Below are 144,179 nucleotides of genomic sequence, written 5' to 3' on the forward strand. Positions count from 1 at the left end.
AGTGGCTGGAAAAGGCAACGCCGTAAATGTCATCGGCATACTTCTATAGTAGGCTGTGAAATGAAGTGTCACACCTGTAGACGGGATCACACGCTGCCTTCAGACAGATCCACATTTCTTTAAAATGTGGAGGAAAAAAAAAAAATGTTTTATTCAGTGTGAACATGTCCCCCTTGCCTGAGATATTTACCATTTTAACAGCTTTTTTTTTTTTTTTTTTTTTTCCTACAGAATCTGTGAACATGAATAACAGGCCCCTTTTCTTCATATTCAGCTGTTTGCATGTGTTTGATTGAGCATCAAATTCAAATGCGCGGTTGTAACTGGACAGGTATATCTCCACAGTTGTTATATTTTATAGCGTACAACAAAGTGGCACAGTTTCCAGGTGATGTTTTCACTCATCATTTTCATGTTCCGCCACCTTGTTAGAAATTACCCGACTGCAGAAGACGGTTTACCGCGACAATCAGCTTTTCCGGCGCCTGAAATTGAGTCGAAACTGGCAGACAGCGGGATCCTCCAGAGGAAATCAGAAAGTCGGAGAAGATTTGAACGTTTGAAAAACATTTGCAGGAAATTTCACTGCAAATCCACTTGATGCCTGTCAGTGAAAATCACACCAAACTTCCCCGGTGGTGTCTGCGGAAGCGTTGGAGTTCGCCGGCAAAATTACACACTTATGCAATTAGCTTTTCACTTTGTTTCTGATTTGTGGGTGATCAGAAGGGGTTTAGTCTGCAATAGGCCTCTTTACGTGGCATCAGTGGGGCAGTGGTGGCCGACAGGTTAGAGACTTGGGATGGGAGCTTTGAATGGCACTGTGTTAAAACAATTTCAAATAAACGCTAAATTCCTGTGAAGCAAAAATGCACAAACAGTGCATTTTCACTTGAAATGTTGTGCAAACCTGGTCTGAATAGGATGAGTTAAATGAAGATTTCCCCAAGATGATCAATAAAGTAGATTATTTTTTTACCTTTTCAATCTGCAGGGAATGGGATCGCTTCCTTGTTCATTTGCTTGTATTTACCCTGGAATAGAGCAGTGAGATCCCTCCTCCACAATAATGTGGAGATGAACATGATGCTGGAGGGAGTTATCAATCACATCAGAGTTACATCATATAAATCTGAATTTAGCGAGTCATAATCCAGTGTGAGCCAGCTGAAGAAATGCCGCTCATCACAATAAGATCAGCATCTCGTCTGAAGGCTCAGCCGGTTTATGCTTCCTTATTAAAAACGTGGTTAAAAACAGGCACGGTCATAAACAAAGGAATCACTTTCAGAAGTATCACATTGCATTGTGTGTTAATCAATTAGCACAAACTCCTCCCAGTATCTTGACGACTTGGGAAACACCCAGTATTCCTTGTTTAGGAAGTTAAACCTGCCGTGTATTCATGTCTGGGTCCTCCTACATGAAGTTGCACGTTCTTGAGCGGAGGTGGATTTTCTCCTGTTTTCCTCCCATAGTAAAGAAGCTTTTGAGGTTAATTGTTGACACTGGATTGAAACGGGAGATTGAAACTGGGGACTTGCGTTTGTTTGTCCTGTGATGAACTGATGAGCTGTCTGGGATGTAACCCACCCCCCCACCGCCCCTACCCTCACCCGAAAGTTGGATAAATTTAAAAAAGGTTTCAGTCTGGACTAAAATGACAGCTGATTGACAGCAAACCGCCACCACTGGACCTCATCTCTAATCCCCCCTCCGAGTCTTCCTTCTTCCTTCCATTTTCCACATATTCCTCATAAATATAAATTATAATGAAGAAAATGCTTGTCTGTTGAACTTCGCCAGTTCAGTTGCACTTAATTATTGTTTTCATAGCCGACTGAGGTTAAATCATTTATGTGTGTGACGCTGGGGGAAAAAAATTTTTATTTTAGACTTCTTCCAAACTCTGAGGGATCCTATTATCAGCACTAGAGAGGTTACAGATAGGGGGACATTGGCAGCCCGACTAATAAGGTTCTTTCGAGTTAACCATTCCTAAATTTGGAAAGAGAGAGCGGGAGAGAGAGAGAAAAAAAAAAAGGATTTCATTTTCAGTTCAATTCATCCTAAGTTCTGCTCAGTGAAACTTCATCACATGGGAGGCAATTAAAATGATGGCAAGCGGCGTGCTTTTCCACGGACGGACGGAGAGACGGGCCGTGTGTGAGACCGGGCGGTGCTATACATGCCATCCACCTATCGCCGGTTATGGATGCTTTCTCTATGAAGCTGCTAACGATAAGAAACTCCGCTGGTGTGCCGCGGCTGAAAAGACTACAGCTGGAGGGAAATGTTTGCCTCAGCTAATGGGGGGGGAGACGGAAGGCATCCAAACACCCCGCTTCTCGCCCCGCGTTCATGTGACAGCAAAATATGGGAATATGTTAATCGAGAGAGATTATTCCAGAGATTATAATGAGTGTACCATCAAGGAGGAACTGTAGTCACCGATACTTTTTAGCAACGGTGTTTTGATGGCCCATCTTTGGGGAGGGGCGGGTGATTGGGGGGGTTACGGATGAATTCTTTGTTAAACGTATCTGTTGGTGACTGCATAATAAAAAATTATTTTAAAAAACACCACAATCTTTACATATGAATGAGAAGACTTTCATCTTAAAAGTTTTAATGATAATGAAAACGGGTGGGTTACTTGCTTGCATGTTGGTTAGTTGGTTGGTTGCTTGGTCGGTTAGTTGGTTGCCTGGATGGTGGTTGCTTGGTTGTTTGATTGGTTGGTTGCATGCTTGGTTGGTCACCTGGCCGGTTGGTTGCATGTTTCCTTGCTTGTTTTGTTGCTCTGTTCGTTTTTTGCCTGGTTGGAAGACAAAGCTGATTTGCCCAATCTTTTTAAACATGTTTAACAAAGACACAATTTCATACAACAGAAATGTGTTCAGCTGTAGCAGGTCATTTAAATTAATCTCTCACAAACTTCTCCCGGTAATTCACCTCAGCTTCAACACACCGGTGTGAGCAATGCCATGTTTGTATCTGCAACACTTCAGTGGCTCAGGCCCTTCATATAAAGACTCAACATGTGTTTTAAATAAACAGATCCCAACAGATGTACACAGTATTATCTTATCATGTGAAAAGAATGAGGAAATCCATCAAAAAAATTACATTTGAAGCATGTAAATGAGATTTGCGGGGTTATGGGAGATCAATGGTTTGATGTCTGTCAGAGGGGGCAAACTGTCAACCACATGTTGATAATCCCCAACCATCTGAACTACAGAATGACAGTGGACCACATTTCAAAAGCTTTATAACCCAGGTTTTAAGGAAAAGGAGCAAGGAGATAAAGTTTTGGAGGCCACCAAAGAGCTCACTGTCCGGGAGTTGAACGTACTTTATAACTGTTTTCATGAAAATGAGTGATGGAGCGTCGCCACGAAAGTAAACTGATGATCGCCAGAGTTCAGTGAGCGATCGTTCCTGAACTCGTATATATTAGGCGAACAAGAACTGAACGTACTGTATTTCTGCCTGATGAACGTTACTGTGAGCACACTCATTCTGGCATTTGTGAACAGCGCTCTCACAGTTCAACGTTTTTTAAAAGGGTGCCGCATTTCCATAGAGCCTCCCAGTCGAAACCCCGGCTAAAGCTCACCGTGAACACACACGGCCTTAACATGTAGTGGGAAAACAGCCAATCTGGCAATAGCAGCCGACACAGAGTCGCACCGCCGCATGCGTTATCAAAATGTGAAGCACCGCGGCAAAAACAAATGGAAGACAGCAGCACAACCGCAGACTCTGCCTCCACGAATAATAATTCATCTTCGTATGGTTACCGTACTTTCCTGACGATAAGCTGCTACTTTTTTCTCTTTTTTTACATGCTTCAAACCCTGCTGTGGACGACTCGCCTTATTAAGTGTTTAACGAGCTTCATGCTGCTGATACCTGGGTGATGCGTTCAGGTGCGTCACGTACCTCCGACATTTCTTCTTCTTTTTCTCCTTTTTAAATTTGGTGGGTGCAGCTTATATTCCGGTGCGCTCAATAGTCCGGAAATCACGGTACTTAAAATCATTTTATGAAAAGGTCAGTGATGATCCAGGTGGGGAAACTCTTACTATTTTGTATAAACTTAGCCCGCCGGGTTTCAAGAAGCAACTCAACAACTTCAACATCAAACCTGAGACGTCACATTCAACCCGGCTGGCCTTTGAAGGTATCTGCAAGTAACTAAAGAATTTAGTTTTACTATTTTAAGTTGTAATTTGTAACATTGTGGCTAACGGCTCGCCGTCACTAAATGAAAGCGTCCAGCAGGATACTGTCGTAAAGACACGCTCTCCAAATGAATCCAGGAACTTGAAGTGTTGAGAAATGATCTAAATCGGGTCCGTGGTTTTCAGCAACCAGCATTTTCAGTGAATCTTTGACAAGTTTATTTCAGGCTCTTCGCCAAGGAAGAAAAAAGGCGTTTTACTCTCTCCCAGCAAGGTGCACACCGCCTACGGAAATAGACAGTGAAGGCGCATGATTTGATGCTGATTGCACTGTTAAACATGACGTTCGATTCCTCTCGTCCCTAAATCACCCACTTAACACTCAGACAAGAGCAAGCAGAATCACTGAGACACACACACAAGTCATTAGGGCACTTGGTAGTATTGATTTTTGTTTACTAGTAAAAAATAGAGCAACTCCCGAGAGTGGATCTCTCGTCGAACCATTATGTGCTCTTTTGCGGGGGAGTAGGGAAAGCGCAAATGTACACACAATCAAATAAACATTGGTACCGTGGATGAGAGCAGCAGAGGTTCAGAGATCAATCAGATAACACAACACAACACAAAAGCTGGAGAGGAGAAGGAAAAAGGAAACAGCTGAGACTTCAGACCACAAACAGACTCCATTTTTTATTTTTCAGTCCAGTTTTGAAAATACAGGATAATTGAGGAAAAAAAGCATGTCAGTCATGTTGTTCTTTCCTTTTTTTTTTCTTTTTTTTTAACCCAATGACAGCAGCGGGGTCGTAGAGAGACGTTCCACATAAATTTCATTTATTTTCCTGTCTCCTGCCACTAATTTACCAAAACAAGGATGCTTGTCAAAACAGCGAGACATGCAGCTAAAGGCTTAGACACAACCAATTGATGCTATTCACTTTTCTTTTTTTTTCTCAATTTGGTAGTCCGGCTCGAGAAATAAGTGGGCCCACTGCAAGTTTGGGCAAATTGAGATGGGTCGCTGAAGGGAAAGTAACTATTTATTGCAAACAGATATGTTTATTTAAAAAAAAATTTTGTAAATCACATCACCAAGATCCCTTTGCCATGTTCGTCTCAAGTTTTCACACATTCTTGTTTGAATAATTGATATCTTCCTATAGAGCAATGAGGCAGAGTGCAGATTATGACGACAATTGAGAAATTCTTGAATTTTATTTTCTTCTTCCTCTGGCCACTCCAATCCAAAAGTAGAACTCACACTACTCCTCAATGGTAAATACTTCCAGAAATCCCCTTTTATCTGTTAAATCATATTGTTCTTTCTTTAAAGTCCTGAAATGATATAAATGACTGGTCCTTGTAAAGGTTATTGACTACGCGTATCCCTTTAGCCAAGCATGTACCCCATAGAAGAGTCTTAATCCCGATACATATTGAAGGGTTATTCCATATAGAAGAATAACGATGCTTATCGTGTGAAATCCACAGTCTTCTGAGCTCCTGCCCATGCCCACCGAGAGTGTTGTAACATTAGGTTTTCTTCTTCTGTCCATCTGTCCATTTTCTTCCGTGACAATAATTCTACAATTTTCAACGGGGCTGCAAGCTCCTTCTCAATCTAAACCCAACTTGGACTTGACCCATGATCTGACCAGTGGTTTGTTTGCTTGTTCATTTCAAATGCTGTACTATATAATTCCATATTTGGAAGAGCCGGTCCCCCAATATCTCTTGAGGCAAAGAGTTTCTTCCAAGCAATTCTGGGCTTTTTAACTATTCCACAAAAAGTCTGTAATCATACAATTATATTGTTTGAAGATCCCATCGGAGATGGTTACTGGTATCATCATAGAGACATAATTAAATTGTGGAGCGACTGCCATTTTTATGATATTAATTACACCACACAGAGTGAGGTTTAACAATTTCCATTTGTCCAAATTTGTCTTCATTTCTTGAATGAAAGGAGCTGTATTAAAAAACAAAAAGATATTTTCTAGTTCTGAGCATAATCTAATCCCTTTAAAACTTCTGCAGCATTCCAGAAAAGATGTGTTTATTCTATTTCCATGGAGTCTAAGCCTTTTCAAAAAGTTCCACCATGTAAGCTGTTTCAAAAACTCTTAAGTGACTCCGAGCACCGTTGTTGTGTAAACGGACAGCCAAAACATCCCCAAGGTTTTCCATTCTCACTTGAAAAGGTCGTGTCAAATGTTTTCACTCTTGGACTAACATTTCAGTTTAGTAACATTAACAGTATAATGCATGACATTAAATTGACTAAGATCTTTTTGGAACATGTGAGACTGAGCTAAATAACGTAGTTTCATAATTTTCACTTAAATGGCATTCAATTCCAACTCATGTTCCAAAAACCTACATAATCTGGTTGTCTCATCCTAAAAGTACGTTCATTTTTAGAAATGGGACGTTATATAATTGTCAAAGCTATAATTGTCTAACTCATAATGGGTATAATGTGTAGTTTTAAAGAGAAAATACAATTTGTATTCATCGCAATCAAGCAGAATTCCTCTTGCTCCTGTGTCAACTTTTTTTTTCCTCCTTTATAAAAACTCCTTCACAATCGCGGGGCTCTTACTCAGACATACAGACACAAACAAACAACATCAAATATAGAAGTTGTGTCCTTTTTTTTTCTCATCAGGACTTTCTTTCTTCTGTCATCCCTGCTCTGACTGCTTTCTATTACGTTCCTTAAAAGAGCATTAACATGTGTATTTAAAGACTAAAATCAGCCAACAAGTAAACTTATTGTGACACATTTAATTGAACCTCACATCTCATTCCTCTGTTTACAAATTTACAAATTTCCTCTCATTTAGTTTTGTCATTATCCAAGAAGCAAACTCCTGTGTCAACTTCACTCAGACATTCGATATTAATCTACTGCTCTCCTCGTATTTTCTAATATTGATCCGTGAAATATTTAACTGAGAGTCATTTGTTGGGTGTGTGAAATCTGGCTGAAGGGACATGTTGAAGACAGAATCCTGTGTTTTCTACCGTCCAATAAAGTTTTAAGAGGGCTCTGTTGGCCTGAGGTAAACACACAGAGAGAAGTCCTGGAAGCTGCGGCTGCTGCAGGAACAGCAGTCGATCCCAAGTTCACCGCCAAGCTGTTCACCTGCTGCTTATGAATGAAAAACCTCTTCCCTCACACTGTGCAAATCTCATCGACAGATGTGGACACACTTTGTTTTTCCTGCGAAAGAAAGACTTTTGGGATCTGCGTTTGTCTTTCAAGATAAATGTATAAATGTGGTATAAATTTCTGTAGTGGATTGATTTTTGAACAAAGCACATATATTATACTATCTATCCCGACCTACAATTAGCTATCCTGCAACATGTGGTGAAGCAATATTGTTTTAAACGAGCCACCGATTACTTTGATTCACGCAGTACTTATAATTTAATGATGTTCCCAATTATTGGAGGAATTAGGCTGACGGCAAAAGTCGTTAATTACGGTTCGTGATAAATCAATTACCATCTTCCGAATGCGACCTTAGTGTGTCAGTGTCAAAGTTACTTCCCAATGATTGCAGGAAAATCGTCTTTAAAGAACGTTGGTATTTTCCCACTGTAAGTCAATAACTTGACGAGTCTTTCCTGTGGCCTGCGTTCTCACCTCTATGATCTCTTTCTGTGTCTTCCTGCAAAAGTTTGTGAGTTTGTAAGTCATCATGATGATAATTATCGCCATTAATAGTTCGCATAGTTTTCACATTATTTGTATGAAACTAGCATCGTCGTGCTCAAGGTATAAATCGTTATCCATTGCAACAAAGAATCTTCACACTGGCGTTCCCATATCAAGCCGGGGGGCGGGGGGGGGGGGGTTAAAGAAAGAAATTAAACTTACAGTTTACAAGCCTCCTTTCATGGTCACCTGCTGTCCAGTCATTAAAAAAAAAGTTCTGCAGTTGTCACAGAAACACAAATCTTTAATTATTTATTCTAAAGTTATCCAACCAGAAGAAAAAAAACAAAAAAACATCTAATCGGTGAATGGATATAAAATTCCTCTTATTGTCAGCTGAGACGATTTCGCCCGTCATAAGCAGCATGTATTTGATTTGAATGCCTCATGTGCTGTAGTCCACAGTGAGCCTGTGTTTCTGCTCTGCAGTCTGTTTGTTAGCAGACCCCCCTCAGCTCGGGGGTCACTGTGTTCTATTACTGCACAGTATGCATGGAACCAAACAAACACCACCACCAATAGGCAAAGCAAACAGTAGTTCGGCCCCCTGCTGCCATCTGTGTGTGGATATGTACGTGTGTGTATGTGTGCGTGCGTATTTGGTATGGGGAAGACAATTTTTCCAATAATAATTGATGAGTGTGGAAGTGTGCGTGCGTGCGTGCGTGTATTTTCACGGACATCTGCGTTTGTGTGTTTGTGATGGTGACTTTGTGAGCATTAGTATTGTCAGGTGTGTGCGCAGATGGTGCAGATGTCCTCGGGCCGGTGATTCATTGTCCTTCTCCAGCCGACTGGATCAGCCTCCGTCCGCTTGCTCCTTTCTGTCCCTGCAACACCCTCGTCTCCTGATCATAATTATCTGCAAGGATGTGCCCCCCCCCCCCCCATCCCGATCTCTTCACGTTCGAATGGGAAAGACAGAGAGCGAGTTTTGTAAAAGGGCCTGAAAACTTAGTTAGCGAAGAAAGAGAGGGACGGTCAGGTGGCGTGGGGCGGAGGACCAGACAGACGAAAGGAGAGGAAGGAGAAATGATGATGATGAGTGTGGATAGGCAGGCAGAATTGAATCTTTTAATCTCCCAAAGTGGGAAGAAAGCGACCTGAGGCATTTGTGATTGGATTTCCTTTAAGTCCACAAGTAGGTCAATAGAACGAGCATTGCTCATTAGCAAAAGAGGGAGGAGAGGGGGAGGAAAAGTTTTTGTGTCAATACAGTGAGCATCATTCATTTGCCCTTTCTTCGGGAGAGGAGGAGGAAGAGGAGGATGAGGAGAGACGGGGCCGGGGAGATTTCGGCTGAGGCTTTGTTGACTGTCTGAAAAGAGTGTGGACGAGGTCAAAACTAAAATACAACAAAGCACAGAAAACCTCCAAAAGTATATTTAAACCAAATATCATCCACGCGGCCTGTAGCAGGGGAAAAAATAGAATGAGACTTTATAAATAGAATAAAAAAGAAAAACTTTATTAGTTCCAGAGGGAAATTCTTTAAACCGGTGGCTGTGGCTGCCGTGTAAGGCGTTCAATCCATCCAATGGGAGCAGTTTGGAGTTCAGGGTCTTGCTCAGGGACACTTAGACATGTGGACGGGAAGACATGTGGAATCGAACCAGCATCTGATTGAAAGACGATCAATCAACCAACCCAGCCGCAGCTGCCCTGCCAGTTAGCGATTAGCATTAGTGCTTCGCTAGTTGTTTGCGGCCCCCTGCTGGGGCTCCTGATGAGCGTGCAACTCCTCCGGAAACTCTTGGTCTTGGGTCAGGGTGGTGCAGGGGGAACTGATCCGGGTCACCTTGTGGACCAGAGAGACAAGGCATTAACAGCGTTAGCAGCGAGCCGTTAGCAGCCGGCCGGATTGACGTTAGCGCCCCATCGCCGGCTGCAGACCATTGGCTTCCTTTCCCGGCAGACCCGACCTGCACAACCTAGACGGCAGAGTTGAAAAGCCGGCCACTCCAATCCTTGCATCATTAGCGGCCGGAGCAGCGTAAGGCAAAAAATAAAATTTAAAAAGGCCAACCCAAACTTGTGATTCCAGCCAAAAAACTATGTAAAGCCACAATGTGTGGCATCACGCATTTATCCACTCTGGAATTGACTGCCACCTACACTGGGTAGTGAATTAAAGCATTAGCCACTGGTTTTGACATTTGGCTGAATAATAAACAAGTACTAAAAGCTCAAGATAATTCCTCCTGCGTGGATTTCTTTCTGCACAATTACATCTTCCTTTTAAAGCACAATTAGCAACATGGTGGCAGAGAGGAGCAGAGAGGGAGGAGAGGTGTGGCAGGGCTGGGGGGAAAGCAATAAAGAGAAAGAAAAAAAAAAGGTTAAGTTGAGTGGAGCACAGTTTTTATGGAAATGTCAGGATGTTTTTAAGCATTTATTTTGTCTAGATGCGTGCTGCTTTCCAAACTGCAAGAGCTTTATTCAAATGTATTCTAATGTCATCTCTAAAATTAGCCGTACAGCTTAATAATGATGACGGTAGACATATTCACAGTTAATTACAACACATTTTTAATTAAAAAATAAGCCTCGTTATGCAAGTAAGGAGGGTCCTAAAATATCACAACAGTCACTAGACTTGTAAACCCGAAGAAGTGAGAAGTGTCAGGGTCTGTTTGGTCGTTCTTTGCTTTATTCCTGCTTCAGGTCACACTTTATTCCATTTTCACATTGATCCAGAAACCCACTAATCCTGAGCCCACTAGGTGGGACCGTGTTTAATTGGCATGAGGAGTAGGGTCAGCCTACACCCTCCAGGGTGTGGATCGTGTTGGACTCCGATCAGCAACCAAACACATATCACCAAAAACTCATAATGCCACAACTACATCAGTCGACGGGCGGGTATATTTTACTGGAAATTTTGCAAAAAATCGTGCAGAACTGCTAAGATGGAGGCGAGGTAGCTTTGGTAGGTTTATGCCCCGTTTCCACAACTTTTTCTAGTGAAAATTACTATTTTCATTCCATTTTGGTTGCTCGTTTACACGACAACGCGGCATTCAGATAACAGTGTCAATTTCTGTAGAGATTTCCATGTTAGCGGGGAAAATAATTTTTCTTTTTAAACGCTGGTACTGCACAACCACACTACAGTCATAGCAATGGCTAAAACGGCAAAGAAAAACTGTTTAAAGGCGCTTAAATATTTAGAGGATACTGTTTACCACACTCGTGTGTGAGTGATCGTATCGTATGAACACAGCACCCACTAGTGGCCCTAAATGCGAACTACAGCATTTCTGCATGTGCACAGCGATTTGTTTTTTTTTAAATGTTGCCGTCGAAACGCAAAACATTCCTGAATCCAAAATGCAAAAACGTGTTTGCATTCCCTCGATGTCAGGGAAATGGGGCTTTCGAAGATGTGCTTGCACGTTACAGAAACCACGATACAACGTGTATCCCAAGTGGAACTCTTTGTTTTATGATTGGAAGCTCTGGCAGCTATTGATGTGAAAATAGTTGACATTCAAGGCTTTACTACTGGAGCAGTCTCAACTCACTCTTATATCACCAATCACATCCACCGATTAACACTGGTGCTCCGCCCAACAAGCCATGATAGGAGTCAAACTGCCAACTCTTGAACCTGAACTTACTGAGCCACAATCCGCAGGAGTCAGTTTTGCTCTGAAAATGTTAGAAATGTTCCTGTTTTTGATTTTTAGTCACACGCACCGATTTTTACTTACTCTCATCTCAGTTGTATTCAGGTATAAAAGTGTGTAAATGTAATAATCTTTTTAGTCAACCAATTAGCTCCAGCTAATTGCAACTCAGATAAAGATGTGTAAAAGGATGTCGTGAGGAAGAAAAACAACGATGATGAGATAAGCTTGATGAGTTGCAGTGTTGTTGCATGTGCAGTCATGGTCACAGTTTCTTTCTTGAGAATACCGGTTGAACTACCATCCTTTTTCAAACTTCCTTGAAGTAGTCTTTCCAATAAAAGCTCCTCATCCCAGCAAGCAAGAGCATCCATGTCGCTCCTTTCGATGTCTTTCACTTCAAGCACTCCAGTTCGATGTGAAGTGTCCATAGACCACTTCAGCTTGTGCACAGGTCACATGTGGACTAGGAGTATGGACTGCAGCTTGTCAGGACTCATGTACTCATGTACTCCAATTTAAGTGGACTGCATGTGGAAAGAACGAGCCAATCATGCAAACGTACAGCTTAACGTATTCAGTCCAGCATGCACCCTTGAAAATATTCATAAAATCTCTTGTTTATCTGCACATGTATGTGTACGTGCATGTGCATGTGCACACACACACACATACAGTGAGAGGGGCTGATGCTGATGAGGCAGTGGCAGCCTTTGGGGTGAGACGGATGATGGATGGAAGGGAGTAGATGACTATGAGGGGTGGCTGCTCGTTCCTTTTCTTTCTCAGCCCTCCCCATTCACTATCGCTCTCTCTGCCCCTCCTGCCACTTTCTCTCTCTCTCTCTCTCTCTCCTTATCCCCAGAACACGCCCATGTCCAAATCCCTTCTTTTCTCCACTGATGAGTGATGGTGTGAGGATCTGTCCGGCCTCGGTGCTTCCTTCCAGCCACCGAGGGCGTCGGCATCTCCCACGTCTCTGCTGTTTGGCAAGTGTACAATTTATAGACCGAGAGAAGAGGTTGCAGGAGGTGAGTACGAGAGCCAGAGCGGACGTAAAGTCAGAAGGATAAGGAGGAAAAGACCTAGAAAGATAGAAAAAATATGGTGGGATGGACAGAGACTGAAGGAGGGAATGAGCTATGGGAAGTACACTGTGGCTGAAATTGTCCCACTAAAGACACAATAAAGTTCTCCTTCAGTGTTTTCAAACCTGGATTCTTCGAATTCTTTCTGAAGCTGCAGTTTCTCTTAGGCCCTGTTTACACGTGTTTTCAAGTGAAAATGGAAACTTTTATTGCCTTTCGGGTGTCCCTCTACACAACAATGATGCTCGGAGTCAAAGAAAATGCAAATTTTGGAAAATAGCTTTCACGGTGTAACTTTTTCCAAAAACTCTGTCTCCGTGGATAAGAGGGAAAAAAGAACTTTTCAGAAGCGAAGCTCCCACACATACGCACCGCGGCCATAGTAAAAAGTTCTGCACATACGTACGTAGATGGACAATAACAACAACACTCTCCAGAGTGTCATGACTCCCAGTTTTTTTTTCTCCTGGGACCTTGGTAGTTTTATAGTTGGCAGTCATGGTAATAACATTCCAACTTCATCATCTGTCCATACTAATGTCCATGTACTCCCATTATTAACATCTATAGCGGATTGTTCTCTGCATGCATGTATGTGCGGTTTCATTATAAAAGTAAGCAACAGCACCTACTAGTGGCACAACATGAAAATTGCATTGGTTTCAGTGTTTTTGCCACTTCCATTGAAACAAATGTCATTGTAAAAAAAACTTGTCTGTGTAAATGCAAAAGTTTTCTGAAATGCAAAAGCACAATTCAAAATTAGAAACAACAGACACACACAACAAACATCTAAACTATTTACATATATGCACCAATAATGAGGTAAATAAGTTATGTGTGGCGGGTAGTCAGTGTCGGCTGAAAACGATGTGTTTTCATTGAAAAGTCATCGTGTAAATGGGATCTTAGCTTTAGATTAGAAACACTTTAATCATGTCACCTCAAGCCTTTGATTTAGACCTTCAGTCCTACAAGTTCATTATGTCGGACTTGAAAGACTTTTTGTGTGGAAACTGGATGTTAATTGGTAACTAACTCCATGTTGCGTGTAGCCTGTCTGTCTCTGTGTGTCTACCCTGTGATGGACTGTTGACCTTTCCAGGACGCACTCTCCATCAGTCAGCTGCGATGAAGCCGTAAAGATGATGAGCTGCTACACTGTGTGTTGTGGATTTCATAAAGGAGGATGGAATGACACTGGCCTGCAGGTCAACGAGAATCTGAACCTGGTTTTTTGCCTCTTTGGGAATTAAAAGAACGTGTTCTGGTGCGGCTCGCATCACTGGGATTGTCACATGATTTTATGCATCGATTGTCAGCAGCTGTACCTCTTCCGCGGTTTTCACACCTATTGACATGGTGGTCTTAAACTTCATGATATTGTCTGCAGATGAGTTCAGGCAGTCCGTGGCTGTACAACTATCAGCCCTCTGTGAGCCCCTCACACTGCCAGACCAAAGGTTTTAAGCCATGATCAAAGATGTCGCCACCGGTGCCCGATTTCTGTCTGAGATGACGAAAGTCGCTTCTCTGGTCCCTCTGGGGACTTCAGATCCAACCACATTGATCCTGTGGTCACACCAGAGAGCGACAATCGATTAATATGTGTGAGACGGCGAGTGCGATTAGCGCAGAATGATGAAATGTTCATGATTTAATGAACAATGAGGCCTCACTTGTTCTCATTAGTAAAAAGTTGTTAACTGTACACCAAGGAAGCCGAAGCAGAGAGGGCATCAAATTGGGAAGAGTAAATGGCACGTGTTGCAATATCACAACTTAATTGTCATTAATTTTTAGGATTGGGATTAATGACGGACACCTTAATCCAAAGTCAGACAGGCCTGCCTCCGTATACTTGGTGACATTTTGCAGAGACCCAGGAGCAGTTTGTGAAGCTCCACGGTTGCCCGTGGAGCACAAAACCTCTCTCATTTCCTGAAAATGCCCAGAAATCTGAGACAGCACTGATAACAAAAGTAGTCTTCTCAAAAACAGGATTTTAATAGAGGGTTAGGTCTTGTTTCTTACAAGCATGTGCTATTTTTTGGGGGTGAATAATCCATTTATTTATTTATTTATTTATTTCCTTTTCTCTCTTTCTCTTTTTTTTTCCCCCCAGGCAAGGCTTTTCGAAGGAGGTGTATTCGATATAACCAGAGCGCCCCCATGAGGCGAGGGGCTCAAACTGCTGACCGTCCACGGGGATGAGCATCACTTCGGGGACCAGGCGACCACGCACTGGAGTAGATTAGGAAGGAACATTATTTATAAACTTCCCTTCAATTATTTATTGAGCAATTCCTTCCAGTGTTTACTCAGGGGTTATTAAATATTATGCCGCTAAGCTACTCAAAAAGACAGAATCGTCTGAGGACATCCCGGGATACTTTTAATTCCACCACTCACAGAACCCGCGGCTTCTAGAACCAGCGCTCAGAATGCAATTAAAGTAGAGGCCGTTCAATCAATTTCCTCACCATTTCTCCTTTTCCATGCCTCCTATGTCTCTCTTGTGTGCAGCAAGAAAAAAGAGAAGAAAAAGACTTGCCATCTCCAGCCAAACACCACCGCGCAGGGAAGTAGTGCACCTGTGGGGAGATAGTCATGTATGTGGGGCCAAGAGGTAATGGAATAAACCACAGCTCGGCTAATCCGGTCGGTCTGTCCTCTGTCTGACAGACTTCTGCCTGCTGCTGCTTTACTGACCGTCAATAGTTTGCACCGATAGCAGCTGCAGGCTTAGTCTGGAGGGAAAAATACAGTCCCCTTTTTTTAAGAATGTTTTGACTTCCACAGCGAGCCGTCTAATAGACTCTGCCAAGAGAGGGACAGTTCAGCTAACTTTCACCGGAAACGGAATGAACATGACCACGCGTGAAGAATCACACTGATAACACACTCGTGTGCACAGTGGTGCGCCAGTGAATCGCCACCTGTAATCACGTGCACACACCTCGAGAGTAAAACCAAACGGGGGGGGGGGGGGGGGAGTCACATAAACACGGCCGCACTTTCATTCTGCACACAAATGGTTGACACTTCTTCAGCCCCTCTCGCTGGCTGTTGCCCCACGGAGAGATTCGGTGTCTGTTCTGCTCCCTCACCAGAAAGAGTGTGTGTTTCTGCTGCTGGCGCGTTCCCTTTTCCAAGAGAGAAAGAGGGGGAAAACACAAACCATAGCTATCATCCCTCTCCACTCTCACCCACACTCACAATCTGTCTTGCTTCTCCTCCCTCATTTTGCCTCTGCCATTCGCCTGTGTGTGTGTGTGTGTGGGTGGGTGGGTGTGTGCGTGTGCGTGTGTGTGTGTGGCCAGGGGCGAGAACACTTCACAAAGCAGAAAAAGACCAATAAGTTGGAAAAGAGGAAGCGGGAAGAGGCATGAGTGTAAAGAGAAATGTGTCATCTGCTTGATAGTTCTGCAAATCAGAGCTGCAAACATGACTGGTGTGTGTGTGTGTGTGTGTGTGTGTGTGTGTGTGTGTGTGTGTGTGTGTGTGTGTGTGTGTGTGTGTGTGTGTGTGTGTGTGTGTGTGTGTGTGTGTGTGTGTGTGTGTGTGTGTGTGTGGTGCCATGTCTCTCTGCGTTGATACGGTTTTCTTCAAATGACATTCAGGCCCACACACATAAACACGCGCACCCACACACACACACACACACACACACACACACACACACACACACACACACACACATAGCTCAATCAGCACACAGGGAGGGAAGACTTGTGGCGTTGCAGAGTTCCGTGGAGCAACACTGACCCCTACTGAACACAGCCTCCACTCAAACACACCTCAGGCTCGTCATGATGCTCCAAATCACAGCATCTCCTATTGATCAGGTGGAGGAAGAAGAGCTGCTTTCAAGAACAAAGTGTCGGGAGTGACTAGAAATAGACCCTAATGTAACACCCAGATTTGGCTGTGATGATCAGTCCACAAAATATGAAGGTCATTTGACATTTCTTGCCTGTGTGAGTGACTTCACTATAACAATCAGAGCAAACAGTTACATTAAATGTGAATTCTTCTTCTTGAGATATGCGTTCTCTTTCTTTCTCTTTTTGCCACCTTGATCCGACTTTAAAATGAGTGTCTTTCCATTTGCAAGGTTGCTGGTTTGAACCCATATTGTCGAAATCAGAGTTACTCGTACTTGTAAAATATCCTCAATACTCCTTCAAAAAGGAAGTATCAGACCCGATACCTTATACTTGTATAGATGCATCCCTAATATCCTCATACTTGATGTTGCAAACCAGGTTGAATCCGTGGGCTGGCTTCGGCCTGCGAGTCACAAGTTTGACAGCCCGGGTGTCCTTGAGCAAGGCACTGAACTCCAGACGGCTCCCAGTGGAGGTGGATTATGGTAGGCGTAGGTGTGAGTGTGTGTGCGTGACTGCTGAAGTGCAGAGAATGAGCAATATAAGTCCATTCATCATTTAAAACCTGCGTTCATCATGGTTGGCTTCACCTCCGTCCCAACTTTCAGCAAAAGTAATGATTGTTGGAGAGAGCAGACGATATATATTTCTCAGGGCGTAATTCGAGAAGCACTGACGACATTTTGAAACGGCAGTTTGGGGATTCAGCGGCAATCTCCGGGCTGATTGAACTCCTAATGTCAGCGTGCGTTTGATTTGTTGTGGTGAGCGGGCATGAGCCCAAATCGGACAGGAAGGCAGGTTTTCTAAAATACCAATAAAACCTAGCTCTGGATGGAGCCTTTAAAATCTGTCTTTTATTAATAAGTCTTTTTCATCTTCGCTCCATTCTTGTTTTAGGAGAAAATTAACTGTAGGAAAGTCTCTGAAAATGATCTGACTGAGAAGATATCAGTGAATAAAAGGAGATGCCATTTTCCTTATTACGTATTCGAGCATCACCATAACATGTAACGTCCAATCATTTCCACCGTTTGCATAGTTTTTATTCTTCTTCTTCATTCAGAGGATCCCAGTTGACTCTCAACCACGTCTGCGACGTTTATGACTGAAGCCCCGTGAACATGACAACGTTTTAGGTGAAAACGCAAAGCTTCTGTCATGCTTTGAGCATCTGTTTACATGACAACAGTGCTCAGTTTGCAATTGAAGACGAAAACAACGGGTAAACATTCATTTATTTCTCCTCATTCATTGGAGAAACATACTAATATTTCCCAGCATGCCTTCTTCTGTTTCATTTCTGACGAAAAATCCAGATAAAGGGTTATAACGGACCGAGATAGAATTAATAGTTACTTAGTTTTTCCATGAAACACAATGTTCTGTGTTTAAATTAATTAATAAATAAATATACAAGAACAAATAAAAAAAGTTGGATTGTGACTCACAAGATGGTTCTAAGAAATAAATGTGAAGTATTCGTCACTGTCGAAACATAATCTCACCAAATGACTAAACTACAACTAAACTAAAGTCAGATCCAATTAGGTTAAATATGTCCAATTATAAAATATGTTGGACTCAATGATCAAGTGACAGTAACATGGATGAATCATGTTAACTCAATATATTTACTTGTAGAAACTTTCCATATTTGTATAATTTTCAGCCAACAACATTTTTTGAAGTGTCAAGTTTACTGAAAAACCACCTCCTTCGCCTGTAAGAGGTACATTTTAGGGAATGTTTAAAGCAAAACTTCCGAAGCGATTTCGGGGCCCATTTACTAATGATGGCCAAATGAAGCTTCATGAACCACTGTCTTCATTTTCTGGGGCCACTAGATGGCGGTGTCTGTCCAACGAATGTTGGAAAACACACTTCATTGCCAGTCCTTCAGCCTCTATCTTCAAACCAAGGGCGCCATCTGGTGGAGTCAGAAAATATAGAAAGTGGCTCATGAAGCGTCACTACCATTTACACAACAATGGTGCTCGGAGCCACTGAAAATGCAACTTTTTGTAAACGCTCCAACTCTGTTGTCATGGAAAAGGAGCAGAAATGCAACTTTTATGACTCGCTGCTACTGTGCATGAGCACCCCAGCTGTGGTAAATAGTTGTTCTGTACATGCTCAGTAGATGGACAACAAGAACAATGGTTCCCTCCAAGTTTCTGCCATTGCCATGGCAGAAACGTTGCCGTTTTCAAAACTTTGCCATGTAAACGAGTCACTCTTCTGACATGGAAACGCAAGAAAAAATGAGTTTTCACTTGAAACCTTGTGTACTCGGAGCCTTACAGTCTCACACAACACAGTTAGAGTAACTATCGTCATGTGTTATTATCACATAATTGTTTTCCGATTTCAAAATTATGGAAAAGCAACAACTCAGCATCGTTGTGTTTTCCGGTAAAAAGCATGCCCAGCATATGATACTAACATCAAAAAGTCGATGTCATCTCGGAACATATTTTTCTCAAAAAATGACAAATAAAAGATGTAAAAGTTTTAAGTTTGATAGTTAAATTTAACATTAATGCAGCGTCTTGAAAACTCCGCCGTTCCTCCTCCACGATTACCATCAACAAAGAGAAAAGGGGCCCAAAAAGAACTGACGTCTTCTCTTAAAGTGTGAATATGTTTAATAACATACTTAAAAAATCTGCATTTTGAGGAAGAAATTGGTGACACGCAAATGCCAGCGCCATCTTCCTTGACAAGCAGACAGAAAAAGTAGTTAAGGAGAATAATAAAAGTGCTGCAGTGATGACAGTGGCGACAGAGTGGGTGGGGATGTGCCTGCAGCCAAACAAGAGAGGAGATGACAAGTCAAAATGGCACTTTTCAATGTCCTGGATCCTCTGACATCGACACACCATGTTTCAACACGCAGAGGGGAGAGGCAGGAGGGGGAGGGGGGGGGGGGGGGGGGGGGGGGTCAATGGGGGTGACAAGGAGGAATCAAATGAGGACGAAGGCAGAAGAAAGAGGGAAGAGTGTGATGGAGAAGCCAAATGAATGAAGAGTGTGAGACGGGTTGTTTTGGGACATTTTAGTTCAGCCGCCACGTGCGGCCTGATTTCATCTGGAGTGGGCCGGAGCTGTAAAATAGTGTCATAATAACCTTTACATTTAAACTTTGAAGTTTTTCCTCGGTTGAGCATTCGTGATGAAAATGTCTGTATTTTCACAAAGGCAAACAATTTTATACAGAAAATGACTACAATCTCAGCGTAAAGCCAATTTTAATGAAACCATCTGGTGCTAAATACAGTGAAATATACATATATTTTTTAAATATCTCCTACAGCTGTTGCATTATGGGTTTTTATTTTTACACCCTGACAGCATGGCTTTGAGTCTAGTTTGATAGCAGTGAGGTAGTTATCTCTCATGGCAGCGTCACCAATGTCTCAGCTCGGGTCTAACATCGGTGTTTTCTCTGAAATGGTGACCATTTGCTTTGTGGGTTTGACCGGATTGGAGCCTCTTGTGGGCCAGTTTTGGCCCATGAGCTTTATGTTTGATCCCTCTGTTTTAGCACGAACTCCAACAGAGCAACTCGGGCCGATTGACTGTTAAATTAATGCACCTGCTAAAAAAATCTATCTTGACTGAAAAATTGCACAAACTATATCATACCGAATTAGATTGTTCTGTTGCACGTTATTTTCAACGGTTGAACAAAACAAAAAAATGTGTTGATGCTGTTAATGATTTGACTCGTTGAGCAGAGCGATAGCAAGTAACAACTTGGCAAAATTTCATAAAACTAAACAAATTCCATTCAAAACCATTATATTTGATCATGTTGAATAGTTTTGAGTCAGAAACTAAATTATTTCAATCAAGAAACATGAAACCTGGTTGAGGTAAAACTTCCTTTTTTTGAAAGATTTTCACTATTTGAAATGGGAAACGTGAAGGCTCTCCAGTTAATCGCTATTGATAGGTCACTTTCTGCAGCTTCAGAGAGGATAAATGTTATCGTGAGCTGCTTTAATACTTTCCCTGAAACTCTGAATCGTCATCATGGAGGTTAAAATCAAGAAAAGGGGAAGAAAGATGAGGGGTAATGCTAAATGTCACCTCATTGAACAGACAGAGAAACACAGCAAGCAAATACTTGACTAAACTTCATGAAACAGTGCAAATTCTATTCAAAATGTTTGATCACGTCTAAAACTTGTATCACAGTTTTGAGTCTTAAACTAAATAATTTTAACAAATAAACAGGGGATGGACTGATACTGATACTTCATATATCATTTGCATAGTGTGAATTAGACTTCATGGTATTTAGTGATTACTTGTTATGGTATCAGCAAGTAGCTGAAAGGTTAGTACTCGTACTTTTAAAAAGTGGTGTCAGTACATTTCTAAACTTTATATAAAAGGCTATGGATTCTGTTTAAAACCTTCATTCTTGAAGAACCCTTCTTATTTGAAATGGGAAACAGGAAGTCTTTCCTTTAAACTGTTATTGATTTGTTACTCTCTGCCCCTTCAGGGAGGATAAACGTTACCATCAGCTGCTTTAATACTTTGACTGTGACTCTGAATCGTCCTCACACAGGTTAAAAACAAGAAAAATGATGCCGGCAGGTGGAAAAAAATAACAAAAAGTTATTCATGATCATGTTTAATTTGAAGAAAACTCAACGCTCTCTGATGCATGTCAGACCTCTTTAGCTCCTCGACAGGAATCCTAAGTTGAGAATGAAGCTTTACTCACAGTCCGAAGGATTAAAATTACAGGTACATTGAATTCTTAGTTCACATGGAAACAGAGAAGAAAGTCTGCAGCTCTTTCAGCTTCGACGTGGCGTAGAAAGCAGATTTTTCCCGTTTCTTTGTTGTCCGTCCGCTGTAGGTGCTTTTACACACACAGCAAGACAGGTTATGTGATTTCAGAAGCTTTTGCCAGACTTGAAGGACAAACAAGCATCAAACTGTGAGACTGGCAGGGGGAAAGAGCCCGGCACAGCTATTATCACACACACACACACACACACACACACACACACACACACACACACACACACACACACACACACACGCACACACACACACTGATGAGAGATGTGCATGACCGTACATTGTCAACCCCACCGGTATGAGCGACTCCCACCAACCTGCTCTAACACACATACTGCATGTGAGCAGAAAACAACAGACAACAAGGAAGAAATTCCTTTTCTGAGATGATGTCCGCCGTCAAGCAGCCCGTTCCCCGACTACACAAGTACTCATTTGTGTCGAGTGACCGCACAGACGGCACACTTTATATTTTACCAGCAGAAGTTTGTTCAGGGAGTCAACAAAAGGAGCATAAAAAGAGGAGACGTCCCACAACACCAATGCTTTTTTTTGAAGTATTTATCATGCTAAACTCCATGTTTTGGGTTGATCTGAGGGAGAATTTCACATTTTACAGCAATAAAGGATACAGAAACCGATCATTGTGCTTTTCTCATTTGCTACGTCCAATGTTGTGCTCGCTCGTTTCCTAATGATGGGCCGTGTTGCAGGAGGAGCTGATTATTGAGTGCCAGCACCTGCAAGAGGTGGGCAGAGTCTACAAAAGGCTCACAGCCTCGCTCGTCCTCGCTCTCCGTCCCACAGCAGAGACTTCTGCTGGTTCACTTGTTTTGCCGGTCCCTTGCGAGTTTTGTGTCGAGCAGAAATAGTTTGAAGCAAACCCTGCCTTGTGTCCCTTGGAGAGGTTTACTCAGTCAGTTCCAGTTTAACACACAATGGAGGAACTCGGCAGGTTACGCAGAAATCAAATTGACCTTCTTGTTCGGCATGTATGAGGTTTAGTTTCCTGTTTCAAATCCAGATCATTGAAGAGACCCCCCCCCCCCCCCCCGCAACAGAATAATTTCACCGTTATGTGCAGCAACATAGCAGACAAGTTGCAAACTGCATCCTTTTATTAGCTTTCATGATCCATACTGTGGTTGTGGGATAATTAACTGCGAGAACTTGAGGATGTCGCCGGTCACAGTGCCTGATTTTACATCTTTTCAGTGCATGACTGTGCAGATAAGTGGACAAACTCCAACTATAGTGGCCACTGTCTACCCCCCCCCCAAACCTAACACGGACTGGATTTTCCACCTTTCTCATATGCATTTGCTCACTCTCTCCCAAAATCATCTTGCTGGGAGATCTGAGCATTCACATGGACAACACCAGTCTCCCACTCACTAAGGACTTTTCATCATCCCTTGACAGTTTTGCATTAAAACGACACATCACCTTCTCAACACACTCAAAAGGACGTGTTCTGGATTTGATTTGCTGCTCAGGTGTCACTCACTCCCTACAAACATGTAAAAAAAAAAGACAACCTGGACAGCATTCCTGCCTCTTTACTTAAAAGTGTTTTTAACCCTGTTGGGTCAAGTATATTAAATCTAGTTGACACAATCTCTTGGCTCAGGATGTGTCCCGGCTGTTTTTTAAACATGCTGTGGTGCAACATGCCTGTTCTCTCCAATTCTAGACCCATTCCAAAGCTCTTGGAGAGAACTGTTTTTAATCAATTGCAAACCTTTTTAGATGATTTTTAGTATTTCTGAAAAGTTTCAGTCTGGTTTTAAGCCCCGTCACGCCACTGAAACTGCCCTTTTACAAGTTTTTAACGACCTTGTTTTAACTGCTGATGCAGGACATTCAGTTGTTTTAGTGCTTTTAGACCAGACTGCTGCCTTTTGATAAGATCAATGATAATATTTTTTTTATCTCATCTTGAGAACCGTGTGGGCATTAAAGGCACAGCTCTTAACGTGGTTTCAGTCTTAACCTGAAAGATAGAAGCTTTTCTGTTCAGCTCGGTGACTTCTTCTCTTCGACTGCTTCGCTTTCCCGCGGGGTCCCACAGGGATCTATTTTAGGCCCTTTACTGTTTTCTTTATACATGTTTTTCTTTATACCCTGGGGTCCATTTTTAATAAACATCTTTTTTCGCTGACGATGTGCGGATCTACCTCACAATTAGGCCGAATTCTGCAGGTTCATATCAGCCGCTACTCAACTGCTTGGAGGATCTAAGATCTTGGCTGGAAATTAATTTTCTGTGCCTAAATGAGTGAAAAACTGAGATTATTGTCTTTAGCCTGCCAGATCCACGAGCCGACGACACCAGTGCTCTTGGCCCTCTGCAATCACATTATCGACCCTTCTCCAGAAATCTGGGGGTGACTCTCGCTTTAAACTCCATGAACAAATCAACTCCGTTTTAAAAACTGGTTTCTTTCAGTTGAGGCTGTTGGCCAAAGTGAAGCCCTATCTCTTTATATGTTCACACTCCTGTTTTCTCACTGAGGTCAGCAAATCAGATGGTCCTTGTTGTGCCAAGATCCAGACTAAAAACTAGAGGTGACGGAGCCCTCTCCGTGGCTGCTGCCCGTCTGTGGATTCGTTTGCCCTCTGCACGTTAGAACCACTCGGTCTCTTGAGTCCATCAAGTGTCGACTCAAGACACACATGTACTCGCCGGCTTTTAACAGTAATTGAGCACTATGATACTGTGGCATTGTTTTTTACCCTGTTTTTGAGGCACAGTTACAAATAAAGTTGGATTGGATTGGATTCTCACCCGCCGATCACGTTACAACCTCACACTGTCCGTAAGTAAAACACCAAGGGTCATCTTTCCCTCTCCACTACTTCATAACTGACAACTGCAACGCACTTATGACATCATTCAGCCATAAAATAGACCGCATCCACCAGCAACTCGCCCCTCCCATCTCCTCCAGCTCTCCTCCCCCTGTTTTTCTCCCTCCTCTTACCCAACCGCTAACAAGTTTCCACCTCCCTTCTGTTGCTGACATATCTGACCTCATAAAGAAATCAAAATCATCTGCCCGCCAGCTTGACCCACGACCAACAACTCTGGTTAAATCATGTGTCTCCTCCCTCTTACCTCTTATAACCACCATCATCTGCTCCTCCGTCACCTCTGGTTCTGTTCCTCCATCTCTTTAAACTGCCGCCATTACCCCAGTTCTAAAAACAACCCGGCTCTGACCTCAGCAACTTCAATAACCTCCGTCCCATCTCTAATCTCTAATCTACCATTTCTTTCTAAGATTCTGGATAAAAAACCTGTTTCATCTCAAATCCGCCGTCATCTCTCCTTCAACAACCTCTATGAACACTTTCAGTCTGGCTTTCGTCCCCATCACAGCACGGAAACAGCTCTCATTAAACTCACCAACGACCTGCATCGAGCAGCTGACTCTGGTTTATTACCCAGCCTCCTCTTCCTCGATCTGAGTGCAGCATTTGACACCACCTCTCATTCCATTCCGCTGAACAGATTGAAAACTATCAGATTATCACACACACACACACACACACACACACACACACACACACACACACACACACACACACACACACACACACACACACACCTTGGCGGATTGGCATGATATCTCTCCGGCCGCACTCAGTTCGTTCAATTAGAATATTACAAATCTCAGCTGTCCACCCTCTCCTCTGGGTGTCCCCCAGGGCTCCGTCCTGAGCTCCATCCTCTTCCTCATCTACCTCCTCCCCCTTGGCCATATTTTCCGGAGGTGTAATATTCATTTTCACTGTTATGCGGATGACACCCAGCTCTCCCCTCCCAACCTCCCTCCAAAACTGTCTGCAAGAAATCAAATCCTCGTTCTCCCTCAACTTCCTCACACCAAACAGTGACAAAACAGAGGTTCTCCTCATTGGCTCCTCCATGCCTCACCGACCTCCTCCACATTCTCTCACTCTCACCGTCCCTCCGGCCCGTAAGGCCACCATGGGGTCCTGAAGATTCAGCCGCTCAGCCCCCCCACCTATGGAGAAATTCAATCCTTGGACTCTTTTAAAACTCACCTAAAAACATATCTTTTTGAACAAGCCTATTCTTAAATATATTTCAGTCTGTTTTCTTTTGTGTGTTTTTGTTCTTACTAATAAATATTTACTTGCTTTAACTGCAATTTTAACATGGCTTGTAAGGTGACCTTGGGTGTGTGAAAATCACTAACAAATTAAATGTATTATTATTATTATTAATATACTTCAGTCCACATGAGTTTATTGCAGGTAAATTAAATGAGTATATTAAGAGAAAATCTTTCAATACAAACCTGGGAGGAGCTTTTCCGAAACAACTGTCACCTGATCTGACTTCACAGGAATGTTGTGGAGAAAAACCACATACTGGGCATGATATTCATGAAATATGAAGAAAGCGGAAGCTGGAATATGTAGAGAATTAAGGGAATATCATAAGAATAAACATTTTTATTAGAAGTGCAGATGGGAGACGAGCGTCAATAGTTTATGAAGCGTGTCACATGGTGTCATTATCTGTGGATCTATGAATACAAATTACACTTATTGATAAGGACCGAAAAAAATTGATATTCACAGTTACAGTTAATGGAACTTAGTGATTTCTCTTTGCTCTTGTGGGCTCAAAGCTGGCAGGTGAAATCAGTAACACGTGACGTAGCTGAGGGAAAGAGGCGGTGCGACAATCATCTGGCCGATAATTCAAATTCAATTCACAGAAAGACACTGGCTTTGGATCAGGTGGAAGAATCGACTAAACACGTGTAGATTGATATCAATGATGAACACATTTGGATTGTCTCTCGCGCACAAGAGTATTTCTTCAGACGAGAAGGTTTTATTAACATGCCTTTTGACATTTTTCGACTGGATTGTCCTGTCTCCATCCGAAACGTCATCATGGTTCTACAGAAAGTCTCCTCCTCTGAGATTCCTCACGCTTCCACTAACAGTGAAATAGTGGAAAATCCCAGCGCTTCCCTGTATTGTTAACACATCCTAGCTTTTTTTTTTTTTTTTTCCAAGTATCGAATCGGTCTCTGCATTACCAGTGTTGGCTTTATTTGGTAGCAGACCATCTGGAGTCTGGACTACAGGGTATATTTTGAACAGGTCTCCAGTCCATCACAGAACAAATGCAGCGAGACAAATACAAATTTAATCCCCGTTTGCATGAAAAAAGTGAAAAACAGAAAACTTTCATAGTGTTTAGGGTGCTGGGATCCACTGAAAAAACAACTTTTTCCTCCAAACAGGCGAAAACGTCATGCGCCCCACAGTCATAGTAAATAGTCCGTCTGCACACGCTCAGTAGATGGACAATAACAACAAGCTCCCACTAGTGGCCCAAAATGCTTAACTACATATTTTTCAGCATTTCTGCAGTTTCCATGGAGATGGACATCATTTCCATAACATTGCTGTGTAAACGCAAAACTTTTCTCAAACAAAAACCTTGAAACAATGCATTTTCACTTGAAACATTTTCACATTCTCCGTTTCCCTTCAACTGCCTGTTTTCAGATTGTGGTCGAAAAAAAAACAACTTGCCCACAGAGAGCAGACACGCCAGCTCCACGCAGAAAGGGCCGCTGAAACGGACTCGGATGGGAGCTGCCGCAGCCTTGAACATTCAGTCGGAATATTTAAAATCCCGTGGGAGAATAATGGCCTCCGCCGTCTCTGGGAAGGATCCGGCCTCTGTTGAAAGCTTCCAGAAGGGCTCGGAGCGCCGCGCTCCCAGAGTGTTCTCCCTCCAGATGTTTGTGAAGACGTGCTCCGTTCACGGTGTCTGACGCCGAGCAGGCGAAGCGGCGCTGACTCCGCGCCGCACTTATTCTTCCGCACACAATGAAAACCAAGGTGAAGCTCAAGGACGCGAGACCCCTCTGTTAATGGACTTAGTGGACTTCCGACAAACGGGAATAAAAGTGGGAATGAAAAACAGATCAAAGTTCATCCTCTTCTTGCCGGAGAGGCTTTTATGAAATATGAAGGCGTTTGGAACAAGGCGTGCTAGCCTTGACATAAATCTTCTCCGGTGCACAACCACAGCCTGTTAAGCACGGCATATAATATTGAAATGATTTGATTTAGAAAAAGAAAGAAAAAAAAATAGAACTTTAAGAGTATAGCTATCAATTCAAGTTGAAAAACACATTATTAAGCCCACTCAAGCACTGCTTAATCTATTCTTGTCCTGTGAAATAGAATAAAATAAAAAAAAACAAGAAAAAAACTGGAGGTTGCCGTTTATTCAATATATTTAAGATGAAAATTGTGACCAAATGAATTTCTGGCTCTTTCCTTCAGTCTGCTTTCTTCCACGTCTGCTTGTTTCATTTTTCTTTTGTCTTCCCCCGAGCTCAGGGAGATGTTAATGGGCTCAAGGTAATGAAAGGCAGCGGCTGAAATACACAAGGCAGTAGGAGGTTTTTTTTGCGCGTTACAATTTTGAACATATTAAAAACAGTGGGAGACCTGAAGACAAAGCAAAAGCAAGGTTTGATTGCGGAACAATACACGGGAGGGGGGGGGGGGGTGCAGGCCAAACAAGTATTACATGCATGGAGTGGAAGAAATGTCTGAGAGGGAGAACAAGAAGTTTTTTTTCTGGAATATATTAAACACCTTTTAGCATCGTGATAGCGCATAGCAGTTATAGATTTCCATTGCGATTTAATAACAGTTGGCGCTTTTTTTTCCAGTTTTGACCAGAGAATTAGTTGTTAAAATACTCTATTCTATTGGTACAGATTAAAAAAAATAATAAACAATTATCTTAAAAAAAAATAAAAATTTAATACATGCAAGAAATTGAGACTATTGTAATGTTAACTCAATCGGGTCTGTAAAATTTACAAACATGTTAAATTGTAACTAAGTAAATGTTTGCAGCTTTGACTTCTTGTTTAAATGCATATTTTATTCATTATAAGCACTATATTTACTGTATAGTTTGTAAAGTAAGACATCTGCATTCCTCCAAGTCCTAATTACTCAGTGTTCCAGTTATTAAGGATAAAATTCACAAGATGTCGAGATTCATTCCATTTTTACTTTGGGTAACTCCACATAATCCGGTGCAACAACAGCTCAGTTTAAAGTGGCTTTTTGAGACTGCAAAAGGAGAAGTCAAAAAAAAAAAAAACCACAGCCTTCCGATACTTTATAATGCCACCGGCTTAGCGGGGCTTACAATCCACAGAAGGATGCGTAGAGAGAGAGAAAGCAAGTACAAAGAACGGTAAAGGATGTCCAAAACGAGGAACAGAGAGAGAGAGAGAGAGAGAGAGAGAGAGAGAGAGAGAGAGAGAGAGAGAGAGAGAGAGAGAGAGAGAGAGAGAGAGAGAGAGAGAGAGAGAGAGAGAGAGAGAGAGAGAGAGAGAGAGAGAGAGAGAGAGAAAACGAGCCAGAAAGTTTTAAGCTTGCATCATCAGCATACAGCCGAACGGGTCAATTAACGAGAGAAAAGCTGATTCCAGTCAGGCTGGATTTGGGAAAAGCACCAGATACTGCATGGCGACGGCGAGCACGGGAGAATATGTTCAGAACTCCGGAGAACTCCCACACATCCCCGCCGAGGAGACGGACTCGTTTCCCTCCTGGCACCTCGATCCATTATGCTCACTGCAGATTCTGCTAAGTATCTATTTCACCATTGCTCTCCATAGATAACTTCTCCTGTTATTGGGTTCAAACAGCAAAAGGGAACGATATGATCGAGAACAGAAGCAATGCTTTAATCCAGATTTATCTGGCTTCCTCTCACTCTCACACACACTCTCTCACACACACACACACACACACACACACACACACACACACACACACACACACACACACACACACACACACACACACGGAGAGAGTTTAGCGTCTGCTAGCTCTTTCCTCACCTTGAAAATAAGATTAAAATGTTATCGGCTGTACCACCTGCACGCTGCTGCTCTGACTCCCTCTCCAGATACAACACATGGAGTTTAATCCTGAGTGTGAGACACACACACACACACACACACACACACACACACACACACACACACACACACACACACACACACACACACACACACACACACACACACCAGATTGACTCAGTTCGATGGAAACAGTCGCTCGTTACCACAGATTGTTACTCTAATGGAGTGCTCTTTCTTCAAGACTATTTTTTCATCCCATTAATGCATTAAAAAGCCAAGAAGCAGAAGCAGAGATCTTGCGGTGCGTCGCTGACCGAGGGGCCTGCAGTGAAAGGCTGACACCATGTGTCCATTAACGATATGGCAGTACTGTAGAAAGTCTTCACATTAGAGGTTGAAAGAATTTTCACCCTGTCTCACCCCTATTTGATGAGTGGTTTCCTTACAGAAAGTGTGATCTGCCCTTCAACAAAGTGTGGACACACTCCCCCCACAGTCTACAAAACATGCTTGTTCGCTTAATTGGAGACTCGAAATCCACAAGACACTTTCACTTTCCCTTCGACAGTACAATACCTATGGGCCCTAAATCTAAGAAAAAAATTAATAAAATGTCCATTTGAAAATGTCTGCTGTTGGTTTAGTGGATATGAGTTATGCATAACATGCCCATGGCATGAGTTTGATTCAAGGTTGGATCGTGCTTTTTTCTTTTTTCTTTGCGTCACGTCATCCAGAGGTCTGGTTTGGACGTTCATATGACGTCCAGACAGGATGCAGCGTCCAGGTAAGACGTACTGACAACTTTGGTTCTGGCTTCCCTGAAGACGTCTTCTGGAGGTGAGGAAATGACGTCTTAAAGACGTGGAGTCGGACATCGAACCGTAAGATGTTAAATAAGCAAGTTGTGAAAAACAGACAGACGTGTTTGAGAAAAGAACTCAACTAAACAGAAGCACAGTGAAAATTTATTATTTAACTTTATTGATGCATGATGATTTTTTTTTAATCATTTAGTTTAGAATGTTGTTATATGTAATACTATGTTCATCTGTGGATAAAGCTGGTTTATTATGACGGTCATAATTAATAATTTTGTTTTGCAGATTTTAGGAAGACAGTAAATAATTTGAACAGAAAATCAGATCCTGTTTGGACGTTATACAAAAAGCAAGGAATTTCGTTAAAAATGTAAATTTTTGAAAGAGTTTTATTCTGTTAAAATAGGAAATAAGAAGTGATGACTTGTAGTAAAGCTTCACTATGGCTGATTATTGCTGTTAGCCTTCAGCTGTAAGTGGAGTGTTTGAAACCTATTTCATGAGTGTTCATATAAGAATTCACCCATTTCCTCTCTGTCTGTCACTTCCTCACAGGTGTGATTTTTAGAAGGACAGATCCTGCAGGTTTTTAAAGTAAAACCATCCATCCGTTGGCCTTCTGTCGCTGCTTTATCGGACTTGGGCTGGCAGGAGGGTGGAACCAATCCCAGCTCACAATGGGCAAGAGGACAAGAAGAAAAGCCTGAACCTGTCACCCGCAAATTAGAGTTCAAACACAAAGAGACACACTTGCGTTGCCAGGTCTGAGAGATTAAACCAGCCACTCGTATTACCATAATTTAAATCATGTTCATACAACCATGTATACAGATTGTTGAATATCACTGCAATGTTCAACATGGATAATTGAGGATTTCCAGCCGTTTCCATACAGACATCAACCCACGTGACATTTTGTGAAAACTGGAAACTATCCTTGTTCGTTTACACGATAATGGCCTTGAGAATTGAACTTACTATGAAGGGCTTCCAAAGTTCAAAGCATCTGCTCTCAGTAGCCGTGTAAACGGGGAGAACATTACTTTCCTGCAAGAAGCAGAACTGTACATGCACACGATCAGCTTTTCTGCACATGTAGAGTCACTGTAGAGTACGACAACGATGCTCCGAGTCACTGAAAATGCAGTTTTGATAATGTTTTTCTGTATTGATAAAATGTTCACGTACGGGATGCCTGCACGTGATTTCATAAGTCACAAGCTAAAAACATGTTTGTTAGAGGATTGATGAATAGATTACAAATGAGAATGATTAGGTGATCAGCTGGACTAAAATGGTACAATTCATGAAAAAACAATGTAGTGACCCTTTAGAAAAACAGTTTTTTTGCTACTGATTTAAATGCATCTGCAACTTGAGATTTGTCAGAGATTTTAAATCCTCAAGAGTTATCTTAACATTGTTTGTAGAACACAGAAGTTAAAAATGCTATAATAGCACTTTTGATAAAAAAATAATTAAAAAAAGCAGGTGATCCAATGTTGAGGCGCCTGTGTTTAAAGATACGCTGCAAATAACATGGAAGAGCAAGCGCCCGCTTGATCTTGTGTTGGATTGTGTGACGTAAACTAGGATTAGACCTTAATGAGACAGGAGTTTTACCCTACTGATGATGTGTTGTTGCAGTAGTAACGTTGCAGATAGTAACATGCAACAGCAACAGGAGAAGGTTACTCACAGAACAGTCATTTATTGGTTAAAAGCACCACTGACTCTCTTTGTGCATGACACGTTAAACTGTACACCATCATAAGATGCTCTAATAACATTAAAAGTCACTCAGCGAGCCCTCCTGGAATGCACAGAATTTTCTACAACACGAGTACACCAAAGCAGTCTTAGAGTGCGTGACGCTGTTCTCCTCAGATGTCCAGGTGGATCCTCTGGTGACGCTTCAGGTTACATTTCTGTGTGAAGCGTTTTCCGCAGGCCAGGCAGCAGTAGGGTCTCTCCCCCGTGTGGACGCGCCGGTGGGCTTTCAGGTTGCTGAGCTTGGTGAAGCTGCGGCCGCAGAGCGAGCAGCAGAAGGGCCGCTCGCCGGTGTGCGTCTGCAGGTGGGCTTTCAGGTTGCTGGGATGGGGGAAGCACTTCCCGCACTGGCCGCAGCGCAGCAGGTGCCGCGGGCCGGCGGGGGAGTCGGGGTGCGGCGCGGCGTGGGCGGACTGGTGTTGGGCCTTGATGCTGATCCACGGCGCTCCGGCTCGGTGGAGCTGCGACGTCTGAGCTCGCTGCGCCGCCAGGGACGGCGGGGGAGCGGCTTTGGACGTGGAGGGAACCCGGCCGTGCGGGTTGACAGTCTGAGCCACGGACAGCGCCGCGGACGAGCCGGTCGAGGGCGTGTGGGGGTGTTTTTTCGCCGGGCGGTGGAGGTGCTGCAGCGCCGCCTGCAGGCGGAGGCCTGCGCCCACTTTGGAGTGCAGCTTCATCACCTCCTGCACTGTGGCTCGGTGGTACATCGGCCTGCGTGTTTCCGAACTCAACCTGTGCTGCTTCACTGAGCACGAGGCCGCGCCGGCTTTTCTTTCGCTTTCCTCGTCCTCGTCTTCCTCACAGCCATCAGAGTCTATGAGAACTTCCTCCTTGACGGTGACCCCCGATGCGTCGCCGTGCTGCAGCCTCGCCGCGGGAGATCCAGAGCCGGTCGGATCTTGGTCCGAGCTGACCTGCACGGAGTCCGACGCCTCGTGTAGCGCGTGTTTCTGAACGCCTTTCGTTTGACTGTGCTGCAGTGCGCACGCCGAAACCGTCAGCCCCGTCCAGCCGGAGTTCATCTCCGCGGACTCCGAGGTTTTCTCCTGCTGCTCGTCCGAGAATCCGAACACGGATCGAGTCTGCAGGTCCTGGTTAATGGCATTCATCAATAAGCTGTCGTTATTGTCTTGAGTGTGTCTTGATTGTGCTTCTTCTATCTCAGGAGTTTTGTCCATTTCAGATTCTGGTTCATCTAAAAAAAACAAAAAAACAATCATAATAAGATTCTCGTGTTAAAAACCTTTTTCAGCCCTGATTTACTCAGAAAAGTAACAAATTCACTGTTTTTTTTCCACTCACAAGTTACACAACGCATGTTGATCTAAATCGGTTACACACCGTCTAGAGAATCGCTCCATCGTCCCAGAAGAACCGAACAAGACGGCTTATCGAGTCCTTCCTCCTTCATGTCCACGACTGGAAGCACGTCCTCGTTTTCACTCGGCTGAAGAAGAGAAACATCACATCAGGAGGAAAGGAATTGTAGGACATTAGTATAGGATGCTAATGTGAAGTACAACAAACCGAGTTAAACGTGTAAAAGTCACTTTTACAAATCTACATGGTTCCTCGTCTTCATGGCTAATTTGAAAAAAAAGAAGAAAAAAACTCACATAATGTTTCATCAATCCGGTAGAGTAAATAAAAGAAAATATACACTAGACCAGAAGTTTTCAATCAGTTAATGTTTCGGTCTTTAAATGTTGGAGAATGTTTGCAGAAGCCTGTGATGTTATGAAAAAATATATATTTTGTTTCATGATGGCCATCATGTCACAACTAACATGTTTGAGAACAAGTCGTAGAAGAAAACACTCAAAATGATTGAATAATTAACAATATAGTCACCATATAATTAAATATATATATATAATATATATAATTAAATCAAACTTCAACACTTAGTTTGCTGTTGCCTTATAGAGTGACTTAATTCATTTAAGGTGAATTGTGTTCATCAAAATAAAGAGTCCATAACATATTAATTCATTTATTAAAATAAATCTCTGTATTGAGGCCGCATGGTGGCACAGTGGTGAGTGCTCTTGCGTCACAGTGAGAATGTCGTCTGATCAAGTCTGCGTGTAGGCAAGAGCAAGCAGCCCTTGACAGTTTGCTGAAATGTGGGAGCAGAAAAAGTAGCTGTGGTTTTCCTTTTGAAGTTCCCTTGTATTTTTAGTAGTGATACATCAAGAAAACTAAAGTAAGCAATGTAGAGTTACGCTGCTTGTTTACAAAGCAGTACCTCACGTAAAAATGTAAGGATCTAATATATTCTTGATGCAATCATGCAATAGTGAATACAAGGGCCAGATCGAGTCCTGTTTTGATGTAATTTGATGTGAAGAGGCTGACCTGACATACTCTTTCATTAATGTAGATGGCTGCAGGATGCTCCTCCTCCTCTGGACTATCTGATCCATCTTCTTCTCTGCAGCCTAACATCCAGGTTTCATCAGCATCAACCTCTGTTTTCACACCGCCCACTCCCAGAATGTCTGTGAAAACAGAAATAAAGAGATTTTGGTCATGAGACAGAGGAAACAACCGTGTGTCTGATGTTGAAATGTCAGCTCCGACCTTCCTGCTGGTCTGTGGATCTCTCTGCAGCCTCCGTGCTCAGCTCCACAGCTTCCCTCCCACAGTCCACACACTTCCCCGCCCTCCCTCCCTCCTCACTGAGCTTGGTCTCGGTCCACTGCAGCCGCATCCTCAGGGAGTCCGCCTCCTGGCTCCTGCGCTTCACCTCCAGCAGGAAGACGTCCTCCACCAGCCTGGAGACCTGGAACATGGCAGACTTCAGCACCGCCTCCATCAGGTCCGAGAGCTGCGTCTGGAAGGAGACGACCAGGGAGTCCAGCTCCGACATGGTGGGCTCCCCCGGGGTTTGCTGCTGCTCTCTGCTCGCCATCATCTGGATCTGCCAGTTAATCCTCCTCCCAGAGCCATTAATCCAACTTTAAACCTTAAAATCCAGACCTGCCGTGATGTTTGTTGACATTAGCATTCGGCTAACCGGCCAACGTAGCTCCGAAGCTCAAAACATTCGCACGCTACGTGAAAAAGAAACTCCCCTACGTGTTGCACGTTAAATGCCTGTCAGTTATAACTTTGTGGCGGATGGTAACGTGTCCCTTTTCTGCTTTGAAATGCTTAAGAAAGGTATTTTAATCCGTCTCCATCAATAATCCGAGCTAGCTCCGTTGTGGATTTTTGTTTTTGCTGATGACGTCACACGTGACGTGTACGGTGGCCTCAGAGGAAAAACAGAAGAATAAACGCGATTTAATAAAGATAGACAGTGTGGCAGAACCTGTGATGTCGCTCCTTCACACACTTGGGGTGACGGATGGGATGAAGCGGTCTTTAAAATGAAAACTTTTCTTCACTTAATTAATTCTCTTGCCAAGTGTATTGAATGTACACGCAATTCAAAAGCATATAATGCCAACAAAGGCTGTCTGGTTTTGTCTTTTTATGAAATAGATAACATAATGTGTGTGGAGGTTTGCATGAAGGTTTGTGGACTGTGTTTGTCCTGTGATGGGCTGGAGATCCATCCAGGATGTATCCTGCCCTCGCCGAAAGCTGGTTCGGATCGGCTCCGGGATCCAACAGCTCTACGTAGGATAGACAGAGTGAGGAAGACGGGTGGATGGATTGATGGACTGATGGATGGATGAATTGCATCTTGATGTAGTGGTTAACCTCTCACCTCACATGAAGAATAATGTGGCTTTGACTCCAGTCCAGGTTTTTCAGTGCTGAGTTTGCATGTTTTCCCTGAGTGTGAGTAGGTTTTCTCCTCCCAGGGCAGGTTAATTGGTTACCCCATAAGTGTGAGTGTGAGTGTGAAAGTAGTCCTCTGCCCCAGTGTCCAAGGTGTGTCTAAATCACATATCGTCTTTGCCCTATGTCAGATTGGATAAATTGCCCTGAATTAAACCCTGGATTCTGCCCTCTGCAAGGAGAAACATACTTATCAAACCTCCTCAAATGGGCTAAACTAGTTTTTATCTCAAATTTAGTAACAAAACTCCTTCTGATTTGCACACATTTTTAAAATAGAATTGTGTGACATCTATTAAACATTTTCTTGTTCTGAAGGAATCTTAATAAATCATATCCCTTTATCATAAAAACAGACGTTCTTTTATATTGTGTTGCACAAATCAATTAATGTTAATCTACTGAGTGCAGGTGAACGAATTCTGAGGATTTTCTCGGGCAGAATTGATCTTTTTTGATCATTTCTAAGCCGGCATGGTGATGTAGAGCGTTTGTCTCTCAACTTGCAGTAACATCTCCAGTGCTGTGTTAGCACTTTCTTCGTGTGAGGTTGTACGTGTCTGATTTTCTCCAGCTACTTCAGTTTCTCTCCCGCAATTACAATAAACATGCTTCACGGCGTGCAGCTATTGAATAAACTACCCGTTTCTGTGAAAATGAGTGTGTAGTTGTCTGTCGAAGGTAAAGCTGTATCAAAGATGGACGATTTAAAATAAAAACAATACAAAAGAATTGTTAAAAGTCTCTTTTATTTGAAATCGAATATATAATCACAAGAATACGGTTGCTGAGCTATTTTCATTTTGCAGATTTTTCCCCGTACAAAGCCTGCAGCATTAATCTTATATAAATAAGAGTCAGGTAATCAAACATGTAAAACTGGTATCTTTGTCTTATATTTTCAAATTAACTAAAAGAGGAAATATAACAAGAGGGACACTAAAAATGCACCTAAATAAAAAAAACATCCATGGATTTATAAATACAAACAGTTGAAATTCAGCCTCCTATGACATCACGGCCTCTGCTGGGTTTCCTCTGCTGCACTATAGGTCCGCGGTGTGTTTCCGTCGGTGCGACTTCAGGTGGTCCAGTCGTTTGAAGCTGAGGCCGCAGACGCTGCAGCAGTACGGCCGCTCCCCGGTGTGGGTCCGCTGGTGGACCTTCAGGATGTCCGCCCGGGTGAAGCTCTTGTCGCACATGTTGCACTGGTGAGGCTTCTCCTGCGTGTGGATCCTCCGGTGCAGCTTGAGGTTCCACAGCCGGCTGAACTTGTTCCCGCACAGAGTGCAGCAGTACGGTTTGTCGTCCGTCTGACCACATTTGTGCGATTTGAGCTGGGAGAAGGAGGGGAAACCTTTCCCGCAGTGGCTGCAGAGGTGGAGTCCCTGACCTGAGTGGATCCTCTGGTGCACCTTGAGGTTGCAGGCCTGAGTGAAGGTCTTCCCACACTCGTTGCAGGAGTGCACGGCGCCTTGCGAGGTGGCTTTGTGAGTCTGTTTGTGGGCCTTGAGGGAAGCCGAGTCGAGGAACGACATGGAGCACTGGTTACACGGGTGTCTCCTCCCGCTTCTGCCTGCTGAGGGATGCTGCAGCCTCTCTCCCAGGTTCAAGGTTTCAGTGTAGAGATCCGAGGCGCCGTACATGTTTTCTGTGCTGTGCATTGGTGGATCTACTCGGATGCCTTGGCCCCGGATGCTCAGCCTGTTTCCCGGGTCGGCGGCGGACGCCTGAGCCGGATACAAGGCGCTCGGGTCCTGCAGAAAGCCTTCCTCGTTAATGAGTAGGCAGCTCAACTCTCCACCTGCTTCCACGTTAGTCCTCGAGGGCGAAGCCGCGGGCAGAGCTGCTGCACCTTTTCTAGTCTGTGTGGCTTCTTTTTGGTAAATCTGATTGTCGACGCTCGCCGGTGCTTCCACGTCTTCATTGAAGTGGCCCACGTAGCTCAGAGCGTCAGCCAGGGGAGCCGGTGAATCTGGTAACCCGTCGAAGTCGATCATGTTCCCGTCTGCATAGCCCGTCTTGTCAAAGCCGTCCAGGTCCTCCATGGTGTAGCGGCTTTGGAAAAGCGGTTGGGACGAGTCCCCGGAGTGTCCCGCTTGGCTGGATTCTGGCCTGTGGTCGAAGCTGCTCTCCCAGTTCACGTGGCACTTCGGGATCTTCTGGTCGCTGAAACGTTTGCTGGGACCTGGCAACCCCGACGCCTCCGTTTCTGAGAGATGAGAAGAGTTTCGGGAGATTATAATTGTAAGTTGCTGGGTCTTTTTTTAACCGTTTCACATGTTGTAGAAAGAGACTAACCATCTAAACCGACGTCCCAGTCGTGTGGCTCGCTGGTTTCTTCTCGAAGAGCTTCCTCCTTCAGCAGCCCATCAAGCTTCTCATCGTGCAGATCTGATGACTGGAAGACAGAGAGAACGGCACTGACTCTGGATCATCCTGGACCCACAAAGTTCATCATATACAAGCTTCTACTGGCTCAGATTCTGGATAAATACACAGATTTACTGCAACAAACAGAGAGGCTGTATTGTGCAGGTCAGGCTTTGGACTGGTCAGAAAGGTCTTTAGTTTAACAAAAAGGTTGCCGGTCGTCTGACCGGCCCTAGTCAGGCAGTAATAAAGACGTTTTAATATCACCTGAGGGAATAAAGAAAGAGTCGAAGCGCCGATTTCTCAGCAGAGTTTTGAAAAAAACTATTTATTGGTCTTCAGCAGACTGGCCTACTTGTAATGCTGACTTTACTGATGCTTGAATAAAATTACCACCGATTCAAATAACAATGAACCAAGGCAATCCACCATTAACTTCCTGTCACTCACAGATATGATTTAAAGTTTTATTCTTGATCACTCTTTTCTCCATTGTCACAGTGGATCATCCACGTTGAGAAGCTTTATGCCGAATGGCCTTCGAAATGCAACCTAAATGCTGTGTATCAAGCTTGGGATTTGAATAATTAAATTTATTCAAAAGGGGCAATTACAAAGAATTATTGCTCAACAGAATGAGGAACATTGAGGTTCTGGTTTAGGAAGTACACCGCCTACAGAAGAAATGTCGCCCTCATTATAATCCAGCCGCGAAGACGCCAGCCACCCCTACCTCTGCTGCGTTTGTGGGCGCATGGACATCCGGTTTGGACTCTTCCATTTCATCACTTAGCGGCTCCTCATCCTGGGAACATTGTACCTCTTCTTCCAATCCGCTCTCTTGTTTCATACTTCTCTCTGTTAGAAAAAAAAAGCAGTGAATTGTTAAATATTTAACTGTTCGTTAAATAAAACGAACAAGTTTGTTCACCTTTTAACCTAGTGTCTTAGGTGTATTAATTCAAATGTTTTTAAAGGTTTACAGACTCCACACTGTCAGGACACCATGTTCTGTGGTTTTACTTCAGATATGACCTGAGGTGACCCTTTCAAACCTCACTGACTGTTTCTTATCTAACAGTTATTGATCGATAAGGCTGGACAAAATCGGTCAGGCAGCTCGGATCATCCCGTGACCTTGAGGTTTCAGGTTTGACTGTATATCAGGTGAATTTCAGTCTGATTGTGCAGTAATCATAGTAAAGAGCTCAATCCATCAATTGAACCATATTTAGTTATACAACACATAAAAATGCCCCCCAAAAAAATGTTCCACAAGTAATGGAAAGTTATGTTAAAAGCAAAAATGTTTGCATATTCACACCACTGCACACACAAATATGCATGTGCTTCAGTGTGTATGTGTGTGCATAAAATAAACTAAAGATTGTTAAAATGGTGAAAAGACACTATTAAGATAATGAAATTAAATCACTACATATAAACATATTTCTGTCATGTATACATCTGCAATGCATTCATTTCTTGCATCTTACTTCATTAATTTAGCTGCCATAATTCTTATGAATCATTAGGTTAGCGGGGCTTGCTCACAATTTGGCTCTGCGGGAGTGAGGAGGAAGTTTCCAATCACTGTCATGGAGGTCACAAGTAATGAGGAGAAAGAACATTTCAATGTAGGAGGTGAAAGTAAAAAAAAAAAAACCATCAGAAATAAAGCAGTGCAGAAAAACTGACTTAAAGAGTAGTAGGAAGATACAGGTACTTTGTGAGAAAACTAGAACTTTGTCAGTGGGAGAAACCAAACTGAATGACATCCGCAGGGTCGTGCGACCCAGGAGCCAATCCCAGCTACCTGTGGGTGAGGACAGGATGCACTCTGGACAGGTCACCTGTCCATCACAGCACAAACACACAGAGACAGACAACCCCACACACACACACTCACGTTCACATTTACTGGAACTTTAGGATGAACAATTGGCATCAGATGCATGTTTTTTGGACTGTGGGAGGAAATTTGAGCATCTGGAGGAAACCAGGCACACACACACAACAAGAACATGAAAACTGCACACAGAACGACTTGGCTGTTATTTGAACCCATGAATGTCTCACTGTGAGACGAGGGACCAAACCACCGCCCCACCATGCAGCTTCATCAGCTCAACAATGAAGGCTGAAATCACCGAGAAACATGTGCAGCGTGAATGAGAAAACGTATGAGACGGTGTGTGTCAGATGTTTGACGATGAGGAACTCACCTGTTTCTACCCATTTGTCAAATGAATGAGAACGAACCTGGCCTGTTTCTACCCATCTGTCAGATGATTGAGGAGGAAACACTGACCTGTTTATCAAGTATATGAGGATGACACTCACCTGTAGCTACCCGCTTTGTCCTCAGTCATGTCCACCCTCCCACAAACTCACCCGTTTCTCAGATATTTGAGGGTGAAATTCACCCGTTTGCCAGATATATGAGGATAAGAAACGGACCTGTTTCCTCGACGTTTAAGGATGACACTCACCTGTGGCTACCTGCTTGTCCTCGGTCATCTCGACTCTTCCACAGTCCACACACCGCCCTCCCCTCCGGCCTGCTGCCTCCCTCTCTCTGCGGCGGCTCTCGGACCACTTCAGCCTCCTCTTCAGGGACTCCACCTGCTCCTTGCAGCGGGTCACCTCCTCCAGGAAGCTGTCCTCCACCAGCCGAGTGATCTCGTACATGGCAGCCTTGAAGACGGTCTCCATGACACAGGAGAGCTGGGACTGGAAGGTCGCCACGGACTCGGACATGGTTTCACGAGAATGTGAGGAAGGATCTGAAGAAAAGCGGCACTCCTGAGCCCGATCTGGCCAACGTTACTCTAGAGCGCTCTAAAACCAGCTTTCTGTCTACTTTACGTCAAACTGACTGCAGATTAGAAGTCCATAATGTAAATTTACTCACTTTTACCACGTTAATTTGATTTTAAACGAGCTGTTCCGTCACTTGTGTTCCCCCACGTTAGCTAACTATTTAGCTTCTGCACTATTGTTTAAGATTTCGACCGAAATTTAACAAACAGTCACCGGAAACGTTATTCGCAGTATGTGTTACACGTATACATCACACCTAAAGAAAGATTAACCTAGTAACGAACGTGATTAAACGGATTTTCTGGACTTTTTTCTACAGTTTGTTAACCGTTCGTCCCGATTCCGTAAACAACCGCACTTCCGGTGTTTGAAGTACGGGTCGCGGTTTGGGACAACCTTTGTAGGTTTTGCGTTCCCACAAAGCAAGACAATAGAATCGAATAGTCGTGCTTTACAAGGAATTAAAGGAACAAGGTGATTAAGGAAAGCATGTAAAAAGGTGAATAAATAAAATAAATATTCAGATAAAGATTCTGAAATAAGTAAACTCTAGTATTTAATGGAATGCCTGAGCTAATATTAATTTTTTAAGGTGTGATTTAAAAGAAGTGAGTCTGTCAGCAGGAACTTTGTTCCACAGGTGAGGAGCATAGGAACTAAAATCTGCTTCATCTTTGCTTCTGACTCTTGGAAACACTCAAGGGGGAACACTCTGTCTACACAATAATGGTACTACTGCATGTGCATCACGGCCGTAGTATATAGTACTTCTGCTAATGTGCAAGTACATGGACAATAACAACAACGTTTGTATCATGACTTCAAGTGCATGTTCTCCAGGGACTTGGTAGTTTTATAGTTGATACTAGTCACCATAATAACAATCCAACATCGCCTGTTGTATGTCCGTACAAATGTCTGTGTGTGTACATCCATTGTTAATGTCCATAGCATATTGTTTTCTGCTCTCGTGTGTAGTTTCATTACAAAAGTAACCAACGGCACCCACTCGTGGCCCAACATGCTAACTGTGTTGTTTCACTGTTTCTGTCATTTCCGTGGATATGGACATGATTTTCAAAACGATGTGTTACCAAGAAATTGTTCTGAAACAGAAACTCTAAAATGTTTCTCATTTGAAAACGTTGTTGTGAAAACTGGGTTTTAGTAAACGGCATCCTGAGGACCTCATAAGTCTGGATGTTTCATATTCTACTTGTAAATCTGCGTTGTATCCAGGCCCGGGACCATTCAAAGCTTTATCAACAAGAAGTAAGACGTTGGCCTGAACCCTTTGACACAAGCAGCCCGTGCAGTGATTGAAGTTCAGGTGTAATGTGCTCCACCCTCTGTGTTGATTAGGACTCTGAGTGAGCTGTGACCTTAAACACATGGTTACAATAATCCAACCTACTGAAAATAAAAGCACAAACAAGTTTCTCTGAATCATGCTTAGTCAGAAATCCTTTCATTCTTGCTGTATTTATTATTATTATTTTTTTTTTCAAAAAGAAAGTATTTATTTGTAAATCTTGACGTACAACACAACTGCTGTTCTCTGATATTTGGTTCTGGTTCTTGATCATCGCCTGCTGAAGACTCCATCAAATTGGCTCATGGTGGTTTGATTTAGCATTTATTGCATTAGTCTGCCTCCTCTGGAGTCACTGCTCTTGGTGTGTGAGTAAATAATTACTATCTTATGTGCTAGTGCCCAACTGCTGTTCTATGTTTCAAACTTAAGAATATAATCATATTCAGTCAGTGGATCAATCCTATAATACTTTGCAAAAACGCGCTGTCTTGTTTGAAATAGTAGAACTGGATCAGAATCTTCTTTCAGTACAATGTGCATTTATATACCGCAAATTCTAAATATCAGTATTTTAAATATGAACATAAACTGTGATAATAACAATTCAGAATAATTGTGAGATTAAGTGATTATTAAATATCCAGCCCTACCTGAGGGAGAAAATTAAAAACAGGGGGTGCATGTGTCATTGCATGTTTAGATAGCACATTATTAGTTTTACAGTTTCTTTTAAAATAAGTTTTAATATAGCCTAATTGCAATAAATTGTTTCAAAGCACTGCCCATTCATGCTCTGCAGATGAAAAATGTCTGTAATTGTGGCAATGAATGTGTAAAGACTATACTTTTCTTCAATGGTGCTGCAGGCAACACAGTTAAAAGTCCAATATGGAACTCTTAAAAGAATTCCCACGCTTGGAAAATGATATATTTTATTTTTCATTTCAAACAATTCAAATACACAGTCTTTGCTTACAGAATGGTTAAACCAAAGTATGAGATGAACATCACCAGTAGAAAGTTTCTCTCCAAGACAGAGGCACTGTGTCTTAAAATAATTGTAATTTCCTGAACCAATGTCAGACTCAAGCCAAGCTCATTAAGGCCTCAATGCAAATGCGGAGACCAAGAGGCAAAGCCACAGCGGCAGCGACAGCGTGAGGGCTGGCGGCCCACCCGAATAGGCAATGGAATGATAGCACTTTCCCACATTGCCAACTTGATCTGTGGCGATGAACTCAACGACTTGCGAGCAGCAGGAAGCGTTGTAATTGGCCTGAACGATGGTGGCATTCAGCAGAGAGTGCGTGAAGACTCCGCTGCCCTGATGCAGGTACAGGCTATCGATCCCGGTGCCATTTCCGTCGGTGAGGTTAGCAGAGAGCTGCCAGCGGAAATCTTTGCACTGGGTTACGTCTTTAGGGCAGTCATCGGCGTGCACGCTGACCAAGTTGCACTGCGGCCGGATGAAGTCCGTAATCTGGACCGGTCACAGAGGAAAATACATGTCAAGATTGCGATTAAAATCAGTGGGACAGTTTCATAGTTTGTAGCCTTTGATTACCTTGGTCATGACAGACAGTCTGAGAACTGCATAGTTGGAGTCAGCGCCGCTGGGCGACCTGGCTTCGATGGTCACGGTGACATCAGTACCTGACTGCGTATCTTCAGGTGAACTGATAATCAGCGTACTGTTGGCATATTCTCCAGGAGTCAACGCGAGTCTGTTAGGACACAAGAATTGTGAAGTTGAAGTGAGGGAAAGTTCTTTTGGGATGGATTAAGGCTCAGTAGAGGTGGTGCGGTCGTCCCATTACTGGAGGGCCACTTCCTTGTTCAAGTAGTAACAAAAAAAAAAAGCTAATTTATTCCTCAAAATATATTATTTTACTTCAAATATACTGACACCAAACTGAGCTTTTTGTTCATTCTTAAATATCTGATTGAAACCTTTGAATAAACTAAAACAGAAACAGCTCCCTTCTGTTCTGGCAGCACTTATGCTAATTTTATTGAATTCATTTACATGAAATTATAGGCTAGAAATACTGTTGTGGAGATTGAGAACCTTGTTTAAAAGTGTTCCTAGTTGGTTTTAGAAACCTTGGTGGGGTATTAAGATGTGTCATGTAGACTAACCTTTACTCCAGTGAGTAGGTGGGGTTCACACGTTATCTCAACACAGATGTAACTTTGACCGAAACTGTCCCAACTCTTTGATAAGTCTCTTGTTCATTCAAAATGCTGCAATGTAAATACTGACAGGGACTAGCAGGCATGGTCATATTTCTCACAAAATGCTTCCTGTGAACACTATTCTACAATGGTAAAATCTTCTTTTATCTTATAAAGTTCTTAACAACTAGGTTCCATCATATCTTAAAGAGCTGTCAGTCCCTTTTTACCCCGGCCGGACGCATTCGTTCATACTGGAGGTTCCCAAAAAAAATCTAGTTATCTAGCACCACTCATGTGGAACCAGCTCCCTCTCTTCCCTTTGTAGGATCATGTTTATTTATTTATTTATTCATTCATTCATTCATTCATTCATTCATTCATTCATTCATTCATTCATTCATTCATTCATTCATTCATTCATTCATTCATTCAATTATTTATTTATTTATTATTTTTTTAATTATAAAATAAAGCTAACCGTTATGGTTGTCTTAGGTCACCCTGGACCATTTTATGCTGCTTTAGGTTTAGCCTGCTTTTTTGCACCAAGCGGTTTTCTTGCTTTTCATACATTTAAATGGTCTACCACTAACCTTAGGTGTTTCTCTCGCCTTGCCCCAAATTATCTGTACCTTGCTGCCGGATCTCTGATTTTGAAGCTGGATATTTATTATGGGACCTTCCTGCCCCCACCAGATCTGATAAGCAACCGGCTGCCCTCAGGAAAGGCTCCACCTGCACTTTGAAAGCCGCCGTACGTTATCCGCCCTTGTAAGACTATGAACTTTCAAAGTTTCCTCTTACTTTGATGGGTAGGTCATCTTGAAGCTTCTGTCATTTTTTATGTTGATGGTATATGAATCAGCAGAGCCCCGGGTCATCACACTGAAGGGGATCTTGAGGTTCTGTCCAGGCTCCATACTGCTGTCGACAGTCGTCTAAAGCAGATGAAGAAAAAAGTTATCAAGAAGATGGCTGATATAAACACAAATGTGTGTGGGATCTGGGCGTGCTTTCGTCATTCGTGTGGTTTCTGTCATTAATTATAACAGCAGTTGTGTAAAAGCGACATGACCAACCTGGATGTTCACTTTAGAGACAGACATCTGGGTGGTCGACTGCCTCTGAAATTTGCTGTTTGACACTTTGTCGGTTCCCTTCAGAACGATCAAAAACTCTCCCCGAGGGACTTGATCAACCATCACCAGGAAGTCTCCATTGCCGAAGTCAGTCATTTTGCTCTCAGTGATGTTTTCAGGACCGGACACTAATACCAGGCCAATTTCTCCAATGGTCAGGGACGTGGGGCCTTTTCTACCCATTACTGAGAGCATCAAGTTCGCCGGCATTCCTGCATTTCCACAGACAAAAACAAAGTCAGAAGACAGTAAAAATACATTACAGCAATTACAGCTACTTTATCTAACTTAGTATTGTGGGATGTTTATGCCACTTCCAGCTGATAATGAGCAAAGGCACATGTCAACATGTCATGACTCCCAGTCCATATTCTCCTGGGATTTGGCAGTTTTATAGGTGACACTGTAATAACAAATCCAACGTGGTGGTCTCTCCATAAGAATGTCTGTGTATTCCCATTGGTAATGTTTATAGTGTGCTGTTCTCTGTGTGCACGTGTGTAGTTTCATTACAAAAACAAACAACAGCTCCCACTAGTGGCCCAACATGGTACATTGTTTTCTGTGTAAACGGAAACAACTGTTTTGAAAACACTGCCATTTAAATGCAAACATTCTCTGTTATAAAAATGAAAGTAAATTATCCATTTCGACTTGATTCGTGAGTCGTGTAAATGGCGCTTTCGTCTGTCCGTGTGTCTTTGTGGGTCCGTAAGTGTTGTTTTCAGCATTGCCCCTGAGGTCCCCTTAAAACCATTCATGACTTTTTCACTCATGAGTAGCATTCACATAATATGGGTTAGACTGACCCTCTGTCATACAATAACATGTATGGACACGAGGTCTTTATTGTACCTGCTTGTGGACGCCCGCTCACAACCGCAAATCCCGGATGAGGTCCATCAAACATTTCCACAAAATCATAGATGAAAGTGATGGTACTCTGGCCTGAAGAAGGACATATTTGGAGTAGTTATGGTGAGACAATAGGGAGGTCATTGAACTGATATGATGTGATTACCCAATCTGCAGTATCTGACCTGTGACTTTGATTGTATATGGTGCGCTGGTGACGATCTTTATGTTCCATTCTCCCGCCTCCTTGTCAGGGTTGAGAGTGACTCTCCACAGATTGCCCACAGTCTGAACAGTCGCCAGTTTACCGCTCCCCGGTTTCTGATTCTGAGTGACACCTGCAAACGTATAGCCTGTATCATTGCTCATGAAAATATGTTGAAAATCAATGTCTATGTGGTGGGGGAGGAGTTGTAAAAAGGTCAAGCGTTTCTCTAGAATGGTAATTTCCTACCTATCTGGAAAACTGCAGAATTATAAAAGCAAATCATCACAACGGTTGTTTTTTTTTGAGTTGGGTTCTTTTGAGTTGTGCGAAGACCTCTGCCCTGTACGAGGTGCGGTGCATTACCTGATGGGTTGGTCAGGGTGAAAGATAAGGAACTTCCTGTGATGTAGAGAGTGACGTTTTTCAGAGAGCCGTCTAACACGAAGGGGAACGTCTCTGTTTTCCCAGTGGTCCTTGCTCGCTGAAGAACGGTCACCTATAAAAGAAAAACAAATCAAGATTCTGTTTCCACGACAATGCTTCAAGTGAAAATGCATCGTTTTTGCGCTTTCTTTTCAAAATAGTTTCACGTTTACACAGCAACGTCTGTTTACACTGAAACAGCAGAAACACTGAAAACAATGCCATTAGCATGTTGAGCCACTAGCTGGCGCTGCTGTTTTTGTAATGAAACTGCACACACGTACGTAGAGAACAATACACCATAAACATTAACAATGTATGGACGTTTTCAGTGGCTCAGAGCATTTTTGTTGTGTAAACTGGCCCCCCAATATGCAGCGAAAGTTTTGTGTTTTTACTTTAAAACGTTTGCCGTGTAAACGGGCGCTAATGCTTCACTTCTCTTGGTGTTTCAGTTATCCAATCTCTGTGGCCTGACACATGCGGTGAAGTGTATTTCCAGAGCTGCAGAAACTTACCAGTGCCGAGGTCGACGTGTCCAGGATAACGTCTGTGGCCTGAGGAAGGTTGTTCTTGGACACCTGAATAGCCTGACCTCCAGAAGCAAGGGCCAAGTCTTTGTAGTCGTTGAAGCTTCCTGCCATGGCAGACCGTCGGCGCCTTCCGCCCCCACCGGTCATGAAGAATGACACCTGTGGAGGGTAATTATTGTTCATGGGGGTGCTTTTGTTTTTGCAAACATTCTGCAACATATTCCACGCAAGAGTTCATACCCAAATCAGAAATGATAAAAAGCAATAAATAATCCAAATTTTAAAAAAAAACAAACACACACAGTAGGACAACAAGCATATGAAGGCTCACAAATGACTGAGCCTTTGGTTGGCACACACGGGCCATTTCACCGAAGCATACAAATCTGAAGAGTCTAATAACTCAGTACCAGTAAGTGCTTACTGTTGACTTGGTGCTCCGGATGAGAGCAACGATCGTGTCCTTGAGCGCAATGTCTTTGGCTGTCGCGTCAGTGAAAACATAGATGTGGGATGAGGAAGGGGAGCCAGTAAGAGCCAGCTGGAAAACAAAGCAGTGACAAATTAAAATAATTTTTGTCGGCTTTCGCCATTAGGACTTTTTTGCAGTGATTGCAACAGTTGAATTTCGGTTGCACCATTAAATTCCATATTCATCAAGTACCTGAAGCCCCGACAGACACATCTCAGGAGGATCATCGCCGCCAGTTGCCCTGAGTTTAGAAATTTCAGCTTTCATTTTCTCAGAGTCTGTCGTCCTTATCATTGGGCCAAAACCTTCATAAAAGCACAAAAAAGACAAAATTATTCACTGTTGTTGACAGTGTAATAAGTGATATAATTTCATGTCAAAGTAATATCACCTCAAACAATCAGCAGATGGAAACATAACAATCCTGATGTCATTGTAAAGACAAATTTGTAATGTGTGACTAGTGATGGGAATTGATAAGTTTTTTCCGATTCCGATTCCATTTTCGATTCTGTTTAACGATTTAATTCTTTATCGAGTCTCTTATCAATTTTTTTCTTTCTATCATTATTATTATTTTTATCATTATTATTATTATTATTATTATTATTATTATTATTATTTATTTATTTATTTTTTTTTTTTATTTATTTTTTTTTTTTTTAAAGGAGAATTAACAGGTAGATTACTAGGGGTGGGAATTGATAAGATTTTATTCCGGAGTATTGTTTTGAAGGGAAAACATGTAGTTTTACAGTCTTCTGCACCAAAAGGAATAACTTAATTTTTTCCTAAGATGAAACTTGAATTATAATTTTTCCCTTAAAAAAGAACAGTCAAATGTGTATTTGCCTTTATTGGATGCCCCCTGGAATTTACACTTTTTCAAATTTTGCGCTGTTGACAAGTTAACCCTCTCTGGGAGGTTAGAGACTGGAGAGGAATGAGGAAGTGACGTAGCAGGAGGAACGAGTTCTCTCGGTCTGCAGGGAATGCTGTTTTCATATTGTGTTGTTGCTTTTTGTGAGGGGATTTTCAACACTAAATGATCTAATACATAGACATACAGTAGTAGACCTCTCCTGATTGTGTATGTCTACATAGTAGACATACTCCAGTAGAGCGTTTAAATCTGTGACAACTAGGGGCTCACACATATAGCGAAGATCTACTAGCATGTGTCTACGCTGTCGGCTCGTTGGAGCAGACATTCACTACACGGGACAGATTGACGGCAGAGTTCGTTTATTAAAAGTCCCTCATTAGTAGGAGAGAACACGGAGAGAGAACATGAAACCTCCACACAGAAAGGCTCCTGCCGGGATTTGCACCGAGACTTTTTTTTGTTTTAACTTGGACCTTGTGGCTGTGAGGCGAGGGGCTGTGGACTCTGTGGATTCAGGACGTGGTGAGTGGAACATGTATTACTGTATCGTATTATTTTGTAGTTTATCATCTCCCACTTTAGACCTTCTTCCTCTCCATGTTTTCTCCTGGTTGAAGGAGGTCTGCGTCGCAGTGTGTGACGTAATGCAACGCGACTTCACGTCGTGCTGGAAATGAATCGTTAAGAAGAATCGAACACGTATAAGGTGTACGATTCCGATGGAATTGATCAATTGTAACCGGTTGTCAGACAGAACCGGTTTTCGATTCCCATCCCTATGTGTGACTGGCAAATCGGCAAACTTACAGATGCAGCAGACGCTTCAGACAACATAAGGCTGACTTAAGCATAGACCTTAAGGGCTGCTGTTTCACCATTGTGTCTGTTTTTCATAGACGTACTCAGAAACCATGAAAATGAGTTGATAATTCACTGAGCTGAGTGAAGAACTCCTTCCTCATTCAATGGACAAAAATCATTCCGTCATCCAGGATGGCGGCCATGAAGATATGCCAGCTTTAATAGGCAGCGTCATTCAACAGATGTCTATTTACAAAACTTCTATGTCTACTTACATTTTGATTATAACAACAAATCCCAAATTGGTAGTAAGCAGTTAAATAGGCTAAGTAAAAGTTCATACCTGGGTCATTAAAGGGAACCAGGATGTACTGAGATGGCTCGTCCTGTGTTCCTTTCTTGCTGTCAATAATTTCATAAACGACTGCCCTGGCTTCGTTGATGTCGTCCGCCATACTGCCGGTGGTGTCGATGACGAAGCACACAACCGAAGAGCGGGCGATCCCCATCATTCTGTGGCAAAAGAACACCGTTTACGTTTGTCCTGGTGGACAACTTTGGGAATACTCTATTTGGTTGCATATTTTCCAAATCCAAGGCCATGGTACCTCAGAAAGTCATTGTCCCCTGCAGCCAGGCGGATGTCCTCCAGCAGCTGCAGGCTAGCAGCTGTAGCAATATCCACAGCCCTATTGTGAAGGATTCCTTTTCCAGGCTCATCTTTGTTCAGGCTTGATTTGGGAATTGTTGTGCTGGTCAGATCAGCCGTGCCTCCATGGCTACATTTTCCTGGCAGGAGAAGAAGAGGTCAAACATGGTTTTCCGTTTAGGTTTGAATATGTTGATAAAAATTGATGGGAGGACAGTGGTTAGCACTCTCACAGCTTGACATCCCAACTTCCAGTAGAGGCTTGTGGGGCCTTTTTGTGTGAAGTATGTGCCCAATAAGAACTATTTCTACACTTGTAATTTGCCTGTGCATGTGTAAGTGTGAGTGATTGTATTTTAGTATTTGTGCTGTGTGTTTGCCATATTTTCACTCATATAGCTCTTTACGCTGTTAATCGCATTCACCCATTCAGACCCATGGAGGCGGCTCCAATGCAAGGCACTCAACCCATCCATTGGGAGCAATTTGAGGTTCATTGTCTTGCTCAAGAGACACTTGTGGACGGGGGAGATGAGGAATCAAACCAGCAGCATTGATTGAGAGACGATCACTCTGCCAAGTGAGCCCCAGTCGCCCCAGAGATAAAGACACATATAAAATGGAAGCATTAAAAGTACCAGGATACCTGTTGGCTTGGTGGGAGAGAAGATTCCCATGTAACCTGATGTGAGTTTCTTTTCCAGCACGATGTTGGGAAGGATCGAATTGATGCACGATCCAGTGCGGCAGTCAACGCAGGTTGCAGTATTTATATCTACACAGAGCAACATGAACATAACATCACTGCACTCATACCAAACTCTCCTGCCAACTGTGCGGCAACAGCAGCAGCCAATCACACACACAAAGGGGAGACGTCTATCTCTCAACTTTGCCCCGTAGATAAACTCTGAGATAAAAAAAAAAAAAAGTGCTCCTGTCAGATGTTGATTTTCTTTGGGGTTTTTTTGTGAGTGAAGTGATTCTCACCTGCCAGGTTTTCCAGAGGAAGGTCTGGGCGGATGAGGTTGACATATGGCTCTAAGTAACCCAGCTCCACCCAGTTACTGTGGCTGTAAAAATCCTGACAGTTCATAGAGACGTGTGTATCAACGACTCGTTCTTTTCCATCTGATCTGAATGTGCCTGTGCCCAGTTGTGCTCTATTCACCTGCAGTGTGTGAAGGACTCTTCCCAGTGTCTCCCTGGCAGCCTTGTAGTTCTCCTTGCGAACGTTTGCCTTGATGGCCACCAGGCCCTCGGTGATTAGGGATCGTCCTTCATTGAAAGCCTCGTTGTTGAAGTGATGTGGAGGACTAGGAGCACGATGTCATACGTAACACTTTGTCAGACAGTCTGGGTCATTATATCTTTCAGCATTTAAAAGGGTACCACATTTTGTAAATGTGAAAGTGTTTGAAATGGTCAGATATGATAACAAGTTGCACATTTCACAGTTTAAAACCTGTGTGTGTGTGTGTGTGTGTGTGTGTGTGTGTGTGTGTGTGTGTGTGTGTGTGTGTGTGTGTGTGTGTGTGTGTGTGTGTGTGTGTGTGTGTGTGTGTGTGTGTGTGTGTGTTTGTTCAGAGTTGTTCTGCTGCACCTGTTGATAAAGTCGCGGTCCACCAGACCGTTCTGTGTGTAGATTTCTTGAAGAGCTGTGTGAAACTTGGCGCCGGACACCTGCCCCGTGGCCGAGGGGCCGAGACAGGCCTGGACCAGCTCCTCAGGGGACGCACCCTGCAGGTCAAAGGTCCGAGATCATCTTTCATATCGCTCAAAAAGAGGGAGATGCTCAGCAGTTCTGCCATCTCATGTCTGAGGTCTGAATGGTTTTATTGTTTGTCTCGTTATACCACCTGATCTTCTACAAATGTTTCACTTCTAGTTCGATATAGTTTGTTTTTATTGTTTTATTATATTCACTGACGTTTAAGGTTTTTTCAGTTTAATCAACATTTTGACAACTTTCTACTTCTTTCGTGTGTTTTTACATCAGTTTATATGGTTTTGATTACATATTTTACTTGACAATTTTGCCAACAATTACAGTCTGTGTGATCAGACAGCAGTGTTTGGCTTAGTTACACAGAAAAAAAAAATCTCTGTCAGTTAAGTTATTGATTGGTCGGTCGGTTGGTTGGTCAGTTTATGTGAGGGTTGAGTTGTCAGTCGGTCGGTCAGTTGGCTGTTTGGATTGTCAGTCAGTTTATGTAAAGGTTTGTCGGTCGGTTGGTTTGTTGGTTTCTTGATTGGTCAGTCAGTCGGTTATATGTAAGAGTTGGCTGGTTGGTTGGTTGGTTGGTTTGCTGGTCGGTTGGGGGTGTGGCGGTGTGGGGGGGTGGCGGTGTGGCGGTCGATTCACTGCTTGTGAATGTGAACTGTGTTGTCTTGCACTGCAGTCTATGCTCCATCCTACCGTGGGTTGGAACTCGTGACCGTTTGCCTCGGCCACCGCCTTACACGCCTCGTTCACTTTCTGCAGCAGCGCCTTTCCAGTAATGGTGACGTGAGACGGCACCCCACCTCCGATGGGGACAAAAGCCAAGGCGGGGCCCGATAAGGCCGCAGTCAGCAGGGCGATGCCCAGAAAGGAAATCATGACTGATCTGTGGAGGGAAGCGGGCTTTGTTGTTAGTACAGATTAGATTATGTTAAAAGTGAGATTTCTCTGGTATCTGTTATTTACTTCTGAGGACCTTTTACTATTCTTTCCTACATCTGAAGACAAATATCTGTACTTTCTCCTTTTTGCATGCTTCAAATTGGCTTGTTCCTTCTTTCAATGGTTAGTTGCCGGACAAAGTGAACTTATAAGGCATTTATTAAAATCCTGATTACTATGAGAGGACAATATCATTATTATTATTAATAATAATAATAATAATAATAATAATAATAATAATAATAATGATGATGATAATAGCAATAATAACAATAGCAATAATAATAACAATAGCAATAATAATAATAATAATAATAATAATAATAATAATAATAATGCTTTCTTAAACTTCAGTAAAAATGATCAATCAGTACTTTTACAAGAGTATTTCTTTCAACTATGTATCTGAAATTGAAGTCTTGAAGTCTGAAGTCAAAAGTATCTCAGGATAATCTATTACCTTCCTTGAATAGGATCTTATTCACAATCATCACAGAGAATCATAATTTTTTAACACTGTTCACATCTTGACACCTGATATCATCACATGTTCACAGTTTTTGCTCATAAACTAATTATTTTTTTCTTTTTTCTTTTTTGCATCAAATTCCCAATTTTAATTCTATGATTTACATTTTTTTCTTAATGTTAGTCCAAAGTTGGGTTTATTTGGTATTTTGTTGTATAAGTGGCTAAATATGGCAAACATATATAATGTCTGACTCTGAAAGTGCTCAGGTGAAGTTACAAAACACACTCAGCTTCACTGAACCTGGATGGTTGAAGGGCAGAGACACAGTCCAACACTTGCACCAGTGTGCAGGCGGACTTCACTGATCTTATACATTTTGTTTTCTACTTTATCTGCTGTTCTCACAGAGCCCTCAATGAAACCGTAGAGCCGTGAAAACAATGTTTTTAGAGAGCTCATTCCTCAGACAGCAAACATATCTGTTTATGAGATAATAAAGATCTGATATATTATAGGCTTAATTGTCATCAGGAAAAACATTATTTAAGTAATTTTCTTTAATCAGGTTGTCATACCTTGCTGTGTCCCCGTCGTGGTGCCTTCAGGGACCCTGATGGAGGTGTACAGTGACCTCCCACCTCACCAATCAGTTGGTTATATACGGCCTGTTTATAAGGGAGGGAGGGGACTGGAAAAAATGCGCACACACACACACACACACACACACACACACACACACACACACACACACACACACACACAACTGTAATCTCATGTTTCTCAAAGGATTTTCCTTGTGACAAGCTGTAGATGACTGTGATTACGTAGTAAATAAAAACGGTCACACCCAGAGGAGTGTGGACATCTACCTGGAAAACTGGCAGAAAATATGTAACGCTTCAAGGCAGAAATTACTTTATTGAGGAAAAAGGGAGTGGTCTCAACCAAAGGTAGGGCAGGTTGATAAGTAACTCATAAGTGGATTGAATGAATGGGATTATATTACAGCATAAAAGGAGGACAGTTTTTAAAAAATGATCTGTTTTATTATTTGTTTGACGTCACTGTGCAACTAACTCTTGTAATCCTTTCCATGGACCTGTTGTTTAAACTCTTTCCTCCTTTTGAACACATTGAGGGAAAAATACTATCAACATGTATTTCTATGACAAAAACAGAAGTTGTTTTTGAAGATTTGAACTGATGAATAGAGTGTAAAACTCTTAGATTTTTGGGAATTGATTCCATTCCATACATGTCTAAACATATACAAAATACAGATACATACAAAAAGAAAGAAAATCTATTCCTACTTATATAAATCTATCTATCTATCTATCTATCTATCTATCTATCTATCTATCTATCTATCTATCTATCTATCTATCTATCTATCTATCTATCTATCTATCTATCTATCTATCTATCTATCTATCTATCTATTGCAAATGATCTATAAAAATAAACAAATCTATATTTTATGAAAATACATATACGCAAAATATCTAATCTATTATCCAAGTATAAACACAACTTTGGAGTTAATCTCACAAGGTTCTCTCTCAGTGTGTGAAGTTTCTTTCCATTTTCTGTTACTTCTCATTAACGCCATTAAAGCAGTAGATTTTTGTTTCAATAATGTAGAAAATCCACAATCCACGTGCTATATATGTGATTATTGTAAGAACCAACACAGCAAGAGATGCATCTGGTAAAACGTGGGAAAACAGACCCTAAGCATAACTTTATTACAGAGAAGAAGTTTAATTGTTTAATGTTTTAAGTCTTCGTTAAAGCAGGTTTTTCGTCAAAAACACCCAAAGTGCAGGTGGTACAGTACTCACTTGGATTCTGGAAACAAGCCAACCCGGTGCCCCACCTTGAAAATGATCAAATATGTATTCCACAATAACCAAGCAACCAGATGAACCTCATCCGCTGGGAGTCATTTGTCACAGTCAATCTGTCCAAAGGGCGCTGATGATGACAAGAGTGCAGAGAGGAGGGCGGGGAAGCTATTCCAGATCTGATGTTAAACACACATGCAAGTGTTTTTTTTATCTTATTTCTGATGAGATAGGCAAACATCAGGTCCTCAATTTATTACCATTGGCTTGCGGATTCGAAAAGGCTGTCAGACGTTTTGTCTCTTCTGTATCGTTGTTAACTGCAGTGATCCAGACTGGAGGGAAAATGTTAAAAACGTTTGATAAAATCAAGGTTTGAACCTGCAGGCTTTGTTAGTTTAGCCATCAAAACGAATGTCTGTTGTGTTGACTGCTGTTCCAGCTGCTTTTTGGAGTCCCTCAACACACCACCTTGTGGTGCAAAGTTGCATTGCCAGACTAAACTGGCTACCGCTAGTTGGATAACTCCTCGACATGGGTACCAGCAGTACGTCCCAAAATTGTCTTCACAATTTAGATTGTTTTCAAAATGTATTTATCAAAGTTGAATCATATTTGGAAATTCCAAAATCAGAATTAATTTGTTAGATTCTGAAAAATCATTGGAACAATGCATCATGTATTAACCCCCAAGAATATAATTCTGGAGCCATTCTGAATGTAATAAGCCAAAATGTAACAAAATACTAAATAACTTGAGAGAGAATGTTGGTCATTATCATTTCATATATACATATATATTACTGAAGTTATTATAATTTCAAAGTATTTTTTTTTTAATTCTATGTGCATAGGCTTAATACATTTTAACACACAGCCTACTTTTTACCAGAAAAATGTGTAAAACTCATGCTACTGTCTCCAGATTGGTTATTCTTCAAACTCTATCTGAAATGTGTTTTCAGTTGATTTTTCTCCAGGAGATTACTGAAATATTCCATTTGGTTTGTTTTTGTATGTCTCATAGTTGTGTTCAGACTCTTCTTCAATGGCTTATAATATGTTTTGTTGTTGTTTCCAAATTTCTCTTTGAAGTCAATAGTTTGGTTTTTCTCTGTTAAAGCATCTAGAAACGGCTGCGTTGTATTTGGATAAAGTGAATAAAGTTGAGTTGAATTGAAGAGTACATTGTACACCCACAGAATCTGGAAACACATGAACGTGTTTTTTCCATTCTGCAAGTCAGTGTCTTGTGTAATAATGAAGTGAGCACACACAGCACTGCTGATAAGGTGCAGGTCACTGAGACGATTGGCTTCAATAAAGTTATGATCAGGAAGAACATTTATTATTCACAAAATGCACAAAGAAAGAAATGATACTTAAAGAAATGCCTTGGTAGTACAGTGCCATGGAAGTTTGATTACAGATCAGTGACAAAATAGCTAAAACAATTAAAAAAATATATTATTAATGACGCAGCAAAAATAGTGGAATTAAAAAGACGGAACAGTTTTTTTTCCATGTAAAGAAAACAGAAAACAAGGAAGAGAGGAAGGTAAAGAGGATTAAAGAAGAAAAAATGAAAAAGAAGGAAAAGGGAAAAAGGGAAGAAAAATGGAGAAACGAGGAAAAGAGAAAAAGAACAAAAAAGAAGGAAAGGGGAACAAGAAAGAAAAGAATTAAAGAAGGAAAAGTTATGTTTTCTTTTTTCCTTCTTTTATTTGGGAAAAACAAGGAAAAAGGAAAAAACGTTTGCGCGCGTGTGTGTGCGTGTGTGTGTGTGCGTGTGTGTGTGCAATGTTGAGCTCCTGTGATGACTGAATTGGGATTAATAGAGTCCGATTTCATCTTATCCTCAAACTGCTGTCTCCATTAAGAAACTCTCAGTGGCGATAAACAGCTAAATAGCTAAAGAAGCTAAAATAGCTGAGATGCACAAAATGGCTAATGGGAGATACCAAAATCTCAAAATAAATGTGATGAAATATAAGTGTTCCTGTGACATTTCATGAATGTAACCTCAGTTTATGTATTTATAGTACATTCTTAGCATTGATTCTTATTTTCACGTGTGTGTTTTAGTGTTGTTAGGCTTCTATATTAGTGACTCTCAACTGGGGGGTTACGACCCAGAAGAGGGAGGAGAGTCACTGGTGTAGCAGTTCGATGGATTCACCAGCAGATGGCAGCAGAGCCTTATCTAAATCTAACATTACCAGCTTTACAGGTGACGTTCACAATTTAAGCGTAAAATACATTCAATACTGCAATATTACCAACCCACCGTCACATCCTCTCCCAGAAATGTAAATTGAGAGAGAAATTTAAATAAATTTCACAATTTACATTACTGCCTCCCGAGATTGTAACAGCTCACAGGGAGGAGCGCGTGTGTGTGTGTGTGTGTGTGTGTGTGTGTGTGTGTGTGTGTGTGTGTGTGTGTGTGTGTGTGTGTGTGTGTGTGTGTGTGTGTGTGTGTGTGTGTGTGTGTGTGTGTGTGTGTGTGTGTGTGTGTGTGTGTGTGTGTGTGTGTGTGTGTGAACTCACAGAACTGGAGTGATGAGTATCTTTGACACAACTTGGAAGGAAGACACAGCAGGCAGAGGCTTTCACTTTCTTTCATTCTTTCTTTCTCCCCTGTGAAGAAAAGGGATTCAGGTGAGTGTGAATTCAACTACAATTTATCAAGTAGCCAGCATGGAGATTAATTATTATAATAGATCAAGTGTCATAGATTAACATTTTTCGTGGTGCTGATCCTTCTGCTCATTGTTTGTCTTTTGAAAGCTGTATTTTACATTTATTGTCATTTTATTGAACTCCCACACATTTCCCATGAATTCCAGTTTTCTTTCCAGTTTGCACCGGCTCTCCTCCAGGAGGTACGTTTGAAGTTTTTCTATCATGTTTTATTCAGCTTTCACAATTCAAACTATGCAACATTACATGCAATATGTCATATAACTGGTGGTGCATTTCACGTATATATATATATATATATATATATATATATATATATATATATATATATATATATATATATATATATATATCAGAATTCACCAAGCGATGGATTGTTCACCCACTAAAAGGGAATGTGGGTAGGATTAGACCGTCGTGAGACAACCTGTCACACACACACACACACACACACACACACACACACACACACACACACACACACACACACACACACACACACACACATATATATATTTATTTTAATTTATTTATTTATTTTTTATAAAAAAAATTAAGATATATTGTCATGTACTAAACCATAAATGTTTATTGATTATTATCAGTAAAAGTGCAAACAGATGCATGTATAATCATATTGGCTCAGTCACTATTGATTAATTGAATTTTTTATTATTTTCTTTTTATTTACCAGATTCTCATATAAAGACATGTGGTTCTTCAGTTTTACATTAGTTTTTTTTATCACGTTATATCTTGTTCTCTCCAAGCAGATTGATGACTAACTGCTCATTCTGTGTATTTACTAAAACGATCTGTTCCTGTGTGCATAACAAGAGCAGCTGTGCCAATAACAGTCATCGACACAAACTCAGAAACACGTTAAAAGAGTATGATGAAAATCATACACTTTCTAAACTACTAAGGTGCTTCGTGCACCCTGTTTCATCAGAGTGTGTTCGATGTATCTCAGTAAGTCCGAAGTCTCACTGCATGAAGCGTCTTCCTGTTTACTTCAGTGGAAAAAAAAGGAAATCGTTGATCTGTTGCTACGCGAGCAGCCGCGTCAACATATATTTACTCACTCGTCTGCGTTCGTGTGCAGGCACGGTGCCGTTGATCTCATCAGGGTAGTCATAGTGAAGGGATGTGACGACGGCTCCGTTTACATGGCAACATGACAAGCAGCAGTACATTAAGGTTCCAGACAAAACAGGAACATAAATGATGTAGTTAGTATGCCAGGCCACTAGTGGGTGCTGTTGGTAATTTTTGTAATGAAACCACACACACATACGCGAACAGAGAATAATACGCAAGACAGGTGATGAAGTTGGTTTGTTATTACGGTGATTATCAACTACAAAACCATCAGAACCAAGTTCCAGGAGAATAGGGACTACAAGTTGCACCTTGGGGGCTGTTTGTAAAAAGTTGCATTTTCACTGGCTCTGAGCACCGTTGTTATGTAAACGAACTCCCAGTGCACTGCAGAACTTTTTTTTTTTTCCTTGAAATCGAAACCCGCCCCCTACTCCCATTAGAACCCATAAGAACAAGAAGAAAAGTTAGACTTTGACGTCAGCCAGCTGCCGAAAAAAAGAAACCGCTTCTTCGGCAGGACAGTTCATACACCAAGAAGAAGAAGCTGTCGAACTCGCAGGCCACGCCCCCTCACAGCAGCCACACGTCCGTGAAGCAGCGTTTTAACTTTTCAGCTGCGCAGCTTATGTCTCGCGTCAAATGTTTTCAGAAATACATTTCTCTGAACCGTTTCAGTGATAAAAGAGAAAGTTTGTGTCCAAGCTGCCATGTTGGTCCGGTTTTAACTGCAGGAGCTGACAGCTTTGAGTGATGCGTTCAGGGGCATCACGTAAGTCCGTCCTGTGACATATTAACGAACTGCGGGGCTCATACAGTAGCGAGGCTACATGCTAAATAAGATTAAAATATGATGGATATCGTCATTAGCAAGCTGGTGCATGAACAGATGTACCTACCAGCTCATGGTTCACAATTGTACAACTATAATCCTGTCTACTTTTTTAGGTGATTTATACCTCTTCCTCGTCACCACTTGGTTTACCAACCTTAATGACAGATCACGACACGAGTTCTCCTTTGATTTACACTGAAGAGATGACGCCACAGATAAACACTGAAAACCGTTGAAATCCTCACAACAACATGCTGGCGTGTCTTGGAGTTCTCAGGTGTGATTTCCCGCTCCGCCGAGCATGTGGTGTTACCCAACGGCTGGTATGTGGACAGACTGCAGCAACAGGCTTCGACACGTCGTTACCATCACGGGGGACACTTGGTTCCATAGATAGCTTTATGAGGTTTTAACTTAGCCAACAAGCCTTATGTGTGGAGTTAATGTTACTTTATGACAATTTATTTAGACAACATTCATCAACAGTTGCAGCTGAAAGGGGAAAATACTTGCAAAAAAAACCCGGAAAGTAACACTTACATGTATTTTATGATGTTATTTATGGGGTATTTAGTAGCAATGTAGTGTTTGATGAAGATGAGGAGAGGCGACGTTACGGTTTGTTCACAAGCTCCTGTTTGAATAAATAATCTTCCACACCACTTTATTCATGCCCATTCAACACAGTGAGGACCGAGAGCGCTCATCACTAAACTACTGTGCAGCCTGATTAGATACACTCTATTGCCATAAGTATTCGCTCGCCTCCCTTCACATGAACTTAGTGACCTCCCATTCTTCAACCATAGCCTTTAATAGGATATCAGTCCACCCTTTGCAGCCATAATAGGTTCAACTCTTCCAGAAAGGCTTTCCACAATGATTAGGAATGTGTTAATGGGAATTTTTGACTGGCAGTCTCCACTCTAATTTCTGTTTGTAGAAATAGTTTGCTTTGCTGAGGTGCTTGACTGTGGCCATGGACGTCATTCAAATACCTGAATTCAATGATTTGAACAGCTGAAAAAATATATTTGGCAACATAATGTAGTTTGCAGACTTCATTAGAAGATATTTCATGTCATTTTCTTTTTTTTTCTTTCGCTAAATTCAGATTGTTCTCTAATACACTAATTCTCTAACACACTGATGTTTGACAGATTCGTCCAACAACTCCGCATTTCCACATTGGAGCTGATTGGTCCATTCATTCATTCCAGGCTGAAATCAGCCCACAACAACAGATACAATACTGTAGCTCAATTTTGTGTAATTAGGGGTGTCGAGCACATTTTAGTTCAGGGGCCAAATGCAGCCGGAAAAGTAAACTTGTTCTATAATACATCATTTACATTTTAACTTTAACATTTTTCTTTCTTGTGGCACAGAGTGTACGTGATTAAAATGTCTATATTTTCACAAAACCAAACAGTTACTGATGCAAAAATACTGTGAAATGTCCCAAAAAAAACTTCTGTTGCATTATGGGTGTTTTTTTTTTGTTTGTTTAATAAACTCACCCTGACAGCATGGCTCTGAGGCGAGTTTGATAGCTAGTTTTCATCAATGATATGTCGGCCCGGGTTTAAGTGTTGTGTTGTGTCCACTACGCTTAAGAATTTTTTATTATTATTTTTTTTTTAAATCTATGTTTTCTTTAAAATTGTGAAATGATGGCCTGTTGTTTTGGCTCACAGGCCTTATGTTGGACACCTATGATCTCAAACATGCAAAAACCCTCATTTGAATTCTCCTGTTGAGGCTCATGGTCAGGGGCGACTGGTCATCAGAGCCCCACCTGGTGTCATCAGAAAGGACTGCATGCAAAGTATGCTATTAACTCTTTAAGATTATCTACAATATTTTCTTGTCTGTGAATAAACCTTCCTCTTATGTAGCACATAATTATTGTGTGAGGACTGTACTCCCTGGTTATTAGTCTCCTCTTGCGGTTTCAGGTTGTGTTTCCTCCTGATCCACAACGATGGCGCATTAGTGTAGCTCGCCCCTCTCACACCATGCAGTGTGTATTGGATGCAGTAAAATGAAAGTGCGCATGCTCAGGCCGTGGCTCTGTTCATTCAGTTCACTTGATTTTGATGCCGAGTGGGGCTTGAAGCCTGAACTAAAAACATCATTAGATCGCTGATTTAGGCTCTGCTTCACAGAACCGGAGCGAGTCGTCACAAATACCAGCTTGTTAGCAGCTAAAGCTAACACACAGCTAAGAATAAAAATCAATTCGTTTGATTATTATTCCGAGTTTGAAACACTTAGTTTAGCAGAGAAAATCAAAGTAAGTAGTTGTACACCGTGTGACACGGTGAGGAACACTTTTTAAGAATCTCACAAATTTGTAGCTTAATCCGTGGCTGAGCTGGCGTCCCTGAAACAGCATGACCTGGTTCGAAACCCAACGTTGATATTTATTTATTTATTTATTTTTGAGCGGCTATTTCCAATGCTCAACATTTTTACGGGATTAGTGCCTATATAGTTGTAATAATGTTGTGGCTAAAAGGCTGTGCACACACTTTGCTTTGGAATTCAGTAGTGTCACGGGACCTGAAATAAAATCGTGCCCCACCAAGTATTTACATCTAGAAACGCCACTGCTCACGGTATAGATCTTAGTTGATTGCCTGCAAAGTGCAATTTATTTGTGCGAGCATGCAATTTCTCTCACTTTACGCAGGACATTAGGAAACCAGGCCGTTCAAATTTGATGCACCGTGAACTGTTTGGAAATGGCAGAAAGGAATTGGCAAATTTAAAACTGTAAAGAAGCGTTGCAACAATAAAAGAAACTTTCTAGGCAACACAAGTTTCTACTGTGAAGCTTCTTACAATCTCCACATGCAGCCTAAAAGTACATAACAACTGCAGAGCAAGTTGTGACTTGCAAACCCTATGCCACTATGCTGCTAAAAGCAAGCGAGAGCAACAACACAGATTTCTCCTGCCAAAAGCAGATTCATTATCATCTTGTTTCTGTAATTCCTACACTTATTTAACTAATTACCTTCAACAGGGTATTCTTCACCAATTGGCTAAGTGCAATGTGTAATTGGTTAATAAAGAGTGACAAGTGAGAGAAATATGAAATTAACTGAGTCATCTGAGCTGAAGAAGGGGAGTGGAAACAGTTAGGAGCAGGAGCACATCTGGCATTTATAACAACATCTGCATCATTAATGTCATCATCCCCCTAAGTGTAATAAATCAGATCATCAGTTTTTCCACTGTCGATTACATAAACTACTGCTTGGAGGAAGAAAAAAAAAAAATCACATACCAAGGATTCATGTCTGAACCACTTCAGTCCCGAGATGATTTCTTATTTTATTTTTTTAACATCTTCTATCTGATTAAATCTTTGTTTATCTGTTTGATAAATTCAATCAAATGGTGATTTAGTGCTTCACACATTAAATTATTGACAGTGTGCCTTTTTAAACACATCCAGCATGTCATGTGTTTCTCAATTCTGCCATTTCCTTGCAAATATCACAATATATACTTGTTAGTGTACAAGATGGAGCAGTGCAGGTGGGGATTTTTTTGTTTTTGTTTGTTTGTTTGTTTGTTTTTCTTTTTTCTTCTTTTAAATAAAACTTGCTATCTATAAATGGTGAAATATGCAACCAAGAGAGATGCAACCAAACGGAATTTCGCTTTATTTTGTACAATGACAATAAAGCTTCTTAAATCTTCTTAAATCTGAAATGTTAAATCTGAAATATGTGTGATTTTGTCAGTCTAAAATTTCTCAGGTTGGTTTTTATTAAGCATAAATGTCTTTGATGGTGTTTAGTTGATCTGAATTTTAAAGAAAAATTGCAAAAGTAAATAAGGGAAGACACCTATACGATCCCGTTTCCACCACAACGTATTAAGTGAAAATGCAGTGCTTTGCATTTTCATTTCAGAATTGTGTTGCATTTACATTGCAACGTTTTGAAAGCGATGTAGTTCACATGCAAGGCCATGAGTTGGGGTTGTTGTTTGTTTATGTAATAAAACCACGTACACACAGAGAACAAAACGCTATAAACACTAACAATGGGAGTACACAGACAGTCGTATGGACTGGATTGTTATTACGGTGACTGTCAACTATAAAACAATGACAACAAGTCCCAGGAGAATAATGGTGAATTTCTCCAAGGGATTCAAAAAGCATTTTTCTCTATATTTGTTCTTCTACTTGCGCATTTGCAGAAGAACTATTTACTACAGCTGTGACGCGAAGAAGCACAATTTTTCTGAAATGAAAAGTTCCGCTTTACCCCGTTTCAACAAGTGTTTTGAAAAAGTTGCGTTTTCAGCGGCACCGAGCACTGTTGTCGTGGAAACGGACAAGCAAAACGCAATGACAGTTTTGCATTTTCACTTGAAATCGTTGCCTAAAACATCCTTCAGCGATACCAAAGAATTACAATCAGGTACCGGAAATATCTTATTCTTTCTAGTGTGAAGCAGTTTTTACCTTCAGGAGAATAAGATCTTTTTCTCTCTTTTCTTTTAGAGAAAAGGCGTCCAGCATGTCCCTGAACTCGAGTGTTTCAGACGAACAGCTCTTCTGCCCCCAGCTCCAGTTGATGAGGGACCACGCCCTCAACAACAACACCCGCGCCAACCTGGCGGTGGTCTGCATCCACGGTTTAGTCTCCTGTCTGGGGATCTTGGAGAACGCCCTCATCATCTGGGTGGTGGGCTTCCGACTCAGGAGCCGCACCGTGGCCTCCGTCTGGGTGCTCAACCTGGCGTTGTCGGACTTCCTGGCCACCCTGACGCTCCCCCTCTTCACCTTCTACCTGGCCTCGCTCCACAGCTGGGAGCTGGGCAGCCCGCTCTGCAAAGCGCAGGCCTCCATCTTTTACCTGAACATGTTTGTGTCGGCCTTCCTGTTGGCCGCCATCTCACTGGACCGCCTTCTTCTTGTGATAAAGCCGGTGTGGAGCCAGAATCATCGGTCGGTGGGCGGAGCATGGAAGGTGTGTGTCGTAGGTTGGATATGGGCAGCGGTTAACACGCTACCATACTATCTGTTCCGCTCGGTGACGGAGAAAACGGACGGCAGGAAGCTGTGCTATCATGACTTTGCCTTGTATCTGTCCCCCGACGCCACGCTGGAGAGAGCCTGCAATGTGAGACAGACTTCCACAGCCATCTCAAAGTTGCTGCTTACCTTCCTGTTCCCCCTGATGCTGATCGCTGGCAGCTACATCAAAATCGTCCTGAGCCTCAGAAACCGGCACAAGAGGAGGAAGCAGAGTACCATCAGACTAACTGATGCGCTCATCACGTCAAGCAAAAATGGAGAACCAGCCAATGTCCAGACACCCACAAAAACTGCCAATGTCTTCCTGAAGCTTCCATCTTTAAGATTACCTTCCACCCCCACTGAGAGAAAACTCTCCCCCACCACCTCCGCTCAGACAAACCAAAGCCAGCTCTCCCAGAGTTTTACCAAAATGGTGACGTCCGTGATCGCAGCGTTCGCTCTGTGCTGGGCTCCGTACCACATCTTCTGCATGATCGAAGTCACAGCCCAGTACAAGAAAGACAACCTCAAACTGGTGGAAGTGGGACTGCCTCTGGCTACGACCATTGCCTTCCTGAATCCGGTGTTGAATCCCATCCTGTACGCCTTCAGCTGCCCACACTTCTGCGTGAGGATACGACAGAGTCTGGGAGCGGTGTTTGAAGGGCTGGTAGAGGAAGGAGGTGGGCTCCTCATGGGCCCGGGGAAAAGCATCAGGGCTCACATTCGACGGAGGAGCAGCCGAGATGTCGGTCTCGGAGTCCCCGGGTCACCCAAGGGCTGTGGTTCACCCTATCCGTCGTCAGACAACCATCCTCCATTATCTTCACCTTCAGTCACCAGAGGCCTCCAAATGGAGCAAACTGGACAAGACTCATATAAAGAAGGGGAACATTGTTGAAACACTTTTCTATCTATACCTGAGAGTACCATAGGCTGGTATTGGATTTCCTGAATTTAGACCTTCACTTTGATTTAGACATTAGAAAAATAAGTATTTGATTGTTTTCTTGGCAATTTTGTACAGACATTTGTGCGTCTTTTAGGTTTTTTTTATATCTTCTGCCGCAGATGTAGTTATTCTTGATTGTTTTATTTATTTAATGTTTTTCAAAGTGAGATGAGGTAGTAAAATGGGACCTATGCTGACTCCTGTCCCACCACTCTCACCCAGTCACCCAGTAGACTGGAAAAATCTACCCAGACAAACATTTCAGTATTACATGTGTTTTGCCCCGTCATGACTCAAGTTACTACCAGCAATGACGATCATCTTGCCTGGGGTAATGTTTAGGCTATAAACTTCGTCAGCACAAAGTCAGTCAGCATCTTTCCAAGCACTGGAATTACTGTCAAATTAAAGACCAGTTATCAAGACAAACCCAAAACACCCACCCCTGGGGTCAAAGTCCCAACCAGTGATATCCCGTATCGATAGATAAGCAAGTGATGAACCTCAGGCTGCGTTTACACAACAACCTTTTAATGAGAAAACGGAAAGCTCTGGCGTCGGTTCACACAACAATGGTGCTTGGAGCCACTGAAAACTCAACTTTTTGAAACGCACCACTTTGACCATTTCCAATATATAAAATTGACTTCTACTCAAGTAAAGAAGCTGAATCAGTACTTTTAGTCTCACTTGTCCTTTTTTCGTTTGTTTTTAATCATTTTCAAAAGTTTCTTAAATTACTTCAGTAAAATATATTTGCCAATTCAGCCCGCAGTTACTTGTACTTGAGTACAATTTAAGGGCAGTATTTGTACCCGATTACAGATTTCTGGCGGTACAAAAGAGAAGGGATCGGACGCATCAGTTTCTCATGTCATGCAGCCTCCAGTCACTAGAGGGCAGATTATCTCTGACTGCATCAGGCGACTTGAAGCAATAAAGCTGGATTATGCTTTTCAGGTCCTGTAATCCAGGAGCGCTTTACAAGTGAACGGCCCGTCGTCTGAGCACCTTTCAGAGTGATTGGATTTGATCATATCTGATATCCCCGTTTGATTGACCGTCTCATCACAGCCACCATGGCTGTCTGGTTCAGCCTTCACACACAGGCGGGGTGTATCCGCCGTATGTAGGCCACAGCAGTGTGGGATTACTGTGAAGGTAGCTTGTAATTCAGAGGGAATATTAGAGAGTGAAGATCCACAATACAAAATCAGGGAGGGATTAAATGTGAGAGTGTAGCATGTCAAGTTCTTCTAAGGGATTGTCTCTTTTAACCCGGTGAATAATTCAGACAAAATGTAAAAAAAACTCAAAAGAATTGTTAATTTCACATAAAAAAATAAGGACAAAAGACTTTATTAAAATGTACTGCTAGGTATTGTATATTAAATATACTAAAACAAAAACATGAGTATAAAATGGGGATGATTTTACTTTTGAAGTATTTGATGCATTTCATTAATCTCTTTATCTATTCTGACGTGGAGCCTGCTTCACATTTATTTGAATGTATTGGAAATAATAAGTGGAATTACATTTAATTTTCTCAAATGAAACTTGAGCAGCTTGAGAAACCTCCACAATATGACTATAAATATTGGGAAAAGTCAGGTCTCTGTCTGCATCAACCCCTGTGTGTCTCACCTCACGTTTTCATTTACCAAAATCTTCTTCTCCCCCTGCTTAGCACTAATGTGCTGTGGTCTCTCTGCCTGGTCTGTGCATTTAAAGCCGTCTCCCTCTGTTGTCTGCATTGACACGTCTTGTCGTTTCTGATCCCCCTGTGTTCTGTTTGTGTTGTCTGGACTGCAATTTTCGTTTCGTTTTCGATTTTTACACAATGTAAATATTTTATGTAAATAAAAACAGTTTTTATTGAACTTTGAGTCTGCGCTTGGGTCCATCCTGACACATCGTTACTGATAAAGCTTTATACAAAATCTCAGAAATATTCATTTACATAGTATAAAAAATGCTTTGGGCATGGTATTGGATTTCCCTATCTTACAGTATAATGGGATATTTGTATTGGAGGAGCATAAATATAACTTACGGATGCATTTAGTATAGGTTTGAAATTACACAAAGTCACTTGAACGGGGCTGATAAAGTATTAATCTGTATATAGTGGTCCTAATATACCTATTTACGAATGATGATATCAGTATAAATATAGATGAGTATATCAGATTTGAATGCAGATAAGTATGTATGTGTATGTATTATAAAAACATACATTAATATACTTTGTTTTATCTTTGTATAACAAACGTGAACAAAGACGGGATATTATAATCAGAGATGCTATGACTGGATAGGGAAGTTGAATGAATTCCTGACCTGGAGGAGGCGCTCCCGGGTCCCGGAAAGAACCAAATCAGTGACAATATGATGGTTTCTGTCTGGAGTATAATAATCAGTAGGGAGTCCCCCTATTAGTCTCCCACACTGAGAGACATTCTGGAAAACGCTTGAGCTCCATATCCTACACAGTTGTAGTAAATGTTTCTTGTGCACATGCTCAGTAGATGACTTTCAGTCCATAGTCTCCGGGGACTTGGTTGATTTATCGTCGAGAGTCACCGTAATAACAATCAAACTTGGTCATCTGTCTATACGAATGTCTGTGTACTCGCCATTATTAATGTTTATAACGTTTTGTGCTATGCTGCATGTGTGTCTGGTTTCATTAGAAAAACAAACAAAAGCGCCAACTCGTGGCCTGGCATGCGAACCACATCGTTTTTCAGCGTTTTTCACTTAAAACGGTGTGTAAACCAGACTAAAGATCTGGTGAAAAAGCCACCCATAAAAAATAAAAAATGTAGAATCTTGAAAAATCTGACATTCTTTAATCTCAGAAGTCTGACTTTTTGTCTCCGAATTGTAAGAAAAAAATAATGATATTCAGTTTTGTGCTTCTTTGTTCCATCGTGCCGGGGCCCAACAGAAACCTGATTGTAACTACGAGGCAACAGTCTGAACTACAACACCCTCTGCGCTTCCCTAAGTCCACCTCTACACCACCAAATATAATCTAATGCAATTCCAAGTTACAGAGCAACTGGGAGATGCTGAGAATTGTTTAATCCACGTAGAGATTAGCTGATTGGTCCGAATATTTCCCCCGAATTTACCCCAGAAGAGACATGAACTAGATGATGGCGATGTGGAAAAGATTAGCGGATGTAGAGGAGGGGAATAAAAGATGATGAAACAGCTGGAGGACAGAGACAGCAGAAGATACTGAAAATGATACGGCCACCGAGAGATTTTGTAAATTGCTGTGAGAAACGATTTGGACGGATGATGAGAGTTAAGGAAAGAATGAAATGGATACTGTGTTGATGGTGATAAGTGCTGCTTTAAAAGGCTTTAATGCACTGTGCGGGACTTATAGCTGACAGATGCTGATGAAGAACTAAAGCTCTGTTGCATGTCAGTGATTTTCTTTGGCTCGTCATGTACAAATACACACACACACACACACACACACACACACAGGTTACGTAATGAAGTAGGACGTTTCTAGAGTTTTCTGTTATCTCGATATTTTAATTCCCCAATTCTCTCTTTTTTTTTTACGACATTTGATCGCAGCTGCTGGTAACATTTATCCACACTAAAGCTTTAATAGGGATCAATTTATATTAATATCAACAACAGTTCAATACCAAGACCTCCTGCTTGTGTTTCATCAAGAAAGAATTTGAACTAGAACTCACAGTGTTTCACATAATCTTCAACTACGAGGTTATTATCTCTTTTTTTCATTTAGAAAAAAATATCTTGTTTCACACACAGTTACATCAGTTAGTCAAAGGAAGATGCTCTATAATCTGGACGATAGCAAATCTTGAAACAATTGGATTTATGAACTCATGACAGTGAAGAAGCAGATAAACCACTAATATGCAGAGAGCTCTTAGAAAGAGATAATAATCTTGGTCTTGTTCATCCATCCATTCGTCCATCCGTCCGTCCATCCATCCATCCACCTATCCATTCGCATTCATCTGGATTATCTTCTTATGAGTTCCCTTATACACTGTTGAGCTCAATCTATCTTATTCCTAATCTCCATTCATTAACTAATGTGCTCCAACTTTCCATGCATTCCTCATTTTACAAGCAGTAAATAAAAAAAGAAAACTATCTGCTCGCTGTTCTCCAAAATAATCCTCAGTTCTTGGCTGAAATCCAAGCAGCCGCTGCGGGCCATCACTCTGTGCACGTGTGAGCCGTGTTACATGTTTGTGCTAATACACACACGTCCTAGACATTCCCATATGGGGAGTGTGATAAACAATAGGAAGCACATGAAGTGCAGAGGATTGAGGACAAGCCTACATCAGCACCAGAGCAGACGAGATCAGAGAGAGAGAGAGAGAGAGAGAGAGAGAGAGAGAGAGAGAGAGAGAGAGAGAGAGAGAGAGAGAGAGAATAAATACGGGGGGATTATTGGAGATGTCGCATACATGGACAGAAAACAGTGTCGGTTTAAAAAGACAAAAGATGCTGCCGCAGGATATGTGAGCTTTACGATACTACTGTGTCACATCTATTATGTTGGTAACATCCAAATAAAAGAAAATACACGTCAACTTGAGCTGCAATGAAGATACAATGATTTAATAACTTCCCGTGTTCACCTGGGTAAATTAGCAGGTGTGTGAGGGTCACTGCAGGTAGCAGGAACACACAAAAGCAGATGGAAAGCTGAGTTGTGGATGCAGATGTGGGAGGAGGGATGAAAAAGATGGATGGGGTGGGGGGTAAGAGAAGGAGGAGTGACAGCGGCGGGAGATACGCCTCAGATTATGAACTGGTGTCAGATGCTCCAGAAACGGATAAAGAGGCGGAGTGGACGCGAGCGTGGCAAAGAGAGAAAGAGGACGCCTGTGTGCATGCAAGCTGGGCCGCAGAGATGACTGATGTGAAGAGCGTGTCGTCCGTGGAGGTGCCCGAGGGGAAATTAATAAAAAAGGTCAGTGCATGGGGAGTGGTTTGCCAGATCTGGTCAACTGATGCTCCCACAAAACTCCCGTGGTGGTCTGAGATGTTCGCACGAGTCCATGAATATCAAGTCTGAACTGTGTGACGTTTTCTCCAACCGTTGTATTTTCTACTCCCGTCAGGGTTCCATCAAGAAGAAGATCGAGTCCCTCCGGCGATGGAGCTCAGCGAGTATAAAGAGACCGCAGAAGTCAAAGGCCAAGACCCTGAGTCTGTCGTCTCCCGTCGGAGACCCCGACGACCTGTGGCTGCAGGAGGGGGACCGCAGGAAGCTGCGCCCCATCGTGGACTCCGTCTTCGGGCAGGTAGGAGGCTGAAGCTGAGATTCTCTCAACTGTTGCATTGCAAAATGGCCAAACGGGCGTCTGCATGGAGTACCGTGTTAATGCCGAGGGTCCTCAGCTGTTCATTCATGAAGTGAGACAGCAACCAAGAGGCGTGATTGTGAACTATCGTTTTTAGACGGCTGAAACTTCACTCTACTGAAATGCTGCGAGCGGGGCAAGCGCACCACGGCAGCAGTGAATAGTTCTGCACATGCTCAGTAGATGGACAATAACAACCATGCTTACTCCAGAGTGTCGTGACTCCCGGTCCAACTTCTCCCGAGACTTGGTAGTCTTATAGTTGACTGTCACTGTAACAACAATCTAACTTGGTCGTCTGTCTATGCGAATGTCTGTGTCCTTCCATTGTTATTGTTTATAGCGTACTGTTCACTGTGTGCATGTGTGTGTGTGTGTGTGTGTGTGTGGTTTCATTACAAAAACATGCCGCAGCATCCACTGATATGCAAACGACACGAAAACATAAAAGCAATGCTTTTTCACTTGAAACGTTGCGTAAACACGGCCTGGTTGAGTGTTTCTGATGCATCCAACTTAAGCACAATGGATTTTCTTCACTTTAGTGTGTTGTCATAGAGGAAAAATAATCCATAGATGTGAAGGAGATTTATTTAAAAACTTGTGTGTTGCGAATGAATCATGTCTCATAAAAAGACGTGACAATGCAGTTAAATTTAGGGTCATTTGTTAATGTAGAGGACCACTCTTGAAAACACCCACCAGGGGAAAATCAATAGATTTGTCTTTAGGGCTCCTCCTGAGTGGTAAGAGTTGCAGCTCTCTTGGTGAAAATGTATTAGAAATTAGAGCTACGAGACGTCTAAAGCTGAAAAGGCAGGATTGCTGTTTTTGTCTGAATCAAACCAGAATGAAGAGGAACATTTCAGCATCAGATGAATTACATAGGAAAAGCAGGATGATAAGCTCCGGTTTGTAGATTGGAGATATGAGTTACCGGGAGCAAGGAAGGCTCGGATCCACACTGGAATGTCCTCTGAATATCCCTCTGACCCCGGTGTGACCACGCTCCAAAGACAAACATGACAGGATTATTTCATTCCCGTTTCAAGTTGGTATGAACAAAAGTGGATTTTTCAATAAAGAGAAAAACCCACATGAGACTGGTTGGTTTTCACTCACAACAGTGAAAAACATGCAGATGAAACAGAACAGTGAACACTGAAAATCCTTTGGCACTTGCCAAGATTTTAAATCTTATTTTCAGGCATGATAGATAATTTGGCTTGTGTTAACAGTTATTTCATTCAATTTTTTGTACCTGATCTTAAATCTAGATTTAAAAATCTTATCAAGTCGAATTTACTCCCTGCATAGACAGATAATTCCACACAAGTATTTTTATTCACAAACTGAGTGTTTATATCTACCTCTTTTACAGAGTATAGACTGGGAGTCATGACACTGTGGAGGCAAACATTGTTGGGAGCCGTTTCCAAAAAGTTTAGTTTTCAGTGGCTCCGAGCGTCATTGTTGTGTAAACTGACCCCCAAAACACTACGTAAAGTTTTCTGTTTTCACTTGTTGTTGTGGAAATTTGGGCCAGAGACTGCATTAATTGTATTAGTGTTTGGTGTGTGAGATTCAATTCTAACATTGCAAACAAATAAAGTAATGGGGGGTTAAAATGCAGGCTTCTGAGCGTTCACGTGTCTGTATAAAGGAAAAATACTAGAGCACCAACTTTCAGAACAGGTCCATATGTTAACGTGATAAAAAAAGAAATAGTTACTTTCTTTCGGCTTCAGGAGGTTTAAAAAAAATAATAAAAAATTCCCCACGAAACATATAGTGATTATTAAAAGAAAGCTTTTTCAACTATTAGATGTATGTTTACACTTTCAAACATGATTTTTTTTTAAGCCTGAAATTGTCTTCTTTTTGTTGGTTTTATTGGGTGCTGACAGTTACAAGTCACACTGTATATTTGTGGTGCTTTGTCTCACTGATGTTTATAACATTGTTTGATATTGTGAGAAACGTTAAGCAGCTTAATGTGTGAATGAAATAAATCCCACAAACATTTTTTTTTCACTGAAGCACGAATCTTGAATGTAAACTCTGTTGTTCTTTCCAGTGATTCCATGGCCCAGTGTGGGCGTGGTTAGCACCGTTAGTTCTTCTTCTCTAGAGTGTGAATTATTCCGTGACGGACTGGTGAACTGTGTCAGCAGTACACGATATGAAGCTGGGATTCATCCAGCAAATACAAAACCTCCAACCTCAGGCAGGCGTCTGCAACGTTCATGAGCAAAAGAGTTGCTTTTGTCATTTCCCACCAAAATAAAAAGTCATCCGGAGCTGCAAATCGTGTCAAACCTTTAAAAAAAACACGGCTCACGAAGTTTGGTCTGATGTTGCACTAAAGTTTCGTTTGTACAATTTATCACAGTGAACCTTATCATACATCGTGAGCGGTTTCTTTTAATAATGTTTGGCAGTTTCATCTCTTTCTAAAAAGATTAACTCTTTTGTCTCTTTTAGCTTTTTCACGTGTCTGTTCCCTTTTTTTTTTATTATTATATCAAGCAGTTTTAGAAATGTAAATCTTCTATCCTTATTTCAACTTTTTTTTCACCATTTCTGGCAGCTTTTGTTATTATAGGATTTTTGTTTGCTACATGTGGTTTTTTTTAGCATTTTTATTTTCCTTTTTAGTAATTTCTAGCAATTTTAGCCATTTTAAATGTTTCTTGCCTACATTTTCTTGTGGGTTTCATTTATTTATTTAAGAAAATGTAGGCAAGAAACATTTAAAATGGCTAAAATTGCTAGAAATTACTAAAAAGGAAAAAGAAAATGCTAAAATTTAAAAAAAAAAAACACAAGTAGCGAACAAAAAAAATATATCAATATATATCAATATATATATAAAATTTTATTATTTAAAAAAAAAATGTATGTTCTTTTTTAGATAAGCAATAGGACACATTTTGAAAATGAGTCCGGTGTGTAAGTAAGCAAACATTTAACAAAAAAAACAATAAAAAAAAAAAAAGATTTTGTAAACTCTTCATGGAGCTGCAACTGATGAACTGAAGAGCCACATGTCAAAAGTCTCTATAAAAAGAGCTTTTTGTTTCCTTGGATATCTTTATTCTCCCGTCTTTCACGTCCCTGCTCGCCTCGCTGGGACGAGTCGCTTCTGCTCGGAGCAACAGATGGACTGAATGATGAGAAAGTGAAGGATGGAGGGGGCGACTGGGATGAGCGCTGGGACTGATGGATGACTGTACATCACAGAGACGGAGAGACGGGATTGATTACAACGTAAAGAGATTAGAGTTCAAATGAGTGAAAGAACAAGACATTCTGTGTTTATGGAACTTCCAGGAACTAAACTGCGTTCAGTCCAATCTCAGCTGAAATGTTTTAATCAGTTATAAACGACACGCAGTGACGCTGCACAATAATCTGAGAGTTTAATGACTCGGATTAATGTTCAAGCTTTTGACAGTCAGATACTGCAAGTTAACACTTCTCAGCATCATATTAAGGCAAATGAAGTGAATTACAAACAATTGTTGTTGCTGCTTTTGGCTTCGGATGAAGTTCAGAAGTCAAATTGAAGCTGAATTAAAAAAAAAGGCAGGAAATTCGAACTAGATGTTCAAATGTTTTCATGCCTGAAAAACAGAGAAAACAATAAAAATGGAACGTGAAAGCACAATGTTTGGGAGGAGTGTAATCAGTGGATGTTGTGGTTTGCTTTGTCTTCTGAAAAGTGTCTTATTGCAGTTATTTTTTTTATTCTTTTTTTATAAATAACATTTATATGGTGTATGGCGGTAACTCATTCGAAACGTGTAAAATGATTTTGTTGGTATTTATAGTTGGAACGATTGAAGATATTTTGATACATGAACAAACAGCAGGTCTGAATGACTATGGCTTTGTTGCACATGAGGCAATAATGGGTGTCCCACAGGGTTACATCTGGGTAATCATCACATTCAAGCTGATTAGCGTGAGTGTGAAAGAAACTTTGACATCATGTAACATCCCACACATGAGGTGTGGCTGTGTAATCCAGTAACAGTGGTTGGTTTTATCGGGACGCATGTGAGAGTTAACAGGCAGATCTGTGGTTACCTAAAGTGCCTGAAGAGTCCAGGGGTACATCTGAATACTCCCCCCTTTCTCCTTTCCTATCGACTTTTCCTTAACCCCGTGGATGACGTCACGGGATTAAGGAAAGGTGTTAGGAGGCCTTCCTAAAGGCGTTAGGGAAAGGCGATCACGGTGTTGTGACCGTGGGACTGCACTTTCACTAGGTGACTTAATAATGATCCGACGGCGGTGCAGGTGAGTGACGTCCGCCGTGGTGAAAAAACTAAAAAATTCAAAAAATGGACAACAACAAGTGCATTAATAACACTTTCCCCTGTCCCTCGAACTACTGATATAATCTCAAATATCACAAAGTTTGAATTGAAATCAAGGGAAAGAAGCTGCCAGGTGAATAAATAACCAATCAAACTGAAAATAGGCTGCACAAAATCTTTACTTTACTGTGTTCCTTTTACAACATCTGCATAACATTGAAAGTTGGGATCTGGCTTTTAGATTATTTAAAAGTTGTTCAAGGCAGATTATTACATTGGTAACGTAACATCATCTGCTTTGAGTCATCGTGAGTTTCCCTGAACGCTCGGATGAGCAGGTCCCTTTAAATGTTGCCGCCTCGGCTAAAGGAGGTTCTAAAGGAAGCATGGAACCTCCTTTCCTTTTCCTTATTGAGAATTCCAACGTTCCTTATCATGGCCACTTAAACACTTCTGGGGTTAAGGAAAAGGAGACAGGAAAGGCAATAGGAGAGACTATTCGGATGTACCCCATGTAGTAGCTTTGCTTCCTGTTTTCTAACTCGCCACACCTGCACCTCATTACAGATCAGCCTCTACGTATACACTCACTCACCTGTTGTCTGCTTTTCTTTCAAGTCATTCCGGCATCTTGGGTTTTGTGATTTTTCTCCGGCTTTTGATTCAGGCCACGTTCACGTTTAGTGTCGTGGATTTTAGTGGCTCTGCCTCATTGATGGACTCTCGTGTAAAATCCCTGATTTAAATAAATAGTTACAATTCTGAGCAGATTTATTACCGTCGGATCTTCGTGAGTGAGTCTCTGATCTCGGAAGCGTTGTCCCATTTTGGGGTTTGTTAGTTTCAGCTTTCACGTCGTCGAAAATCCTTTATTTAAAAGCAGAATCAAACTAAATAATTCAAAATGAAAATCCTAAGCCAGCATGCTCATTTCACAGGACGACTGGGCGCGTGCGTGTGTGTGTGTGTGTGTGTGTGTGTGTGTGTGTGTGTGTGTGTGTGTGTGTGTGTGTGTGTGTGTGTGTGTGTGTGTGTGTGTTGGGTTAATAAGTGACCGTACATTACCTGTAAGGATGAAGAGTGTATGCGATTGCCCCTGAGTTGGATAACGGCTCTACAGAAGATAGATTGGTTAAAAAAAAAAAAACTAAATAAAAACACGCAATAAAAATAGTCATGAGCAGCGGATCTGAATTGAGAATAATTACTCCAATTGTGTACATTATTGTAATTAAAACATGCAGATTGGGATTCACAGGGAGCTGATGAGAATAAACCGCCGAGGACATCGTTATTAAAAGAAGAGCAGCTTTAGTGGACAGATTTAAAAGTGGGTTAGTTGATGGCTCGTAATGACTGAGGCAGCAACAGTTATGCTTCATACCCACAGACAAAAATACAAGCAGTCCTGACCTTTCCGGGAGTTTCAATCCCTTCGTCCTCATTTTTTTTGTTTTTTTGTTTTTTTGTTTTTGGAGAGGACCTCTAATCCAGAGGACCTCCAGGACCTCAGAGGAGACTCAAATCTGACATGAAAATGCATGAACCCAATCTGGACAGGTGCAAAAGGCATTATCCTCCTTTTGGGAATGGGTAAGTGGGCGAGAATCAGAGCAGTGAATGTGGGACAGTCCAGAGCGCCGCATGTGTCTGTAAAACCATGTCAGGACGGAGAGAAAATCCTTTGTTGATTGAATCGGCACATCTTCTACATGAGATGTCTTGTTTTTTCACACAGATACCGAGTGATTTTGTTTTTAAATGAAAAAGAAAAACAGACTGAAGTCCCGAAAAAAGTTTTTTTCAGCTTCCGATTTTTTATTTTTTAAAAACTAATGTAGCTTTGAACCTTCAATATATATAGAGAGAGAGAGAGAGAGAGAGAGAGAGAGAGAGAGAGAGAGCGAGAGAGCGAGAGAGAGAGAGAGGTTTTTGTTTTTTTTATCCAGTTGCTTCATTCATCAATTCTTTTATGTTTTAGGCCATTTCATCAAAGTTGCTTTGACTGCATCCCTACAGATTTAATTTAAGGTTGAATGAATCAATGAATTTAAGAGCAAATGTGCTTGCTTTGCATGGAGCAACTAGATGGTGACTGATTTCAAAATCATTTTAATTAGTTGAAGAGCCTCTAAAAAAGAAAAAGGCCCAGAAAACAGTCAAAATGTATTAGGGAGACATCGGGTACAACATTTTCCATTAACTCAAGTGGAAACCGGAACGTTGTTGTGATTGTTGTGTTGTTCCGGTCTGGGCGGGATTGCAGTGTCTCTGGGTAAATGATGTCATAATGTTCAGGTTAATATCTGAATGCTTGGGTTGAATTGCTCCAGTTGAGTCATCATATGTTTCTTTTCTTTTTTTTTTGAAATAGCCTCCACAATATTACAGTTTCAAGAGCACATTAGTTTTAGATGGGACATTTCCCATCCGCTCGCAGTGTTGCGTTTGGCTCAGAGGATGACTCAAGACAGACACCGCTTCAGGATGAGCAAGGGTATTGATCTTCATTTCATCCTTCCAAGTCAAAACCCAAATAACTAAAATACCAAAGTCCTCTCGATCACAGGAGATTAGTTAATTACCGAGGCACCGGAAAGCTGGAGACATGAACACCACCTTTACAGATTTTTAAGTGAAAACGCAAAACTTTAGTTGAGTGTCCGTTTACACAACAACGGTGCTCGGAGAGACTGAAAATGCAACTTTTTGAAAATGGCTCTCAAGGTGGAACTTTTTAAAGATGCACCGGCTTTGTCACTTTTTACCGTTGTCGTGGAAACGGACATCATTTTCAAGATGCTGTCATGTAAATTAGGCCCGAGACACGAGGGAGCTACCAACACAGCAACACAGGATGAACCAGGACACACAGAAGACACCCAACATAAACCACAGCCACCAGGTGGCGACAGCCACACATGCAGACACAGATGAAACACATCAGGACTGGAAACAATAATCAGACATGAGGCGGGAAAGTCAAGGAGAGCCACAAAATCACACACAAAACTTCACTTCGACCATGACACGCCGCTGCATGATATTTAAATGGCAGGTTGCACATGAATCCAACATAGATTGGTTTCACAGAATAATATTTATGTTGATGACTCATTAAATGATGTTTAATCGTTGAAGCTTAAAAGAAAAGAAGAATTACTTTTGTAAGTTACATTTTCATGTTTCAATCCCACCATAATTTGATTACTATTCCACTATTTTAAGATCATTTCATCAGTCACTGAGTTTATCGTGTGCCGTTACAAAATGTTATTTTATTAAAATGTTTGTTCTTAAAAAAGATTTTATTTAAAATGAGCTAAAGAACATTAAAAATGTCCTACATATCTCTGCAATGATTGCTTTAAATATATTTATTATAGCAATTTGATGCCCTGATAATATGAAATATTCATTATGGCAAATAGTATTTTCCTTGACGAATTAATGTATTTAAAAGAAACATAGTACAGTAAAGAGAAAATACTGTTTTTGGAGAATTTCTACATATTTAATATCACAAGGCAAATATTAAGGCGGTAGATCATTCATAAAAGTAATGTATTTATGAATTTAGGTTGTAAAAATGCGGATAAAGGTTGTATGTTAACTGTAAATATATTTAGGAATACTTTAAATAAAAAGAAGTGAAGCAGGGGTGAAAATATATCAAGTTTTTAATCCTTTTTGAATTTATTTTTAAACACAACATTGTGAGATCATTATTTATCATATCATCACAATATTTTTCTGTCACTAAACACTTGTAAATGAAACTGAAAGAGCTTAATGTCATTTCATTTTGTTGTGTTTATTCTGCCGCTTTCAGCTTAAATACACAAGAGGCGGACGGCTCTTCGTTAGTACAGCTCAAAGTCATCTTTACAAGATGCAACTTCATTTTTTTCATCTTTAGCTCAGCTTCTCATCTGTTATCGAACATATATTTTCCTTTTCCAGGGCGATTATCTCACATTTAAGGTCAGATAGCTTCGGAGGTTGCGTATGGATTACATAGAAAATGTGGACAACGACTGAATAATGTGAGCTGGTCTTCATTTTTTCTCAATAATAGATAAGACAGTTTCCAGACTCAGAAGTCACAGGAAACTCACATCGCTGTAATTCAGAAGTATTTGAACGTACCTTTCTTGGTATGTTTCTTAAATTCTGTAATTTTGCTCATAGTTAAGTACAATTTACAGCATGTAATTTATTTTTCTTACTTTTAAAAACACATGTTGCTTCTTTATGTACCAAAAACTACAGAAATCTGCATTTCGGCCGACAGTAACCTTAATATTTTCACAGAAAAACTCCTAAATTAATTGTTATACTGTGATTTTATTATACCGACCTATTTTATATAGGCAATAACCTTTATTAACATATTTCTATAGTGTAAATTTGATATATTTTTATGTTTATCTGGGAAATTTGCTTTGAATATAGACATTTTGTACAGCTTAATTAAGACAAGTACACATTTTCAGTGTACAGAGTACAGTTGAAGTATAGTGTGGCAGAGAGGTGATTAAGCCCCTGATGTGAATCAGGTGTGCTGCCTCACCTCTCCGCCTATAAAGGAGGAACCGTCTGGACACACACACGGGGTGTGACAGGCGGGACTTAACACAGAGACACACTGAAGAGCCGGAAAGAGGCAGTCGTGTCGGAGTGTGTGTTGTTTGTGTGTTCGTTTGTGTGTTCGTCACATCACAGCAGGGTGTGAATTATTGTATTGGAAGAAAGGAGGAAATCCCCTCTGGTCTATGCACCCAACCCCCCCACCTTCGGAAACGTACATGGGACACCATCCCCATTTGTTCCAAAGGCTAATTTCCAACTATTAAAAACTTTATTTATTTCTTAAATATTAAACATTTCCTTCACAGTTTGTGGCAGGAAGAAAAGCTTTCGTAATAAATACTCTTCAATCAGTCATTTGTGAATTTCCAAGCCACAATTGTTATAGATCCTTATTGTCGACATGCTCAGTCACAATTTGGACCCTGGTGATCGGTAAGAAAAGCCTGAGTTCTCCGTTCCTGGATAAAACTGCACATATCAGAACAATTCTGCTCAGAAATTGGGAGGGAAAAAGGCAACCAACCTGTCAAGCATTATGATGACAGAGAAACTAATGTAAAGGGATAATATTGATCAGTGTGAGTGCCACACATCTTCAATCTTCATTAATATAGAGACAATTTGTCACCAGACAGGGATGAATGGGAAGTATGACTTCTATTAATCCTCCATAGGCCAATAGATAATATCTGGTTAGTGTAACGCTGTCATCGTGTTACCTGTATTCACAATATTAGGGTGATGAAAACTATTGGTATGAAAAGTATTAGTCACAATAACTCAAACACTATCATGTTTTGAAATGTTATGCTTTCAATAAGCATCTAAATGATGCTTTGAATTGCAAACAATAAAAAAGTGTAGTACTTTTTGATAATAAACAATGCAAACGAGGCAAGTCTATTTGCATCTAATCAGTTAAATACAGGTTCATTTCTTTTAATATATCTCATGATATTGGATGACACAAATGTATTGTATTGTCATCTACAATGAATTGCATTTTTTTAAGCTCTTTTATTGTGAAACAAATGTTTTTTTTTTTTTTTTTTTTAGGTCTTTAGATATTCCTCAACTATAGATCAGGGGTGTCAAAGAAAAGGTCCTTTTTACACTTCAGTCTTGAATTATTAAAGTCACAGTATCATGATGATTCTGTGTTTATTGAGGTTTTCCATCTGTAGAGTTGAGCGTCTGTAACCTACTTCCCTCACACGAACTGATCGGCAGCCTTCGTGATGAATTCGTTTGTGTGCCAACATGTAGGAACGCAGTGATTCGCCTCATCTGATCCAAACTGTCTGACCCAACCTAGAGTGGGGCGGCGAGTGCTGCGTAGCATGGCACGGAAAAAAAAAAAAATCCAGACTTCTGGAGTGTGTCCATCATGTTGTTTACTGTCCCGGCGTGGGTTTCCTGTTGGCCCAGCTTCCATCCTCGCCTCTGGGGCATCTGTTGTCGAGGCATTGAGAGTTAGTTCTCGCCCAGCTGCTCTGTGTTTTTGGGGCGTTTGAAAGCTTTGTGTTCACACTAGGTCTCCAGATCAAGATTGTATTTGAGAGTAGAAAAAAACAAACAAAATCCCCATTTTTGAAGGGGGGATTGAGGACATCAAAAACTGTGTGTGTGTGATCCCACGGCTTCTTCTGCAACTCTCACTCCAGAATTTCCTTTTAATCCCTCATTGAATCCATTGTTCTAATCTGACGCATTTTACACTTGTTTGTAAGAGAAAATCCTTTCAAGAAAAACTGAATCTGGCGTTTCCTGATCAACAGTGTGTACAGCTGGATCCAAGGAACATGCTATTATTAACAGACGTTTAAGATTTAAATCCCTTCGTGATGCTTCATCCTGCACAAAAATATATATTTTAATTTTATTAAGTATCTACAGTTTAGTTTTCAACCATTGATTCGTCTGAATGTGCTAAATGTCACTCCTTTATGCTCTCTGAAATATACAAATGATTCTTTCTTTCAAATCAGATGAAGGCGTGAGACTGACATCTGCTGGTAGTGCATGAGTATTGCAACTCAATGAGTTCATAGTCTCTGTAGTCCACAAAATGCCGCGCCCTGAGTCGATATCAGTGGTGTCAAGTAAACTCTTTTTATATTGTCTTTGTTTGAAATCGATAATCTAATAATCTCAGGGGATTTATAAAGGTCTTCCAACATTAATGCACACATTTCTGCAGACATTTGAGGATAATCACATAATTAGAACAGATATAGATCAGAAAATACTATATTAATACCAGTCATTCAAATTGTGATAGAAAAATGTTTGCACATATATTACTAGTCTAGATTAAATGTGTTTTTATACAACTGTTAGGGTTTTGTTTTATTTAAATACAAATGTATTTATCTATTATTCAATTAAATGGATTACAATGTTTTTTTTACATATTCTCTTGTTCTTTAGTCTGCAGTTTGCATTTAATCTCCCATTTTTTTTAAACAATCTCTATTGTTGTTTTTTCATTACTTTTGCTTGGTTTAGTTGGTTTCTATCCTATAAATTTAATTCAATTTTTGTTTGTTTCTTTTAACTCCTATTACAATTGAGTTGGAAAGTAGAGCATCCAGCGTCTGCTCCAGGGATAATAACTATTCAAATCACACAAATAAGCAAAATATGCTCAAACTTGAGAATAAAAGTTGTACTAAACCTGATTTCTGCACAGCTGGTTTAGAGTTACAAATGGAGCCAACGAGTCATAAGCAAGAAGGACATTTTAAACGTGTGATCCAAACTGATCATTTGCCCTTCATGCCGTTCTCTATGTGTCTTTACTTCATATTTCCATTTTCATCTATTCATTCACTCAATCCTGACTGTCATTCATACTTTAGACTTATGAGCTTATTATCTCTGCTGATACTGAGGTTACACCCTCGAACAGCCAGAGACACACAATCACACCTAAAGGCGGTTAAAGATCACCATACATGTGTTTGGACTGTGAGGGGGAGGCTGGAAGAAAATTCACATGGGCACAGGGAGAACATGCAAACAACCCCCGGTCCAGAATCAAGATGGACAGATAATCACACATTCCCACATTCAAACACTTTGAGTCACTAAAAAACCGTAAACGTACATTTTGGGGCATATGGAGGAAACCAAAGCATGCACAGTGAGAGAGAACATGCAAACTGCTGCACCACGTCTCCCAAATTAGTAAAAAAAACTCTCCGTGCACAGAAATTCTTTATCAGTGAGTTTCCAAGCAAAATAAGAATCACTGAAGGAATAAAGAGCAGAAAGTGAGGGAACAGATGGAGGGAAGCGACTGATCTAATGAGTGAATATTGAGAAATGTCGAAAAATGTGCCAGTTCTCCTAAAATGACCAGTGAGGATTAAGGCCGGAGGCGCTCAGCGTTGACCTCACTCAAACCGCGCTAATCTCTGGCAGACATACAACACGACATGATTAGTCCCATCAGACCGTCAACATCACACTGATGTTCATATCAGATGCAAACATACAAACTCACACGGCACTGAACTGACTGGCAGAATCAGAGCGGTAATAGTAAATAAAGAGATGATGTCTGTGAGAAAGTCCACACTGGGAAATGTAATGCAGTGATGAGTTTCCAGCATGTTAATCCATAAACGACCAAGACATTTATACCTTTTAAATTAGATTGTTTTTTATTTTATTTACCTTCATTTAACCTTAAGATAAGTGCTTGAAGTGGGTTAAGAGTCACAGCCTCCAATACAACAAATAAATGCTTTTCAGATACCATATACATATTTAGTCCCACATTGGGAGGATTAATTGTTCGTGTCTATTAAACAGTTAAAAAGCTGCAGTGATTGAGTCCTGATGACTGAGAGTCGAACCCGGATGGAGACGGTTTTGCCAGTGCAGTCGTCCCATTTTTGCTTTAGGCCCTTTTTACATGACGTTTCAAAAAAGCTTCGCATTTACACAGCAAACATTTTGAAATGGACATGGAAACGGCAGAAACGCTGAAAACATTTTATTTTTCATGTTGGGTCACAAGTGGGAGCCTTTATCGTCATCATCGTCATCGTCATCTGTTGGTCGTTTAAGTAGTAAATTGGAAGTGGAATGACAAACAGTGAATGACCACCCAGACTGTGTGGAGCTGTCGAAGTTGCATTCATCCAGCAAACTCACACACTGAACATAAAGTTTATATACAAGTTTTATCCTGATGTTGGTTTAATCCAAATGATCCCATGTGTACTGGAGTGGCCTTCACTCATGTTCCACCCTCTGCTTGGGAGCGTTTCTGTGCAGAGCTTTGCATGTTCTCCCAGTGCGTTCACAGGGTTTCTCTCTTCTGGTTTTCACTCACAGTTAACAAGCATCCAGTTTAGGTTGAGTTGAGGCCACCACTCCCTGATTAATAATGTTTATTTATTACCAATATGAACGCTTTTAAGGTTGAATCAAACTCTTTTAGGACACTTAGAATTACACACATGCAACACAGCACTTAATTATGACACATTATTACCTTAGCCTGATGACATAAAGATCTGTCAGAGAAATAACATTTCTGTGTTTTGTTTAAATTGCCAAATTTATCATGAGTATTCAATGATTGACTGGATTCATTTTTGATTTTATGGCTGTTGAATTGTCATAATTTGTGCATGTTGTGAGGGCTCCTGCTTGTCTGCAAGATAGGATTGAATATTTGGCATTTCTGTTTTGTATTGACGGTGTTGAGAGGCTCTCGTTGGCTTCATGAATCACTTTGATGGACTGTATGTGGACAAGACGCTCTATTTCCCTGCGCTTTGCGAGTTTTGCGATTTTCCCTGTGGTGACAGGGTGAGAACAATGAGGTCAGCAGAGGTCGTAGGGAGTTATTTCTTCTTTTCACTTTCTTTTAGATTCTTTCTCTTTGTCTTTTTTTTTTTTTTAACCTTTCACTGAGATTCTATTTCTTCCTCTTCAAAGCCCCAATATTCCCATGGCCTGTCAACATGGCTCGTTCCATCTAATCTGAAATGCCAGGGATTAAACCAGCAGCCAACCCTCCCTCTATAATTCTGCCATCCTCAACCCCCTTAACTCCTCTCTCTCTCTCTCTCTCTCTCTCTCTCTCTCTCTCTCTCTCTCTCTCTCTCTCTCTCTCTCTCTCTCTCTCTCTCTCTCTCTCATTATGCCAGAATAGTCATTTTGAGACCGTAGGCACGATGTTTCCGAGGCGGAGAGGGGTGGAATGGATTGGATTAAGGTTGGTCCAAATTCGAGGGATCACTGGTGGCGAGATGGGGTGACAGAGAAACAGGAGGGGGGGGGGGGAAGAAGAGTGTGTCTGTTTTGTGTGTGTATGAGAGAGGGAGAGAGAGAAAATGGGCGAGTCCTGCGATCAGAGGGCGAGCCCGGCAGCAGCAGGTTGTTTCAGCCCAGATTTCCAGCCCTCTCTCACCCCCTACCTCGTCAATCCCCCAGTCGCCCTGCCGCCGTCCCACCAACATCACACTAAACATTCCAAAGCTCATCATCAAAGCAGCCTCCACCAACCTATAGGATCTCACCGTTTAATGCGGCGCCAGACGCCCACCTCACCTCTCCGCCGGACCACCGGGATCTGGGATTGTGGCACATGTGCTGAGACGAGCCGTGGTGGGAGTGGGAGCGTTCGCCTTCAGCTCACCAGGGGTCGCGTGGCGGGGTCGTCCTCTGGGATGCTCTGGATCTAATATGGACTTTGGACTCTTATGTAACGTTTGAGCAGAGAAAAGGGGACAAAGAGTAGAAACCTGAGAGGAGGAGAGGGAGGCGGGGAGGAAGGCAGGGTGATGGGAAACATCAACAAGGCATCTAAAAAGAACAGTAAGAGAAAAACGGTAAGAATTCAGTCATTTGATGAATGTGGGATTTAGTCACATGTCTGAAGATTTTCTGTTGGCTGATGACAAAAAGTGTAATTTTAGAGTACTGATGTGTTACGATGAGAGAGTTCTTATTTTAATAAGTTTATAACCTGGTTTTGTAATCTTCTCCCCCAAGGGGAGGTCACCCATAGAGGGAAGCGGTGCCCCGCTGGCGGCCGCTATGCTGGGGGGCCTGGGTGGTGGTGAGGGGGAGGAGGTGGACACGGAGGACGAGGAGGAAGGAGGGAGCGAGCGTGAGTTCGATGAGCCGCTGTGCGCTCTGGTTAAGAACTGCAACATGCTGCACAACATAGTGGGGCCCGCCTGTATCTTCCTCAGACAGGGCTTCGCACAGAGCCAGCTTGTATGTATCTCTCTCTCACACACACACACACACACACACACACACACACACACACACACACACACACACACACACACACACTGATTTCTCCTTCCGTTTTCTTGTCATAATTGAAAAATTTCGAGTGCAGGAAGGAAGGAAATGAGACCATCTCCTGACATATGAACTTTTCTACCACTGGAATCGTTTCAGATGGTAAATTAAACTCTGTAATGGAGCTACCGGTTTAATGCTCAACTCTTCTGTCAGATCGATGCCTCGTGAAGGGGAAGTCGATGGCACAGATCAATAACCATAATTTCCCGGCTAATTGCAAAGAGCCATTAGAGCAACTGTCCTTCTGAACACATACTGAGTGACGTCTCGAGGACAAATACTGGAATACTGAACGATATTAATATGTAAAGTGCTTTTACGTCAACTCTCTATTCTCTTATTATGGTCTCTAATTGACCTGGGTGTGCTTCATGCAATCATTAGTTTTTGAAAACAACAAAGAAATTAACTTACGAGCAGAGAGTTCAGTTTACTTTCAGGTTAAATACCTTGAGAAAATATATTCCCGTCCACTTTCACAGTGTCTTAGTGTTGGTGACATGAAGCAGAGATCAACAACAATAAACCCTCAATCAACAAGTGACACAATTATGTTATTTCAACATCATTTCTTTTTCTTAGATAACTTAATCATAATCACCAAAAATATGTTTTAAAACTAATAAAGAAATTGCAACAGCATGCATGAACTAATAATACATCTTCGAAATCTGAAAATAGTGACAATAACATGGATTTTGGGCTAATTAAATAAATATACACATGTGTACACTATACACGTTACATTCATGAGAATTATTAGGCCTGGGATGGTATAATGGCCGTAATCTAATAATATCCCAAAAAGTCAGTGAGGTTAATGAATAAAAAAAATAAAAAACTTTGCAAGAAAAGAGAAGAAAAAGAAGAAGCATTTAAGAGTATAGGATTTATTACCAAGATGTGGACATATTGGTATTTATTTGTTCAAGTTAAAACTGCTCAGATTTCAGAGAACAGATCGTTGTGTTCAGGGATTAAAGTGTAAACAAGACTGATGCAGAACAGTAATCGTAGCTGAGCTATACATTTCAACAAATCAAACCTTCTGAAGAGATATATTCATGTTGAACAGAACAGGAGTCAAGTCATGATTGGACCTTTTTACAGGAGGTTTTTTTGTACGGCCACTCGATGATCGTTCACTTCTCGAGTCATATTTAGGTACTTTTATACTTTTTTTTTGTGCAAGTAACACAGAATCCCTGGAGACACAGCCAATTTAGTTACATAGGTGTCTTTACAACCGGAGCCTTTCTGTGTGGAGTTTGCATGTTGTCCCCTGTGTGTGTGGGGGGGTTTCCTTTGGGTACCCTTGATGGATGATGAGGTCTATAGAATTACAATTAAGGCTATGGTATTATATCATATCGTTTGTATCATTTCATTTGACATTTTATTGAATCATATCGTTGGTGTCGTACCGTATCATCATATAATAAAATATGGGACCGTATCACAATGTTATTATTTGTATCACATCATAGCGTATGGAATTGCATTACATTGTATCTTATTTTGTCATACCTTATTGTACATTACCTTATTATGTCTTGTCTTGTATTAATGTTAAAATACAGTATTAGCGGTCTGCAGGATCTCACAATGGATTTTTATTACCTTTTGAACAAGATGTGTCCCATTCACACTTCACAGAAGATGAGATTACTTGCTATATGATGAGGGGCTGAGAGTTTGTTAACTCAAGAGAGTGCATGTAATGTGCAAATACCTTCCAACAGCGTGGCCATTGGTTTAATGAGTGTGTGAACGATTCGGTCAACATTCTAGAATATGGGTTTATCTGCGGTAAACTGTTCACGAAGTTCACGGTGCTTCACGTCCTTCATAGAACGGTGATCTCTAACACATTTTACACCTAATGAGTCAAACGTTATGAATGGACAAGGCGATTATCATCAGTATAATGGAGGATCTGCAAGTTGCATTCTTAATGGCGTTGTCTCAAGGCAAGATTGAATCTTTAATTAGATACCAACATTTTTCTATATCTCATATATTACAAATTAAAACAGTGTTTCCCAATTCTTTTATCCCTTGATACAGCCTCTTCTACCAATTGACAACAGCAGGGACCTTCAAACAGAAAGCGAAGTGCGGTGTGCTTGGTTGGCTTCCGATTCTAAAGAGTGGATTTCATTGACGTCTCCTCAGTAAACTCTGTCACCTTGGTTGTGAACCAATGTTACCGAAAATGTTCCTGATCTTACTTACAGCCCCAGAAAGGTTCAAATGTTAGGATTCCTCGATAGAGTATACAGATTAGTGCACGAGATGGACAGAACGAGAGTGATCGTATGGTTTTTACTGGATATTAATCCCATAATACCCTTTCTTGCTTGAAATGGTGAGCTACCCATAAACACCACCGCAAAAGCTTCTTCTATGTGTGTGCATTTTAGTGCATTTTCTAGTCTCTTAAAGCCACATGTCAGAGCGACATGATCAACAACGTATTCTGAGTCACAAATATTTACCCAAACTGTTGATGGGCAGAGGTTTTACCTGCCCCCGTCACTTCATTCTGTGCAGGTGTTTGTTTATTAGAAAGCTGTCAGGACTTCTGTGCAGATGTCAATAAAAAAGAAAAAATCTGCGGCAGATAGGGAAATGAAAAACCGATAAGCCTTCGTGATTTGTAATACAATTTACCGCTGTAATCTCCCTGCTACTGTTCTCTCCCTGCATCCTTTAATCCCGGCCTGTATTATTCCTGCTGCTGATGTCACAGCCCCGCAGGACACATTGTGGACCAACTCATCCCAGTGTCACACTTTGAGCCACGACAATTCAACGTGTGTGGGGTTTAAAGCATCTTTTCTCAGGTGTTTCTAGGGCCTTATTCAATTGTGTGTAATCAAACAGCCTTCAAGTGTTCGTAACTTGTCGGTCAGAATCAAACAATGACAATTTTATCTTTCTAAATACAGCTGTAGATTTTTATTTTTGTTTGTTTATTTTCCTCCGAGTATAAGCCACTTGCATAGAAAACTCTACAGGGATTATTTGGCATTATGGAGTATTTGTAACAACGTGAGGGATTGAAGAACCAAAGATTTTGACGTATTTAACCTCTTCAAAACATTGGTGGTTCATTTCTTCTTTACCTCTCATCACATCTGTTTCCATCTCATCCTCCTCTGCCTCCCCCGCCAACTATCTCCATGTTCCCCTTTACTTATCCTTTGTCCAACAAGTCCACCATCTCTCCTCAGATCTCCAACTCTCCTTGCTCTTATCTATACACTATCCAAGAAACCTCCTACCTGAGAGGTTATTTGTCAACATTGAAAACAGAAAGTTCCTTTTATAATTTTGTTTTATTGTTCCCAAATCAGATCTTTGAATTTGAGTTGGATTAATAATAGAAGATGAGTATGAAACGGTAGTTATTTTATTCTTTTGCATATTTCAAGGCTTGTGCGGTATGTTCACAGCAGATTGAGTAGCAGCAGGCTGAGTTTGGACATTAGATCGTGAAGCAGACGGCCACAAAAGTTCAACTTGACTGAGATCAAAAACCCAAAGGATCCTATAATAGACTCTCAGCTTGAGCAGAACATGGAGGTTAAAAAAAAAGAGAGACGCTTCTCAGGTGTGAAGAAGTGAGAACACGAGAAATAATTTCAAGCTTTTTCTGTCATTTGACTGAAATAGAAGCGTGAAGGAATGAACATTGAACCCGAATGACTTTTTCTTTATGTGTTTCCTGTCTTGTCTGCACTCGCTCGCTGCAGGACCGAGATCTCCGACCGGAGGAAATGGAAGGTACGATGACATCAAAAGCTTAATCTGAATCCTCACTTCATCTTCATCCTGAGCTCCCTTCTTTTCGGACCTTCTGTTTGACTTTAACAGTCTGTGAGCTTTTATATGCTGCCCAGAATTCAAAAGTATTAAAGAACGTCCTGCACTTTAGACACGTTTCCCTTTTTTTTCTCTGTGGCTTGAATTGTGCAAGATCAAAGTGAGGGATTAAACAAATGAAAAGATTATTCTTTATAGTTTAAACACAGATAACCTCCTTTTATTGTTCAGTGGAACTCACTTTTAAGTCACAGCACAATTGCTGAAATATACTTCAAAATTGTGCACAAAAAATTAAGTTACATATGTGAGAATCATGCATTTGTGGGATGAACATCAAAGCAGAGTCTTTAGATTGTGACTACGGAGAATATGTCAAATGCTCCCTGCCGATGCCAAACGCACCTTACAAACACAGTTTCCTTACAAAGAAATAACCATGCTTTGCAATAGTGTATTCATTTAGAATTATTTTACATTTATTGCACATTTAGGTTTAAATATAGAGTAAACAGTCATTGATCTTTTTTAATCTGGAGATGAAATCTGGTCACCATGATCACATTTACTGCTGTTTGTTTCTGTACATTGCGTCCCATTTTTCTGCAACACATCAAAGAAACCCAACAAATATCTGCGAAGCAACTCAATAGAAAAGTGCATTCATTTGCTTTACCTCAGGCTATTTTCCTGGTCATCTAAAAGAAGGGTTACAACTCATACATTTTGTTATTTTGCTCTGACTCTGATGATGTTGTCCACATCTCTAAAGAAGGGAATGTTTATGTAACATGCACCATGATATTTAGGAGGAGGGGTATCATCTAAAAACACATGACTCATTAAAGTCATGCCACAAAACTACACGCGCAAATCCAAAAAGATGGCCCCATAATATATTTTATAGAAATCCCTTACTCAACTTTTGCATTTCACAACCTTCCTGAAGTTTCTGCAGTAACATGGATCATTGTCATGAAGGCCTGTGTTATTTTCTCAGAATACAGTGTCTCTGGGTAAATGATATCGAATCGATACTAGGCAATTGTTCAATGTGACACCCATTTTTCCATTTAATAAGAAAAGATTGGTTGACTTTAAATTTGATCGCAGTGACACTTCCCAAAAAATGTTGGGACATGGGGATACGACAGGATAGAAGTTAAAGTTGTACAAAGAGGAACTACTTTGAAGTCTTTTTGCAACCATCAGGTTAATTAGCAAAAGTGTTTGGAGGATTTAAAACATCTGCTCCCAGCCAGATGTCTCTTTCAGGAAAGGCTTTACATATTCTGGCATCACAGTGCTGGACACCATACGCACCACGATGCTCTGCCTGCAGTCCAAACCTTTCACAGACCCAGAACATTGAATGCATCATGATGAAATACTATTTAAGAACTATTTTTTTTTACAAAACTCCTTCATTGAATTTCCAAATTCCAGCAGTGTTGACTGGCAGTTATTGGGGAAAAAAAAAAGAGAAACCTGAAGATTCCTCTTAATATGAAATAAATCCTTTGATATGTGTTGCTTCCATCATTATAAAGTCTAACTTTAAACATCTAGTTTAAGACTAAATTGGTTGATTGTTGCCTTTCTGTTTTCAGTAACGTTTCGTCTCAGCCTTTTTGGAAAGAAGATTGTATTTTGATAGATGTGATTGCGCATCCACTCAATGTATCGTGAGTGCTACATTACCGAGAGCAGCTTTTAGCACAAAGAGGTGCTGACCGTTTAATTAGCTATTTCCAAATTGTTTGTAAGTTCTTTTAGCTGTCAAATGATTTAACCACTGGGGGCAGAATTCCAACATTTTCCTCAAAGAGTGTGCGACACATCCCTGTTGCCACTTTCAAACACTTATGAATCCATCTGCGAGTCGTTGATGCAAGCAAAACGTCGTCTCACGTCTCAAGCATGTTCATTCTTTGCAGAGCTGCGTGAGGCCTTCAGGGAGTTTGACAAAGACAAAGATGGCTTCATCAGCTGCAAGGACCTGGGCGAGTGCATGAGGACGATGGGATACATGCCCACAGAGATGGAGCTTATAGAGCTCAGCCAGCAGATCTGTGAGTTCTGCACACAGACTGACGAAGCATAAGTTTAATAATCCATAAATCTTCCATGTATTTCGGTGGAGGGCCACCAGGACCAGTTGTGATCTGAAACATCTGGTTGCCCCAGCTTTTCACCTGTTCATCAGCAAATATAAAGAAGCTTAATATTGAAGATTTTGCAGTATGGATTCACCGATACCACTTTTTTAAAGTACAACCTTTCGCTACTTGCTGATACTGCGTATCGATACAAGTAGTAAATGTCATAAAGCCTAACTCATACTCCATGCGCAATAGTGTTGCCACGAACCACCTCTGCACAGCCTGAGTCGACGGTACACAAACCTCAACCGTCTCAATGACCTCAACCACAACTATCTTTCACCTCCTCTTGATTTTTTGGGCAGAATCGAATTTACCGTCTGTTTTACTGAGTGATACTGCTATATCAGTGCATCTTTATTTTCTTGTTTGGTTTGGACCATAATCTGTAAAACATCAAATATGGGCTTGCATTCAACAAGACATTCACTCATTTAAAAATAAAGTTAATGTTATCTCACCCTGTGGTCTGGATTAAAATGTCTGGACGGGCCTGTTGTGTTGATTACTGAGTAATCATTACTCAAACATTAAGTCATTGCTGTGGTCTGATATACGTCTTTGCTTGCCCTCTAGGTGGCGGCCGAGTCGACTTTGAAGACTTTGTGGAACTGATGGGTCCCAAAATGCTTGCTGAGACTGCAGATATGATTGGTGTTAAAGAATTAAGAGATGCCTTCAAAGAGGTCTGCAACATTATCCCTTCACACATGAACATAACGCATCAAGTGGGGAATGTGGTAGATTAGTCATTGGTGATGAATAATACACTTATAGACGGGCAGGTCATTACTCTTTTAGATGGGTTACTCCGATGGTGAATAGGGAAAGTGTGAAACAGCTTATTCTTTTGATGGACTCTTCTTGCTTAATGTTATTTGGTGGATTGGGGGACTGAAGAAACGAGACATATTGACAGTTTGAAAGTGTATTAACTCAACTTGCGAACACTGCAACAGGATGGATCCATTTCTCTAACCAGCATTTCCTCAGAGTCAGTCACTGTGGATCTGTTGGTCTTTCTGCTTGCAAGAAAACAACAGTGGCAGACTCTGAGGAATTCTTCAGCCAATGTGGTTCTGCTGGTCAAGAAGAGGTCCCTCAATCTCATCTTCTAAATGTTGTGTTTGGCTGATATGAAATCTGCTTCCAGGCCTTTTCATCCTCTCTACTCCTGGTCTGTAGTGTAGAACATATTCATCATTGAGGTTAGAATTGTGTCCTGGAGTGGTGATGTGGGATAAAATCCTGGTTGTTGAATCTCTTTGATAACTTTCTGCATTGATTGCAAATCTCCGGGAGTCCTGGAAGATTAAAAACAAAAGTCTCCCAACATGTTGCATCCCATACAAATCTGGCACTCTTGAAAAAGGAAATGACTGTTTTGGTTGGAAAGTGTAGTCATTTACTTTCCCGCAATCCTGTCTCAATACTTTTCCCCCGAAGGTAATAGTAAAATGTAACCCCCTTTTTCCGAACCGAATATTAACCTTTCGTTTGATATCTAGTTTGACTCTGATGGCGACGGCCAGATTAGCCTCGGAGAGCTGAGGGAAGCCATGAAGAAGCTCATGGGAGAGCAGCTCAACCACCGTGAGATCGATGAGATCCTGCGAGATGTCGACCTCAACGGAGACGGACAGGTGGACTTTGAAGGTGAGCAGATGATATTTTCAGGTAAAGAAGCTGATAGAGAGGAAATCTAGAGGAACATCCTCCGTTCTGTGCCTCCGTTCTGTGAGCGTGTAGAGGTGGTCAGTTCATCACAGGACAAACAGAGAGGCATACAGACCCCGTTCCCACGACAAAGTTTCATGTAAAAAAGCATGATTGGGTTTTTGTTCCAGAAAAGTTTTGCGTTTATGGGGCAACGTTTTTTTTGTTTCCACAGAAACGGCACAAACACTGAAAACGAAGTAGCTGGCATATTGGCGTAACTATACAAGTTGGCGCTTTTGGTTTGGAATTTTGAAAACGTGTTTTTGAAATTGCTTTGTGGTTTGATGGGCCCAATCGAAGCCCCTTGTAGGCCGATTATGGCCCACGGGCCTAACGCTTGACACCCCTGACACATATTAAACCCTTAAGTATGCAGACTTCACAAAGAACGGCCGCCATGCTCACAATCAAACTCGGGAGTTTCTTGCTGTGAAGTGAATGTCCAACTTCTATTTAGCCAAATAAAGAACTCAAAATATGAGACAACTATAAAAAATAAATAAATAAAAAAAACTTTTGGGTAGATGGGTGTGTGTTTGGATGTGAATAAAAGAATAAAACTGTATCGAGCTTAAGGGTTTTCTTTCTTCTCCTTTCACAGAATTTGTCCGAATGATGTCTCGCTGACTCAACAAACCTCAAACTACTGCACTAAACTCAACAAGGACCAGACTGCATACCATTAATGTTCTTTCTTTTATGTACAAAGGGGTCTAAATGTTTGTAATTTACCTCCATCGACTCTCAAGTACAAAGCAATCCCTTTAATGTGTTTCTGTTTTATCAATGTCATGTCATTTTTTTTCCTCTAAAGAAAGACTATCGAGCGAGCAATGTTTCACCAAAGCGCTGGTTTCTTTAGATGGTGAATGAAGCATAATTATGTAAATTTTGTTATAAAGATTTAAACAACAGACCTCTACTTTAAATATAGAAGATACCTTCAATATATACTTTTTGTTTGTTTGAATCAGTTAAATTGTTCAGTATGTTTATTATGTCATCGGTCTTGATTATGAAGGGATTATGTAGCTAAATATAAATAAGAAGACTGTTATAAGCAATAATACCACATTCAACATTGTCAACTGAACTCCTGTTAACTGTGATCTGTGTGGTAGTGTTCTGATACAGATAGTTAAAATGCTTTGTCGTTCAAATGTCTGTACGATATTATATATTTAAATATTATATGGTTTAAAAAAAAACCCACATGAATTCAACTTTGATTTATTTCAACCAATGCAAACAGATTAATTCTGTTAATTTTAATATATTTTTTATACCCATTGGATTAACACAATGATACAGTAAATTACGGTCTCAATGTAAAAGGATACACTCACCTTGTACTGCAATTTACGTCACTAATATGGTAAACATGACACTCACAATAAACCAGTTTTTACTGATCAGATAATGTCCAACCTTATCGTGTGTGTGTGTCTGTGTGTGTGTGTGTGTGTGTGTGTGTGTGTGTGTGTGTGTGTGTGTGTGTGTGTCTTTTCACGTCACTCTCGTGCAACTATAAGCACACTTTCTTCTTCAGAAATATAGATCAGGGCAATTTTAAGACATATTTACATAAAATATATTCATACATAATATGTTAACATAGCTTATGTGATATGTATTTGTAATCCCTACAGGTAGTGCATATAAACTCATTCCTATATCCCACATGCACACAAACAGTAATCAAGTATGGAAAGGAGGAATTTCAGCTATTTGTCAGGATCCGGTGGGTCCGGTCCTGGCAGTTATATGTTTTATGTTTTGTGTTCTGTTTGTTTTGGTGAGTGTTGTCTTTCTGTTCTGTGTATAGTGTTCCTTCCTCCCCCTCGCATTGTGACAGCAGAGCAGGCGCAGCTGTGGGGGAGGATAACTCGTTCTACCTGTGGCTTATCAGCGGCTCCGCCCTTAAAAGCCTGGAGCTGCCAGTGGTTGTTGCCAGTCCGTACCTCCTATGAGAATAGTCGTCTGTGCCAGCTCTCTCTTCAGAGTTTTGTCCCCTGGTGATGATCCCTGAGCCCCCAACAGTTCCGGTTTTCCTGTGCACTCCCGGACCTCGCCATCCTCTCCCATCCGGCACCGTGGAGAAGCTTCTCTGCAGTCTTTTCTGGGAGCTGAAGGATCCCCCTTGTTTAATAAACTTTTGAGTTTTTCACCTCTCTAAACAAACGTGGTCTGGTGTGTTCTGCATCTTGGGTCTGCCCTCCCGGAACCATGACACTATTTTGATCCTACCTCTTCTTCGATATCTCAGGCCTTGTTTCAAGCAAAACATTTCAAGCAAGTTTTTACATTTCCCTTTTGGAAAAGTTTCATGTTTTTGTAATGAAACCACACAAACATGCACGCAAAGAACAATACGCTATAAACATTAACAATGGGGGTACACATTCATATGGACAGATGACCAAGTTAGATGATGGGACTTGGTATTTTATAGTTGAGAGTCACTAAGAGAATATGGACTGGGAGTCATGACACTCTGGAGGTGATACTTCTGTGTTTGTTCCCATGAGATGCATGCATTGTCCTCATAGAGCCTTCCAACTGCTTTCCACTCTCCTGATAAAGTGTGTCAGGTCCTCTGTGGTTCTTTTGCAGTTTTTGAGGTCCCTCATCTGTTGTTTTTTGAGTGCTTGTACAGCCTCGCTGTAATCCACACTGACGGGAGCCATCGGCGGAGACCCGTGCCACATTGGAGGAATGTCCCAGTTACAAGTGTTGGGATCAAACTCCATGATGTCTGAGAGCTTACCGGGTGTCTTCCTCGTTTTTGCATTTTTCTGGATCAGTTCGGCGAGCTGTTCTACCATCTCTTCACCAACATGCTCCCTTTTCGCAGCAGGCGTGGCAACATGAACAAAGTGGCACTTTGGCTTCCTGCTAACGTGCTTGACCCTTGTGAAAGCATGAAGTACCTCCTCAAGGATCTCTTTCTCTTTCTCTGTTTCCTCAGAAACGCACACGATGGTGACGTCGCTGAGAGCCGCGACTAGGCTCGCTACATCTTTGTCACGTTCGTGGCTGTGATCGACTTGATCTATCTGATGTGGCTTCAGCCCCTCAGTGTCGATTGTAATGTGCCAGTCGCAGCTCAGCTCCTCCCTGACGTCTTTGTCGACGCTGAGAAAGTGCATGAAGGCTCCCCTGGTGCACGTTGCTTTGCCGACAGCAAACCGGACCCCGAACACGGTGTTGAGCAGAGTGGATTTGCCTGCATTTTCCTCTCTCATGATTGTTATGACCTTTACCTTACTGTTTGAATGCATGATGTAGTGAAGTTCCGTAAGCACAACAGTGTTCCATGCCATGGGGATGTTTGCTGCATCTCCATCCACAAGCTCCAGGGGAAATCCATCCAGCAGCATCTGGGTACACAGTGCGGGGATGCTTTCAATGGTTATCCTCTGTTTGCTGTATTCTGGAAGGGAATTCACACGTTGAAACTGCTGCCCACACTCACGAAAGAAGTGCTCCACTCGTAAATAGCAAGCAGAAATCTGCTTGCCAATCCCCAGCTTTTCTTCTGCATCTTGGGGAGATTTCTGGCTCAGGTCTTTGTACCGATCCTGCAGTGCTGACAGCTGATGGCGGGAGCGATCGTCCAGCTCCATTTCCAGCCATCTGAGGAAGTAGTAGCGTTGTGCCTCTGAAGTTACCATCCCATGAAGGAAACGCAACATGTTCGCCGTCATTTCAAATCTTTGCAGCTTCTTTCTGACCTCTGTTTCTTTCATTTTCAAAGATTTCCGATAGTCTTCAGGGTTTTGATTGCCAGCTTGGCGAAGCCTCCAGTCCTCAGTTTCCAGCCATGAAAGTGCTTTCCAGATTTGTCCCTGGCTAGGTAGTTGCTCCTCCTTGAACTTTGAGCTATCAGTAATACATTTAGTGATTTTATTCACATTTTTTCTGGCACTCTGGCATTCTTCACTGTCCTCATCAACAAGGATCCCACATGAGCGTGCTCTGTCAGCCAGACTCTTCACAGAGCTTTTGTTCGGGCAGATTTCTAGCATCTTGCCAATCGATTCCTGCAGCTTTTTTAGCAACTCTTCGACAGTCTTTTTCTTCTGACTCACGTTACTTGCCTTGATGCTTGGTCCCATCGTCATCATTTTAAGTATGAAATGTTTCCCCTGCGTGCCGCTGATCCAGAAGACCTTTGCTCTCACGTCTTTTCCCTGCAGATTCTTGAAGAACTCCGCGTCTGGTTCATCACTGAAGATGTAAACAGCTGCAGATGTCTGACAGAGGAAGGAGAACTGTTTGTCGAAGGCCTTCGCGTCACCTCTGAGGTTGGCAACAGTAAGCGGCTCTGTGAATCTGTCGACGCTCCAGCTGATTTCAACGAGACCACTGGAGATCCTCCTGGGAACATCTCCACACTCCATGTTGTAGTGATAAAACGTGTCATGGTAATGCTGAGTGTTACTGAGCAGTTTGTTCAACAGCTGAGACTTGGAGAAGGAAATCTTCCCAATCCTGACAAACGATACCAGAGGAAAGTCTGCCAGCACGAGCCTCTCTTCAGAGCTTGACCTGCTGAACGCCTGCTGGGAGGGTCTGAAGCTTCTGACGATTTCCCGCATGGACCAAAGCGTCATTGTGGTTTCTCTTGTTTCACTGTTTGGCAGCAAAAGAGGGATGGCAAACTGACACAGGGACATTTTCAGAACGATGTCCTGCTGCAGAATGGCATCAGCGCACAGAAACAGTGCCGTTATCAAATCTAAGGGATTGATGGCATCGCTCCTGTCTTCATTCACATCCCAGGACAGATATTTGACACTACGAGCATCTTTATTTAACGTCTTGAGTCTCTTCAAAAATGCTTCCTGGAGGGATTTTGGTGACTCTGTTTTTTTCTCTGATATATCATTTTGATTGATCTCCAAGACTGAGCCAAGTGTGAGCTTGGTGTCGTAGTAGTCTTCAAGTCCAATCTTTGACAGCACTTCCATGAGAAATGGCTCTATAAAGAAAGAGAGAAGATTTGACGGAACCTCAGCTCGGAGAACACAACTTCAACACCAACCAATATGATTACCAAATACCAGAACTCCTGTAAAATTATAAAAGGGTTTAGAAATGTCCGGCAGAAGACTTAAGATTGAAAAGATTAAAGCCATGCCCATTTCGTATGAAAGAACTGATCAGATTCCAAGCTGCAAAACATTCCATTACAGATCCAAATACTGTAAGAATGAACCCACCTTTGGGTCTTCCCATTGTGTTTTCATTTTCTTTTTGTTTGGTGTGTAATTGTGGCCTTTTGTCTCATCACTGATATACAGTATATTGTAAACAGTCATTGGACCCAGAAATCCTTTATTCTGGTATCATTTTTATCACAATCTGAAGGGTTATTTTTGCCACCAACTTGTGTTTTTGGCAAAGAGCAGTTTTCACAATGTAAAAAGCAAAGTGTCTTCTCCTGGACCAGTGTGACTACCAACCAAATGGAAAAGCCAAACATTCTGAAAGCCTGAGGAAGGACCGACTCAATACCGCCACCCAAAGTCTAACAGAGGAATGAGTATTTTCCATAGTGCCCCTTTAATGAAATTTAAAAAGCTGGTATTTCAGCATATCTGCTACCACAGTGCACTCTCCAAGACATGTTATAAACTAAAAAAAACAAAACAAAAAAAAAACGACAGGAAGTCTCACCTGTGTGTACAGAGACTGAAACTGGCTGACTGAGTCGATTGTTCAGCAGCGTTGACACAGAGATGTCGTACTTTGTGCGTGGCTCTAAATCAGAGAACAGCTTGTAGCAGTCCTCATTGTAAACTTCCAGGGGTTCTTTTCCTGGACTCTTGATGGTAAGAAGAAACTGATGTGGAATCCCCTCCATGTTGTCAACTTTGGTCCACTTCAAGGACACGGCCGTGGCTTCTGAATGTCCTTTCGTTAGATATCGAGGGGACGGTACAGCTGCACAAAGAAGCATTATTGTGGAAGAAATAATAATGTTGACAGAAGCACGTGTAAGTCATTGGTTTTTACCTGTGAAAACAGAAGCCGTCCTCCATTCACTCAAGTTGCCATCCTCATCTTCGGTGGCCACTTCGAAAGAATACTTTTGTCCGATTTGGAGGTTGTTTATTTCAAAATTACGCTCTTTGACCAAGCAATCTGTCACATTTGTGATGGAGCTCCACCTCACTCTGAAGCTGATCGGCCCCTCGGATCCCTGTGGATACCCCCAGCGCAGGACCACTGAGGTGGGCTTCACTGACAGGAACTCAATCTCACCAGGAGGGGGCACCACTGGAAAGCATATAACCAGGCAAGAAATCATTGGGATTCACTTGAATGCTCATTTACTTCAACATGTTGTAAAAACACATATACATCATCTGGCACATGAAGTCCCTAAAATATTTACATAATTTCTGGATCAGCTTTTAAATTGCTCAATATGATCATCCTTTAATGATTACAAAAAAGTTTCAATATGTTCTTCTCTTATTTTGCATTTTGTCAAATGTGACGTGTGTTCTATCAGAACGTCGGGTGGTTGTGGCTCAGATGGAAGAGAGGTCGTCTCTCAAATGAAATATTGCAAGTTCAATCCCCCATTTCCACAAATCAAAGTGTCCTTGAGCAAAACACTGATACCCGAAGTGTTTCAGTTGGATGAACTGAGTGTCTCGCATGGCAGCCGCCTCCATTGGTGTGCGAATGGGTGAGTATGAATGGGTGAATGTGATTAACAGTAAAAAGCTGTTTGGGGGCCGCTCAAGCACTGGAAAAGTACTGTACAAGTGAAATCCATTTATCATTTGTATGTTCTCTTTGTCTTCAGTGGCAGTCCCTGCCGACCGAGAAAGAAATTGGCCTTACAGTGTACAAATGCTTGTTTTTGAGCATCATTCACAAACTTTTCTTTAAAACTCCAAAGCTGAGCAACACATATTACACACGTCTCATCACACTTCCAGCTGACTGATAAGACATAAACTCTAATATCATGTTTTGTTTGTTGAATTTTAACAACTGTTATTTTAATATAATTATGGCATTTCTTTTTAGCTTTGCAGAAAAAACAAGAAACTTGCATGAGTCTTGGATCATTTTCCTGTCCAATATGATGTTTGTCCAAAGCATCAATACCAATATCAGGTATTGGTTCCAATACTGTGTGTGTGTGTGTGTGTGTGTGTGTGTGTTAAAGCCTTCAGGCTGTCCCTGTGCCTTCTTGGCCGTCTGATCGAGTCTCATGTGTTTGAAGAGATCGCCTCAGTTTGAGCCTGGTCGCGTGTTTGGGTCGTCTGTTGACGCTCCCTGACAAAATCTGTACGTCCAAATCTGTGTTTTTTTCTGCCTTTTCATCCCCCATCGTCAGCTGGGTTGAATTCCACCAACTATGAGTTGGATCAAGATGTTTTCTTCAGGTGTGTTTTCTCTTGATCTGCTGGTGGTGACTAACTTAGGTCCCATTTCCACGACAATGTTTTAAAGTGTAAACAGAAAAGTTTTGCTGGGTTTTGGGGGTCCGTTTACACGACAACAATGGTCGGAGTCACTGAAAATACAACTTTTCGACGTACAAACAACAACTCTGTGAAATGTGGTTAGCCCAAATGTAAGATATAAACACTAAATTACTTCAAATTACTGGAATTATCAGTCCATGCGGCAAATACATTTTACTTGATCAGAAATCTTGAAATTACAGTTTGAAATCTAAATTGAAGATTATACTGTAAGATCAAGGACTAAAAACGAGTAAATAACTTTTAAAACAAGCCATATTACCTATCATGTCTAAATAATAAGATTTTAAATCTTGGCAAGTGTCAAATGATTTGCAGTATGAGCACCATGGCTATAGTAAATAGTTCTGCTGCACTCAGTAGATGGAAAATAACATTGTTTTCCTCTAGAGTGTCATGACTCTCAGCTCATATTCTCCTGGGACTTAGTGGTTTTACTTTTTTACTTGATGCCTGAATCTATGTTTTTTAATTAAAAAAATAAAAAATAAAAAATAGATGTATTTAGTCCTGGTATGCTTACTTGAAAACATGCTGATTCACCATCTGAACCAGCATGAGACCCTCAAAGAAATGAACTATGCAGCTTTGTTTCAAAAATGTTTCATTTTATTTAATTTCATTTGCGAGAATTAAACTTTCCTCAACTGTACCTCTGTATGCTTAGATCACTACACTACAAAACAGAAATGGTTTTAACATATTGTTACCTGTATGCGGCAGCCCAGGGTTAAAGTGTTTTTCATCAACAGATACCTGTAATCAAAAGCAACAGAGCAGAATAGAGCTTGCTATTCTAAAACAATATTTACTTTTATTTATATTTAATTTTACTCCCTTTTTATTGCATAATCCTCAGAAATTAACTGCACACTACCAAACACGTTTCTTTCAAAAATGTCTTATAATCTTCAAATTTGAGCCTTAATTTAATTCACTCAATGCCTCAAATACCAGAGGCAGCAAAGCAGCCTAACAGCATGATAATGCCTCCTTCATGCTTTACAATAGAATGACCATAATCTTCTATCAGATCTATAATGCTTTTCTCAAAGTAAACTAAAAGAGTTTAGAGCTGTGTCAGAAAGTCACAAACTGCTGAAAAGCAACATGAAATATAGAAAGTTTCTCCAGAATTTAAAAGAGTGGCTCACGTGTTGTTTGGCAAATGGAGAGGGGTGCTGTTCAAAGACGAGTCGGTTTCAAGAGAGGTATAGTCACAAAGTGGCACTCTGGAGGAAAGAAACGGTGAGTTTATAAAGCTGGTCACAATCAAACATACACCATACAAGAGATTTATGAACAAGAGGCCGGTCGGACCATACACCACGAGCTCCTCCAAGTGACTGGAAGCTGAGGAAGTCGTTAAAATGGAGGCAGTGACGTCAATTCAAGGCTCGGGGAAGTTGTTCGGTCAGCAGTCCTATTAAACTAAAAACTTGATTTTAAGTTTAATATGGCTTGTTTCTTCCATCATCTAATCCGTCAACAGCAGACAAAAAGTCTTTTCAGATATGAAGAGAAGATTCCGGTAATTCTTTGAAGGCACAACATACATACTCCGCTCTGCTGTTCATTCCACAAATGAATGCAGCTTCCTTACAGATCAGTTGAAAACACGAGTAATGCAGTCTATAAAATATAATACATATTAGCGGATGCATCAATACCAATATCAGGTATCGGGTCCGATACTGTGCTTCCTCAATTAAACTAAACTAACTGATGTATTTGCCATTTGCCAACATGTCTAAACCCTGTATAAATGTGAGACGTTGAGACTTACTTTTTGTCTTTAAATGCCCAGGGGAGTTCAATGGACTGTTCAGACTTCGTACCCAAACACCCACTGGATGATGATGCTTTTTTCTTCACTCTGAAATACCATGAGACGTTTAAATAAATAATTTGACACAGTGGGTGACCTTGTTATTTTACTAGATACATTTTGCACAGGTAGATCACATTATTCAATTGAAAATGGTCCAAACACACACACACACACACTCATTATACCTCCAATCATAGACATTAATGAATGAAGGTGACAGAATGTGAAACTTTAATGTGAAAAATAGTTGATACTCTTACTGTTTGTCCTTGAAGGCCCAGGGTAGTTCAATAGACTGCTCAGACTTTGTGCTTAAACAGCCACCGCTGGGCGATGGCGGTGTCTTCACTCTGAAACACGGATTTCATCTTTCGGTGAAATTTTTCTTCTAACATTTTCAGTTGGTAAAATTAAATAAAAACTCAAAACAAAACAACAAAATGAAATTTTCCAGTCCTGCACTTTTTAAAATGGGTGTGTCTTCGTTCATTTATGTTTACATTACATATAAACCACACAGTTATAGTAATAATAATAATAATAATGACTATTATTGTTATTATTACCATCATTGATCATGATGATGATGATGATGATGATGTGCTGAAAGATTATTAAAATCAGCCCTTTAAGTGACATTGTGTTTTCTTACTGTTTGTCTTTGAAAGCCCAGGGAAAATAGATGGACTGTTCGGATTTGACACTCAAACAGCTGCTGGATGGTGACGGCTGCTTTTTCTTCTTTCTGAAATTCAAATTTGAGAGAATGTTTTTATAATAATAATACATTTTATTTGAGGACGCCTTTCTCTGCACTCAAGGACACCATACAGTCATACTTTTGAAACAGTGCATTAAAAACAGTAAGAACAACACAAGACACAGGGCAAATAGCATCAGAGGAAATATGCAGTTTTGAAAAGATTTGTTTTTAGTTGAGATTTTGAAATGGGGGAATGAATCCAGGTTTCTCAGTTGAGGAGGTAGTGACTTCCAGAGACGAGGAGCAGAGCGGCTGAAAGCTCTGATCCCCACGGTGGTGAGACAGGCAGAGGGGGCAGACGAATGGAGGATCTAAGGGATCAGGAGGGAGTGGAAACATGACGGAGGTCGGACAGATATAGTGGGGCGAGGTTGTGAATGGCCTTGAATGTTTAATGGAGGATTTTGAATTGGATGCAGAAGTGAACCGGGAGCCAGTGGAGCTGTTGGAGGATGGGAGTGATGTGGTGGATGGAGGGAGTTCGAGTGATGATGCGGGCTGCTGAATTCTGAAGCAGTCGAAGTTTATGGAGGGATTAGTGAGGCAGGCCAAAGAGGAGAGTGACAATAATCCAGACGGAAAGTGACGTGTGTGTGTGTGTGTGTGTGTGTGTGTGTGTGTGTGTGTGTGTGTGTGTGTGTGTGTGTGTGTGTGTGTGTGTGTGTGTGTGTGTGTGTGTGTGTGTGTGTGTGTGTGTGTGTGTGTGTGTGTGTGTGTGTGTGTGTGTGTCATCATCTAATCCGTCAACAGCAGACAAAAAGTCTTTTCACATTTGCAGAGAAGATTCCAGTAATTTTTTGGAGGATCAACATACATACTCTGCTCTGTTGCACATTCCACAAATAAATGCAGCTTCCTTACAGATCAGTTGAAAACACGAGTAATGCAGTGGATAGAATATAATTCAGATATCAGGTATCGGGTCCGATACTGTGCTTACTGTGGCGATGCATAGCCTTCGCATATTGTTTGCATATGGACTATGAATTAGGCGCAATGACATTTAATAAGTACTCGTATCAATACTCGGTATCGGCAAGTAACTAAAAGGTACTCGTACTTGGACTCATTCTTTAAAAAAGTGGCAGCAGTGCATCCCAGATTGAGCTTAATGTCTATTCACATGCATAAATGCCATGAGAGGTTATGGATCCTTACCTCACGTCCTCCTCCCTCACAGGCTCCATGAGTAATCTGACCGAGGAGTCAAATGGACCTTCAGCCTTTCAACCATAAAGCCATTAAATAGCATTAAAGATTAATAACAATGTGCAGATACCAGAACAAACCTGGGTTAAATAGCTTGCAATACCAACAATCTATTTCAATTCAATGGAAGAATCAATTCAACTCTGATCATATAGCACTTTTCATACAAACAGAATATGAACTAAAAGTCCAATTAGATCATTTGAACATATTTTTTAATGCATTCATGGTGTTTATGTCTGTGCCTAAATGTTTATCTAATTCAACTCTATCAGATCTTGTGAAAACAAATAGATTAAAAAGTCCTGCACCTGGGATCAAGGTTCCGCTGGGGAATGCATGTGAAGGAAATGCAGTCATTAATGTGTTCTTTAAATTGATGAAGGAACAGAAATGATATTGATCACAATGGGTTTATTGATAATTACCTTGAGGCAGAATACATGGAAAACAGCAAGATCTCTGGCTCAATCATCAGACTGTCCGGGAGGACCAGGCATCAGAGTGGAAGAGCCCCGAGACCCCAAAAACAGCAGTTTATATACAGTTTTTAGGGCGTCAGCCCTCTGCATGTGGTTTCACAAGGTACATATCCTTATTTTAGTTTCACAGAATTGCGGATGTCACAGAGACGTTATAATAATATAACAATAGCAAGTTTGTTGTGCACAAACATAAGCTTCTCTATTGGAGACGCACCTCCATATAAGGGCATTTCCTTGTGACAGTTGCTGCAGCTGCATGACAGGGCGAATTGCCAGACAGGCACATCTTGTAGTGAAACTACTGATACCTGATACCTTTTGTTTGCACCAGGCCTGAGCCTGTACCAAAACTACTGACAACTATGTCTGGGTTTATCAGACATCTGTACTGAATTTTGTTTGCACCAGGCCTGAGCCTTATGGGAGCATCATATATTCTTTACATGTCACACCTTTTAAAGCTGCAATACATTCAACAACAATTCCTAATGAAAGATGTAAAACCATGTCTGAAAATTTGATATTTAATGGACCATAAAATATCCAATTATCAAAACAACATTATGCAATACAAAAGCCACAAGCAAGGCTTGAAGAAATGGTTAAACTTACAGTTGTTATGAAAGAAAGATACACTTAACATTATAAAAACATAAACTAGTCTGTGCTCAAGAAGTAAGGAAAACTGACTTTGAGTATTGCTCCAAAATACTCATTTAAATAGTGCCACATAAGGAAAATGCATTTATGGGATACCAAGATCAAACAGTCTGTTCCAGTACAATTTATTGCCAAGAAATAATCAACATTTTCCTTACTTATAATGCAGTTTATACGTACAAGAGTGATACTAGAGCGACTTCTCTGATGCTCATTTGTACTCTGATTACCCGCCAAGCTGATGACAAAAATTCATTCACTCATTTTAAGAGGATTTCAACTGCTTTTAGAGACATTAAATTATACTAAATGTTGTATGGAAACAGTCTGATGACATGTGGAATGGAGACTTACTTGTCTGTGTGAGGTTCACGAAGATGCAAGAGTTGCACCAGAAGAGAATACTTGTGTAATCTCACTTGTAAACTCACTGACTCCTTTTACCTTATAAAGTAGAACCAGGGCACAAGGCAACACAACACTGACTAATCACAGCAAAGCCAATAAATAACTAAAATAGCCAATGAATGAAATGGCATCTCCATCATAGTGATAATTAAAGTCTGAAGTACAGTGGGAGTGTTTTTCACAGACGATAGAGTGACACACCGACATGGGAGATGTGCAAAACTTCTGATTTATGATGAGTCTCGTGGTTGTATAACTTTGGATGATGGCGATTGACGTGTGCTGCAGCAACAGATATTATTACTTCGGTTCAATCAAAAAACAATAGTTGTACTCTGATAACTTTACACCTTTGCATTACACTTTTGTTTAGAGATAGGTATTAAGAGCTGAGAAAATCCGCCAACGGGGCCTAAACCATGCAAAGGGACATCTCTCAGATTTCAATCAAACTTTGCTTAATTAAAACAAAAATAAGTATTTTTACAAAATGTGGACGAACATAAAGTCTGCGGAGTATATAAATATATATACAGTATATATATATATATATATATATATATATATATATATATACTGTATATATATTTCTTTTCTTTTCTTTCTTTTTTTTTCATTAGGAACAGATTATGTCCCGGGTGTGAACAGTCAGAGGTGATGCTTCTGGCCCTGCGCAGACATCTGGTGTTGTAAATGTCTGACAGAGAAGACAGACGGGCCCCGAGGATGCTCTGAGCTGAGTTTCTGACTCCTTCCAGAGCCTTCTTGTCAGCCTGTGAGCTGCTTTCGTACCACACCAGGATGCCGTAGGTGAGGATGCTCTCTACAGAACATCTGGAGAAGGACAGCAGCAGTTCCTGGGACAGGGTCACCCAGTCACCTTTAAATGTACAGTCTTCGATGTGCTTTTTTAACAAGGGCATGGATTGGAATGACTGATTTGTTTATGTTTGTACACCACAAACTTTAAATAAGCATCAAAGTAAGCTGTTTGTTGATTTTGGGAATAAAACCACACACACGTGTGCAGAGAACAATACGCTATAAACATTAACATTGGGAGTACACAGCCATTTGTATGGACAAACAACCAAGTTGGATTCTTATTACGGTGACTGTCAACTTTTAAACTATATAAAACTAAGTTCCAGGAGAAAATGGACTGGGAGTCACAACACTCCCATGTTTGTCCATTTACTGAGCATGTGCACAACAGCTATTTACTGAAGCTATGTTATGGCTCCTGAACTCAAATGTGTTCGACTCCCCTGCTTTAGATCACACAAGTTTATTTTTACTTCCTGGGCATTACATAAACACAGGAAAAATGTAAGCAAGATGTAATTTAGACCCAAAAAATGCAATAATGCAGTAAATTTATAGTTGAACTACAACCACGTTCAATACAATCTCCATGTGAAACAACATCACTGAGCACAGTGAGCAGACAATCAACTGCAGCCACCCGCTCCACCCTTTTATTATCTCCACAAGGCAGCTGTGCTTTAACATCAGGTAGGGAACAGCCAAAGATAGACTCATACCACCAAGACCACTCCATGGAGGACTACAGTCACAAGATGATATGAATGATTCATTCACACACTGATGCTTTGCGAGGCTGAGTAAAGGCTTAAAATAGAAAGATCAACTAAGATTTAGTCAGTACGAGTAAAGCCCAGTGAATCTTTTTCAACAGAACTTGTTTACATTTACTGGAAATATGATGCAACATGCAGAATGTTTTCAGTTTGGAATTTATTGCGAGTTTGAGGGTATGGCACAGAACCAAAGTTAAATAAGAACAAATCACACCAACAATGATAGTAAAGAGAGAAAGCGCACGCACACAAAGATGATCTGTTTTACACACCGCTGAGGCCTTTAAACTTTATTCTTTCATACCTGCTGGTGTTAACATAGATATATACACAGGGTATTTGTACATATGACGTTTTGCTTTATCTTATCCAGTCAAGCCAAATTGAATTGCATTTCCTTATCCAACCCTGAACCCATGAAGGGAAAATCAGAAGTTCCAGCTAAGCATGAGAGACTGATTTCTTAAATGTCTAGCATAGTTCGACCCCATTTACACAACGTTTAGAGTGAAAACGCACCGTTTTTGACAAAATTCTCACGTTAAAATGGCAACATTTGGAAAATGATGTCTGTTTCCACCGAAACAACAGAAATGCTGAAAACGATGGCGTTAGCGTGCCAGGCCACCAGTTGGTGCTGTTGGTTGTTTTTTTTAATGTAACCACACACCAGTGGCGGACCGTCAGGGCCCGCAAGTGCCTGCCGGCCTAAGAAAAATATCTGATTCACAGACTGATGTTTATATTTTTTTCCACAAATGCCAATTAAATAGTTCCAAATGGTCTGTCCGCTTCCTCCCATAGTTTTTAACCTGCTTGCTCTGCTTCCAGACGTGCATTTTCATATCAACCCATTTAACCAATCACATTTCAGCCATCACTGGTTGCCAGGGTCAAAGAAATCTGAAGACGGACTGTTTTTAAAAAGTTGCGCTTTTAGTGATTCCGGGCACTCTTGTCATGTAAACAGACACCCAAGATGTAAACGTTGTGTAAATGGGGCCTTAAAGTATAAAATAAAATAAACTGTGTAGCATTCTTGCTGAGTTTTACTACGATTCATGTAACAGTTAGAACGTGCAGCTGAGTGTGCACGTTGTGTTAAACTCAGAAATTTAGCAGTGCGTTGTGTTCTTAAAACAAATGCTTAGTTTTAGGGTGACAATAGATCAAATACACATGGTGTCTAGCATTTGAGACAACTTCCTCTGTCATGTGATGAACTCATCACTGACTTTAAAGGTGTAGTGATGATGGCGGACTCTGTAGAAAAGTCTTTCCAGTGGCGACCACTTTGAACCCGGTGTGATGTAACCATTGGTGACGCCGACACATTGAAAGCCGAGACGCTGGTAGAGCTGGTGCGCTGCCGGTGTGTACGCTGTGGTCCCGAGGTTAACGGAGGAGTAACCGCTAGCAGCGGCAAACTCCAGGACCTTTTTCCCCAGCGCTACGCCAACGCCGCACCTTCGATAGCGCCGATCAACACACATCCGTCGCAACTCGACGGCACGACCCGACTGCTCCAGCTGTCCAGCCGCTGCCACGACACCCACGACCTTCCCGTCCAGCACTGCCACCCAGAGGCAGGAACCTGAGAGAGCACATTTATAAAACACAAACAAAGAAAACCCCAGGTGCGATCAGTTTTATGCAGTGCTCAGCACACGTCTGCCACTTTTTTGAAAACCCTGCAACACCTATTCTATTCATGACCTTGCAGGTGGTGTTTTGGTTATTTTTCCTGGAGGTTTTTCCCCTTGAGACTTGTGTTTGAGAAAGGTCACTACATTGAGATTAAAAAAATAGTTTTTTAAAAATCAATCCAAAGCTGGTTGGAACAGCACAAGTAACAAACAAAGCCACCTGAACACATAAACACATATTTGTTTGTTTGCTTTGGTCATTAGAAGTCATTATTTCATCAATATACTGCATTATTCGTGTACTGACACTTAAAGATTTCGATCTATTTTTGCATTTTTTTTGATCATTTGAAAGTTTTAAGAAAAAATAAATGGACACTGGAAATATTCCTTCCTAGTTTAATGGTGGATAAACAATGTTTTGATACTGTGGCACTGATGCAAAAATAAATAAATCCATTCTTCAGATAAATTCATTGGTTTAACATCGAGGAGGAACTGATAAAGACTTTACTCTCCACAGAGTCCAATCCAGTCCACATGATGACATTTACTGTGAGAAATTAGACATCAACTGACATCAACACTTATTTTACCACTAGGGGCACACTTTAGTATGTATTATGTCGTGATGAGGATTACTATGCATAAGTGGAAATGTGTCTGTATTAAACATTATTTATACAATTCCAAGTTACAGTTACAAGTTATTCTGACCGTAATATGAACTACCCAACTATTTGAGTTCCATCTACATGTAAACAAATGTTTATGCCTTTGGAGCTGTAAATAACGGTTTAATTAAAAAATCAAAATCATAAAAAAATCTACTGTGATCTGTAAATTGTAAAGCACAATTTGAACTGAGGCGGAATATTGTCGAAATTGCAGTTCTTTTATTCAGATTTCAGGTTTTTAATGGGTTGTAAAAGGATAGCTCATAAATACGAACTTCTTAATGATATATTAACACTTTGCTGTACTGAAACAAAGACACAATTTTTCTGAGTGTTAGTTATCTGTAGATTATGATGTCCCTTTCATATGAGATGATGCTAATATGAATAAATGAGTAGTTTGTACTCTGGACCACACGGTAGTTCGTGCTCTCGCCTCACAGTGAGGAGGTCGTGGGTACAAGTACGGCTTTCTGTGCGGGGTTTGCATGTTCGCAGCATGTGAGCGTGGGTTTCCTCCGGTTTCCCCTCACAGTCCAAAAACATGCATGTGAGGTCAATTGGTGACGTTAAATTGCCCTTAGATGTGAGTGTGAGTGAGTGTGGTTGTTTGTCTGTCTATATGTGTCTGCCCTGTGACAGTCTGGTACACTGTCATGGGCATATCCTCCCCTCACCCACTGTATGTTGGGGATTGGCTCCAGTGACCTGTGACACTGAACAGGATAAGCGGGATGAAAGATGGATGGATGGAGTTTTTACCGGCAGTGTTCTCTTTGTAGACCACAGGGATATTTAACACGTCGGTCTGCATCCTCCACCAAACCAAAGAGGCTTTAGTGATATATTTCAAGTCTATACCTGTTGATTTCATGTAAAGTCCGTCGATGTCGCCCATGTCTCGGCTCATGGCCTCCGTCAGGAAACCGTGGATCACACGCCGGCTGTAGAAGTAGCGCACACAAACCACGAGTGCAGGAAGGAGTCCTATCACCCACCAGCACATGGTGAGGGCAAAGCCAACAACTGCCAGAAGAAAGAGGTGACATGACACAACTGGAAGTAACTCACAGAAAAAGAAGAGAGAAGTTTACATTTTTGCTGGTGTTCACCTGTGATCGCAGCATACAGGAGGAGACTTTCAGGGTGTTGTCTCAGTCCTCTGAACGCGGTGTCAGGGACCATCTCCGATAGTCCTTCTTGGAAAATACGCAGAACTTCTGGTTCATCCGCCGGCTCAAATTCTCGTACCACTATAGTCTCTCCATTTGGACTTTTTAGTCCAATGTTAGATTTTGTGTTATCCAGTTTTGTTGCTTTTGCTCCCTGTGAGAAGGTGATACTCCCCTCTCACTGTCAAACTCACTGCACGCACTTCCTACACCTGCCCGTCAGACTTGTCTTCAGCGGAGCGCGCGCCGCTGGAGGAGCTGTATTTCAGCCATCATAAGGCATATGGCACAGTCCACTGGGTGTAGGGGTGCACTGTTTGTATATGTATAGTGGGGAATTGGTGACTGGTTAAAATAGTGTATTGCATATAGGTTGAATGTGATAATGATTTTTCTGTTTGCTTAGGTACTTTAGTATTATAATTTTAAGTAATGTTAATTTAGGGTGGGTTAAACACCCCTTGGGCATTTGTTTATCCCAACCTGTCCTGATTGGCCCCATTCAGGGTGGGGCTGGGTCTATTTAAAGAAGGCACACCTTCAGTTGTCAGGGAGGACTGAGAGACTGACAGACTGACAGACTGACAGACCAGGTCTGAGTCAGCCAGCATGCTGTGAGGCTGGAAACAAATCTTGGTTTCAACTTTTGGAAAAAGAACATTTAAAAATAAACCTGATTTAATTTTTGAAACTCCGACTACCACCTCATCATTGGCTCATCCTCTCAACCACCACCAGGCCGAACACATCCCGAGTCGGGGTGACCGCCTCGGTCCCTCACACTCCCATACCGAACCTCGAAGGAAGTCCTGTTCATTTACGTCAGAATCAGCTGTGCCACAAGTTGGATGTCACTGCTCTTGTTCCCATGGCCTTCACAGCAACTCTTAATGTATTTGAAATGGAGCGAGCTGTAGGACCATGCAACGAAGAGTAGATAACCATATGGCAGCACGCCTTCGGAAGCTACGCCCTCTTATCTATACATTCAACCCAAAGCCTGTCCAAGCTGTAGGGTGTGTGAATATCTCATACCACAAAAGAAACTGGACTTTGAGGTTTGCGATACATAAATATTGAAACCATTTTGACCATCACAGATGTGAAAACCACACAGCCTCACCGTGCAACTAATTTGTCTTGCCGTTTTAAGTTCCTCAAGATATCACGAAATATATGCAAGGACATCGATTTTTCTGGATGTTATTTTTTGATGCTCATTAGTTACATTTTACACAGAAAAGCAGAGAGTTTCCACCTTCGTGTTTGATTCCACAGGTTTCTTTCTGTTCAAAGGGAGGGCTTTTTCTTTCCACATCTGCTCTGCTTGCTCATGTAGAATAGTTTTTCTCTTCCCGTCTGTGAAAGGGATGACTGTTCAGTATTTGGCGCTATAGAAATAAAATTGTCATCGAATTGAATCGAGGCAATTCAAGGTTTTATTAAGTTGTACAGCATTAAAGTCAAGTTACAGTTTACTGTTGTTTCTTTCACCATGGCCAGCAAAGCCAAACTGAACATGCCTGAAGCTCCCACCAAATCGATGTCATTCACTATGTCCATGGTCCAGCGGAGGTTGAACCGCCTTCGTCGCTCACTACCGGTGGACGCGGAGTTTAAGACCATTAAAGACCTGCTGCTGGCCTTCTCCAGAGACCTCCTCAGCGAAGAGGGGGATTCTCTCACGCCACCTCGGCTACCCGTCTCCCTCACCGAAAAGTCACTGGATAAGTTCAACTTTTCCATAAAGAACCTGCTCGTTGACTTTAGATGCGGCGTTCGTCTAGTGCGTGTGATGGAGCTCCTCCTGCAGGACGGGAGTGTGTCTGTTGTCTTCTGGACGCGATGGGGGAAAAAAAACCACTGCATGGTTAAAACACTAACAAAACATGCAATTAAAACACATCACTTAAAAAAATAAATAGATGAAAACATGCACTAACGCTAAAACTCACATGTCAAAACTGACCCCATCACACCCTTTATTTAGACTAATATTTAATTCAGTCAGCACACTCCATTGACATGAAAGACTTTCGTGGGCAAATGACGTCAGCAGCATCTCAAAGCGTATAAGTCAGAGGACAGACACACACCAACTGCTTCTATGTTGGCTGAAAGCTTAAGGCTGAGCCACAGAAGATACTGTTTATCTGCTAGCGAAGGAAAACAATGAATAAGACACATTCTTTTTATCATAATTTGCACTGACTTAAATATAGACTGTGGCGATGACAGCAGAAAGCGCGGGACTGTGAGGAAGCGGGGAAACTTGCACAGAATGACTCACTTCGAGTCCACGAACTCTCGAAGAGGTCTGCGGGGACTTAAAAAGAACCAGTGTTCACAGACATTACCAAGCATGCCAAATGTGACATGAGGCTGGGATTGGTTGCTGTTCTATATTTACCCCTGATGACGCTTTTGGGTTGTGATGCAAATTAAAGATGATACTGAGGCAAGTGCTTGTGTTATGGGGGGGGTTTAGGAGGCAAACAAGAATAATGGAGGAACTATCAAACATGGAACACAACAGTTTCCAGAGTTCATTTCCTGAGACTGTCTGAGTTATGTGAGAAATGGGGCGTGTTCGTTCAGCCTCTCAAACCTGATCAAGTAACAATAAAGACATAATAAGGCTGGGTTGGGTTGTTTTTTGGCGGTTTTGTCCGGGGATATGTAAATGAGTAACAGCTTCGTTGGCTGAGAAAAAACCTTCAGGGCATTTTGACAAACTTTTCTCAACACACGGTGAAGCACAAACACCGTGTGATTGTCATATATTAACGAGTCCAAATTCAAAGATTTGTCAGTAATGTCAAAGCAGTCATATGGCAAAAACCTCAGTTCATTAATCCAAAGCCATAACGACACCCACACTCACACTATCCACATCTCTCGTCTTCTGTAATACGTACTATGAGCACTTCTTTCCTCCCACTCACAAACACTAATTCTTCCTATGATATAGTTGAAATCCTCATTATCACAATTATTCCAGTTCTTTTTTAATCAAGCGCTATCCTCAGCAAAGCTGTGCAACCATTAGTTAAAAGATTTTCCTTTTTAATCAGAACATAACTGAAGGAGTGCAGATCTCCGCAGAGTGCAGAACTCCAATGAGGTCATGAAATCTGCAATAATTACTTGTGTGTGATTACTTTTCTGAAACAGAACTGTGTTAAAACTCCTGGCTGAGAATAGGGACAAGACTCTACCATCCTCTGTGCAGCATGTTGAGTTGAAAATTGACAGTTTGTAAATAGTTGGCCTCTGTTGAATGACATTTTGGAGGCCAAATATTTTTCCCTCACAATATTAACTTCAGTGAAGAAGCTTTTTTGGTTCTGATTCAAAATGTAATAGGTTAGTTTTTGATAGGACAGTCTGCCAAGTCAAGAAAAAATCACATCTGCTGCTCTGCCATCAAGCAAACCCGTCCAGACTATGACCAATTCAGACCATCGTTTAGCTTAGCTTAGCTTAGCCTACATGGTAAATTGACATTTACTTGTATTTTACTGTTTCAGCATACTGTCCTCGCTTTACACAATGAGTCAAATTCCTTCTAACACTCGCACAGCAATGGTAGGGTACTCGCACACCATCAGGGAAGTTTTGGGGTTCAGTATCTTACCCAAGAGCTCTTCAACAGATGGTCAGATGGAGATGGGCGATCAAACCACCAGTCTCAAGATTGAAAGATGGCCTGTTATTCCAACTGACCACAGCCAGATAAAGAAAAATAAGCAGGAAAAGTGGCTTCAGTCTTCATGGATTATCAGTCAGGGCGATGGGCCTGAAGCCCCGTCTATGGCACAAAGTTTTCAATTGAAAATGCTAAACTTTTGTTATGATTTATGTACTGAGAGACTGAAAATGCAACTTTTGGAAAACAGCTCCCGTGTGTGTGTGTGTGGTATATTCCCCGACAGTCCAAAAAACATGCACTGGGGGTCCCCTAACAAGACCCTCATAAAACAACACAAAACAAGAAAGAAAACAAAAACAGAGAAGAAAAAAAAACACTGAAAGATCTACATACTCATGCACTGCGATATGACATCAGTGTTTTGAAAAGAGGACGAGAGAGAAAAAAAATACAGTGAAGGTAGATTTCTGCAGGTATTCATTCAATCATCATACAAATAACTGTACCTACATAAATCTACCTACATCTGTAAACATGTATAGCCATGTGTGCACATACACAGCAGATTGACATGAGCATATCCCCATACAGTCAGAAATGAAAAATCAAAACATTTTTTTCAATGAATAATAAATATTACAATCTTGTTAAGGGGTTAAAGAAGTGAAAAAGAGAAATAAATAAAAAAAATAAAAAAACTGCATCAGCATCTACATTTTTAATTTTCCGGAACAGGGAATCCTAGTGTGGCCGTGTGGCGAACAGGCAGAAGCGCAGCAGCAGCAGTATGAAGCCCCCTCAGAAAACAGTGTATTGAATTGAATTGAATAGTACTTGCATACTTGTTGCACCTTGTTAGGATCCGTTGACGTAATCAGGTGAATCCTCCTACTCCATGTGCAGGTTGGTTATTATGGTGCGACTTGGAGAGCTCAACGTGGACACAAAAAGTGCTGGAGAGAGGGTTTATGATGTTTTACAACTGTGCTGTGTGGCCAACATTGGACTCCAGACTCCAAACAGAGTCTGTAATATACATTAAAGCCTATAGGGCACCGATTAGTTACATATCATAGTCAATCATTGATTGGCTTGGCTATTTTAAAAGCATTTTGTGTGAGTTAAATATTTGACCAAAGTGCTGCAGCGTTTGGGATTCAGAGAAACTTTCCTATCAGTTACTTCTTGCGTCATATTTTTCAGTATGCCAGAAAAAATGTCTGCAGCTTTTCATCATCTCTGTCTATTGATCCCAAGGTTAGACTGGCTTCTCGGCATTCGCAGAGTTTCCTGTCAAGCTGTGATGTCATACAGACTTATTTTACACACTTTGATCATCCATATTTTGTCAATCCCCCAGACATTCAGATTTTCTCTATTTATTTGGTTACCCTGATGTTGCAGCTGTAAGGGTGAGAGCTCATTTATGTCCTAATTTAGCCCGTGACTCATTGAATTCAAAAGGCAACAATAGCTTAACATATTATGAACAGACGTGGTTTTTTTTAAACAAACAATAACAAATTGAACCATGCAAACTGTTCGCTGCCATAAAAATACCCACATGAGCAAAATCTGAATGAGCAGCCCACACGCAAGACACACAATATTTACAGTCTGACTGCAATGTGTTTAACCTCAAAAAGATAATGAGTATTTTGGTTTGTTATTCTCAGGGATCCCATTTGAGCATTGGGGATCAATAATGGGTTTGGGGGTTGAATCTGCACAGGTGGAGTAAAACCAGAAAAAGGCGAGTTGTGGATTCTAAAGCCGACCAGGGGAATTGAACATTGCTTTTAGTTTGAAGGCTTGTGCCTTTGTATGTGAGTGAGGGTGGGTGTGTTTGGCTTCACTATATTGTTTTGGTGAATAGGCCACAGGAGAGGCAGTTTGCAGACTCCCTGAGAAGCTTTCTGGGTGAGAGAAAAAAAAAAAAAAAAAAGCTACAAACTACAACTTGTGCAGCTGATGGCTTCTTTCAGGCCTGTGAGATCATTTTAACCACATTTGAACAAGATGCCCTTGTAAATACTCTTTACATAATTTATCACTTAAAACATTTTAAGATGAAATATTAAATAATTTTCTTCCTGCAAACCTGCAAACACATCGTTTTGGCAGTTTTGTTTCCTAAAAGTTTTGCGATTACACAGCTGCGATTTGAAAACGATGCAGAGTTTACATGGAAATGGCAGAAACGTTGAAATAGTGATCACGCTTGGGCCACTAGTGGGAGCTGTTGGTTGTCTTTATAATGAAACCACACACTTGCGCGCAGAGAACACTACGCTACAAACATTCACAATGTGTGTACACAGGCATTCGTATGGACAGACGATGAAGTTGGACTGCCATTGCAGGAGATTCTCAACAATAAAACCATCAAGTCCCGGGAGAATATGGACTGGGAGTCATGACACTCTGGCGCACAAGCAATAGAGGTTTTTATGGCAGCAGTGGTGCCTATGCGCAGTAGCAGCGTTTCTCTCTTGTTATCCTCTAATCTCAACTTGCGCTCCTCTGTGCCTGGTTCTGCATTCAGTGTTGGTTCAGTATTTCCTCTATATTGGAATATTTCCCCTGTAAACTGAATTAAATAGAATTTATTGCCTCATGAAATTATATTTGTGGTCTATTTATTACCGCTTCCCATGTTTTCAATATGTTCCCGTTAGGACTCTTTATCATTTCGAAATCCTTTATTTTTATTTATTTTTGTACATTTTTGACATCTTAAATTGTAAATTTTAACTGTTGGTCGTATTTTGTTTCTCAGGAATAAACTGGAAGGAGAACAAAAGGAGAATAAATGTCCCTGAGAGATAAATAAAGCTGCCTGAACTGAATTAAACAAGTTGGCAGTCTGACAATGGAAACAACCTTGTTGTGAAGTTTCCCTTCACTGGTCCAGAGTGTGATATATCTAAAGCCAAGGGAGACGAGCATTGTTTCTGAAAAACCTAATTGATGAGCGACCTGTCCATAGTGCCAGCATTCACTTCATCGCAGGCTGGGATCAGCTCCAGCCCACATGAAGCGGAGCAGAGGATGAATGGTTAGATGAATAATCAATGCAGTACAGATACGTTGAAAAGCTTTTGTTTGAATTTCCGTCTGATCAAACTCCAACATGAAATTTAAAACAAAGCCCGTCCCCAGGAGCTTCGGAGGCTTTAAGACCTGGGTCAATAATTAGAATCTCTTCACTGGAAAAGAGAAGAGAGAATTGAATCTGAGCCAGGGACACTGCTTCTTCAGGATACCAGCAGTTCTTTCTCACTGTGATGAAACGAGTGTCCTTGTTCTGTTTGTTGGTGAGCAGCGATCAGCTTGCTCTGTTTTCAGTGTGTGTGGGCTACAGTGTGGAGGCCTCTGTCCTGCTCCGTCATTTCCCTGTTCACCTGCCATGCCTCGGGTCAAACTTCGCTCGCTACTGCTTCTCCGCTTTCTGATGGGCATTAGTCATCGTCTACAGAGCTATTAAATCTACCACTAGTATTTTCATCCTTACATTGTATCATAAATTCAATATACGAGTGGGTTAAAGTGAATGCTTCCACCTGATATGGAAATCTAAAGTCTGTATTTCAAACTAACCATTTAGTAAAGGTCTTTACGCAAACATCACCTCCGGTGTCAGATGAGGCCGCATCATTTCGTCCCTAAACTGGTCCCGATGGCGGCTGATTTTGTTTTTAAAAAGTTTGTTTGCGGACCTGGACATGGGCTTCAGTGGACAGAGACATCAAGCTTCAAAGACTTGGATTTTGCCGATGACAGACGCTTGCATAGGTTTTCCCCCATTTCTTTTCCCACCATAAAAATATCAGTTTAACATGAGTGTGTGGTTCTCTGTCTCTGTGTTTTAACTGTGATAGATTGGCGTCCAGTGAATATCCTGCTTCGGCCTTGAGTGAGCTGAGATTGAGCTGAGATTGAGCTGGATTGAAGCCACATAGATGATGGACGAATCGTTTGAGTGGATTGAAGAGAATAACATTGCTTGTTCAACAAAACTCACGCCGCCAACTAGTGGCCCGGCATGATAACTACAGTGTTTTTCATTGGATTTTGCCGTACTGTCTGTACTGTCATCATTGTGTAAACATAAGCTATTCTGCACATGTAATGAACAAAACAAGTGCCACTGGCAGCATTCATTTCTCTTATTATCCTGAAGGTGTCAAGATTCTGGATTTTACTCCAGCTGACGGTGACACTGTTGGATAATGTGGTAAACAAGATTGATGGATGGAAAAACGAGTTAGTAATAATTGCTGGGGGGAAAAGTGACAAAAACTGACACTGCTCAACTTGGAGTGTACAGACTGTACCCAGCAGGGGCACCCAAAAAAAAAAAAACTGTCTCTGCTCACTTGTGTGAGCCAAAGTGCATAAACTGTAGATTATTAAAAAAAAACATTAAAGAGAACAGTCACAATAGTCGTTATCAACCAGGCTTCCATTGCTAATGTGTTATTACTGTATCTACCACAAAATGAGAGCGAGTATGTTTTGAAAATGTACGGTTTATTCAACAAATCTCCTCACAGATTTGACATATCAACAACTTTTGAGATGAAAAAAAAAAACATTTTGAAATTGAGTCCATGGAAATTAAGGAAAACAACACTTTCTGGAAGCGTTGCTACTGTGCATGCTCACCACGGCTGTAATAAATAGTTTTTCCGCACATGCTGAGTAGATAGACAATGACAACTACAGTATGTTTGCCTCCAGACTGCCATGACTCCCAGTCTATCTTCTCCTGGGACTTGATGGTTTTATAGTTGACAGTCACTGTAATAGCAGTTCAACTCGGTCGTTTGTCCATACGAATGTCTGTGTACTCCCATTGTTACTACACACTTTCCAAAACCTTTAACAAAAAATACAAACACATAGTCAACAAATAATTTCTTTAAGAATGTCCCAGTATAGTTGCAATATTTGGTTCCGATCAATTGATCTCGAACTTTCTCTACCAACTTTAACAGGAAGTTTCAAGCCTTCTTCATCAGGCAAGACACTCTCTGTTCGTCCAGTCCAGTCAAAATGTGGAGAAGCGAATCAAAGCGACAACACCTTAGTCAACACAAATGAGTGTTGACTAAGGCAACACCTCAGTCATCACCGGTAGTACAGAACAGAGCGTACTGGAGGATGACAGGGGAGAAGAAAAGAGGAGGCAGAGCAGGGTGAAGGAGGAGGAGTTGGTGAGAGAAAGACTCAAACGAGGTGGGATGATGTTGAGACGCACACAAAGTTTCAGCACGAGATGGGGAGGCAGAGCCAAAAAAAAAAAAAACAAGTGCAGAGGCTGCACGTGACTCCACAAGAACGTGGACCAGAAAATGGGACGGATGCTTTAAATGTTGTTTCTGTGCTCTGATGAAACATTTCACAGACTAACCACACGGGCTTTAACCAAAGAAGTGGGAATGGTGGGTAGGAGGACTCATTTAAGGGTTTTCTCTCATGATAGGGGGAATCAGACATGCCATCCCCCCTTGTGTTTCTTGAAATGTTTTCTGAGTTTTTCAAGCTCTGGCAGTTGTTAGCGTTACACTTTTAGACAAATCACAGCTTCTCGGAGTCCGTATGATAGTCACACGTGCAAAGATCAACTGCAAATTAGCAGTGCTTATAGTCTGTGAGGAAATGCTGCAATACTTAGTCTTTTCTACATTCCAAGCATTAAAGTTGACAAACCATCAGTGTGTATTTAGTGGGAAAGATTAATAAGATGTCATTTTAATAGGAGTGTTGCAGAAACCTTAAACCTTCCACTGTCTCGCCGTACTTGGTCGTCTGTCAATACAAATTATAATCATACCCTAGGAAATAAGGTCATTGGTTTATTTGTATCCGTCAGGTAGTTGCTATAATGTGAAATACAATGGAGAAAAAGTGTCTCACCTTCAGAATGTCCTTTACTCGCACGGATTGAGTGCAACTCATGTATAAGTGAGAGCAATGCATTCATAATTGGAGCTTAAAAAAGCTCCTGTAGTCATCTGAATTCCTTTTATTTGGTGAGATTTCTTCCAAATCCATGTAATTCAGACCATAGCTCTTAGAGCATTATAAAACAACTAAATCAAACACTTTATTTTTCTGTTTACAACTGCTTATGCAAATAAAGACTCGTTCTGACATTGGAACATTTTTGAACACCAGAAAAAACATTGAACTAATGCTATAAAAGCAGACAAACCTGCTGGTGCTTCATTCATGTTAAAAAGTAATTTACATTGTTACACCTGGTGAAGAAGAAAAGAACCACTTACATTAATATATTAATGTAATTTGGTGATTTCTTTAGGTTTAGTTTTGTGAAACACACGCAATGCCTCAGACTTTTAATGCAACCCCTCCTATTGTGGATCATAACACGGCAACAGGCTAAACAAGAGTTTCTTATCTTCGTCGTCCATAGAGGTATTTATTACCTGTCAGAACACACCAAGAAAAATTACTTCAGTCTTTTAGTCATAATGAATAATAACGGAATGTTTGGGTTTGAATCTACCAACCAATAGGACGGCATTATGAAAGGTGATCGACTTCACAAGCTGCTTTATCCTCCAAAGAAAAAGTTTTCCTCTTTCTTCCAAATCGCATGATGGTTGTTGTTGTTGCCCTCAACCTGACAGAACCTGACAGCTTCCCATCATGTGGCCGCTGTCTTCAAGCCAATTAGTGCCTCAGCTGAGAATTTCCATCATATAAAGAGAGAAAAGAGAGTTTTAAACTCGCGTGTCTGCTGGTGGAAGGATGATTGAGTCAAATTCAGGCAAAGGTTTTAGTGTCAGTGGGGATCAAAAACAACACAGTCAAAGTTATCGTTCTATCGGGTTTACCTTTACAAGAAAATGTAGGCGTCAGTTCAGTGTGTCGGGCAAAACTTTACATGGTCCCAAACAAACAAATGAATCCCCACATTCATCCTAGGCCAGAAGAAAAACAATTATCATGGCGAAAAACTCCAAGCATGAAAATCACTCACAAGGCTGTCACGGCCAGGCCAACTGAGTCTTCTTATGGTTAATTTCTATTACATTTTATTTCCATAGCGACAAATAAAACACAGTCATTTCAAGGCACTTTTACAGAGAAAATTCCAAATGTGCAAGTAGAGAAGACAGAGGAAAGGTAAAACTTCGTCTTAACAGGTGGAGACTTTCTGCAGAACCAGGCTTTGTGTTCTTGCGGTTGTGGTGTTATAGACAAGACTAGAGTAGAGTAGAATAGAATAGAATAGAAATACTTTATTATTCAAACCCTGGTTCGGTCGGGGGGGGGGGGTCACAGTTCGATCTAACCCCTCCTTCCTATAAGAAATAGCTAAAAAGGCTTGTACGTTTTTGGTTTATTTTTGCCTATAGAAAACTGCCTAGACTCAAAAGGGGTGACTAAAACTCGTGGAAGCCAAGTTACTTCACCAAGCTTGTATTTTCTTCTATAAACTATTAACAGCATCTCAGACTCTTGTTCGCCTCAACTCATCAGTTTTCTCTCCACAGCTTTAAAAAAGCAAAACACATGGCTGGAGGTTATAAAGTCTTCAAACTTTAACGTATACTCATGGCTGGTTGTTCCTGGGAGGTCATCCGTAACATGGGTGATATTGGCCATAATGGAGGCAGTGAGGTGTGAGCTGACATTTGCAGTGAAATGTCGAAAAGGTCGAACTCAACAGGAGTCGCTGCCTCTTTTGTTTGAGTCAGTCAGTGAATCATTGGCTGAGACTCCAACCTTTAACTCTCTGGACACTCCCCACATTCCCTCTGAGAATGGCAGTACAAGATTAAATAAGATGAACACATTTAATGTCGCACCAGTTCCGAAGCCATAGTTTGCTCCTGGTCGCTCCTGGATATCTGCAAGAGTCAATCACGGCACGTTAGCCAATTAGTTGCTGTGATGTCTTTTTTAAGTTGCTGTGGTCTGAGTCTCTAACTGAAGCCAAATGGAAGCAAAGAGCTAAGTGACCCTGTTACTGCATATCTAGCAATGTATCCAGGCCTCGAACAAACTAGGAATTTGAGCATGAATCAATAGTCTAAGGCTTGTATGATGTAGTGGTCAGCACAACCCGGATGGATGGATGCATGGATGGACTGATAAAGTCATATATATATATCTATATATATATATATATATATATATATATATATATATATATATATATATATATATATATATATATATATATCTATATATATATATATATATATATATATATATATATTATATATCTATATATATATATCTATATATATATATATATATATATATAGATATATATATAGATATATATATATATATCTATATATATATATATATCTATATATATATATATATATATATATATATATCTATATGATGTAAAACTCATAGGTCCTGCTATGTTTTGGCGTAACCTTCCTCTTGGCTTTTCATTTGGAATCAGATTAGCTCAAATCATTTGCATAAGAAATGTAGATAAAGATGTAAATAATATTTATAGTATGATCCATCTGCCTTTCACTTCAAACATGGTTTTACTTCTCTCACCTAAAGAATTTTTATGTTTCGATTTGCGACACTTTAGATTTCAAATTGACAGATGAGGTCACAGTCGACGTCTGTATTTGAACGCGTCCATCTGTTTTTGTTTCTCTTTTGCGCTGGTACGTCTTTGGGTATTAATGGCAAACACAGTCCCGTCCTTACGTGGAGGGTTTCTCTTGCGTAAGTTAATATTTTGTAAGAGGGCATAATTTGATCAAATACGTATATATTTGCTCGAGAGGCAGGAACATCGCCGAGTTAATGACGTACTTCTGTCAGAAATGCTCAAATGCATGCTTGAATGCTTCTGTCAAGGACAACATGCTGATATTTTGGGGGCCACCTGGTTGAGAGAACATGGAGATGAGTGTGTGTGTGTGTGTGTGTGTGTGTGTGTGTGTGTGTGTGTGTGTGTGTGTGTGTGTGTGTGTGTGTGTGTGTGTGTGTGTGTGTGTGTGTGTGTGTGTGTGTGTGTGTGTGTGTGTGTGTGTGTGTGTGTGTGTGTGGGCATGGATCTGATGCGAAGAGAAACGTCTGTCTCCCAGTGGGCTTCGCATAAAGCATGGCAGCCATGGAAAAGGCTGCCAGCGAGAGTGCGTTCTCACGTGTTTGCGTGCACACTTAAGCCGTCCAAATGTTCTCAGCTGAAAATCAGTCCAAGAACATGAGTCAAGCGTCACGCCTCTTCTGTTGCTATCTTTCTGTCTCCCTCATTTTCACTTCGCTCCACAAACGGCGAGATCACTTTCCCTTCCCATATCAGCTTCTGTGCCTTTGCACCCTCTCCATTCTTTGACTTGTGCACACGCGTATATTGATTGACGGCCTGATTTTCTGTTTGCAGAGGTGGCGTCTCGCCTGACTTGACGATATATGTGTGTCGATAGCAGGTGTCATAATAACATCACACAAACAGTTTTCATTGATTCCTCTGCAACTACACAAACAATAAAAGCCTTTTTATTTTCAAAGACAATACACACATTTATTTTCTCGGCTGAAAAGTAAACACAGCAATTAGTCTCTTTTTTTTAAATTTTTTTAAATTTTTTGTACTCGGGGTAATTTACCTGCAGACCAAATCATCAGCATATTCTTCTGCACTTCATGCTTTGTTTTCCATTCATGTCTTTGCAGTGTGTGTTTACTTTGACGCTGCAGCTTGTAAAAGTTTCCAGATTGCACAACTGGCTTGACAACACTTGTTTTTGTTTACTGTGCCTCGAACCAGGTACTCCACATGTGGCTTTTTGCTTTGCGAATATACAAGAATTTGACCTTAATACTATTGTGAAGGTAAATGTGGAGTGTTGGGGGGGAAAACATGTTGTCAAGCAACATGTTTCTGTGAAGAAGCAGCTTATTGCAGTGGCCCTCTGGTACACTGCGAAGATAATTGCATGAAAACAGACGTCGAGCTGCTGTCTCTCTGTCCTGCTCACTTCGGTAGAACCTGTTGTCTTCAATGCTACTATCTTACAAAGGCAATGTTTTCAAGTGAAAACATGTTCCGGGGATCTATTTACACGACGACGGTGCTCGGAGCCACTGAAGACGCAACTTCTTCAAAATGGCTCAGAAGGTGGAATTTTTCCAAAACGCTTTGTCGACATGGAAACGGGACTAAAACGCAACGATCTGTAAACACTCAGGCTCCGTTTCCGTGTAGGCCACAGAAATGCAGCTACTACGTGTGCGCACCACAATGATAGTGAAATATTTCTTCTGGACATGCTTTAGTAGATGGACAGTCACAACAATAACAACCTCCAGAGTGTGATGACTCCCAGTCCATGTTCTCCTATAATGTTTATAGTTTATTGTTCGTTGCCTGCATGCGTGTGTGTGTGGTTTCATTACAAAAAATAAACATTAGCCTCCACTTGTGGCCCAACATGAAAACTGCATCGTTTACGGATTTTCTGCCGTTTCTGTAGAAATGGACTTCATTCTGACAACGTTATCATGTAAAGGGAGCCTGAGAAGAAGAGAACCTCATGTTTCAGATTGCTCACATAGAGACCAAAGTAGTTCAAGATTAATATCAGACTGTAGGTCACCTTATTTCATCAGTACGTAGAAAGGCATTAAAAGATTTCATGAAATGTTAATTCACCTAGGAGCTGTGTTTTGCTTGAGTTTGCGGCATATTAGATCACAATTCAGTTCATTTGACGAAGCACCAAGATCCAGATTGTGACATTAACACCTAAATAATACAGTTATGAAAGAAAAGGAATGAAATAACAGAAGTTGCATTCAATTGCTTTTGTGTTTATGTCAATGTGGGAGATTTTGTAAGTGTTTACACCCTCGGCAACATCTTGAATCAACAATCCTTGATTTACACTTTAATCTATATATCTTTTCCTCATCATTTGGGCTTTTTGTGGGCAGAAGGGTTTGAACATATCATAATATGTTCATCTGTGGATGTTCCTGAGAATATATGTAAATATTATCTTCAGTATCTCAGCATTCACAGCATGATGACATGATACATGTTCTTTTAAAAGCTCCAGAGAGCTCGTGCAAGTTGCTTCAGTATATGTCGATGGCATGCTGCTTTCTGAGTCACATCATGTGTTGTTTGTGATATGTGGGATCAATGGGAGTGAAGAAAACAAAGCTGGCATGTCACGAAGAGTAGAAAAACTAAAGGGAAGGAGAAGGTGCAGTTTGAAATATTCTGCTGAAACATGTTCAGTCCCATTTAATGTGCTCCTCTTTTTATACCGCATGACTCCATACATTCCTCCATGTGTGCATGTTCACCTGATTAATGGCATATTTGCATGTTTATCTTTACAGGTCTACATATATGTTTCATTTGCGTGACTCCAGCGGCGACAATGTGGCTGCACAGCAGATCAAAAGCCTTTTCTCTCGTCGTGACTTGTTGCAGCTGCTGCCTTCAGTTCTCTTTCATATGAAAAAAGGATTCCAGTTTGTATCAGTCAAGTGGCTCAGACATCATTGAGTCACAGTTAAAACAGATGTGCAGAGAACAGGGAGGATAAAAGTGGCAGAGTTGCAATTAACACAAAAATACTGGGAAAATTCACCAATTAAGGGAGCTTGTTGTTGACAGATATTCAAAGCTGCTGGAAAAAGGCCACGGAAATGTGGGGAGGATGTGACGTCAATGGTGTTTTTGGAGGAGGGAACGTGTGAAACAAGGAGTCAAAGACCTCGTGTGGGGAAGACAAAGACATTTTACATTTGTTGTATAGGAATACAAGAGGTGCTACAAATTCAACTGGACACAAACCAAAAGGTGTGTGTGTGTGTGTGTGTGTGTGTGTGTGTGTGTGTGTGTGTGTGTGTGTGTGTGTGTGTGTGTGTGTGTGTGTGTGTGTGTGTGTGTGTGTGTGTGTGTGTGTGTGTGTGTGTGTGTGTGTGTGTGTGTGTGTGTGTGTGTGTGTGTGTGTTTGGTAGACACAGAAACAGAGTGATGTGGAGCCCCAGCAGGTGGGGACAAGTGCGACAAGTGCGACAAAGTACTGACGCATTTAAGGAATCACAGCTCAACACCCCCCACCCCCCAATTTCTCTGCTGCTCCTTCACTTCTATTGAATAAATTGGAAGTCATTGATATTCATCTATTCAACATACTGTAGCTTCCATGTCCCGCCTCCCCACCGCGCTCTCTGTACTGCTGTTGTCTGAGCTGATGGTTGAGCGACGTGGACGTCGTCCAATCAAACCCACAGTATTTGTATGTCCTCCACGAAGACGGTGCGTCATGGATGTTTCTGCCAAGCAAAAGCCGGGAGACCAATGGGAATGTGAAGAATGAGCCGTCTGATGTGCTCGTTGCATCCTTATATAGACATGACAAGCTGTGATTCCACCGAGTGAGCTCCACGCCACACGCGTGCGTGCGTCCGTGCGTGCATCTGTGTGTGTGTGAGACTTTTTGTATGTAACAGCTTTCTGTTTGCACGGAATGAAGACTGGCACGGACATACTGTTGGATAAAGTGAAACTCAAGAAACCAATTGGTTCCATAATTGCAGACAAACAATGAAAAACAATCATTTCTATTGACAGAATCATTGAACAAATGATGAAAACAATCATCCTCATTGAGAAGTTGTGTTATTGTTTCTGCATCTTACAGACTCTACATGTCCATATTTGACTTTTGCTCTTCAGGTCAAGATGAAGGGACTCGTTATGTAGACCGACGAGGACAGTCATAACGTCCCAATTTCTTTTTATGATTATTGTGGACATAAATGTCACTATGAGGATATTAGGATGAGAAACTGAGATCCCAGATGTTTAATAAGACATTCATTAAGCTCATATTTGGTATAATATTTCATTGTAAAAAGTCATTAGGAGAATACAAATGTGAGAAAAAGGCTCATTAGAAAGTGGAATGTAGGTGTATAGGTCCTTAAAGAAAGGTCTTGGGTTAACAAGGAATGTGAGCCTTTACAAAGTCTGGAAAAGATAAAGAAAGATTGGCCACCACATGGCAGTCGATTGAAACCAAATGACATTAATAATGAGGGGTTGGAGGAGAAAAACATTGGCTGCCATCCTGAAATCACACCGCCGACATGTGCACCCTCTGAGATAGTGCTTGAGACTCGACAGGGACGTTTATTATTGGAAATCTGAGTTCAGTCAGTGTGAAGGAATTTGCATACCTCTAACCTCTGTCGACAGAAAAATTAAACTCTTTGAACTTTCAAAATAAATAAACAAAACATGAAAAAGAAGCCTGATGACTCGGTGTGACACATTTTTTTTTTTGGGGGGGTGAAGTGAGATTACCTTTTGCTTTCTATGGAGCACAGATGGCGATTTGCATGTTTCATGAATCTCTGACCAGGACTCCCGCTGTGAATGCAGAGTCCTAACAGTGTGGCACCGAGGTGGGAGTGTGATGAATACGAAAACTGCGCGAGTCCCAAGAGGTGTCGTGGAGATGACGAGAAGAGGGAACCGTGAACGCCTGTGAATAAACCAAAATACTGGCTGTCAAGATGACGCCCAGTTAGAGTCAGAAGAGGATGACAATGAGCCAGAGCAGCGTGTCAGAGATGCCCCAAACTTTCTGCGGAGTGAAAAGAAACAGCGCCTACCTGAAGCTAAAAATGCCTCCTCGTCCTCCTTTGTCCCCGCGATGAAGATGATTCTATTTCACACTGGATTGAGCTCTGTCTAATAAAAGACACGTTTTCTCTGCAAAACTACAAAGAGATTATGTCACTGCTACACTTCAACGTTGCATGACCTTTTTAAAAGGTGCGCTCTCCTGCCGTCACATTGTCTTGTGTGACAGGCACAATAATGACTCAGGATGTTTGCAACAATATTGATGCCTGTTTCAAAGCTGATTACATAAAATTAATGATGATTCAAATTAATTTCCAAGACGAAGATCATCAGTTTGATAGCTTTTTGGTGACAAGGCTTCAGTGGGTGTACAGTATGAGATGTGAACTCACACCTCGGTATGGACACGGTCCGTCTACACCTTTCGTTAAGAAGTTGATCAGATGGTTTGGACCAATCGTTGAGGTAGAACAGTTCTCATCCCACATGGGAAAGTCTCTGCTGGAGAACTGAAAATGAAGCCCCGTCCACATGAAAAACGGAAAACTTTTGTTGTGTTTTGGAGTCTGTTTATACGACACCGGTGCTCGGAATTACTGAAAATGAAACTATGCGCCGACTAGAAACGGGGAAAAATGCAACTTTCTGAAACAGTTCGGTCTCTGTCTCCTTGTAGGTGGAGGAAACGCTGCCACTACGTATGCATACCACGGCCATAGTAAATAGCTGCTGTGCATGAAAAGTACAGTTTATGTGTAGACGGACTTCATTTTCTAATATTGCAGAGTAAACAGGCCCTGAGATTTGAGAAGAAGCATTGTGACTCTTGTTTATCAATTGAACAGCTTTTCACTCTTTCAAAATAGGAGTTGGAGAGTTGGATTTCTTGGTTGTCTTGTTGGAGGTGTCTGGTGAGGCACCAGGGTTACTTTTCTCTGTACTTCTGGTTTGAGTGCTGTGTCCCTATGCTCATCATTAATATTGTTCACGATGGACTCAAATAACATCGTCTTCAATGGTTAGAGTCCATAGTCATAGAAAAATTGTAATCTGAAGTGAGCTAATTTGAGGCTTTCACAATTAAAGTCATGTGGAGTTGCTAATTTACAGACCTGCAACTGACATACCTGATATATATATATATATATATATATATATATATATATATATATATATATATATATTTCACATTACATTCAGTACTAAAAATGTGTGTTTTAATAGAATGAATGTTAGTTTTGAACTCAAACTCCATTCTTGAAGTGAAATCTTGTTAAAAGTTTCCAAAGTGATGTTTACAAAAAGCTTGTTGAGAAAGAACTGCACAAAACAAAGCAAGAAGCACAAAAAAAGACACCAAAATGTAGTTAAAACACAAATGGTGCGTGATGGGAAAACCAATAGCTCTACGCTGGGGCCTGAACGTGAAACTCAACAATGCAACAATTAATTTCTAGTGCTGTCTGTTGTGATTATTGAGTTTCAGCCTATTGTAGAATCAAGTGTTTTGATTGAAGTGCTTTTGCAACATTTTACACCTTTACTGGATGATATTGGAGTTTACACACTCTGTTTTTACCAGCACGTTTCTTCTTCTTAATCTTCCTCTGTTGAATAGTTGCACATTTGAGAACGCTGGAGAAATGCCTGGAGGAGTTACACAATGACAAACATGGCCTGCGTGTCCACGTGTGTTCATGTGGGAGTTTCTGTGTGTGTGCGTGTGTGTGCGTGTGTGTGCGTGTGTGTGCGTGTGTGTGCGTGTGTGTGCGTGTGTGTGCGTGTGTGTGCATAGGTGTGCGTGTGTGTGCGCTTTGCTTCGGGTGTTTGGGCCTTCGCCAAGACATAGAATGAAACGCCCACTCAGAAAAGCACTTTGTTAAAACAAGTAAGAATTTATTCTTTATTTACGCTTCATCTCTTGATGACACCTTCTTCTCTTTTACAGTAAAAATCAATAACATAGAAACCAATCTGTCATAATGAATCGATTCATTCTTGGATACAAAATGTAGAACATGCCAAAGGACAAAGGGAACAATGGCTTTGAGGAGAAATGGTATAACTGGCACTTTGGTCATCTGACAGTGACCTCACTGTCATGGCCACTGAAGAGCACCCCGGCTCAGTTTGACCTCCTCCATGAGACTCGCCTGACAAGATGAGACATTAAGACAACACTGAATATTTCCCACAATTCCAATGAGGAACTCAGCAGGCAATGCCAGGCAGGGTGATGTTTTCTACATCTCTAACCAAGCAGAGAATGAAATGCACTCAAGAAACCAAGATGGAAAAGGCAGATTGATGTATAGATGGAAGGCTAATTAGTTCTCCGGTTGTATTTCTGGCCTCGTGTGCAGGTCACTCGCCAACATTACCTCCTACTCCCATTCCGCCTACATGCTAGTGACCTGTACTGAAGCCAGAGACATGCATCTTGAGAGAAAGCCTTGAGAAACATGTGCAACTGGATTGAAAATTGACTGCTGGTGGAAAATAAGCAGTTCAATTCTTTTGCGTGATAAGCTTTAAAAAGAGGCTGATAAACACTGCTGATGCCTATAAGAGGTAACTTCCTTCTTCCGCCACTTGCTGAAAAAAAATTTTCTCCATGCTTTTGCAGCCTCGGCATTGCCAATTCCCCATTCAATGGACTGTTTTCGGGTTCTCCTGACGCCACCCTGCATCGGTCTGTTAGTCTGTCGGTCGGTCTTAATTTATCCTCCCCTGCTCTCTCTGGCTCCACACTCACTGCTCTCTTGGTGTATTTACAAATCGGCCAGTTTGCACCTCATCTGTCCATTTGGCTCGCCGATGAGTCAGTGAAGTGATAAACCTACTGACGTATTTGCCTATTGCAGTGTGTGAATCCATTCATCCTCATTTATACAGACAGACAGATGCCCATCACAGCCTGAGCCATCCCTTGTGTTCACATGGTCATCCATTTTAGTCCTCTATCGTGAGATTATTTAGTCAAGCTTTAGTCACACTGCAGCAATCTGTTATTTTTTTGGTGGACTTTAGGTTTCTGTTTACTCCTTGAACCCCAAAACGTTTTTCAAACACATTCTACAAGTATCCCCCCACCCCCAAAATAAGCATGATAGACAGTAAAATTCAGGAAATATTCAATGTATCTTTATATCAAGATCTTCATTCAAGTCAACAATCATTACACATCATATCAAGAGATAATCAATATGTCACAGAAAGACATCCAAAAGCAATATTTCTGGCTTCCAGATAGGAAGCATTCCTTCGCTGTGGTTGTTGAAAAAACAACATCATATTTACAGAGAATGGTGGATGGCATGAGTCGGGTGAACGGCACAACTACCGAAGAGAAGATTTATTACTTAATCTCCTGCAGGTTGCTGTTTCTACTGCCAGCACTGTTCTTTGCTGAGGGTCACTGTTTACTGCCTCTCTCCTTATTGCTGCATTAAAGCGCACCCCCACCCCCGCCCCCACCCTCACCCCCCTTCCCTTCTCCTTTTCTTCCTTAAACGACACTCTCCTCCCCTCCCAGCCCCGTCTTCTACCTCATCCAGCTCACATCTTCTCTGACGTCTCTACCTTTCTCCCCCTTGCCAGCTTCACAGTGTTTTCTTTCCTCCTCTCATGTAGAAAAGCCTTCTCACTGTGCGTGGTGCTCTGTCCTGTAGAAACACAAGCCTTCACAGTTTTTATGGATCAAGATGAGAGTGATTGTCCACAGATATCAGGTTGAACACTCACAAAGTATACACCTATTTACATGACACTTTAAGTGGTTACAGTATTGTCATTACTGAGCACTGATTCTAACAGTAATCTTAGCATTCGTGGCAGCCAGTTAATTGGATGCACAAACAGCACTCGTAGTTTGAACTAAGTTGAGGTGACAAGACTGAAGACGTCAGTCACAACTGCTGTCAAGTTGCGTTCGTGTCAGAGATGGACTCAGCCCTCGTAGCCCTGATTGCAGGGAATCATAACATGACATCACACAGGTAAGACACAGAAAGCCATACCTGTGAAGCATTGTAGATATATGCCACCTTAGTTGATGAACTCTTAGCAGCCCTGAAAAGTGTTAAGCCCTGTAGGTTTTAGATTCAAGATCTAACCATCCCCCCTATCTCCCCTGCTGCGCAGAGAGAATTTGCTTACAGCAGAGTGGGCAAAGGGGGTGTAGAGAGTCTAACAGGGGTCCTCTGAGCCTTTAAAACAGGCTGAAAGGAGAAAGGGTGTGAAACTAAGAGTCAGATTCAACCAAATAGCTGTTGAAGGCTGAAGCCGATGGTGAATAGAGAGAGGGTGAGAAGTGAGAGGAAAGAAGGCGAGGAGGTTCTGGAAGAGGAGGATGATGGAGGCAGATCAAACTCAGGTGGGCATTCGAGCTCGAAGCACCGCAGGGTGACGCCCGAGTCCTCATTGCCATAGTTTGCCCAGTACTCTTCTGGGTCAAGTTTGGGCAGAGCCAGCTCCTCCTCACCGAGCTCGTACTTCACTACTGAGGTGGCTGTGGATGGGCCTTTTCCATATAAACCGGCTTTGACAGTCTCTGAGGATTTTTCAAAGATGCCTTTTGTTGAGGACTGGGGCTTGTTTTTGTGGAACCACCAGCGGGTCTTGGTGCTGAAGGTGGTGGTGGTGGATCCAGCGATGGAGCCGGGATCGGGCAGGGGACAGAGGGCGAAGTCCATCTCACGGAGGAAGCGGAGGTCCTGGCCACGGCGGTTTGACGGGGAAGCACACATCACCTCGGAGGAAGAGACGCGAGCCTCGCGGAACCACTCCCACAGGGCGCGGGCCTCGCAGCCACAGGACCACGGGTTGGCGTTGAGGCGGAGGAACTCGATGCCCTGGGTGTCCCTCAAGGTCTGACTGGGCAGCTCGGCCAGGGAGTTGTTGAAGAGGAATAGCATGGTGAGACGGCCGAGGTCGCGGAAGGCGCGGCGGTTCACCTGCCGGACGCGGTTGTCGTGCAGAAGGAGACGATCCAGGTTGACCAGGCCACGGAAAACGTTTTCTGAGAGAGTGCGGATGCGGTTTCCATGCAGGAACAGCTGACTGAGGTTGATGAGGTCAGAAAATATGTCATCCTGCAGGAAGTGCAGATTATTCTCCTGAAAAGAGAGAGAAGAGAGAGAAAAAAATTTCAATATGACAAGATCAAACACTATCTGAGTTCTTGTCTCTGATACTGGGCATGTGATGCTGCGTGCACGTGTGGGTGACTGCATTATGTGAGTATCAAAATGAGTGGCCCAGTTATCTTTGTGCACTTGGATGCAATTCCTGCGCCCCTACCTGCAAGTAGAGGAACTGCAAGCTGTACAGCTTGTGAAAGATGTCATGGGGCAGGGCAGTGAGCCGGCAGCGGTGCATGTGGAGGCTCTGGAGCTTCTCCAGGCCGCGGAAGGCTCCCCCTTCCAGCCTGTGGAGATTTGGGTTGTCCCCCAGGTCCAACTCCTCCAAGTCCCTCAGCTCACTGAAGGCCCCAGCTTCAATCCACGTGATATTGTTGGAGAACAGCCACAGAACCTGGCATTGGAACACATAATCAGGAAATCATGCTTTAATCACAATTTTTGACTAATGATTTTTTTGTTTGTTTTTGTGAGGAAAAAAATGACTAATTATCTTTAAGCTACAAACGCAGTCATCTAAATGAATTCTCACCTGAGTTCCAAAGCCAAAAGAGCCAACTCTAAGCTCCGTGATCCGGTTGTTCTGAAGGAAAACGCGCTGCGACTCATAGGGCACTCCGACCGGGACGGCGGTGAAGTTCTGCGCCTGGCAGCTCACAGTCATGGGCGTCGGGTAGCACACGCACAGGTGCGGGCACGCCGATGCCGGACTTGGCTTGCCGAGGACCAGCCACACCACCAACCAGAGGGAGAGACCGCCTGGAGGAGAGTGAGGAGGAAAGAGGAGGAAAGTGAGTGAAAACTCAATTCATTCATCTCCATTCTGTAGAATAGCAGCATGCAGAAAACAAACGAGTACAAATATGCGCACACTTTGTTTGGGATGTTACAAATATACGACTTTTGTATCCATTTTGCTCGTATTTATGAGCATTTCAGCTGCAGTAACAGCTATAATAACAGTATTAACAACGTCTCTTTGCATCCTCTGAACTTTACGCATCGCCACTGCACCTGCTCCGTGCATTACGCACAGCTTTATCATTGAAGTGCTGCATCAAACCTCAGCAACTATGTTTTAGTACTGAAGAACAGTTCCGTTAAAATATACAACAGTAGAATGCACGTGCAATTTAACTGTGATACATTACTAAATAAGGCAGAACTCCCAAATTCTCTTTAGCTTTTGTATCATCCATCCAATGATCAATTTAAGGCATTTCATATAATAACTAACCGTCTTTAAACTGCTTCGATTGGCATCAAAAACTTAGAAATCGTTCCACATTTACAATTGAAGGCAAAAGAAACCGTTTCTTGGGGATCCACATGCATCCAAAGCCACAGAAGTCCGGAGAGAAACTTACTTTTACAGTTGCGCACGATGGAGCATCGTCGGCTCCGAGAAATAGGAGAGGTTTCCATCCTGAACCAAAAGCCCAAAGCGAGTTAGCCTGAAAGACCGAAGTAAAGCCTGCTATCTCCGCTGATGCCCTGGTTCCCGAGTCGGAGCGACTGAGAGTGTGCCGGTTGATGGCTTTCAGTGTCCCATATATACTCGAGCATCCCGTTATTGCCTACGGCAGTGGGTACCGTGGAATCTCCTACGTCACTGACAAGGGTCATGAATGAGTGAGGGCGGAAAGAAACGGAAAGGGGAGGGCCAGACCGTAGGGGATTCTCTGGGTGATCTTCTACGCGCGTAAAAGCTGGTTGGAGACGTGCGCTCAGGCTCTGAGAGGAGGAGACTTTCTTTACGCACGTAGGAACTAGAGGAAGGGAGGGCCAAAGAGTTTAAGTGGAATCAGTAGAAGGAAGGAGGGGGGATGAGCCAAGGCACAGTGCCCGGTAATGATGACTGGGCTTTGTGGAGGAGAGGAGGACGGGTAGGAGAAGAGCGCATAGCGTTTCCTGGCTGAAGCTCCGAGAGACTCTTATGGTCTGTTTCCGGCGCGCTGTGGCCAGACAGACACAGAAAGGAGGCTCAGATGCTGCAGTCTAACGGATGAAAGATGCCTTCAATTATGATTCAACTACAAGGAAGACTCGGTGCCAGAGGAGAAGCACTCATACTGCTTGATTGAGTAGTATTAGTGGTGGAGGTTAACTACGACATTATCCACTCATATACTGTTAAGTCTTCAAAAATAGCTCCTGACATAATTCCTGATTAGAATGATGAGAAGCAGCATTATTTAGCTCTGCAAGGCCAGGATGTTTTTTTTTTTTTTTAACTATTTAAGGGCCTTTTCACATGCAAAATCAAAAAAGAAAGAAAGAAAAAGAAAAGACTTTGATGTTGTCAAATGTACAACTCGTAAGGCACGAGTTTATCTTTCTAATACTCAAAAATACTTTTGATATGGTTAATTAAGGGGACTCCATGAAATAGGAGGCATGAAATAAATCCAGAAAGCAGAACCAAACGCAGCCAATCTCTTATTGTGCAAGCCACTTCAAGTCTGTGGAGTTGTGTTCCTGTGCCCCAAGCTGTGACTGCTTGTGTTGGACCCCCAGCAGGTTCGACAATGACAGTGTCAGGATTTGTACTCTCACTTTAATCCCTCAGGGGTGCACACACTGAGGATGAGAGTGGGCACTTTCTGCAGAGGGCACCTAAACCTCTCAGTTTTACATTCTCTAAAATATTAAAAAGGAATAAAAACAGTGGGAGGATTTAAAAAAAAAAAAAAAATGCAATGCAAAGTGTAAGTATGTAATAGGACATGATAAATAGAAATGTCTCATGTCTTTTTGGAAGTCTGAGTAGCTCTCACAAAAGCAGGGAGGAGCCGATACCCCATGGTGAGGGATTTTGAGTTGTTGGAGGAAAAGAGAGGACGAGGGCAAGTAGTTCTTTCTTATTTTATTTATTTCACCTTTATTTTACCAGGTAGGTCAACTGAGAAGCAGTTCTCATTTACAATGACTTGCTGGCTAAACGGCGGAAAGGAAGCTCAAAGAAATCAAATACACACACACATACATACATACATACATACATACATACATACATACATACATACATACATACATACATACATACATACATACATACATACATACATACATACATACATACATACATACATACATACAGTGTCACACAATGTTTAAAGAAAGAAAGAAAGAAAGAAAGTAGTATTTACAGTGAGATTAATTAAGAAACAAATCAATAAAAACTAAAAGCAAGTGCAGTGATCCTTCATCATTGGTTGTAGCGTTTTTGTGGAATGAATGTAGAGAGTTTAAAGGTCTGTTGCAGATGCTTTGCAGCAGAAAACTGAAATGAGGTACAAGCTGTGGACATGAATCTACCAGAAGGTGGACCGCGACGTGTGTTGTGAATATCGAAAAGGGACTGCAGATATAGAGGAGTTTTGTATATAAACAGAAAGCATTTAGTTTGTCTGTCTGTCCAGTTCATCGGAGATGGTGAGAGCTGAATGGAGCTGCAGTCATGATGTAGATAGAAGCCTGAGAAATAACATCCAGCCTGTGAAGGAGAGTTTTGAGGGAGATATGTAGATTACGTCGTCATAATCTAAGCTTGAGAGGACTGTCACTGGCTGGATGTGTAAAGGAAGATTTGTTTTGGTAAAGAAAAGCAATATGGGATCTAACCTTCCTGACCAGAACATTTCAACTGTAAGTTACACTTTTCTGGGATTAATAAAGGATCAATATAGTTCAGGAATGATTTTATAATACTCGTCATTATCATGACATTCTAAAGAAATATCTCTTTTTGTGTCATTTTGGATCCCGTCAGGGATTATGCCTTCAGATTAAACCCCCAAAAAAGAGTTGTCTTAATATAATACAACTCTTCATGTGACTGAAATAGTACAGAGCTTCATCGTCATTCTAATTGTAGTTGATTTATTTTCATGGTTTCTTTTACATAATGTATGAATCAATCAATCCATGCTTATTTGGTAATTAGTTTGAATCCCCCCTCTGTAAATCTTTTTAGACCTTCTCCAAACATGAACTTGAACTTCTTCATGATGGGGTTTTTTTTCAGTCTAGCCTTAGCAAGTACTAATTTTAAGAAATTAATGAAAACAACCTTCTCCTATAAAAACATGCAGGATTAGGTCAGAGATGGCCTCGAGGGATATTTCAGTATTGTATGTGTGTATGTCTGACTTTGAAATTAAATGTAAAACAGCTTTCAAGGCAACAGAAGCGCACCCATTCATAGAAACACACAGGCGGCTCAACAGATGAGCGTGTGAGGGAGGAAAGGAGTCACACAGGAGGGCGTGTGCACGCACCACATACTCACACACACACATCTATACACAGCTTTAAGCTCATTAATCTTTGTGCACCAAGCCAACTGAGAAACAGGCATGATAAACAAATGAGTTATTAAGAGACTCCATTACACGGTGTGTGTGTGTGTGTGTGTGTGTGTGTGTGTGTGTGTGTGTGTGTGTGTGTGTGTGTGTGTGTGTGTGTGTGTGTGTGTGTGTGTGTGTGTGTGTGTGTGTGTGTGTGTGTGTGTGTGTGTGTGTGTGTGAGTGAGTGTTCAGCTCACACCTCCTATTTTGTCCTTATCTGGACTTCTAGTTTTAGTGCCCACTGGCCATCCGGGTCCAACACCTCACAGGTTTCCCTTTCTCTCTCTTTCTTTCTCTCTCTCTCTTGCACACACCCACACACACACACACACACACACACACACTCACACACACACACACACACACGTGCGTGTGTATGTGTTTGTACATGTATGTTTTCATGTCTGCCCGCCGTGAGGCAAACTTTGTCTAAATGCCACCACGGCGTGTCAGTCAAGCGGTGTTGTGCCAGTCACCCACACAGCAGGTTCGCAGTACTGTGTGGGCATCGTCTTCTCAATGAGTGTGACGACGGCTACGTAGTGTTTGTGTAATACCCCTCACACAAAAACACAAGCAGGCTTCCCCGGCACCACCCACTCTCACATATCTGCCAGCGCGCCTGTCTGTCTTTCTGTCTATATGTCTTTTTTGTTTTAGCATCCCACCTCACTTCCATTCACTCTCTGCTCCTCCGGTCCTCACCAAACCTGCGTCAATGCATCTACTGCCACCGCATGATTTTTATCTTGCACTTTGTGGTGTGAGATGGCCCGGAATTGAACAAATGTGTCGTTTTCAATTCGATGAGGAACATGAGAATCCAGTGTTTCCCACCTGCAGGTGTGGCTGCACTGTGGTGACGTCAGCCGTGTCACACTTATACCAGGTTGAAATGAATGCTACTGGTGAGACGGGATACAGTGGTGAAGGTGTGTCTGTTGCTATAGTAACAACAGACATCCCTCTATTCTTAGGGCCATGATGACGACATTACGTATAGGTGATATCGCCCTGAAAATGAAATTCAGCACCCTTTTGGCACAGATTTCCTTCTTCTTAATAAGAACTTAATTAGGAGACAGAGGAGAGGGAGGTCTCTCTCTCTGTCTCTCTCTCTGTCTCTCTCTGTCTCGCTCTCTCTCTCTCTCTCCCTCTCTCTCTCTGTGGTTCATATTACACGAGAAAACTGACTTTGCACGTAAAGCCAGCTCATGAATATTCTGATTTAAGCAAATCATATTCTGCAGTGTGACTATATAAACAGACGGAATTCTAAATGATGCAGAAAATATGAAGTTAAAGAAAATCAATAAACAAAAAACTACAGTTTATATTTTTTCCTTATGAGTGGGTAGTTGGGCCATTCAAATGAGCTCATGTGTGCAGGGTGTGATTTCCGATTAAATGAGAAGAGGGTGAGATGTATTCTTGGTAATTTTGGTGGGGAAAAATGTTGATAAAGGGGAAATAAGCAACGCAAAACTGATAGTGACACGAGTCACAGAGTCAACAGTGATGAAAATGTCATTAAGAGGAATCATAATTATTATAAGCTGTAGCACAAAAACACTGGTGCAGAAATTTCGAGAAATCATCCTTCAGACTTCCTACAGTCTTTTTTTATTCTCTATGGATCAGCAGTAACAGGAAATCCAGTTTAAACTGTAGCTGCATCAGAACTACTCAACATAAGATAATGTATATGTTGTTTTCAAGTTTAGAGGTAATTGAGTTAGTTTCACTCTCAATATATGAGAGAAGCAGGTAGAATTCATGTATATGTTTGTATATTTATTGTCTTTTAACTGGATTTATTGGTCTAAAGTCTAAATGTTTCTTGGTTCATGTTACCTTATAATATGTCTTATATGTACTTGTCAACTTTTTTACACGTTATATTGATGCACAAAGGGAGCCGCACCTATAATTTCATTATATGTCACATAAAATGACAATCAAGTGATTCAATTTAATACAATTTATTATATGTATTTTTAAAATGATAAAATTCTCTAAAATTTGCGTTCTTGATTAAAAAACGAATGATTAAACTTTTATTAATTCAATTAAAAAAAAACAAAAAAAAACATTGATATTGGATTTATTTAAGCCAGGGGTGTCAAACACTTTTTAGTTTGGGGTCCACATTCAGCTCAAGTTCATCTTGATTAAATAGAGCCATGATAACATTTAAATTTAGACTTTAGAGTTTTCCTTTGTTGCAGTGCCGATTATCAAATTGCCTATATTTTCACAAAACCAAACTATTACTTCAGAAAATGACAGCAGTCTCAAGCCAATTTGAATAAAACCTTTTGATGCAAAATACTGTAAAATGTCCACAAACCTTCTCCAACAGCTGTTGCATTGTGGGTGTTTTCACAAACTTTTGAAAAAGACATAAATTAACCGAATAAGACAATATTTGAGTATCTGTGTGTTCTGAGGACATTAACATGAAAACATAAATGCACAGGAAGGTTTAATGTACTGTGATGACATACAGGCTCATAACTCACAGCAAAGTGAAACTTTTTTTATAACAGCGCCACAAAAGTGATGACGCTCTTCCGATAAGGCCTTCTTGGATTTTGGAAAATCAAAACTGAGCTTCTTTATAAGAAGAAGATTATAATTGCACACCACTGCAGCAGCCATTGTGTCGCAGCCTGTGTGCCAGCATGTGGAAAGAAGACGGCGGCAGTATATGGTCGAGCGGAAGTGGTGACGCCAGGCGACCAAACAAATGAAAGAAACAAATGAGGGAGGGAGCAGTGGGAGACAAAGAGAGAGAGAGAGACAGAGAGAGAGAGAGAGACAGAGAGAGAGAGAGAGAGAGAGAGAGAGAGAGAGAGAGAGAGAGAGAGAGAGAGAGAGGAAGAGAAGCACGAGTCTCTTTGTCGGAGACAATGACAGACCCTGAAAGATGCCGATGCCTTGGTGGAAGATGACAAACGTGCCAGCGTGCGATGATCACAAACAATATGACACATTGAGTCGCCTTAAACATGTCCCGGGTTCTTTTCTCCTCGTGTTTATGTGTTACACTGAGCTGTAATGTCAGTGGGCCTCTCTTCCTCCACCGGTTCGTCACTCCAGGCACAACACACCATATAAGTAATGTAACCTCCTCCTGTCTCACATTTGCTGCTGCCTGAAGGACAAAATGTAATCGTTTCTTATGCGAGTGCTGAGAAAAATACAACTTCAGCCTCTGTGTGTTCACACTTGTCTCAATGTGCAGCTTTTGTTGGTATCCACAGTGAGGGTTGATTATGTGAACACTTGAAGAAAAGCCAATAAATCTTGGTATTGCCCTGCAATCTACCGTGTAACCTCAACTGTGTCATATTGGCAGTATGTTGGTGACATACATACATAAAGTGTTTTGTCGTGGATTAATCTCGGGTGTCGTTCAGGGCCAGATGTCGAACCGCCAGATCCCACGAGCATTTTCTCTAATTCTTCAACTCTGATGGTAAAAAAACTTGAATCTTGAAGCAAAAAGCAGATGAGAAGTTGGACTTGGATGCAAAAGAGTCTTTATTCTCCAGAACAAACACTCTGAGCCGCGGATCGCTCCGACGACTACTGAACACACTTAATATGGGCCTTATGTAGGCTGTCTATCCCCCTTCACCCCCTCCGTTACTGAGATCACACCACCGTCATGACCTTGTCAGAGTGCTCACATCTTTGCATTCAGCCAAATACCAGTACTCTATCCATGTGCCTCTTGTCCTTCGCCGGCACAGATTTATTACTTCTGCTTTGGTGTTGCTGTGTCAGTGGTGGTCATACAGGCCTGCCTGCCTGTGAGTTTTGTTCACCAGAGGCTCTTAGCCAGAGTCGGGACATTCCCCCAGGTGCCTGTCCTGCATTTGAACTTCATCTACTCTCCTCTCTTCTGACTCTCTGACTCTCCCCCTCCCCTTTGCCTCAAAAAGGTTTGTGTACTTGTAAAAGTGAATTTGTAGTTGTGTACCTGTAGAATTGTTTTCACGCCACAAATACAACACCACACTTACAAAGTCCCAACTTCTTAATTACAGGTGCACAAATCTAGTTTTACAAGTCACAGTTTAAAAAAAGTGCCGTGCTGACATTCTTCCTCCAATTGTTGCAGTAAATCTGGTGAAAAACATATTTGTGGACCTGTATCGATGTGAAGTTCTTCCACACAAGTCACAGATTGTTTTCTTCACCTACAAATCACACAACGCGGCTCCCTTCCGCTGAGATATCTGGTGAAAAAGACCTGTGCGTTCGGTCAATGGAGAAAAAGGCGGTGCTTATGTGAGATTGACGGATTTCGCCGGCCAATCAGAGGAGAGGATTTTGTTTAATCTCGATGAATTAGACATTTTTGTACCATTATGGAAAAAGCAGATTACTTGCAATGGTCTTCACGTGTTTTCTTAACATGTCCTACTCTGTTATAAAAACGAGTCACGTCTGCACTGCAGGTTGCATAATGCATTAGAACGCAGGAACGCAGCCGCATCATGAGCTTCAATCCCAAAAGAATTAAACATTTCCCACATGGCTTCATCTGCAAGACAAAGGTAAATTAAAAATATAGGAGCAACGTCACACCCGCTCTCAAGACGCTCAAAGTTTCAAGTTGTTGTCCTGGTTTTTGTTTCCTCGGTTCAAAGAAATAACTAATTATAAAATAACGCTTTGATGAAATCCAGAGTTAATGCAAAAGCTTTAAAGTCCCTATATATCAGTGTCTTGAATTATGCTGATATCAGACGACAGTGAATACCGCCTCATTTTCACACTGTTCATGCATCAACATGCACATGTCATTAATATTATAACAGTTCGGCTCTCCTGCTGCTGCTTTTGTCTGTTTGATTCATGTGTGCTGTTTGATCCAAAAGAAATCTACAGAAGGAGGCGCATGAATAATCTGTTTTGTTTCCATCATCATCAATAAAAAAAAAAAAAATCTCGTCATGAAAGGAAAAAATACTTTCCGCATGACAGTCTGTATTTATTCTCATTGTAACTCTCCTCACAACGTTTAATGGCACCAATGATTAGCAGAGAACAATTCGCTAAACATGAACAATGGAGAGAAGTTGGATTGGGATTACGGCGGCTC

At 41.4% G+C, this 144,179-nt stretch overlaps 7 protein-coding genes across 10 annotated transcripts; 2 read left to right on the forward strand and 5 right to left on the reverse strand.

The window, feature by feature from the left end:
- Positions 1–31,950: 31,950 nt before the first annotated feature.
- LOC308109788 (uncharacterized protein) lies at positions 31,951–41,265 on the reverse strand. The gene is made up of 8 exons (XM_080463593.1): positions 40,561–41,265; positions 38,802–38,926; positions 37,997–38,096; positions 36,743–37,907; positions 34,487–34,863; positions 34,262–34,404; positions 33,245–33,350; positions 31,951–33,098 (listed from the first exon to the last, which is right to left on the reverse strand). The coding sequence occupies exons 1-8, from the start codon at positions 40,826–40,828 to the stop codon at positions 32,017–32,019; spliced, it is 3,366 nt and encodes a 1,121-aa protein (XP_080319719.1). The 5' UTR covers positions 40,829–41,265; the 3' UTR covers positions 31,951–32,016.
- Positions 41,266–43,305: 2,040 nt separating this feature from the next.
- On the reverse strand, positions 43,306–52,952 carry vwa11 (von Willebrand factor A domain containing 11; the record flags this gene model as incomplete). The annotated part of the gene is made up of 17 exons (XM_080462971.1): positions 43,306–43,686; positions 43,771–43,930; positions 45,189–45,322; positions 45,464–45,735; positions 46,379–46,471; positions 46,564–46,716; positions 46,950–47,082; positions 47,528–47,701; positions 47,967–48,083; positions 48,207–48,319; positions 50,045–50,214; positions 50,310–50,490; positions 50,997–51,125; positions 51,341–51,434; positions 51,522–51,666; positions 51,954–52,090; positions 52,770–52,952. 17 exons carry the CDS (start codon positions 52,950–52,952, stop codon positions 43,306–43,308), a joined length of 2,769 nt encoding a protein of 922 aa, XP_080319097.1.
- A 4,930-nt stretch (positions 52,953–57,882) lies between these two features.
- On the forward strand, positions 57,883–67,853 carry LOC308110439 (prostaglandin D2 receptor 2-like). Of its 3 annotated transcripts, none has more exons than XM_080464716.1 (3): positions 57,883–57,995; positions 58,196–58,219; positions 64,502–67,847. In XM_080464716.1, exon 3 carries the CDS (start codon positions 64,518–64,520, stop codon positions 65,919–65,921), a length of 1,404 nt encoding a protein of 467 aa, XP_080320842.1. In that variant the 5' UTR covers positions 57,883–57,995; positions 58,196–58,219; positions 64,502–64,517; the 3' UTR covers positions 65,922–67,847. The 3 variants fall into 3 exon arrangements, with proteins under 3 accessions (XP_080320842.1, XP_080320843.1, XP_080320841.1); XM_080464715.1 differs by having other exon boundaries at positions 57,915–57,995; positions 58,184–58,219; positions 64,502–67,853; XM_080464717.1 differs by lacking the exon at positions 58,196–58,219 and having other exon boundaries at positions 57,905–57,995.
- A 2,943-nt stretch (positions 67,854–70,796) lies between these two features.
- Positions 70,797–95,753, forward strand: cabp2a (calcium binding protein 2a). 2 transcript variants are annotated; one of them, XM_080462806.1, is made up of 7 exons: positions 70,797–70,962; positions 71,114–71,296; positions 90,372–90,402; positions 92,379–92,513; positions 93,180–93,289; positions 94,112–94,259; positions 94,924–95,753. In XM_080462806.1, the coding sequence occupies exons 1-7, from the start codon at positions 70,903–70,905 to the stop codon at positions 94,947–94,949; spliced, it is 693 nt and encodes a 230-aa protein (XP_080318932.1). In that variant the 5' UTR covers positions 70,797–70,902; the 3' UTR covers positions 94,950–95,753. The 2 variants fall into 2 exon arrangements, with proteins under 2 accessions (XP_080318932.1, XP_080318931.1); XM_080462805.1 differs by lacking the exons at positions 70,797–70,962; positions 71,114–71,296 and adding exons at positions 85,644–86,126; positions 86,290–86,517 and having other exon boundaries at positions 94,924–95,747.
- A 1,112-nt stretch (positions 95,754–96,865) lies between these two features.
- On the reverse strand, positions 96,866–99,295 carry LOC308109789 (up-regulator of cell proliferation-like; the record flags this gene model as incomplete). The annotated part of the gene is made up of 1 exon (XM_080463594.1): positions 96,866–99,295. The coding sequence occupies one exon, from the start codon at positions 99,293–99,295 to the stop codon at positions 96,866–96,868; it is 2,430 nt and encodes an 809-aa protein (XP_080319720.1).
- A 9,172-nt stretch (positions 99,296–108,467) lies between these two features.
- On the reverse strand, positions 108,468–112,592 carry LOC308109448 (N-acetylaspartate synthetase-like). The gene is made up of 3 exons (XM_080463013.1): positions 112,229–112,592; positions 111,978–112,142; positions 108,468–110,387 (listed from the first exon to the last, which is right to left on the reverse strand). The coding sequence occupies exons 1-3, from the start codon at positions 112,299–112,301 to the stop codon at positions 110,005–110,007; spliced, it is 621 nt and encodes a 206-aa protein (XP_080319139.1). The 5' UTR covers positions 112,302–112,592; the 3' UTR covers positions 108,468–110,004.
- Positions 112,593–133,829: 21,237 nt separating this feature from the next.
- On the reverse strand, positions 133,830–136,280 carry rtn4rl2a (reticulon 4 receptor-like 2 a; the record flags this gene model as incomplete). Its single annotated transcript, XM_080463595.1, is given in 6 exon segments — positions 133,830–134,690; positions 134,875–135,108; positions 135,247–135,473; positions 136,082–136,148; positions 136,150–136,190; positions 136,193–136,280. Coding segments are annotated over 6 exon segments (1,518 nt in total).
- Between the last annotated feature and the right edge of the window lie 7,899 nt (positions 136,281–144,179).

Source organism: Lipophrys pholis (genome assembly GCF_963383615.2).
Source record: "Lipophrys pholis genome assembly, chromosome: 5".
Taxonomy (NCBI): Eukaryota; Metazoa; Chordata; class Actinopteri; order Blenniiformes; family Blenniidae; genus Lipophrys; species Lipophrys pholis.

Excerpts from the sequence above, each read along its gene's own strand:
- LOC308109788 (XM_080463593.1), bottom strand. The coding sequence starts at position 40,828 with ATGTCCGAGTCCGTGGCGACCTTCCAGTCCCAGCTCTCCTGTGTCATG. Across the intron at positions 38,097-38,801 it reads CGCCCACAAACGCAGCAGAG|TCATCAGATCTGCACGATGA; the intron begins GTAGGGGTGGCT and ends TCTGTCTTCCAG. Across the intron at positions 37,908-37,996 it reads CTGGGACGTCGGTTTAGATG|AAACGGAGGCGTCGGGGTTG; the intron begins GTTAGTCTCTTT and ends CTCATCTCTCAG.
- LOC308109448 (XM_080463013.1), bottom strand. The coding sequence starts at position 112,301 with ATGGTCCCTGACACCGCGTTCAGAGGACTGAGACAACACCCTGAAAGT. Across the intron at positions 112,143-112,228 it reads CCTGTATGCTGCGATCACAG|TTGTTGGCTTTGCCCTCACC; the intron begins GTGAACACCAGC and ends TTCTTCTGGCAG. Across the intron at positions 110,388-111,977 it reads ACTTTACATGAAATCAACAG|GTTCCTGCCTCTGGGTGGCA; the intron begins GTATAGACTTGA and ends GTGCTCTCTCAG.
- cabp2a (XM_080462805.1), top strand. The coding sequence starts at position 86,079 with ATGGGAAACATCAACAAGGCATCTAAAAAGAACAGTAAGAGAAAAACG. Across the intron at positions 86,127-86,289 it reads AGAACAGTAAGAGAAAAACG|GGGAGGTCACCCATAGAGGG; the intron begins GTAAGAATTCAG and ends TTCTCCCCCAAG. Across the intron at positions 92,514-93,179 it reads AGAGCTCAGCCAGCAGATCT|GTGGCGGCCGAGTCGACTTT; the intron begins GTGAGTTCTGCA and ends CTTGCCCTCTAG.
- LOC308110439 (XM_080464716.1), top strand. The coding sequence starts at position 64,518 with ATGTCCCTGAACTCGAGTGTTTCAGACGAACAGCTCTTCTGCCCCCAG.